Raw genomic sequence first — 129510 nt, 5'->3', positions numbered from 1 at the left:
TATACTATATGTGTGTGTGTGTTTTCAGGAGCAGATCCATGTGCCGGTGTACCACCCCACTCCCAGCCAGGCCCGTCTGGCGACCCAACTGACTGAAGAGGAGCAGGTGCGGATCGCTCAAAGGATCGGTCTCATCCAGCACCTTCCTAAAGGTGTCTATGATCCAGGCAGTGACGGCACTGAGAAGAAGATTCGAGAGTGAGTGATGATATTGTGTATCTGTCTGTTTGCTTCTTAGTTATATTAAAGGTATTGAAAGCACCATTTATTTCAGTCGAGCTCAAAACCCTGAACGCATGTTTACAGTGAGGGGAAAGGAATCAAGTTAGGCTGAAATCTGCTATGATTAGGACTACATGTTAAATTATGAGATATTTATTGAACGGTTTTATTCCAAGACTAAGAGCAACAGCATGGGTCTTCCTTATCAGTAAATGATGGAGACGCTTTAACTGCCGCCTGGGACTTTTAACAGAACTATTCATTTGCAGACTTTATATGGTGGGATTTAAGTCTCATTAAAGTTCAACGAGTATGAAATATCAAAAATACAAGCAAACACAGGGATAAAGTTGTTTAAATATGTTTTCCTATCCCAGCTTATTATGCCGAAACCTCTATAAGTTAGCCATTCATAATCTAAAGCCTTCAAAATGTGTAAACAGTGTCTGTGTCACTGTATCAAACAATGCTCTGTTTGAACGCCCCAACTAAGCTGACAGAAACTTTAGCTCAACCAATAGGGCAAGTTTAAGATGGGACTGTTGTCTGACCAAGAGCAGAAAGGGAAAGTGTTCACTGTTCAGTTAAACCAGTAAAAGCAGTCAGTGAAACCGCAATAACAATGAATGCACAGTGTTTTGAAAGGGAAATGCCATTTATCGGCATTAATCATTTAAATCTTTTGACAGCTAACGTTCCTGTGCACGGTTCAGAACTGAATTGGCAATTCCTTTTAAATATATACCATTCAAATTTTTTTAATGCATTCATACTTCTGTTCAGCAAGGATGGAATAAAATGACATTTTAAAACAATTTTTCATTTTCTGTTCATCAAAAAATCCTGAAAAAAAAAAAATTCCACAAAAATATAAAGCGGCACAACTGATTTCAACATTACCGTAATAAGAAATGTTTCCTAATCAGCAAATCCGCATTTTAGAATGATTTCTGAAGAATCATGTGACACTGAAGACTGCTAAAAATTCAGCTTTGCCATCACATTACATTTTAAAATATTTTCAAATAGAAAAGTTACTCTAACTTCTAATAATATTTCAGAATAGTACTGTTTTTACTCTATTTTTGATCAAACAAATGCAGTCTTGGTGAGCATAAGAAACTTCTTTTCAAACTTCTGAACTATAGCGTATATCCGTGTAAGGCTTTAATTTAAACGAAACCAACCCAACGAGATTTTTTTTTTTTTATTGCAATTCAGTCAATTCCTGTCTTTCCCATTCAAACTCCACTTCAACATCCTGCAGGGCGTGACCAACTTTTTTAAATTCTACGTTACGCCCAGCCTGTGGAAATGCTGTACCCTTTGTTGTCCAGCGTATCGTGGTGTGTGTGTGTCAACACGTTCTCTCTCTCTGCGCAGGTGTGTGATCTGCATGATGGACTTTGTGTACGGAGACCCCATTCGATTCCTCCCCTGCATGCACATCTACCACCTGGACTGCATAGACGACTGGCTGATGAGGTCCTTCACGTGTCCCTCCTGTATGGAGCCTGTAGATGCTGCCTTGCTCTCGTCCTATGAAACTAACTGACTACTTCCTGCACTGATCCCCGCCCTACGCACACACAGCCCTCGAGCCCTGTCCTCACACAGCCCCTTTGCATAAAGAGACAACCGTTCCGCTCGACTGGGGCGTGGAGTGGCGTGCCTGTGGCATCATGGGAAAAAGGAGGACCTGCTAGGCCACAGTGATAATTAAACCCCTCCTGCATTGTCCTGCTGGACAGGGAAATTTGCAGGAGCCCTTTTGCACCCTGACGACTTTATCATGCGATTCCCTTTGTCTCTCGTTGACGACACCCAGACAAGCCGCTCGCGCACCATTCCACCGTAGCAACACTTACACTGGAAGGAGACGAACCTTCGAGGACTCTTAAAAACACATCTTCAACGTTCAATCTCTATTTATTCCTTTCTTTCTCAGTGTCTGTTTCCATAAAGGGCTTGTTTGATTTCTGCCGAAGCTGCAGTGGAGCAAAGCAAATAGCATTGCACATACACATGCAAAGTAAAAATGTTTCCTCATGATATTTGCACTTTTGACTCAAAGAATTAAGCCCATTAAGTATACACACACATGCACACAGGAATCATCCCATACAACTTTTATTTAACCACATGCTATAGCTTTTGAGTTTGTATGTTTGTTTACTTGTTTTAAACTATATGAACACTTCAGCTGCCCAGTTTGTGTTGAGAAATGATCATTTCTCTGTCGGTTGTGAGCACCAAATCTGAATGGAGTTGGGGAAGCGATTAATTAATAATAATAATAATAATAATAAAATATTATATATATCCTGCATTATTTAAAATGTCAAAATAGTGGCTGATCTCACATGTTGGTCAAGCTGTAATGTTATGTTGCTTTTTGCTTTGTGAATCATGTTTTTTTTTCTTTTACATAGTTTTAAAATCATCATTACTGTTATTGTAGTAACAACTGAAAAATTGTATTTACAGACACACAAAAAAAAAAACACGAAGTCATCAAAAGTCTGAAGGTGGCTATGAGGTCAGCCTCATAGTGATTAATGCAATATAGACCATATGACTCACAAAAGTACACGAATGAGTGTGCGAAACCGCTCGATAACGAGAATTTCACCTTCTTTGCTGATGCACTTGTGTTTTGTTAACTTTATTGTACATAGTGCAATGATATATATTTTAGTGACTTTTATTTGAATTCTCAGTACCAGATACTTTAAAAGAAGTCTTTATGACATCATGAGGGACTCATAAGCCTAAAAAAAAAGAAACATTTGAATCTTTCATGGATTCAGCTAAGCAAATAGCGAGTGTTTTTCCCTTTTGTTTTGTTTTTTGTGGGAAAAACTTTTTTCCCATAGACTTCAAATACTTGGCATTAATTTGCGGTTTTTGTGGAATACTAGACAACGGGCAGTGGATGATCACACCCAAAGCCGGGATGTGCATGAATAGCTGTTTGATGTTTATTCGAAATGAAAGATGGTTTGTGTTTGGTGAAATTACGCCCAGCCCTCTTGCTCTGTCTATGACTATAAAAAAAAGCACAAGAGAGCATCAAGTTTTATATAAAGACAAAGTAATTGTTCGAAATGAGAACTGGTAGTGGGTAATGTACTCATTAAATCTGTCCCCTTAATTAATCAAAACAGAAAAAGTTCTGGTGGTTAGTGGCTGCTATTGAAGTGAAGATTTTGGTTTTTTTCCTCGTGTTTGAACTCATGCCTTGTGTGGAGTGACTGTAAGTGTGTAGTTAATGAAGGTGGAGGATATATTCTTCATAGAAAAATCCATTGACCTGTTTTTGCACAGTACTTTTAGTTTGAGTTTTTGTCTTCTCTTTTTTTTTCTTTTTTTTTTTCCGGTCTCTCCACACAACGTGGAGCTCCATTGCCTTAGACCAGACTAGCAGGAGGCTTTTGGCTGGACGTCCTGGGCTGACGGGGGCTCTACACCAGCATCGGGAGGACGGAGTGATGATGATGATGATGATGATTGAGCATTTGGACGTAATAAACTGCGTTCACAGACACTTTTTGCTCCTGAGAGACATGTCATCAATGCAATGCCATACATGAAACTGATTCTCCATGATGTGCTGGGAGCACATGGACATTATCTGTGATCTGTTTGTATGTGACACGTGTGTGTAAGGCTGTGAGAGTCTCCCGTTTGTCTGTCTGTGTATATATATACACATATATATATAAATATATATATATATATATATACACACACATAAACATGTATATATAAAATTATGCATCTTCTATGTACTACAGGCAAATAATAAATAGAATTTATGCTATGAAATGGTCTGCTTGTGTTTATTGTTCTATTTGAATATCAAATTTCATAAAAAAATGTAATTGAATACATTATATAATGCTTATGCTATAGTTAGAATGTAGTGAAACTACACACACACATCTAAAATGTCTGGATTTCTGCAGCTTACTTATAAAATGTGGTCTGATCTTAATTTAGGTTACAGTTATAGACAAACAATCGGACTAAACTAATAACACACGAGCAATTGCACTTTTTACATATTTATAATTGTCAGTATTGTTTTTCTGTATTTGTGTTTTAAATTAGCCACATTTTATGAGTTTTCCAAAGGCTCACAAACGTATTCTTGCCACTGTAGCCTATTATTAATGAAAAATCGATACCCCTCTTTAAATAATTTTTAACTCATTGCTCTTTGTAAAAATTACGTCACTACGTAATGATATTATTCTGAAATTTTGGTCATAAAAACGGGTAAAAAAAAAAAAAAAAAACGGGTTCGTTTTTTCCCTGCATTTTCGCTTCACGAGAGGGCGCTATAACTGTCATATCGAAGCCAGTCGAAGCACATTAACTGCTGAGTCACTTTTGTTGTTATGCTATACCCAGCCATTTTCACTTAGATTTAAAAACTAGATATTTTTAATGAATGGTTGGCCATAATTAAAAAAAACACGTGAAAATAATGTAATTATTGTTATAGCCGGGCTGTTTAGAGCTTGTTTTCTTATGTGAGCTTGTCTTCTAATGTTATTCTGTATATATATAGGCTATATTTAGTAGGCCTACAGTACCATTAATCAGTTAGTGATGGATGTCTTTGTAAAGTGAATTTTATATGAGAGGATTTTTTTGTAATAATACGCATTTGCCAAGAAAAAAAAAAACTTTACTGCATACCATACAAGGGCAAAGGGAAGACGGCCTAGTTGTCACACTTTTTTACTCCAGCGAATATGTCCAAGTTAAGTTTTATTTTCAGTTTCTGTATTGGCTCATACCTTAAAATCTTGGCTGCAAAAACAAAACAAAACAAAAAAATACTTAACACGTGCGTCCATCCTTATTGCCAAGGAAAAAAGACACTTCATTAAACATAGCTCACACTACTCTATGAGGGGTAAATCACAAAGTGATCCTGCTTTGTACTGACCTTGATTTGAGAAGAATATATCTTATTTCAATGTTAAATATTACATTTAAATCTAAATGTTAAATAAATGTATTTATTTTTTAAATATCAATATACCTGGAAATATAAACAAATATTTTCAAAAAGCATTTTAATTACTAACTAACACAATTTACTCAATTTATAAATGTGCCAACCTGGCCTGACCTGACCTGAAAGTCCCTGTGAAAATTCCTCATCTATGGGTATTTACCTATATGTAAATATGTACATATTTGTTTAATATCTGCTACTCAGAAATATAGTTTGCATAGAGGCTCTGCAACCTGCAAGTGACATAAAAACTCATTATGTGCACTTTTAATAAAAAACGGTTCAGGTGTAACGATTCCTGATCAGCTTTAAAAAGGTGTTTTTCAAAATACTTTGTAAGTTACCGGGTGCAAAGCAGAGCATTTGCATGCTGATCTATCTCTGCAAACTCTGCTCATCATATTTCCATTATCCACCATATTGTGTCACAACCCCCAGTGCCTGTGCAGAAAGTGGAAGGAAGCTGCACTGCACTTGAATCGAGTTCTGTGCTGTCAGTCACTGCGACCACAAATTCATTTTCATGAAAGCAAAATGCACAGCACAGTGAATTAATTTTTCAGGAAAATGGAAAGCAAAATGCACAATGGTGAGTGGTACTTCCCGAAGTCTTATACAAGTGTATCTGTTGACTGGCCAATGCCTCACCACCACAGGGCTTTTGGACATATTGTATCACCCCTTCTGTGTAAAGAGGGTTTTCAAGTGGCTCTCCACCTGGCAGCTGCTCACAAGCTCTTGTAACACTCATAAATTACAAAGTAGCAAATTTGTTATATTGCCCACAAAATCAGTGATGCTTTGGCTGTAAAGCAACGGGTGTTTTATTCAGCACTCTGCTTGAACTTTCAAACATCAAGAAAGACAGACTGGATGCTTTTTTATATTATTATTATTTGCATTTATTGAATTTAAAAACTGTTTTTAAAAAAGCCCTGAGGTTGAAAAGTAATTACCCCATGCAAATACATAAATTATTACATTATATTGATGTAAAACATGACATAAATACATATATGCAAAAAAAATATGCATTTTGGATCAATAGAATAATAATCAAGGGTTGGTGTAAGTTGAAAGATTTTGTCATTCGGTGACCTCACTGGGACAGAGCAAAATATTGCAGTTGAGCAATTAAACAGACACTGCAAAAAAATCAGACACCGGCCGGGGTAAACAGTTTGTGAAATGCAGATGAAAGGTCTGCCACACAATGCTCCCTCGTGTCTCCATTAGGTTCAAATGGAACTGACCTCACAGCAGGGCGACTTAAATAACAATAATGAAAAATAAAAATAAGTAAATAAAAATTATGTACTTAAAATATTATTCAGTGAAGAATAAAGGATCTGTTTACACAGACCTTCATGCAATCAGAATTAACCCTAATGCAATTCATTTTTACCTGTATTAAAATAATATAAAGGCCTCTCTTAAAATATTCTCCAGTATAGAAAAAATATATTTTGCATTGATCACTCCTACATTAAGACCACTTAACAAACTGCATATAACTGTTAACTATCAGCTCCATCAAAGGTCAAAGCCCTCTATACACCCATTTTCAAGAGAAATTACAGTTTTGATGTTCTCAGCAGACATCTATAAACAACATATCAAATTTATCACAGGTAAGCAAGGATGGATGCAGGTGTAGAGAACAGATGGTCATACAATATCTGTCTCGACATGACTGAGAATAAGGGTCAACATTTTTTCCTTTCAATAGCTTACTGACATGTGTCAAAATCTTCAGTAAAATCTTATAATCTTGCCATCCATTCAACATGTTACATATTGATTTTAAGTTGTTGTTTTGATTGACTCACACATAGTTCTCCCAATAAACATAAAGCTTTCTTTTTTAATTGTTAGCCATACCATAAACTGACCATAAACATGCCCAAACATGTCTAGAGGTTTTGCACATTATAAGAAGTTATTTTATTTACCTATTTCATCGTTGACAGTCGATATAAACCCATGTTGAGAGCTGAATAATTGTCAGAAATGTAATTAATTCGATTTGAAGAATAAAACATCGTGCGTTTCTAAGATTTTACGCAGCCCCGCAACCAGGAAGAAGATCACTGCTCGGCATCTCCATGATCATGAAAACTGCGTTTAGAAGCGCCTAACACCCTAAAAGTTTCGTCTTCTCTTGCAGACTGCGCTTGGAGAGAATCGTGAGCGTTTTTACACCGAAAGCGCCCAAATTTGAAAATCTTGGCACCGCGCAGCGGACTGTTTCCTCCCACCGATCTAACGGATTTCTGCTGCTGCACGACCATGAGAACCCTCACAGAGTCACCATTTTATCATTCACTGTCTATCCTTTTATATTGTGCGAACATAACAGTCAATGTATCCACGACACCCACGAACCCTAAAAATAAAAGCGCATTGCTTATCCAAGATAATATGGCTCATTATACGAATTCGTGCTAAAACGTGTCCTCAGTGCTGTTTGTAGTCTGGTTTTGAAATGAATGACTGCCACACACCACACGTCAAAATATTTGTTTTAGATTAGCTACTGCGAGAGAAAGCACAGAAATAATGTGCCCTCATGACGCATATTTAGCTTTCACCGCATGAGTTTTTATTTGCTGTTGGTTCGATATTTATGGGTCAATAACAAATGATGTCCGAGATTGTGGAAAGAATATTTTAAAACTCATGTATCAAGTTATTAGATATATAATATTTGTATTCATGTTGGGTTCATACATTTTGAAAAAAAACACACACAAAAAAAAAACACACACACACACTTTTTTCTATAAAAATGGATTTAATGACTCGAAAAATGTCACCATCAACTAAAATACGGTCTTTGCACCTTTAATAGATGTGAGTATATACAAACATATTAATGTAGGCTACAACTCCCCCCCAAATATCATGAATTATTGAGTCTAGAGAATTTAGCATTAGGCCTACTTTGTTTGACCTGAACAAGACGTGCCTTGTCATGAAAAGGTCAAAATGTCTGAAAAATATCTTCCTGCTTGTTACTTATGCCACACTGATTTTCAAATATTAATATTTTAAAGCAAAATAGCTTCGCTGTTAATTTTTAAAGAAATAAAATGAGCAGATTATGCCAAATTTACTCAAACATCCACCTCCACCAAACGCTTATATATATATATATATATATATATATATATATATATATATATATATATATATATATATTTTTTTTTTTTTACAATCTCCGGACAGTTACACCGCCAATTACTTTTTAAAACCCCACAAATAAACCCTATACATACACATTTTAAAATGACTTTTATTTTATAAAGTAAAAAACATATTTCTTATAATCCGGAGCGTAACAATATTTTTAAAAGGTGAGAGAAATGTAGCTAATTCTCGTCAAATGAATTATAGATGGAGCATTTAGTTTCGACTTTTCACTACAACGAAAGCTAAATCTGATAATTGTCAACTGTCAGGCTTTCTGTTTACAGAGGGAACGGCAGACAACTGGTGTTCTGCTAAAAATATATACAACTCTGCCACCGCTAACGTCACAGCGTTTTTATTTAGCCTGCTTTAAACATTCGACAACACCAAACAACAGTTTCAAATATTCCATGTTTTAATACAGTCTCATAATGTTTTCTAGGCCTACCCGTATTTCAGTGACACGAGGCCAGTTAAACACAACGTCATGAAAACATACTGAAACAGTTTAACAGGTGTCTTTGGTTATTTTGCAAGGTTTTAATATTTTAAATGCGACAAATGACATTTCACAGTTAAAAAGGCATTAATTACAAGCAAAAGTGCAAATTTAATGTCATAAAACTAAACAACAAAAATCAGAGCAGTCAGGGGTTAAGTTTTTTTTTTGTGTGTGTGTGACCATTATAGTGCAATTACTTCAATACAAGGGGATTGATTTCTTTGAGCACATCGATTAATCTAGATTATAATTTTTTCTTGTTATAAAACAGGACATAAAGGTATGAGCTTGAAAGTTATAGTGAAAGAAATAATCTACAAATCTAAAATGGAGACTATGAGCTGAAAGATATGACCTGGGGAAAAAAACAAAAACATTTTATCCAGTTGAAATTGTGGGCCATGTGAATTACATGCAATGTCAAATGTTAATTGTTCTTCACAAAACGTCAAGCCCCTGAGCCCAATATTTTACATCGCAATAAGAGGTAGTTGGCTGAATTTCCCGCAATGCAACAAATCGCTCATTCAGCATTTCTCTGCTACCTCTGTTCCCCAACAAAACACACAGGCCCATAATCATAATATCTAGCTGGATTGTGAAGGCGCAATGTTCTCTAACCACTCCACAGTTTGATATCTTTTGTGCAATGACGCCAAATCAAGAGGCGTTTGGCCTTTTGCGTTCCGCAGAAACGGCTGCGTGTTGCAGGAAGATACGAGATACTGCACGACATCCAGGCATCCTTCTTGCGCCGCCAGATGCAGAGGCAGGTTGCCCTTGTTGTCAAGAAGATTGACATCAGCACCATTCTGCGCGAGCACCTGTAGAGTGTCCAGATACCCGTCTCGCGCGGCGTCGTGACTGACGGTCAGTCCTAGGATGGGGTCGCGCGCGTTCGGGTCTGCGCCTGCTCGAAGCAGCATCTCTGCTATGCGCGGGCAGCCAAGTTTCATCACCTGAGAGAACAACCCAAAGAGAACACGTGTTAAGGTGCTAACAATAGTCTTACAATAATTAATCCATGACATAAATAATGTTGTTTTTTTTAGCGAAAATGTGCATTTTTAATTAAGCATTATGAGTGGATTATTGAAGGTTTCAATCAAGATTATAAGGAAAATATGTATGAATGCATGAGGGAATAGTGTATTTTAGGTCAAATTGCCAACATCTTTTAGTTATGGACACGTATATGTGTGTGTATATATATATATATATATATATATATATATAGATAGATATATAGATATAGCATATGATAGTTCTAAGAATGTGTACCAATTATTCCTGATGTCATTTTTGCTGCATGCAAATAGAAAGAAATCGAAGAGAGGAATTGCAGCAAGAATAACCTCTACTTCAGAACGATGTAAAAAATGTTTAAAAGCGAACAGAATTTCGACCTCCTAAATTATGACTCTCTGGTGATAACATAGTCCTATATGAAGTTATAAAGTGATATAATTCCCAGGGGGAAAAAAATCACCATAGCCTACTACGAATTATGTTTATGGAAATTTCATTGAGATCACCAGTACATCATACGAATATTTTAATATGGCTAATGCTCCATCTCAAACGATTTTAAACCTTGTATAATTATTATGCAGGCATTTATTTTACCTCACGTTAATTAAGAGACCACGTGAAATGTTTATAGTCTTTTATAAATTCCTGTCACATCACAGACACATTTTAAAGGTGATAACACGAGAAATAAAATGTACAGTGACCAGTCATAGCACTTAAAATATACACCTTTCCTTATTCATTCTTATAAATTTTAACATGAAATTGTAATGTTGATCAAACAAAATTTCACGAATATTTTATGTATCATCCATGACACATTTGCATATAGGCAGACATTGGCATATGCTACATAGCAGCACCGAGGGGATTACCCAGAGTTTAGATTATCACTCATTCCGATGCTGAAAATATAATTTGTGTGAATATGATACAAGCACAGTAATATCAACATATTTCACGTTGACCGAAATTAAACAGCTAGGCTATATTGTGCTTGGTGTAAGTCCAGACGGCCTTCTCATTAGTAGAATATTTGATTTCTAAGTGAAATAACAATTTAAAAAGTAGAAACTAGTTATTGGATGTTCATATATCATTTTAATTGTATTTAATTGTAGAGTTTTATCTTACCCCATAAAAGTAAAAAAAAAAAAACATAAGCATCTACAATCACTTCTGGCCTTATTGCCAATAAAATTGAAACTACGTGACATTGTTGTTACACCTACGTTGTAAAAAAAAAACCTGAAACAATTACAATAACATCTGAATCTGTAAAATGCTGCCAAAAAACTATAATGTATTTCCTTTAGCTCGTGATCTGACTATAGTGTAACAGTTTTCAGTTACACACAATAAATGCTTTATGTATCAGATAAATTTGTCGGCATAATAAAATATAGATTATTTGCAACAGGTGCTACTACTTGTTGGTTTGCAGGTAAACTTTCAAAAAGAAAAACCACAGGTTTAGCTAGAAGTAAGTCAACCAGGCCACTGCTCATGGTGACTGCAAGGAAAAGGACAAATTGTTTTCGTGAGGCTGATGTACTATGCATTATAAACTACACCGTGTTTCTTTAGATATGAAAGTTGATCGTGGAGATGAGCGTCTAACCTGCAATGGTGTCCTGCCGAACTTGTTCCTCTCATTAACGTTCACGTTGCTTTGCAGTATCTGCTCAATTTCCATCAGATTTCCCTGCGCAGCTGCAGTGCTCAGTCCATCTATAGCTGTGTCCTCGGCCATTATATACTGACAAAGGAGGTAAAATATCTCTGATGCTTGCTTTTAAAAAAATGTACGCTGGTTTATATGGCAAAAGTACTACAAAGCTGTAGTAAATAGTCCGATCCTCCAGCCCCCCTAAAAAAAATATCCGTTGGAGACGCGCCAAGGTCCACCCACATTAATATCGTCCTACCGAAGCCATCGGAACCAACGGAGAAAACAGGGATGCCATGCCATCTCTTATCAAATATATGGACATTCAAGCAATATATGAAAAAAACAACCAAAGCAAAACAAACATCATCTTTTATATGATCAATGCGAGAGAATCCTTTCCGTGTCCATGAATGACATGAAGCTCTGCTGTGGTCTCGGTCCAGATATGATGATCTCGCATTCAAACAGATCTGTAGTAGTCACATGAAAACTGCTCGCATCTGAGAGCCAAACTTCCCGTTCACGAGTCCTCTGATATTAACTATATGCAGGTGCATTGGGCTGGAGAACTGGAATGCGTTCATGGCATTGGCAGATGTTGTCATTTCAAGCCTCCAAACGACATCTGAAAACAGATGAATAGAGAGAGAAGACTGTTATTCGCGAGGAAATTTTTTATTTTGTATCCAGTGGGTTCGCAAGGATGTGTTGCAAGTTTAATGCAAGCTTCCCGCCCATTTTGAATATGAAACAAACACTGAAAAGCAAATCTTCTTTGATGTGCGCATCAAAGAACGCTGGCATGAGGGTTATCAAAACTGGTTAACTGACACTAGTCGCCGATATCGAGTTGACACGCGTAGAAATAATCTTTAATGGGTTTTCATGCTGCGAGGAAGCATTTCAAACTGCAGCCGTGAATATCTAAATGTTCTTCTGTCGTGGTGATTCCTCGCACACCGAGCTCTGCAGTTATACACTGTGACGATACAGCACGATGGACGGACGTCATAATGGATCATTTAAAATGAAACATTGTATCCAATACCTGCAGGATGGTTACGTCGAGTTATCGGGCATCGAGTTATCCTCTCCAAATGGCTCATAAGCGTTGAATAAGCTGGTCGCAAGACAGCTGACTTTGTCAGTGAGACTGCCGCTGTTGTTTGACATCACTCCGTTTTTGAAATAAAGAAGGGCCGACACTTCCGCCCACTTTTTCTAACAGACGCCGAGTGAGAGGCGGGACTCAACGGTAATGCAGCTGGGGAGAGGCTGCGAGTGTGAGAGATGCACTTTCTGCTTGATTCTCGCCGCTTTTGCCATGTTAAGCATTCATTTTGAGCTGCAAAGGCTTTTTTAGTGTTGGTGTTCCCAGTGTAAGATTTCTCCCTATATAAATGTGCTTTTGAAGTGAAACCCAGAGTGTAAAACACTGCAAGGTTTATATTCAGTCATGTGAACTGCCGAGATGCTACCTTTCAAGCACACCATAAGTATAATTTTCTGAAAACGGCCAGTTAATATTTGACCATCCCATCATTTTGGAACGAATAGCGATAGCTGTTTATATTAATACTACACACTAATAGGCTATAATTATTAATGACACATATTGCTACACCTCTGCTTAAAAACATATGCCTCTTAAACTGGGCAATGCTGTTTTCCGGTGTTATAGAGGGTTTCTAAGCATATTTTAGTGGGCTAGGCTGTGAGACCAGCTAAGACCATTTAAGCTGGCATATATATATATTGTTTGTATGGTTTTACTGTTTTTCTAATCTGAAGATGGTGCTCAGCTCATTGACAAGCTTATCTTTTAGCCTGACCCACTGAAAATCGGCCTAAACCTCTCTAAAATCAGCCTGGTAGGGCTGGCATAGCTGCTAAGACCAGCAAACCAACTAAAACTGGTTTAAGATCCTCCCCCCCCCCCAGCATAATTACACCAAGGAAACCTCTGCGTTTAGCCAGAGTACCTGAAAATGAAATAATCCCTTCTAAACGATCATGAGATAGTAACGTTTGATTTGTCATCACGGTTGGCATTGTAATATCTTCATGTTTACAAAATAAAAACCTCGTTTTGGGGGTTTACACTGAGGTAAAACAGTGAAAAAAATGCTGCAGATAATAGGGAACTGCCTATAAACATGTTTTGATAAACTATTTTAGTGATTTTTTTGTTGTAAAATGTCACAAGGTTGTCAAGCAAGTCACTTGCAAGAGAGTCCATTCAAATTCAACCGCGGCCCTGCTGCTTTAAAAATACGCAGCACTTTCCAACCGTGTGAGTTGCGCGACAGTTCGCAGCACTTCTTTACGGCAGCCGTAGGATGTTTCGTTGCTTTGAACGCCGATCCACAACAGCAAAGTGACGAGAACAGAAAAACTGAAAGCCGCCAAACACTGACAACAAGGCCCAGAAGAGCAGCATTTATACACAATTACCTGCTGCACACTGATAAGCCGTGTCCTGAACTGCTCTTTTGAAATCGGAGGTTGATATTTTTGGGGTTTTTACATGAGTCGTTAGCCTCTCACTGCAATGGCCTCCGACAGCAACATGGACAGAGAAATGATCCTGGCCGACTTTCAGGTGGGTTTACTCGCATATGTTCTTATAATCTGTAATTTTATAAGGTCTGAATGTGTAGTTCAGATCCGTTCTTGTGCCTGTGCCTGACTGCTATACGGGTAACGGCTAGTGAAGTCAGTCCTTTTTGTTGACATGTATCGAGATGATGAGCTGTCAGTGGCTTTGTTTGAATTATTCAGCAAAAACGAAGTCTGGCAAGCACATGATCGGGAAAAGTAAGAATGAAATGCTGAAAATACACCATTTTGTTACCATCTGCCTATATGGAACTAGGAAACATTACAGGACTGACATCTGAATCCTGATCTGGATTTTCATGACCCTGTAATGGCCAGAAGCTGTCAGATGACTCTGCACGGTTTTCTCTGTTTGTACACTGCCATCAGCTGTCACAATCCTGTTTTTCAGTTTGTTTGCTTTGAGATTTTGTGAGTCAGTATTGACAATATGTGTTCTAATTTTAAATGTGTCAGATCTAAAATATGTAGCCTAACTAAACAAATATCTTGAGGTGGCAGGTTGCTTATACATGCTAATAAACATCTCTCATATAATTTGATAGCATCTCCTGTCTGTTAGATTGAAGAAAGCTTTGCTGTTACCTACTAGGTGAAGTTAAATATTACATATTAAAAATTTAATATTTTTAATATTACATTTCAAAAGTTTGGGGTCAGTAGTTTTGTTTTTTAAAATAATGTTTTACTTTTATTCAGCAAGGATGCATTAAATTGATCAAAAGTGACAGTAAAGACATTTATAATGTTTCAAAAGATTTCTATTTCAAATAAGTTCCGTTCTTTTGAACTCTATCAAAGAATCATGAAAAAATTGTCACTGTTTTCACAAAATATTAAGCAGCACAACTGTTTTCAACATTGATAATAACAAGAAGTGTTTCTTTAGCACCAAATCAGCATATTAAAAAGATGTATGAAGGATCATGTGACACTGAAGACTGGAGTAATAATGCTGAAAATGCAGCTTTGCATCACAGGAATTAATTACATTTTAAAATATATTACAATAGAAAGGGTATATTAAATTGTAATAGTATTTCATGATTTTTTTCTTGGAGAGCATAAACTACTTCTTTGAAAGCATTAGCAAATTTTACCAACCCCTAAACTTTTGAACAGTAGTGTATGTGTTAACATTCTCAGAAATTTATTTTGGACCAGTTATGTTATTTCATTCTTTCAAAATAAAAAAAAAAGAACTTTTGGTTTCTGGTATTTTTAATAAGCAAGTCCATTTTGTTTCAGGCATGTACAGGAATCGACAACATTGCTGAGGCGATCACACTTCTAGAACTGAACAACTGGGACTTGGTGGTAAGATGCTCTTTGTTAAATCTGTAAGACTGATACACCTAGATTTGTTTTAAACCACAAACCATTTTAACGAGTGTATGTCTAATGCCTCCTGCTTATTGTTTGTATGGGGATTGTGGTGATGCAACAGAGACAAAGCCACTGTGTTTTAGTGCAAACTCTATTTAATGGTACCATTGTTCACAGAACATTCTGGCACAGTTCTGTAGATGTAGTGGCTGCATTCCCATATACCAGTTACATTGATTTTTAGGAGGAAAATTTAGTCAGTCATCAATGAAACATAGTCTGACATGTTAGTATTCATATTTTTGTATGTGTGCTCAGCAATAATGAAACACACTGTGGCTATAATCACGGGTGCCATGCATTTTGTGGGGCACCAGTGACCGTTCTGACAATTCTAGTTATGATAGTCTAGTGGTGCAATTTTACAGTATGCCTGGAGTCCGGGTTCAAAACATGATATAATATAAATTTTTAATGAACCATGCAAAATTGCAGCTGAACTGCCAGTGATTTCCCTGCCTTTTATGTATAGAAAACAGTGGATTTAACATTTTTTAGATAACACTGTTTGTGTTTAATGGAAAAACCCAACCCAAAATCAAAGTAACTATTATTGTTTTTAATAAAACGTTACTTACATTTTTAATGTAATAAATCAATGTTCAGAGACCCAGTTATATACTGATGAACCAAAGTGAGAAAATAATTACTGAAACCTTTCTTGTCAACTTTCCAGAATATTACGATTATTATTAGACCTGTCCTACAGTGTTACATGCTATACTATGCTATATCTTAAAAGAATTGGAAACATTGTTTTTCTAATTCTTGTCTATTTATTATACACCACCGTTAAAAAATTTGGGAACAGTACTTTTATGCTTTTAAGTGTTTAATGCTCACAAAGGCTGCATTTATTTCAAAATCACAGTAAAAAAAACAAAAAAAACAAAACAGTAATATTATGAAATATATTACAATTAACAACAGCTTGGCTCATGGTTCTGTGATCACAGGTTTGGTAAATACTTGGTACTGCACTATTAGGAGAGCACTGCACAATAAGGACATGTTAGGTCTATACTGATATTTTAATACTGCATTTGGGCTTGGCAATAAGTTACTGCACCTTTAAAAGCATTTAAGAGCTTAAAGCCATATGCTGCTGTAAAATTATGTTGAAGATTACGAAAGAGTATCAGACTCATACAATCTATTTAAGCTAGTCCCTCAACCAATCCAGTGAGAAATGTTTACTATCTTAGGCCCTGTTTACACCTTTTATAAAGTTGTGTTTTTGTCTATTGGATTACAAGTAGATGAGGGAGACAAATTCCCATTTAATGGTGTTTTAATCCATCTCTTTTTTTCCACTTTCGACCACTTCTGTCCTGATTTCTTCGAGGGGAGGGTCTATGGGTGGGCAAATGTATGGGCTTTTTCAGATCTTTCGATCTAATGGACGAAATAAGCTTGATTTACATATGAACGTAAAAGGAGACGATGGGAAAACATACAGAGAGCAGCAGTTTCGTTTCTGCTCTGACAGCCGCAAGACCATGCTGAACAGTGTGGGTGCATGTTAGAAATAAGGAATGAGAGAACATTGTGCTTGTTACATTTTTCATATTCAAACCAAACTTCAGGTCTTCTTCCGACAAAGTTTAATACTGTCTGGCTTGCGTGCTTCCCATAATATAGGTCAGTAGGTGATATTTTGTGGCTGTTCAAATGCATTCGATTCGTTTTCTTTCTTTTCGTTTTTTTGCCTTTTATTGTGACAGGACAGTATAGAGTTGACAGGAAGCGAGGTGGGAGAGAGACGGGGGACGGGATTGGGAAAGGTCCACGAGCTGGGACTCGAACTCGGGCTGCCCGAGCGCAACGGCGCTACATGTCGGCATGCTGACCACGAGGCCATCGCCGCCGACTATGCATTCGATTCGTTTTCATTACGAAAGCAATCCGGTCGAATGCGTTTCGACTTCTGGAAGTGGTCGAAAGTGGATAAGCTAAAAACGTTTTAGACCCTGTTTAAACCTGTATTTAGCGTCGTCCACTTGTGATCCAATTAACACATCTTAATACCAGGTGTAAATATGGCCTTAGAATTATTCAATCTCTTTTAGGATTTATTTTTGATTAAGTGATGTTCTTTCAAGTCTTTAGTTATTAGTGTTTTACATGACTAAGTTCGCATTTACATTACATGGTTCAAGTCACCCAATTTCCGATTTTTTTCCTCCCATGCGGCACAGATCGGATATGAGCAACGAACGTGTAAACTTGAAAAGAGCACATGGATTTGGATATTCTCAGATCAGTTTCAGGCCTCATTCATATGTGAAAATAAATCTGATATGTGCATTTGCGTTTGCTATGTAAGCGGACATATCGGATATTCCCCTGTCGAGGCAAGTCGTACGTAATTGAAAAAGCAACGGTGGCGAATAAAGTCAACTCCAGTGGACACCAACCACGATCACAAGACTCTTTTTAATGGCACAGTGGAGGGTGAAGGCTCAACCCAAATTTTGCTGACCTTTAAAGATGGTGTGGAAAGCAAAAGCTTGTATCATCATTTTGTGTGCGTCCATTGTAAATCACACTGTTTTCAATTTTAAAAGATGGTTGTCAAAAAATAAGACATAGTCAAGAAATCTGAACTGGGAGTCAAGAAATCTGAACTGGGAATCAAGACCTGCTGTGTAAATACGGCTTTACTTTCACTATTGCAGGATAAACTGTTATTGCTAATCATAGTTATCACAACATGAGCATGAACTGTTTCTATCAATTTGCATCTTTAATTTAGTCCGTTTCATTCCGATCACTCATCAAGTTATATCAAGTATACTCAGATGTGCTTCTTTATTTTATGCTACATCCGTTTGCATTTATTTTCCCCCTGGATGACGATTCAATGATACAGAGAATTACTTGCAGTTCATACACTTTTAATATTTATAATTTCAGAGGCATCAGTAGAGGCAATGAACTGCAGTGCCAAAATGTGTACCGAATCATGAGTCAAGATCCGTACATGTGTTTTTGTTCAAGTAGGAACTTTCACCCCTAGTGAACAAATAGTAGTTCCTTTGTTGCTCCTACTGTGCGGAGCTTATGTGTCTAGGTGTCTGTTTCAATCGATAATGTTATTTGAACAGACAGTAATGTCTGCTGCAGTCTGCAAATACCCACACCTTTTTATGGCTTTTTCTTATCTTTTGCAAACAGGTCATTTAGACAGATCAAAACGGTCCTAAAAATTCCTAGTTGCAGGTGTCCATCTTTGAATACATGCTGTGGAAATTGTCATTGAGGTCCTCTAAGGTCTTATACAAGCATCCTAGTGATTTATAGACTGGTATATCACCTTTCAATTGCCGCCGCACAAACATTTCACCTCTTAAGCCTAAAACATAGGCTTAAGCAGCTGTGACAGGTGTCATACCACAGACAAAGGCAGACGGGAAAACTATATTTTGGTTTGGTGAATGTAACAGGAGGCATGTCCTCTAATGGTTTTCATATTGCTAATTTGCATGAGGGACTCTCGCTCTCGACTGACACTCTCCCTAAGTACAGTCTTTCCATCTCGCATTTACAGTTCTTAAAAGCGGTATAAAGAATGCAGTGTCAGGACAGATCTAAAGCGACAGTTTTCAAATGAAAATCAAGAAATTGTGGTTTTACAGACAGATTTCTCTCCACAAAGTCAGCCTTTATCTCAAAAGCAGGCTGTTTTACTATATTTAGCAGGAAGCTCGTTGTATGCTGGCAGCCATTCAAAGAAAGCAGGCCCTAGCACATGGTGTGGTTAAGTGCACCTGTAAATGTAATGACTTGCTGTTCCAGCTCGGGGTTACGAGGTTGATGGAGTTAAAAAGAAAAAGAATGAGACGAGACGAGACGGGACAGCCAGCGTGTGTTTGAACACCCCGCGCCGAAGCCATGATGTGTGCCGCACACTTGATCACACAAATGCCGCCCTGCACCTGAGCAAATCTTTCATGAGAAGTCAAATGGCCTTAAATGTGTAGAGCACTTCTTTTACATTTTTGCGAATATCTGATGTTCTGTCTCTGCGGCAGACAAAATATGATTTCTGTGGCCTCTACAGGCATGGAAAAAATTTCGGAGCATAGCAAGCATTGCGATGTACGTCTCTGTATACACTTTGTTATTTGGCTCAATCAGGAGCCATTCCATTCAGATCTGTATCCACTGTGTAAGTCTCCTTATCACAGTCTGGCTCCAGAACCCACTTGCTCACACACGCACAGACACAAACACATCAGGCCCATCTCTATGCATTCCACTTCAGTCTGATGAGAGAAAGAGAGGAAGAAATATGTAGCCCACTTTGCTGGATACTGCTTGTATGTTTGGGTTTTCTAATGGAATATCTGATTTCTGTCGCTCTTGATGTGTACCTTTTATCATTGTAAAAAAAAAAGATCAGTAAATTTAGACCATTATTTATTTGGGTAGTTGATGTGAAATTTCAAGTAATGACAGCAGGTATGTCCTGCAGTGTGACATGCTATGCTGTATCTAAAATTAAATGGAAAAAATGACGTTAAAAAATTTGGGGTCGGTAAGTTTTTTCTTTAATGTAAAAAGAAGTCTCTAATGCTCAACAAGGCTACATTAATTTAATCAGAAACACAGCAAAAGCAGATATTGTGAAATATTATTGCTTTTTTAAAAATGACTCTGTTCTATTTTAATACATTTTAAAATGTAATTTATTTCTGTTATGGCAAAGCTGAATAGAAAACCAACGTTTGACCAGTAGTGTATACTGTATGCATTTTTATGTCCTCATATTAATTTAATATTCTTAAAACCTTTTAAAAATGATTTTTGTCGCATAGTAGGGATTAGGGAAGTACACAAATTCTAACATGGGGTGTCACAATTGTCAAAGAAATGGTGACTATTCACATCACCTAACATAAATGCTTCCATTTATTCATTACAGTTTTTCTCGATTGCTTAAACACATTTCCCAAACCCAATTCCCCAAACGTCCTATTTTCAGTTCTACACTCAAAACCATTCACTCTTGCTGAAAAACCAAACTTTGCCCTCAGACAGGACACACAAGCACTCAAAATCGCACACACTACAACATAGTCTAACACACTGGTGTAATAAATTCAAAACAACATTTCCAAAACTGGTAAGTTACTGTATGTTGCTTGTGGTTCCCCCCCCTCCTCACAAACCTTTTCACATGATGAACACAAAAGACACAACCAATGGATACATTGGCACATTTTTATTCATTCATGTACTACACAGTACAACACACACACAACAAAACAAAACAAACATTTTTTCCCTGTTTTACTTTTTTTTTTTTTTTTTTTTATTCTCTCCTCTAAAGAGATTTTTTTATGTTTACTTACAGTAAGATGTGTGTGACCATCACATGACAGTAAAAGAGCACACACAAACCTTATTCTAATATGGAATTGTATTGGAATAGTAAAGAGTGTTGGGACGTGACAGGAGGGCCTCCACTCAAGCTTACAATATGATGAACACATCTAAGAATGTTCCACATGTGGTTGAAATACCATCATTTGCCTAGAAAGATAACATTCTGCGAGTCAAGACTATAAAGGAGAAAGAATGCCCTCCCTTCACTGTCACTTTGTGTGACGTTAAGACTGCTGGCCTTTTCTTGCAAGAAAATACACCTCATCAAAGACCATTGGAAATGTCTGTCTCTTATTCAGTGATAGAATTTTGTTTCAACTCCACCACACCTCCCTGAAGGTTCTCGAGGCGACGGTAAAGCGACTCAAATTTGGCCTTACTCGTAGCCCAGCCTCCCTCATAGTCATACCATAAAGACATGGACAACTAGAGTGACTTGAATTTCATGTCTTCTTGTCTTCTTGCCCTTGCCCTTCGTCGTTCTCCTCCTCCTCCTCCTTATCCCTCCTCTATCTCTTCCTTCATGTCTTTCTGGATCCATTGTTCCAAAACTCAATAAACTGATTTGGGCCCTTTTATCTATCTAATGAAGGATCTGATTGATGTGTGTTCAATTTTGACTCTTAGTGTTTCCACTTGGGTAATTGTGTGCTCACTGAGCTGAAGCTGTGCTGATTTGAGTGTACAATATTGATTGCTAGTGCTTTCTAAATGACAACATGGTCTAGGCAATGAGAAAAAATTAAGTTTTGCAGTGACCGTTCGACAAATCTGACTCGTGTCAAAACAGGGAACAGTGTTTATAGTTTAGTGAAATGGGTGTGCTTTTTGCTAAATGGCGTTATGGTTTTGAAATTTTAGTTCAAAAGCCTGGTTATAGTGTTTAAGCAATCGAGAAAAACTGTAATATACATTTCAAACTTAAAATCTTGATGCTGACTAAAAAGGTTTCATGTTGTGTCACTTTTAAATTGAACTGAACATAACAGTTATTTCTTGTCATCGATGCTGTGAGCTCTCATTAAAAACATCTTTGTGTTTTCTCTCTAGGCAGCCATCAACGGAGTGATACCACAAGAAAATGGGATCTTGCAGAGGTATGACGTTCATTTGTTGATTCTTTTGAAATTAAAATCATCAACTCCCAAGATTATGGCAGAGATTCCACTCTACTGAACTGCATGTGCTTTTTAAAGATAGTAGAGTAGAGATTAATGCTGGTAAACTCCAAAGACGGCACATTACCTGAATCAAGTCCCAGCTGAGCTTGATGGCTCGAACGAGGTGGTTACTGCTTTCATGCCCCTGTAAAATGAAACTGGCCTCTTCTCAAAAGGGCATTCGTCTCTGAGCTATAATGAGACCCAGCTGTGGCTGCTGCTGGTTCCCTGGATGTTAAGGAATCGAGGGGGAAATGTCAGAGCAGCTTGTGTCTCGGCTTGTAGAGCCTTTGGTAGAGCTCTTATCGTGTCTGCTCATCTGATTTAGTCAAATTGGAAGTGCTCTACCATTTTACATCTGGCTAATCAGCAATCTAACTACTGAACACAAAATCCTGAAATTTAATATTGCATGATCTTGCTTCATTTCATAATTCACAATTTTTTGTAATAGACTCTATGCACAATTGCTTCCGCATTTAGCCACATGGTCACTGCAACTTCCGGTGCAGCGCAGTGTATGGAAATTGTGAGAAATTTAAGCACAAAAAGTGTTACACGGCAGGACAAAGAATTATTGATATGATCCACCTTCACACTAAAGGTATTTAAACTTTATTTTAGTTTAATATAATATACTCAAATTGTATGTATAATTGATAATAGGCTATGTACTATATTATAATATAATGTAATTATTTGTGATCGGCAGTTATTAGAAATATGGCAGAAAGATTTTGCTACTATCACAGTTTGCTATGCGAGCATACTATACCAGAAGCTTGCATAGCACAAATATGTAAGGAGTTGGCATGATTAGTCAATGGGGCCAGTAAGATATTGCTTGTTTTTTTGCATGCAAATAATCCTTAATTATTATTATTATTATTATTATTATTATTTTTTATTTGAATTATTTTATTTCAATTTTATATAGTTATACTATACTACTGTTCAAAAGTTTGGTACAAAAATACAGTAAAACATTAATATTGTGAAATATGATTACAATTGAAAATGTTTTCTGTGCTTTAACATAATTATTTTAAAATGTAGTTTATTCCTGTGATTGCAAAGCAAATATTTCCGCAGCCATAACTCCATTCTTCAGTGTCACACAATCCTCCAGAAATGATTCTAATATGCTGATTTGGTGCTCATGAAGGATTTCTTATTATTGTCAATATTGAAATCAGTTTTGCTGCGTAATATTTTTGTAGAAACTATGATACTTTTTTTCAGGATTCTTTGATGAAAAGTTCAGAAGAACATTTATTTTTGTAACAATGCAAAAGGTTTTGCTTGTCACTTAAACAAATGAATGCATCCTTACTATTGCTAAATAATAGTTGTCTTACAAAAAAATCTTACTGACCCCAAGCTAATTTTTGTTTGTATATTACTACGGTGTCTTAAAACCATTTGTTTGGACTGCTTACAACCTAGAAAAAAAAAACAAATGAGAGGGAGGAAAAAGAAAGTGAGAATTAAAGTTGTTGCGGAAATAATTGCGGTGAAATAGCAGTGCAGAGAAGGCTGTCATCTCATTTCCCTCTGGAAGTCTGTTCCCCAGCAATTACCCCCTTCGTGCCATTTCAACACCAGAGTCACAGGAAATCAAACAATCAAGTTTACTGCGGGGGTTTTCATAGCGGTTGGTTGATGACCTTGTTAATGGAGGAGAACAACCAACAAAGTTGGGAGCTTTTTATAGGACACAGCACTAATGTAGCTTACTGTGGGTTCTGCACTGCTGGCCGTTTCAGTGCATTAATACAGAAATACTGTTTAATGTTGTGTCTGTCTATGGACAGCTGTAGGATTGTTTAGATGCACACCACTATTTCGTACAATCAAGTCCCCCCCCCCCCCCCACACGTCCTTTTACCATCTTCTTTAGTTTGGTCTGCTTTGGATCGCAGTGAACTCATTCATGGTGTGTTTAGGCTGAATGTAAAGCTTTTCAGCATTCCATCGACCAATTAAATTCTGCCAGTTGCATTGTGGGTAAGAAAAGTAGTTGACAGCTTTCATTGTTGTGCACTCTTCACTGGGTTGTGAAGGTATATAGAGGGGCCAACCACCTTGGCACGGCGTTGGGCACTAAACCGTTGACACCCACAATTGAAAACGCAACAAACAGTTCTTGTTGTTTGTCTGTCTCTCTCGAAGAGTTTGTAAAGTGTTACACTACGCATTTATCCGTATTGAGATTTCCCTCAGTCGCCTTGGCCTCAAAGAGAGAGAAATTGAACAGGAACGCACACAAACACAACAGCAAAAAAAAAAAAAAATCTGACCCAATAACAGGAATTGAAACTTTGGACAACAAAAGGCATTTGTGAAATCTCATTGTGTCCGCCGTGCATTTCTTCTTCCTCAACGGTCAGCGCTCATGAATGCCCCAGAGTCTTAAGAACAAATATATTCAGACGGAGCGCACTCTGTGACGGTTTATTTAGAGGGTGTGTGAATGTAAGAGCTTGGACACGAGGACATGTTTTTCTCAAAGGCACGTAATTATGAATGGAGCCTGGCATGGCGACTTCCAGCCTGTGCATTCAGTGGGTGGCTGGCACCATACTGCAGGCTGTAGGATGGCACGGTTCACTCAAGTGCCCCCATTGAGTCGCCCGCTGCCAGCTGGATCTCTGCTCGGCGGGACCCGGAGACCTACGCGCTGTTGCCAAGCCAAGCGTGTGTGTAGACTGCCATCTAGACGCTCACAGTGGAATAACCTTTTGACTGAATGCCAGTGTCTGAGAGGGAGGGGAGAAAAAAAGAAAAGAGAGTCTTTAGCGGTTGTAGATTATATACAGATCACAAGATTGTTTAAAAATGGGTTGTAGATGCCGTGGGCTGTGGGACTCTACTGTTCCAGCTCCGCTCTAGAAAGATGTCTATTAACCACAGACTCATATTAACGCAGATAAACGAACAGCTAGATCTGTTCATAATCTTGAGGTACTCTCATTTGTGAATTCCTTTTGTTACCAGGCGAACATCACAAATGACATCTTGTGTAGGCTGAACTCTTGAAATCAGTGCAATGGAAACCTCATGCTTAATATCACCAGATTTGTATTTTGTCATCATCATCAGCAGCAGCTGTTTTTTTTGTTTTAGAAACATTCAAAAAGCTGTAGCATTCATTAATTAATTCATCTTATATTATACTTTTTTTATTTTAAATACTATTTTTGTTTACTGAACAGTTCCCACAGTTATAGAAAACCTGGAAATGTTTGGGAATTTTACAGTTGTGAATTCCAAGCCAGTAAAAGTCATGGAAATTAGTACAATTTCTGTTGTGAAATAAATTTTCATACAATATTTTTATGTGAGAAAAAGACCAAAATTTGAGATATTATTCAGCAATAATGTTTCCCTCATCAAACTTTAAACCGCTGTGACCGGATTGAGTGAGCAGATTCTGGAACTGGTGATCCAGATTAGTCAAGTTTGTGAACGAATCATTTAGATTGGTTTTGTATGCCGAATTGAGAATGATGATAATATCTGATTTGCAAAAATGATTCGGTCAGTCGGTCATGAACTCATGTTAGGGCCGCTTACATTTACGCCACAAGTTTTATATAGCATGCTGTGCAATGATATTCTGTGTCTGTGCTTCCTTTCCATCATGTGACTAGCTGTTTTATTACATATGTTGAATTGAATGTTGACCTATAGATGTCACTGAGGAGCAATGACTGTTTTTTTTGTTTTTTTTAGAGACATTTCTTTAATTTATCCAATGTTTGGGTTTTCCTTTTTGTGTCTAACGAGTTTCTGAATGCCCCCGGAGCCTAACGTCTTTAACCTTTTGGTATTGTAATAAGGTGGTATAAAGTCAGGCATTGTGTGCTGTGCCTGGCCCCCCGCTCCTGCTCTTACAGCGATATGTGCTGACCCTGGAGGAGAAGAGAGGAGCCTTTGTCCCGCCAGCGCTCAGAGAAAAGACATTATTTACTGCCACAGGGGAACACGGGGGCACGGGGGAATTCAGCCATCAGCCGCTGAGAGAGAGAGAGAGCAAGAGCGAGCAAGTGCCAGAAAAAGCCGTTTGTGTCCTCAGCAGAGCAAAAAAAGGGTGATTTTCTCTGGGTTGGACAATCGAGCGTCTGTTGGGCCCTGCCCATATTATTATACGAGTAAAGCCTGTTTACATTGAGTCTGATACTGTTTGGATTTCAGCACTGCCGGCATTGTGGATCATGCAGAATGGTGTAAGGAGGTGCAAGCTTTTTCCCGCTCTCTCTCTTTTTGTTTTCCCTCCCTCACTGTATCTGTTTCTCTCCATTCTATGTTCCCTTTTCTAAAATTATCAGCAATTTTTTTCTAATTTGGATGATGGACTCAATTTCCGCTTACTGTAGTCAGATTAAGTGAACATAAAATTGACAGAATGCCCAGTATTCACATTGGATTCTAAAGCAAATACATAAAGGCAGTAAATTATTTTCCCACAAAATATGTTATATTGTGTATTATATGGGCAAAGTTCTTGGATTTTGGGGCTTTCAACCTTTACAGATCTAGGACCCTCCATCCAGACACTCAGTCAGTGCTCCCGCTAATAATAACACTCTTTTGTCTTTTATTTTATTCTATAAAACATATAGAATTTTATTATATTTTTCATGACATTTCTAACTAATACTACATTTTTACTACTACTTTAAACATATTTGGTCTAAAATACAGTAAAAACCAGTAATATTATAAAATATCGCTGTTTTCTATTTGAATGTATTTCGAAATGTAATTTATTCCTGTGATGTCGAAGCTGGATTTTCAGCAGCCATTACTCGAGTGTTCAGTGTCACACATGATCCTTCAGAAAGCAGTCTAATATGCTGATTTGCTGCTCAAGAAACATTATCAATGTTTTGCAGTTAATATTTTTGTGGAAACTGACACTTTTTTTCAGGATTCTTTGATTAATGGAAAGTTTAAAAGAATTTATTTGAAATAATAGAAATATTTTGTAACAATATAATGTGACAATATAATAATGTCTTTACTGTCACTTTTCATCGATTAAATGCATTTAATGCATCAAAAAAAAAAAAATTACTGTCTTCAAACTTTTGAACAGTAGTGTATCAAAATGTTGTTATAATGGAGAGGTGCTGTTCTTATAGCAACTTTTACACCATTTGAGTTAATTGTAACTTTGCCTCATTTTCTACTGTCCTCTGTAGTAATTTCTCCAGTGAAGCAACTCAGACTGGCCCCTATGGACCTCACAGCCAATCAGAAGCCACAGCTCCTACGCCCTCAGCCCCGCCGCCTTCAGAATCAGAATTAGCATCAGCATCAGCATCTTCCTCACTCCCGTCTTCATCCAGCCCGGCCTTCTGCCCTGTCCAGCCCTCACGGCACATTGTGGAACGGCAGTCACGGATGCTCAACTTCCATGTGGAGTACAGGCAGCGCTCCATAGAGGTGGTCCTGGAGGAAGCCAGCACAGTCGGTGAGCACACACTGTTTTTGATACAGTAACACTATGTACATGAACAGTTAATCATCTTTTGGTTGACAGCTTACTGCCCATGTCAAATAAAAGAGTCTGCATGATCATGCTGCTCTTGCAAAGGCAGCACACGAGATTAGCACAGTCCTTCTTTCTTAGAAATACACACCATAGAGTGTTTAGTAGCATGGTTCATGGCTTGCGCTTTGTTGCCCACAATGTTGACTCATTTCTCAAATCAGTTTAGGCTTTTGTCAAATAGGCAATAATTAAAATGTCTTCTGCACTAATTAACTGTTTTTTTTTTTTTACGTTTTCTCAGAAATTATCGGAGCATTTTCTTGGTAGATGTAGATATTTAGCTTTGATTCTTGGTATGACACAAGCCACTGAACTGAACCACACACTGTTTGTGTGACTATTTCTGTGAATGAAAGTTGAATCTTATGTCACGAGCATAGTCAACAGGAAGAGCTCTTGTAAGTTGCAGGGGTGTGAGCCAAGCAAGCCACACAAATACAATGAAAAAGGAAGAAAATCGCTGCTGTGTTTTTTTTGTTGCTGTTAGTGTAATAGTCCACTCTTTGGTTAATTTTTAATAAATGTATTTAATATAGAATAATATTTTAGGTAACACTTTATAATAACGTTCAGTTGTAATAACATTTTATGTATGTTTTGTGAATTCCGTTACAAGTCATTTACAAGTGATTAGTAAATGATTAATTATTTACAAAACATGACTATGCATTCATAAATGATTAATAATTGATATGTTCATTATTTTATGCATGTTTTGTAGATCCAGTTATAAGTCATTTACATTTGATTAGTTAATGATTAACTAATAATTTACAAAACATGACCATGCGTTTCATAAATGTTTAATAAATTGTTACTTTTTTTGTATGTTTTGCTCACATCAGGTGCACAGTGGTTAAAAACTCCATGTGTTTGAGAGAAGACAGCTGTCTATACCCTCACCAGTCAGCACTTACACTGCAGTACACACTACAGTGTCCAACACCTGTTATAATGCATGAATAAATCATTTACAACACTTTCTACATCCCCTAATCTAAAGTGTAAACTATTCATCACTTGTAAATGTGTTACACATCATTCGTAGATACGATTAGTTGATCTTATGCCTTATTGATTCTTGAAGTGGTAATCTACGAATGATGTGTAACACATTTACAATTGATGAATAGTTTACACTTTAGATTAGGGGATGCAGAAAGTGTTGTAAATGATTTATTCATGCGTTTACACATCATTGTGTTGAACACTGTTACTTACCTGTTACAAATTATCTGTTTGTGTATACAAGGCATTTACAACACTTTCTGCACCCTCTAATTGCTACATACATACAAAAAAAAACCCCATAATTTATTAAACATTTATGAAACGCATATTCATGTTTTTTTTAAATGATTAGTTAATCATGAACTAATCAAATGTAAATGACTTATAACTGAATCTACAAAACATGAATAAAATAATGAACATATCAAGGGTGTCACCATGTCGGGTGGCGCAAACAGTTTGAGAACTGATTTTCTGATGAATATTTGGCTGCATTGTGGTGGTATAATCTCAGTAATAGCTGAGTAACAAATGATTCACAAAAGATTTAAAGGGTTAGTTCACACAAACATTAAAATTCTGTCATTAATTACTCACCCTCAAGTCGTTCCAAACCTGTAAGACTTTCGTTCATCTTCAGAACAGAAATTATGATATTTTTGGTGAAATCTGAGAGCTTTCTGTCCCTCCATTGACAGCTACAGTGGAGAAAATAATTGCCCACTTGCAAATAAATGAAGGGTCTATAATTGGTAGGTTTATTTTAATGGATAGAGGCAGAATATCAACCAAAAAATCCAGAAAAAACATTATATAAAGGTTATAAATTAGATTAGCAATTGATCGAGTAATATAAGTATTTGATCCCCTACCAAACAGCAAGAATTCTGCCTCCCACAGATTGGCTATGTACCCATGTGAAACACAGCTTAGGCCTGTCACTCTAAGGCTGCGTTTACACTTGGCATTAACATGCGACCTCTATCCGGATGTTGTCCTCATACACATTGAAAAGACAAGTGTAAAGCACTTCTGATCGGAATGTCATCCGATCAGCGTGTCCAGGTTCGGAGATAGTCGAGGACGCATTGTGATCGGATCTCAGTGTAATGTAAACGCAATCCAGCCATCGTGTCTGCATTCACAGGTGGACGTCACACAAAACCCCGCCCACTGTCATCATTCCCCCTCCTCTCTCCAGGAATTGCTGCACGTAGCTGTGTGGTTTTGTGATACAGTCGAGTGCGAAGTACATCGTAAATATACTGAAATGTTTGCCTTCGCACCCGAAAGTTGCAGAACCATTCATTTTCTGTAAAGAACGCACATTTTTCGCAGCACAGCTGGCAACGTTCCCGGACCTATATGTTTCTCTGTACCGTTTCCATTATGGCATCTATCTATATGGCATCAGGTGTAAACACACCGTGTCCTGATTGGCTTATGACCCGATCTGCTTGATCGGATCACGGTGATCGCATGTTAATGCCAAGTGTAAATGCAGCCTAAGGAAGTACTCTTAATGTCAGCTTGTTATGTGTAAAAGACACCTGTCCACAGAATCTGTATCTTCCATTCCAACCTCTCCACTACCATGGGCAAGACCAAAGAGCTCTCAAAGTACATCAGGGACAAGATTTTAGACCTGCACAAGGCTGGAATGGGCTACAAGACCATCAGCAAGAAGCTTGGTGAGGAGGACACAACTGTTGGTGCAATTATTCAGAAATGGAAGAAATACAAAATAACCATCAATCGCCCTCGGTCTGGAGCTCCATGCAAGATCTCGCCTCATGAGGTAAGGATGATCATGAGAAAGGTGAGGGATCAGCCCAGAACTACACAGGAGGAGCTTGTTAATGATCTCAAGGCAGTTGGGACCACAGTCACCAAGCAAACAATTGGTAACACACTACGCCGCAATGGATTGAAATCCTGCAGTGGTCCCCGTGAAATCCTGCAGTGGTCCCGCAAGGTCCCCCTGCTCAAGAAGGCACATGTAGAAACCCGTCTGAGGTTTGCCAATGAACATCTAATGATTCAGAGAAGGCTTGGGAGGAAGCGCTGTGGTCAGATGAGACCAGCTCTTTGGCATCAACTCAACTCGTCGTGATTGGAGGAAGAGAAATGCGTAAAATCTGGGAGGAGAACCTCCTTCCTTCAGCCAGAACACTGAAGATGGGTCGTGGATGGGTCTTCCAGCATGACAGTGACCCAAAACATACCGTCAAGGCAACAGGAGTGGCTCAAGAAGCAGCACATTAAGGTCTTGGAGTGGCCTAGCCAGTCTCTAGACCTTAAAGGGATAGTTCGGCCAAAAATGATATTAAACCCATGATTTACTCACCCTCAAAGCCGTTCGAGATGCATATGTCAATCATTTTTCAGACGAACACATTTTCAGTTATTTTAGAAAATGTCTTAGATCTTTCAGTGGTTATAATGTCAAGTTATGGGGTCCACTCCTTCAAGTCCCAAAAATGTGCATGCATCCTTCACAAAAGTAATCCATCCGGCTCCAGGGGGATAAACGAAGGCCTTCTGAGGGTAATCCGTGCGGTTTTGTGCGTAAAAATATACATATTTAAAACTTTATAAACAAAAATAACTGGCTTCCGGCAACGGTCGACGCGCGTTCACGGCAGATGGATGCTGGCATATGACGTAGGACGTAGTGTAGTAAGCGTCGTGACGTAGAACGAAGTATAGCTAAATCAAACGCTACGTCCTACATCATACGCCGGCATCCATCTCCCGTGAACGCGCGTCGACCGTTCGTCTGAAAAATGATTGACATATGCATCTTGAACTGCTTGAGGGTGAGTAAATCATGGGTTTAATATCATTTTTGGCCGAACTATCCCTTTAATCCTATAGAAAACCTGTGGAGGGAGTTGCAAAGCGACACCCAAGAATACCCATTTTCCACAAGTTGGTATGATTCTTTATGGTCTTCATGTAAATTTTGTAACATATTTTGGTTAAAATTCCTCAATGGTTGTGTAAAACACCCTTTTTACCTCCTTAAAAACAGCTCTGTTTACAGTGACCCGTTTAAGTGCATGTTTCTTTAAATGATAATGAGCAACTGCTCACATGACATCATATTGCTCAGAATATCCAAATTGCTTGATTGATTGAGAGGCTTTTTGAGTATTGAAAAAAAGGAGTGAATGGATTTTTTTTAATTGTATGGTGGTCGTGTCCACACACTGCAAAGACACATTTATATGCAAACGCCATATAAAAGTGAATTTAGCATCCAATGACCCCTTTAAGAATTTAGAGAGGATCTGTAAAGCTGGTGACCAACTACAAGAAATGTCTTAACTCTGTTCTTGCCAACAAAGGTTTCTCCACCAAGTAATGATGTTTTGCTTGGGGATCAAATACTTCCAGTCAATGCAAATAAAATTTATAACCTATATATAGTGTTTTTTTTTTCTGGATTTTTTGGTTGATATTCTTTCTCTATCTGTTAAAATTGCGTAGCTGTAAACGGTGGGACAGAAAGCTCTCAGATTTCATCAAAAAGATCTTCATTTGTGTTCTGAAGATAACGAAAGTCTTACAGGTTTGGAACGACATGAAGTTGTAATTAATGACAGAATTTTCATTAGTAACATTAATAGTGCACATATACCAGCAGGTTTAATGAATGAAAAAGATGTTTTGAAAATATATCATTTGCAAACAAAAGAAATTCGACTTTTTGGCACTTTAACATTTAGCAAAGCAGGACTTTGCTAAATAAACTAGACTGGATGCATACTGTCCTCTAGTGGTAACATAGTGAACTGTTTTTATAACCTATTCTCATTTCTTTCTCTCTGCAGGGGATATTAAAACTATTTTAGAGACTGAGCTACAGGTCCCTGTCTCTAAAATGCAGTTAAAAGGCTGGAAGAGTGGAGATGTATCTGACAGTGTAAGTGTGACTTTATTGTGTGTGCTGATATTAAGATTTTATTTTTTTATTTTATTTTTTTGCATTAATGATGCAAAATTACTTATATATCCTAAATTATATTACATTAAAAATTATGAGTGCCATGTTGAGAAGGAGGGGTTGGATTCTAAAAAAAAATTCCATTATTATTATTATTATTAATTAATAATATTTTAATTATTTTTTTTGTTTTCATTAAATGGGTTTTTGTAATGGTAACTTTCTTGTCTGTTCAAGTGTACTTCATGTACAGTTTTGCAAAATGGCAACTTTAAAAGCATTTTTAACCTCTTTGATGGTTTTCTTCTTTTCTCCTTTCTTACAGACGGTTCTGCGGAGTTTACACCTGCCCAAGAACAACAGCTTGTATGTTCTCACCCCTGATATTGCCCCTTCAGCCAGCACCAGTCAGAGCAGGTATGTCTACATAGTGTCATAATGTGTCTCTTTAGCTCAGATTGTGCAATTAAAAACTGGTCCCAAACTGAAAGGATGGACTTGCATCTTATCTGATTTTTATACGAGCGAGCGCTCCATCTCTTTCTACCAAGTTACCAACCTATCTCATATCCAAAACGTGAAGTTTGTTTTCTCGTAAACCTCTCCCACTCTCTAATAGCTACCTATTTATTTCTGTGAAACTCTCAAAAATATGGGCATCAGACATTTGAGTTTTCAAAACTTCAAAATCCTGTTTGGATGAGGTTGATGGGTTTCATACTATCACATCATACAGTTGCGTCTTTAACGGTTGCTCTTTGTTGCATCCTGTCACCGTAAACTGGCCTGTCAGTCATCTTGTCACAGTTAAAATCCTCCACATTTCATTTCATTCAGTTTCCTACCGTATCGGAGACAAATGTAGTATCACGTTGATCTAGAGTCGCGGGTCTTTCATGCAGAGAACTCTCCTCATATTAATGCATAATGATGCATTTGGCCAAACGGATCTTTATAAAAGTCGAAAAGATGAAAGATAACACTGATAATATTAAATAAATATTATTTAAACTTAGATTATTAATCACTTAAAAACCTTTCTCTAAACCTCTCACCGTCGGTCGCACAAATCTGCCATGTTTTGTAGTTTGTTGTTCTGAATTGAATCCTCCTCCAAAGCGCAATGGTTTGTGGGCAATATCAGCCTTTAGAGTGTGCAGGGATCCACACTTTGAGATTTTTCCAGAAATAGTAGATCATCCGGTGACTTTTGTCATACTCTTTTTCTGACACACACTTTCTAATCTCACACACCATTTAGGATGGATAGAATAGACATTGGGACGCAGGGCTAGATCCCTTGCGTTTAAGAGAGGTCTCTCACTCACCACTAGGTGGCGTTGAAATACCACATTTTAGACAGCGACAGTAGATCAGCAGTTTGATTTGTAAAGCATTTTAATCAATTGAGGAGCATCCCTGTTTTTATTTATTTATTTATTTATTTATGTTTTTGTTTATTTATTTATTTTTGTTTACCATGTTCAAAAGTTTGGGGTCAGTAAGATTTTTTTTTAAAGAAATTAGTACTTTTATCCAGCAAGGATGTACTAAATTGATCAAAAATGATAGTAAAGCTATTTATAATGTTAAGAGAAATTTCATCTCAAATAAATGCTGTTCTTTTGAACTTGAAATCCTTGAATCCTAAAAATGTGTCAACTTGTAAAAATAATAAGAAATATTTCATGAGCTTTAAATCAGCTTATTAGAATGATTTCTGAAGGATCATGTGACACAGTAATTATGCTGAAAATTCAGCTTTGACATCACAAGAATAAATTATATTTATATCTAAAAAAATTACATTGGAATAACATTTGACAATATGAATTTAAGATTTTTTTTAGTACATTTTTAAAATAAGCAATAAGCATTTTTTTAATAAGCAACACATTATAGACAGGGCAGTGCAATTCAAAGTAATAAATGAAAGGAACTTCAATTAGAAAGGGCTGTGTGTGTGTGTGTGTGTTATATTTATGTGCATGTGTTTGTGTGTGTAATTATGTGTTGATTAGCACTGCTGTAAGCCCCAGTGGGAGGTGATGGTGGCGATGCCGTCGAGCGACTGGGTATAAACTGGCATCTCTGTCAGCTTGTGTGTGGACACTGTACTCTAGAGTGCGAAAACATTCTGAGAAAAGTACTTAATGGGCTGTAAACTAACATTGTGATAACAGTACCCTTCCAAAACACATCAGCACTTAATTCTTTCAAAAAAAAATTTTTTTTTCCTTTTAGCACCTTGTCAGATTTGGTCCAGACGGAGGCATTTTGTGCGTGTTTTTTTTCCTTTTTTTTCTTTTCTTCTTAACTTTCATTTCAAAGATTGCCACAAAAACACGTTACTGTGACGTACCGACTAGGTGCCGAATTGGACACTCAATACTCACACATTGGTTTCTATTGATGGGTGAAGTTCCTCCTTTCTCTCATGTCAAGTTCCTTTGACTGTTAAACATTCTGATGGACTGTAATTTTTATGATACTGCTAGAAAACGCTTTTATTCAGAAATATGTTCACATGGAATATTTTAGAATGTATCACCCGAATGTATTTTAGATTTTCTATCATATGTCAAGTTGAAATATTTTATATAGTAATTTAAATTGTGATATTGACCTTGTGTTTGCCATGTAAATAGCCCTGATGCTAATATGGCGTTATAAACTTGATAAACAAACAAACAAATTGTGACATACCGCATACTGGTCAGGGTTCGTTGGATCCGTCGAGATCACATATAATAACGTGATCCTGACAGCTGCTCTCGCCCATCTCGTTTTTCCCTCTCAGGCAGGTGACATGCAGCAGAGACCTTGTCACCTCTCTCTAAATGGCACAATATCTAATATCCAGCACCTACTAGAGCTCATCATCGGTGGCGGGCTCTAATTATTTCCCAGAAACTATTTTAGAGGAGTCAAAATAGGGGAGAAAATAAAGGGCCGGTGTTAGTTAGGTGTGACCCCATTGTTGCCCGTGATTGTCCTCTCCTGGTGCAGTGAGAAGACGGCTTCCAGGAGGGTGAGCTGACAAGCTGTTAACTGCTTTTATAAATAACTGTCACAGAGAGAAAGAGAGAGAGAGAGAGAGAGAAGTGTTCCTCAGCAGACTTAGCCCCTGCCGTAGGGCTGTTCTCTGGCTGTATCTCTCAGGGGCGGTTCAGATGCTGTTTTCTCATCTACTCAGGCCTCTTTACTTACGCTTATTTTAAACCTGGGTTGAGCAGGATGTCAGTGTTTCTGTGTGATTTAGCAAATTAATAGAAAGAAACTGTGTGAAATGATAACTTAAGGGGGTGAGTTCCCCCCTTTTATGAAGTACTTTTTCTTGTCTTCATGCATTTAGTAATTTATTGGATAAAATACTTTTTTTTATACATGGAAATCATATTATTTTTTTATAAAGGGGGTGAATTTGAAATCATTTGAGTTTCAATTTCAAAGTGCTTTATTGGCATGAGTGTTTTACAGCATCTGTATAAGCAATTGAAAGCTTTCCCTGGAAAAACAAAGAAAAAAAAACCCATTGATTTATATGAATAATTTATAATGAATAATATTTAAATACATTGATTAAAAAAAAAAAAAAAATTAATAATTTTGATTCTGGTGTTTTTATGTACAAGTATTGGTAATAATAATAAAAAAAAAAAAAAATATACACAATAAAGTTAAACAAGTTTTAAGCTCTCGATCACTCGTTTTCCATTGTGTAAATAATCAAGTGACAGCTATCGGCATTTACAAGACTGATTGAAGTTTAATTGGAAAAAAAAAATCATGCAATATATCATACAAAAGTTTAGGGTGAGTAAGATTTTTTTGAAAAAGCTTTACTTAAAGCATTTATTTTATAAAAAGCGTTATAAAAGTATTTTAATGCATTAATTATGCCTTTTGTAACAAGGGATCTGCAAACATTATAATGCATTTTAACTTTGGTTACAATTATTTATGAAAATGCATAATAATGCGCATTATGAATACATTTATAATGCCTTATGTATAAAGGCTTTAAGTGTAAAGTGTTTTTTTTTTTTTGTATAAATTTGTTTCTATTTCAAATAAAAACTTTTCTTTTGAACTTTATCAAAGAAAAATTATATCAGTTTTCTCGAGCAGCAAATCAGCATATTAGAATGATTTCTGAAGGATCATGTGACACTGAGTTAACGGCTGCTGAAAATTCAGATTTGCCATCACAGGAACAGATTACATTTAGAAATATATTAAAATTAAAATTTTTGTTCAAAAACTTCAAATAAGTGCATCCTTGGTGAGAGCATAAGAGACTTCTTTCAAAAAACAAAACAAAACACAACCTTTACAAAATCTCACCAACCCAAACTTTTAAACAACAGTGTGTACATGTGTGTCTCTATCAGCTTGTTTTTAGTTTAAATGAAAGTGAAAGGTCTCAAGATGCAGGCAGTGAACAATGGCACAGTACTCAACAAATAAAAGCCACTGTAGGCAATTACTGCAAAGCATACCTCAGCACACCATATCCAAACATATTAATCAAACTCGTCTTCACACTACGCCGCCTGCCTCATTTTCTTCCCTCTGTTTTGAATGCAAATACGGCACAGGCTTTGGAGCGTTCACGACAGACAGTCCATCCAAGGTAGTTACAGAAATCCAGTGCTGAGCCAAGCTCATCTCGCTCGCTTTCCCTCTCGTGGAGGTATCCAAACCCCTAATCTCCAGCATAAATAATGGAACTTTATGAATAATTTAAAACGAATCATCTATTTCTGTTGCTTCCAGGAGATGTGTGTGTTTAAGGTTATTTTAATTTGAACTTCTGCTATTTCAAATACAAATGAGCAAATGAGTCCGTGCGCATTTGGTATTTATCTAATTTTCTGCATCTGATCTCCTGTGAGACTTGGGGGCCCGAGGAATCTGCTGGTTTTGGCAGAAAGGAAAAACAGTTTAAACTACAGCAATTAGTACTTAGACTTGTCAGATCAAAACAGGCGGTGCAGAAAAACATTTGCGGCGGATGCAAAAATAAAACTTCAAGAGGAAGAGAGAGCGAAGGGTATGTTTGTGTTTTGTTTGGTGGTGGTACAGGTCACGCTAAGAGTGTGTGTATGAGAAATTAAAGCCAGAGGTATGTGCTGCTTGTGTGTACATATGCGCCAATGAGAGGAACGAGACGGTAGGTTCGATTAAAGTCTCAGTCTTGCAGGGTTCTGAGACGGAAGACTTATCTCTGAATGAAGCCAATCTGCTTATCATTTACACAGTGGTTTATTTTTTGTCTATAGCAGCCAGTGACATTCTATTTCCAGTGCCTCCGGTGGTGTGGAGAAGCATTTAGGGTGAGTTTAGGGGGGGTCAGCTCCAGGTGCTGTTGGGACCACAGAGGGTTGAACCTGGTTAAGCTCCTACAGATGAACCTTATGCTGTAGATCTGTCGTGAGAAGGAGATTTTGCATAGTTTCAACTCCTTAGAGAGAAAAGTTCTACTTTGCCGTTTACTTTTTAGCCCACAGTTTCATAACACCATCTTAAATGGCCCAAAGAGTTTTCATCACATTTATATTCTTTTTATTTATATAAAAATATATTTAGCATTTTTAAATTCAATATATACATACATTCATTGATACTTCATACTTGTATTCAGCATGGACACATTAAATTGATCAAAAGGCACAGTAAAGACATTTATATAGTAAATATTCTATTTCAAATAAATTCAGTTTTCTGCTTTCTACTCAAGGAATTCTGAAAAAATACATCATGGTTTCATCAAAAAAAGTAAGCAGCTTAACAGTTTTTAACATAGATGATAAAAAGAAACACTTACTTTTAAAAATATAGTACAATGGAAAATAGTTATTTTAAATTCTACTGATATTTCCCAATATTAGTTTTTACTATATTTTTTATCAAAGGAATAATAAATGCAGCCTAATCTTAATCTTGCCAACCCCAAACTTTTGAATATGTGTGTATATATACATCTTTGTCTATTTTTATGTTTGTCTTGTCACGTCTATTATAATTAATTTTTTTTATTTCAAGCAAATTCATTTTAATAAAATGTATTACTTAGGGCTGCTTTTTGCAACTGATCCCTATTTTCAATTCACTTGTGATTCACAAGTTCACCATTCTGATTCACATTCGACTCAATATCTATTCAGTTAGTTCGTATTTTGCTTTTGATATAAAGTACGTTATAACAACAGTTCTGCATGAAAGTTTTTATATAGCTATATAGATAATAAAAACTGGTTGGCAAAATTTGAAACAAGGCTTAGATTTCAAGATCAATCCTTACCTTTAGTTACAGTCATTTGGCAATGCAAATATAATGTATCAGAATGTAAAATGTCTCCAAGTCATTTACATTTGATGAGAGTCTTGAAATTAAATCAAACCCCTCCTTTTACATCCTATATTCATGACTCTTGTGTTTTTCCACTCTCCGCAGCATTGCATATGCATCCTCCTCTCCTAGGCCACCGTTTCAATCTTCATCGCTAGATACAACAAACATTACATTTACATATTGATTTCACAGTTTTAGTCAATGTAAATAAGCTGCCATTACAGTAAATTTGGTCCTCTGTTAACATAAGCTTGTCCAAAGCTCCTCAGATTAAGGCGCTGGTTGCATAATTAATGTGTGCGTTACATATTAATTCCCAGACTCTCCTCTTCCTGACTGCTTTCATTCGAACCCTGATTAGCCGGCAGGCTCGCCTCTAAGCTGTTGATTCATATTCACACACACAGACGGAGAATTTGCTCAAAGCGCTACTTAACCCCCATCGTTTGAGGCCTTCTCTCCTACAACTCAGCGCCACGGCTCCCATGAATCTCAAACCTGCTCTGAGGTCAGCGCTCCGAGGGTGACGGCGGAGCGGACAAGCGGCACTAGCCCTCTTGTCCTTTTGTGTGACGTTTACAACTCTTAGCTTTAATCGATACCTCCAGACGGCCTTACTGCTGGTGTGCGGCCCATGCAGTGGCCCTTGGCTTTGCCCTGGCCTCCTGCTATCCGTGCAGAGCAGTGGGGTGGCACAGGCTTGTCTGAGCCCTGGGGAGACTGAGACGAGCCCCGACTCGTCCACTGCTGAACTCTAATGCTCCTCTCTCTTTCTTTTTCCCCCTTCTACCCTTCCTGCCGTTTAGCAGTGCCCAGCAAGGGTTGTCGAATCAGAACTACCTGCTGGTCATTAGCCACCGTGAAGCACAGAGAGATTACAACCTCAACTTCCCCGCCAGCAAAACCATCCAGGAGGTGAGACAACCACACACCTGTCTGTCACCTAGCCCCCTCTGTCTGTCTGTCTACACCTGCTGTCTGTCTGTCTCTCTACTGCGTTTCTGCCCGTGTTCTCTGAAACTACTCTCTGATTTTTAGGTGAGGCGTCAACTTAATTATTACATGTTAAAATAATAGTCACCAATGATTAAGGGCTTCATTGAGCCAAAGCTAATTATCTCCCAGTTGAAGCTCTTGCTTTTCAGAACGCCCACCAAACTGCCGACTTCGTGATTACTTTAAAACTGCGTGTTTTAGGTGAAACTATTCATATTTTTGTCATGTGACCAATACATGTAGCAAGGGCCCATTATGGACAGTACATTTTCTACATGGCAAGTATTCAAAGCAAATTTATTCAGGTCTACATATGTGTATCATGCATGTTGGTTAATTATAAGCTAGAGATAATGAACTTTGGCTCTCATTCATATATATATATATATATTAGGGCTGTCAAACGATTAATCGTGATTAATCGCATCCAAAATAAAAGTTTGTTTTTACATAATATATGTGTGTACGGTGTATAATTATTTTCTGTATATAAATACACACACATGCATGTATATATTTAAGAAATATTTGCATGTATATACTGTGTATATATATTTATATTATATATAATTTATATTATATATAAATATTTTATATATAAATAACACATTTTTCTTAAATATATATGCATGTGTGTGTATTTATATATAGAAAATAATTATACTCCATACACACACATATATTATGTAAACACAAACTTTTATTTTGGATGCGATTAATCGTGATTAATCGTTTGACAGCCCTAATATATATATATATATATATATATATATATATAGACACACACACACACATACATACATACATAAATGGAATGAATTATATCGTGGCAATGGATTACCAATTTGTTTGCACGACTTACTAATATGTCAGCACGTTTTACTAATTTGTTTCCTCGTTTTAAGTAAATAATGCGCACTATATGATAATTAATTCCCTCGTTTTATTAAATCATGGCTAGGTTGTAATTCGTTTCATTGTTTTATTTAAATCAAAACGAGGCTACGATTTTCTAAAATGAAGGAATTAATTAGTTCAACATGGTTTGGGCACGATTTGGTAATCGGATGGTAAATCCAATGGTAATTGGAGCACTTTTACCAATGACTGATGTTCCCTCATTTTAAGTAAATTGTGTGCACTATATAATAATTTTTTTTCTCATTTTACTAAATCATGGCAAGGTTGTAATGCTGAATTCAACATTCTGGAAGACTCTCGTCTACTGTGTGTCTTTCCACTTATCACGGTGTGTGCCAGAGCTCAGTATCGAGCGGCACAAACCCCCCTGTGGCTCATCAGCTCCTTTCCCTCTCCCATCAGACCTGTGCGATGCCATTCTTTTCATCACTCTCCTTTTAACAACACTGTGTTGTATTTAAGGTTGGTTTGTGTGGGACACAAAACCTGAACGCTTCATTCTGTACACACACAACCCCTCCCAGACTCCCTCGCATTCTCCTCTGCCTGCCCCAGTAACCTACACAGAGCTTTCTGGAAATGGCTCCATTAATTATTCACAGCAGGTAGCGTGCACCACGTCAAGTGTAACAAGCTCCCCGTGGACTGACAGCGCCACTTGAACCCCTCCCTCAGTGCTAGGGGAGTCATGTTGGGCCTGTGCAGTGCCGTTTTGAAGAAACAGACATCTGTGATGTTCTTTTTTTGTTTTTAAACTTGAGTCCTCTTGTTTAACTTATGCAGCTTCTGACTTAAAATCTGCACTGCAAGAAATCCTATTCTTAACAAGATTTTCTTATTTTCCAGTTAAAACATCTAAAAACCCTTGAAATAAGCAGCACTGCACAAGATATTCACACGTGTATTCTGAGAAACTGTCTTTATTCTTAACAAGGTTTTGTCTTATTTTCCACTTAAAATTTATAAAAATTCTTAGTTTATTCAGACATCATGTTTTTTGTGTGAAATTATCTTAATTCTTAAAAAAGATTTTCTTATTTTTTCGTTAATTAAAAACCTTCAAACAAGATCAGTTTATTTGAGAAGCAACATTTCATGCTATATTATTTCTGATAAATTAATTTTAATATAATAATATTTTGTCTTTCTGCACTGACAGATTTGTAGTATAAACAAGTAGTACTTGGTGTAATAGTATGCAATCCATGAAAACGAGTCTTAATATCATTCTTATGCAGCCTTTTTTTTAGATATTTTGCTGGACATCAAAAAATTCCCTGTAGGATAAGCTTGATGTACCAAAGGTTCGATCAAATCTGTTAGTGGAATAAAAATAGAGAAAAAGGGTGCAGATACAGATAATTTAATTTTGAAATTCCATTTATTTGTAAATTTATTTTTGTGAGAACTTTCCTCCTTAAAGGAAAAGTAACCAAAAAATGGAAATGTCCTTATGATGTCCTTATTTACTCGCCCTCATTCTAAACCTTTATGACTTAAGGTCCTCCGAAATTTTTGCACGTTAAAAAATAAATACGACCTCACGTTATGTCATTAACGCTTACACACTGCCTCCGAAACTTTCGTCCGTCATAAAAAAAATTAGGATCGGGTTCGATTTTCTGCATTTTTCGCGTCCGTATCAAGCATTTTGATAGGTGTTTTGACAATTCAGAGACGCCGAATGACGAATATGAAAAACACATACGAAAATTTCTTACTCAGTGTGCAAGGAGCTTTACTTTCTTTTGTGAAACATTAAAGGTGATTTTTTTTATAATTTTTTTTTATGTATGTATCATCCCCACAATTTGGCTTTCAGGCTACAAAATTACAAAAAAGCACCATAAAAGTGTCATTAAAAAGTAGTCCGTATGCTGTAATCCAAGTCTTCTGAAGCCAATCAGTGTCTGGGGGACAGGCAGATTTAAGTCATTAACCATTGGAAATCTTCCCCTCCAGTGAGCTGTTACTAATGCTATGAATAACACGAGGTTGAGTAAATGATGACCGAATTGTCATTTTTGGGTAAACTATTCCTTTAGGTGTTCACTTCATACTTTAAGTCAGAAATCTTTTTTTTTTTTTTAACTACAGAAACGCTTTTCCCCACCTCAGCTATGTCCACGCAATCTCAGAATCCCTTTCCCGGCGAAACTGCCGCCTTGATGGTGCTGGTCACCATTACAGTAATCAGACTACTTGACAGGTTTGTAATGGTGCTAATTGAAGAGATTAAAGTGAGATGGGTGAGCGCTCTCTTTCCCTCAGCAGATGGTTTTGATGAGCACCTACTGTGAACCTTAAGTGTTTCTGCCGGGATTACAACAACTGGAGAGTAGAGCCCGCGGGGAAGAGAAAAGAGGAGCAGGAAGCGAAGCTGTTGGCTTGGTAGGGGAGCGAGTGACTGGACAAAGCTGAATCAAACGGACCGCTGCGGCTCCAACTGGCCTGATCCTCAGGCGTTCTGTTTCTTTCTTCCTAAGATGGAGAAAGAGGGGATGAGAAAGAAGATTTGTTTTCTAAGGAGAAACAAATTGCATGCGATACAAACTGTTTTTGTAAGTGAACACCTTATTGGTTGCACGTCACTTTCTAAATGGCTCTCTCTCAGAGTTAGTTTTGTTAGCTGTAGAGTTCATTAGTTACTTTGGCTCCACTGAAAGATTTTTTCTCTTTTGGGATGGGAACATTTTTATCAAGCGTGTCCAAGCACTTGCTTTTGTGTCCGAAATACTAGAAAATAAATGTGTGAATGGAAAATAAAAGCTCTGCGGGGATCCACTACGTTTCTTCACAAAAAACTCGTTGGGAAAAGTTACTAACAAGTGAGAGAAGTTTTTGTTTTACAGTTGTGGCCCTTAAAACCGAAGGCCTGTGTGAAAATGCAACAAAACAGCAACAGAGAGCTCTCACAATCTCCCCTCTCTCTTTTTTTTTTCCCCATCCACCCCCTCACAGCCACATATGGAGAGGACTCCTCTCCAGCCTTTCTTTTTCTGCTCATCTTTTGTCTTTGCTGAAGACCAGCCGATGCTTTTCTGTGCATATCAATAGGAGCGGCAAAAGAGAGAGAGAAGAGAGTCCCTCAGTGCTATCCCGTTGTTTGTCTTTGCCAAAGGCTCTCGCTCTGCCTCCAGGCTCCCAGGGAACGTACCCTTCCACTATTCGGCCCCGGGCCCTGCTCTCCTCTTCTGATTGGCATTCCCAAACCGAGTTTGGGGCTGCGCTTAAGCCTCAGAGCAAATGTTTGTCAGGAAAGTGGTGGGGAGAATAGGGCCGTCCGATAGGGCTCTGCCGTCCGTGACCAGACGACTCGTCCCAGGGATTTTTGCCGGCCCCACAGCGTTTCTCTCCGCAGCTGGAGAGATGAACGCAGAGGAAGAAAAGAAGGATGGAGAGTAAAAGAGTGTGAATGAAAGGCATCTGGTGCTGAAGAGCTTGTGACTGTTTAATGGCAACCTTTTCTTCTCTTTGATTTCTCTCCAGCCAAGGATTACCAGTACTTGGCATTTAGAAAGATTGGATCATTAATGTGCGTGTGTGTGCGCATGTTTGTCTGAGAGCGCGTACGTGTTTATTGACGTCCAAGTCATTTAATTTTGAAAGATTACATTTTTTTTTCGAGCTCTTGGACCAATCTTTTTGTCTTTTATATGAAGATATTAATAACATTATTGAATTTAACATTACTATTTAACATTATGTGCCAGATGCACAAAACTGCCACTGTTTAATTGCTAGTTCAAGATTGCACAGTTCAATGTATTGTGTGTGTGTGTGTATGCGTGTGTGTATGTGTGTCTGTGTATATATATATATATATATATATATATATATATATATGTGTATATGTATAAGTGTGTATATATATATATATAATATGAACATACATCTTTAAATTTAACTTTGCAGTTTAGGTTCTGTCAGTAAGGGCACAGCAATACACAGATGCCTTTAAATTTTTGTGTATCTCAAATGCTATTATTTAACTCTGTTTATTTTGTGCAGTCCATCTGCTATCACTGTGTAAAATGTATATTTCATCTACACCATGGAAATGTTTGTTCTATAGGTGATATATAATATCTGTCTTATATGACAACCACACTGGAGAATATATAAAAGAAAACCTTTTTAAATGAAAGGCGCTGTTACATGCAGTCCTTAAGTATATAATCCCGGCAGCTGAAATGTCTTTATCCATGAGATCTTCCCGCATTTTCTGATATAATGTCAACATTATCTGCTTTTTTCCCTCCTCCTTTTCACAATAGAAGTCTGTTCCCTGATGCTAAAAACTCTATTGTGACATTTAAAATGAAATGTCAGCGGAACTGGATTTAATAGGACTGAGTCTTTTCCTTCGTTATTTAATCAAATCTCTTTGTTCCTTATGGGCAGCGGTTTGGGCAAGACAGAACAAATGTCAGCCGTTACTGAACATCTTCAAACTCTCTTTACTTTCTCTTAGAAATCAGTGGTAAATAAACTTGTTATTCGCTGGATTTGTTTGTTTATCCTCTCCGTGTATATATTTTTTCTCATTTAGTTGGGTAATGTTGGCTTTAATTTGCAGACCCCTGACTGCTAAGAGGAGGAATTCGTAGCTCATGAATAGGTAATGACACTTGTGTTTGTGAATATTGCAGCAGTATGGGGCTTTCTCCTCGTAAGTCAATTATAATTCACAGTAGTTGCAGAAAGAGCCCCTCACCCAACCAGCCATCTCTGATAAATTAACTTTTATACCACCTTTATTCGTTGACAGGTTTGTGTTTGTGGTTTTATTTGCTATTTTCTTTTCTTATGCGCCAAGAATGTTCACATCTCTACCTTCCAATATAGCTAAAACTGTTTTGAAGTCAAATAACTGTGAATAGCTTCTCGTTGCATGTTTGTCAAGATGGGATGAAGTCTGGCTGAAGTACAGAGGGGTATAGGTGTATTGACAGTAGGGCAGTGCTCATAAAAAGACCCAATGAAGTAAAGTGGTGAAATATCAGATTCTCGCAGAGGGACGATTTGTTATAGCAGCTAAATGCTTCTGTCTGGTTCTTGGTGATGCCGTTACTTTCTCTTGGGCTACGGTGCCATTTGACCCTAAATGGTTCATTACAGCCAAGAGCCAGTGTTTACGGCAGCCTGCCGGTCAGGCCTGGGCGGCCAAATCCCTGTAGCCCTCTGGTCAAACACAGATATTACACTCTGTAATAACATTGGCCAACCCAGCTGACCCTTGCTCGCTTCAATAAGAAAAACGCACAGCCCAGTGTGTGGGCTCGAGGATGTTTGATTGTGTGCGTGTGAGATGGTGCAGTCTCCGACTTCAGCCGGCCGAGGTGTTGTTGTCAATATCTAAATTTGTTTCCCTTTATTGAGTTTTTGCCTGACCAAAATGGTCTGGAAACTGACTTTATCCATGGTTCTTTACACATCTGTATTATTGAAACATTAAAAAAAAATTCTGTCTGTCTGAAAAACCTTTAATCATCTTTGCATCCTTATAAAAAGCCCCTATAAATGAATGCAGACAGTGGTTCTTAACTGGTTTTGCTTGCTTCAGGACACCGATTTTACATTTGGACATCAACAGTACCAAAAGTAAACAAAAGTATCTTTATAATCAAACATTACATTCATATCATGAACTGCATGAATCCAACAATGTGCATGGGATAAATAGGAGTTTTGATCATTTTGGTATCTAAATGTCTTAAAAATATATATATAATAAACCATTACAAGTAGCTATTATTATTACTATTTTTAAAATGCATTTCGCATTGATTAAATTCATTATTTGCATTAGCGTAGTGTTTCCCCCTCCTGTCAAAGACACTATCAGTACCCTGATACATTTTGGGTCTCAACCCACCAGTTGAGAACCTCTGTATTATTGCATTCATAAATATTCATATTTCTGTGGTTTTATTTTTGTCAACATAAAGGTTATGATTCTATCTGCTAATGAATTGTTATCCCTATTTCTTCCAACCCTGCTTCATGGCCTTTGTTTTCACAAGCATCTTGCGCCCATCGTTTCTGCCTCTGTGGGCACGAGTCCTCAGTCTGGCAGAGGATACATGTCCACTCAGTGCGCTGGCGGTGGGATTTGGCCATGCGCTAGGAGGGCTTTCTGCCACAATGGCTAGTTTTCTCTGCCTCTGTATCTAGCGCCGCGGGGTAGTGCATTCTCTGGGGATAATGCACTAGAATCTGCGGCCCTTCCAGCTCTGGGCAACGCCCGCTTTGATCACCCCCATCCTCCGCACATCAGCCTGGCGTTGGGCTTTAAACCAACAGCGGTGTAGGAGCAGGGGTCAGCGTCAACTGTTTAAATACATGCAATGTTAATAAGTGCAGTTACATGGGGGTGAATGGCAGAAGGGAAATACTGTCCATTTTTCTAGTGAAGGGCTGTTGGCATTGGGCATTAGGACAGGCATCTGTGGAATTTTGAGAACACGGAGCTCTTTTTTCCGCTACTTGCCTTTTCTCCCTCCCATTGTGTACTGAAAATGTCTAAAGAAATGTTTCTGCTAGAGTTTTTTAAATTAATTTGAATGTATTCATTAGTGTTGTATTCGTGTATCTGTTGTCTGATCTTTTTGTCTGTTTATATCTCAGGTGAAAAGGAACATTTCAGACCTGACAAATATCCCTGTGCGGCATCAACAGTGGGACGGCTGGCCTGCCTCTGCCTCAGACGACTCGGTATGATTTTTTTCCTCTCTCGATAAAATATATTCTATTATATAAAGAATAAGTTGTAAAATCAGAATAATTACCAACAAAAGTAAAAGTGTCATTTTTCAACTGAGTTTTTGTCCTGACCAGACACGACCACAAAGAAAGACCAGCGGCAGATCTTCTTTTTGGTCACCGGGTAGCCCGGCCCACAGTAAAATCTCATTGGCCCAAAATCTATTAACTTCAAGTATGTTCTACTTGGTTATAATTGTTGCTTCATACAGACATTTTGCTTTCATTTTAAAATGACAAATTACTTGATAAAAATTGTGCCTTAGTTAGCATGCATTGTAAGAAAGCAGAGTTTGGTGGTCATCTCAGCTTTTCTGTAGTGGTTCTGTAGCATCACCCGATGTGAAAATAAGATGTTGGTACTAATTAAGATGTCACAGAGCAGCTCCTCTCCCTTGTCCTCCCTGTGTGGACATTACAGCTCATGTAGTGGGGGGTCAGTGACCTTTCTCGCCCTGTTCCGTGCTCCCAGCCTTTCAGCACGACTCGTTCACAGTGATCAGAGAGGGCCCTAACACCGAACCCTGTGGAACCCCACCTCCCAGCTTATCATCCATACAATAACCATGGGAACTTTCTCTTTACTTATCACTGATCATTGTGCTTATCATTGTACTTATCCTTGTGCTTCTGATCAGTTAAGCATGGACATTGCCCTTGTGTTTTAACCATGAAAGAGTAATGTGTTTCTTAGGTCTATGCTTGTCATTGTGTCTTGATTTGGTGTTAGGTGCCTAATTGAGCGAAAGTGTTGTTTCAAAGGGAGTGTCCTGATGAACAAACACTGTTTGTTTCAGGTGGTGGTGGTTTCACACACACACACACACACACACACACACACACACACACACACACACACACACACACACACACACACACACTTTATGAATGAGAAACCATTAAATTTTTTTCTGAAGCTATTAATATGGTTTTGGTGACTACTATTTAAAGAACATTATAAAACATAAAACTCCATGACTACTTAGTATTTGAGAGTATCATAACAAAAGACTCTGACCTCATTGTCAGTAGCTTTATGAGTAGTTTCACAGAGCTCTTTTACAATGACTGCATTGTTTTTTTTTCAGTGTGCACTTGTAAGGCTCATGTATCTCACCCGTTGCATTTAGCTCATATTGTTAAAAAGGCGGTTGGAGAGATCGTTTCGTCCTTTAGCGAAAAGCACAACAGACACAAGGTCACTGAATTACACCCTCTCACCACAGACTGCCCACTTGAGTCGGGCCACTTCAGGGTTGAAGTGCACTCACTGAAGACCTCAACCCACAAACTTGTTTTTTGATAAAGAGGGCACTGCTCATGAATACTCTTTAAGGCACATTAAACTGTTAATGCCCTAGAAGTGATTGGTTATGTGTGGTCGTCGTGCACTTGGCCACGGACCAGCTTTCCACCTCAACTCGTCTTGGCTTATAGGGAGGGACGTATTATTAAAGCGGCAGTCTTAATAATGGTCCCCTGCCCTTATTGAAACGGCTAGCTGTGCATTAGATGCAAAGCTCTTGCATGGCAGGCAGGCCATTTTTTGGCGCGTATCTCATTAACCTTCCCTCATCTCCCGGGATTTGTACCAATAAACATGACAGCCCAGGCTTAGAAATACATTTACCAGCAGTCTGAGTCAATGCCTGCTCTTCTGTGCTTTCATTACCCTTCGCTTGCTCATATACAGCGAGTCTCTCTGCACTCTGTTCCACCTCATAAGGGAGAAAAATAGAAAACTAATCTGTAGTCAGTTTACATTTCACCGACTGAGTTTTTAAGCATATTGGTTTTGAAGGAGCCAGCGACAGAGTTTTTTTTTTTTTTTGCTTGTACTGTCGAAATGGATTGAGCTTAATATATTTATCTGTTTCAGATGGCTCTCAGTGCATCTTCTGTATACATGTTTTGTATTACTGTCAGGGAGTCAGATGAACAAAATATGATTTGATTTTGATCCATTTATGCAGTGAAACTGTTTAACCAGTTAACATTTAAACAGTGCAGCCATTTTAAATGGATTTGCAATTAGCATTGCAAATTTGTCTCTCGGGAGAAAGGGATTACAATGTAAAAATCAGCGTACCTTCTTATGCCTTTGAATCTGTGGGTGGATCTTAGCGGTTGTCTTGACGTCCCTATGCAGTGTCTGTAAATTCAAAGGAGGCTGTTTACCATAGTCATGTTTTAGCCCTTGTTTGTTTGAGTGGGTGTAGTCTGGATGTGTGTGGTGTGTTTGAGGGGCTGACACAGGCTTCTTCATATGGCAGGCCACTGGAGGACTGCTGTTTGCAGGCTGTGTTTGGCATTAACCGCCCAAACTTTGGTATGTTTTCTGCCCAAACTTTGGCTGTACTATGTGAGCACATTTTTTGTTGTTTCCTAGTGTAATATTCTGGAGATTTCCGAAGGTTTATTTTCTGTCTGCAAAGTAAATAATGCCAGTTCATCACTTTGTTTGATTATTGACTAGTTTTATTCCATGCCTTTTGTTAAGGAAGTAATCAGGAAAAAAAAAAAAAAAAAATGTATTCAGGATTAATCGGCTGTGCGCTGTTCCTTTTGCTGCTGCTATTAGTAATAATAGTAGCTCATGTTCTTATTTATTTTATTTGTTCTCTTAATTTAGGCTTCTAATTGGTCCATTTCCCACCGCTCAGTTCACTCTCTCTCACACACACATCCTGAGCCAAAACTCTTTTGAGCTCTTTTCATATTTCACTGCCAACCTCGTGCAGCACCTATGGGAATGATTGACAACTTCTGGAACGTCCTTATTAGAGTCTTTTCCCCCTTAATTGCTGACATTTATCCAGTGTTTCTTGATGTTTGCTAATGTATTACTGCTGCTGCTCTCTGAGGGTCTCCGTGGCCCACGGCTGTTATGGGCTTTCAGCGTCACAGACCTGTGGAGGCGGCTTATTGGGCCCGTTGGTTGCCGTAGCGACAAGGCTCAGCTCTAAGCCCGTACAGAGCCCCTTGAGAGATTGCTGTCTGCAGGTGAAGTTCTTCCGAGGAGAGGTATATACACTCTTATATTGCCAATCAACTGTCTTCAGAACCGCCAACTCTGTCTTCAACAACCGTCAATCTACACTCCCTGTCCCTCACTGGGGCCGTCTGACATAAATCATGCTTTACATGTTTAGATCAACACCCTGCTGACTATCCCGGTGTTGTATTTAACAGCAGGTAGTCGCGTTCTGTCGTATGCAGAGGAAATGGATCTGTAATGTTTGATCTGTTGTAGTAAACACTTTTCCCTGTCAGATCAGTTCTTCAATTTGCATTGCAGGTAGAATTTGGAAACACATTTTTGAAACTATAAATAAACATATATATATATTAAAGGTTTTTTTGGGAGGCATTATCTCAAAGTGTATTTTCTTGACTCTCTGGACCTATTAGTTATAGAATTATAGATTCTGGACCTATATAATTAAATTATTGTAAGATGCATTTGCTGGGTTCTGCCACTGACATCTGGCAAATCGTAGCAGTTACAGATTACACCTTAAACAGGTGAAAAAGATCGCCTAGCCTATTCACACTTTTTTTTTTTTTTTCTCGAAGGGCTTAGTTCTGAAAGGTTCACTGGGCTTTTTGAACACTGTATTTGACCCTAGATCTTAATCAAGACTGACACCTCTTCAAACCCTAACCTGAAAGGGTCCAACAGGTGTTTAGGGTGGGGCTTCTTATTTTTCTTTTCTTTTCTGGACTCCACACTCTTGCTTTTTTCGCGCTCTGTAGCTCTCTTGTCCTCAACTATCAAAGAAGGCAGGCACAAGGTGCAGCTTGGGGCTCTCGGACGACTAGAGCAGCTGTCAGCAGTAATTATCTCCTTCACAGCCTGAAAGATGGAGAACGACAACAAATAGCTGAAAACAACCAAGACGAGAAAAAGAGAAATATGTTTGGTTAATGGTAGACAGGGAAGGAGAATTCTTCTTAGACGAGAACAGAACAGAGAAGGAGAAATGGAATTCCTCTTTTGCATGGTGCTCAGTGCTAGGGGCTTTAATGCAAGTGTTAATGAAAGGGGTCCAAAAGAGGAGGATTTAGTTCTTTGTTTGGAGGTGGAGAGGGAGGTGTGGAAAGATGAGGGGGTGACCTCTCCCCTGTAGCCTGCGGCTCTGACATGCACACACATATGCAACCAGGCATACTCATACCGTTAGGCGATGGGGTCAGAACACTGATGTTTTACCACTTACCCGAGACTTTAAGTGCCCTAATTCTATCTTTCTTCAAGTGTTAAATGGGATATATCATGTAAAGCAGGATTTACATTGTTTGTTTTGAGATAAAGGGGTCATTTACCATAGATGTACTGTAGCATTTACAGCCCTGGACATATATGAGAAGAAATCTAGAAAAGCACATTATTTCTGATATCATAATAGTCATGATGGGCACATTCCATTCAACTGTCATAATTAGTTCACGTCATGTATTTCCAAAAATGTTTTGGAAATGACTTTATACTGTATAGATATGTTTTTTTGACTAATCAATGAGTTATTGGGGTGTTATCCAGGGTTGTTTTTTTTTTCTGTTCCAGAGAAGTCATACAGGTTTAAAACAACAGATAAATGGTGACACAGTTTAGATTTTTGTGTGAGCTATCCTTTTAAATTAACTGCCCATGTTTAGATATCAACATCAATTCAGTATTAGGCAACTTGACCAACCTGACGATCAACAGTGTGCTGGTACACAAAGGTTTGCATAACATAGGTCATTTACATATAGATGTATTAAAGGTACAGTATTTTAGGTCAGACAGATGGTGAAAACAGTTATGGAATAATAAATTATGACTTTGCATGCACCTTCAATTTACCCCACTCTTCCCTGTGATTTATTCTGAAATGAGTTCTACATTTTCTCTGGCCTTTGATAAGCTGATACTCCTGCAAAAAGAACATGTCCTATTTTTGGACCGTTTTCTTGATTGTGTTACCCAGCAGTAATGTACATTGTCTCCCTGTACAGGCAGTCTGTCTTTAATTAGTCCTTGTAGAAGAGAAACACTATCTGTGATTCTTCTCTCTGTGTGGGCCATCACAAAAAGAGAGAAAGTGTGTTGTGTGTTTGTGTGTTTTGGGGGAGTTAGCGCCCTGTTAAAGTACTTGACACTCTGAAATCCTCTCTGAGTTGCATTATGATATTATAGTGCTTAAACCAAAGCTTCTTTAAACCTAATCTGTTATGTCTGTTAATCAATACCAAGACGTGACATCAGTTTTGGTATGTCTTCAATTTGTTCATTTCTTTTTGTAGAAATTGTTTCAAAAAAGAAAAAATCAGTAAATTATGTGCCGCCATTATTTTAAATGTGTATGTTGTAATGGCTAGGCCATGGCAGCTATTTTTTTAATGATTTTTTGTTGTTTAAATTAAAGTCATAGCTTTGTAACTGATGCCTGATCAAGCAGCACTAGTTTGTATTGAGTAAAATTACAGATCAGAGATATTGTCATATTTTACAGCTGATCATTTTTGTTTAAATGTCCAATTATTATTGTTAAAATAATTGTAGTTATTATGAAAATTATTTTTTTTAAAGTTATTTTGCCATCTAAATGGTCATAAATACATTTTTATCTTTGATTTGGGCTTTAACTTTTTTTTAGCTTAAATTGCAACGTTTTTTACTTAAGAATTGTCAGCCGTTGTTTTAAAAGTTGAGTAATTCATGATAACAATACTTTAAGTAATTTACTTTACCTGTGAACACAGTGGTGTAATGGTGTTGTTGGGTGCCATTTCTTTAGAATCCCACTTAATCAAGCCATTCATCTGTATATCAGAAATTGAAGAATTGATAACTGTTTAAGTAGAAAGTATAAATTCTTGTGATAAGTATTCCTCAAATCAAAACAAAAATCTCTTAAAAGCACCTCAAAGTGTTCAGAGTATCAGAGCCCCCTGCAGTCAGGTATCCGTCTTTCTCTGTCGTCTTTTACTTTAGTTTCTTGTCTTTATTGCTACCTGCCTGGTTAAGTAGTACAAATATGATTTCCTTTACTCTTGATTTGAAGTATAGAGTGCTATGGTAATTTAGGTATCTGAAATTAATATGTAAAAACAGACGGTGATTATAGTGTGTAATTGGGAATGTCAGGTAAGAATAGAGCTCTATGTTGTCGCTCCAGGGAGGTGTGTGTGTGTGTGTGTGTGTGTGTGTGTGTGTGTGTGTGTGTGTGTGTGTGTGTGTGTGTGTGTGTGTGTGTGTGTAAGGGGCTGGTCTGTAATGAGTCCCTGTAGTGTGGAGTGCTGCTGACATTTCCACTCTAGCCTGAGAGTTAATGAGGTACTCAGGCCTTCACCAGTAGCTCACCGCATGCTGCATGGGATGCTCTTTAGAGTGCCAAGCATACAGAACCTCTATCCCGAACCAGACAAACCCTGTGTAGATGAATATCAGTCTGTGCAAACTTTACTGGGAAAAGACGTCTTAAAGGAATAGTTCACCCAAAAAGTCTGTCATCATTGGCATATCCTTATGATGTTCCAATCCCAAAATGAACTTCATAAAAGTTAGCAATGACGACTTCATTTAATTTCAAGCAGTGGTCTTTTCATGAACAACAATGCGGTGTTTCTTTCAACATACGACAAAAATGGTGTTGTCCTCTTATATTTTGTCTTACTATGTCCTGTCCTACAAATGATAATAATAATTTTATATATATATATATATAGATATAGATATAGATATAGATATAGATAGATATAGATAGAGATAGATAGATAGATATAGATAGATATATATAGATATACAGGGTGGGCCATTTATATGGATACACCATAATAACATGGGAATGGTTGGTGATATTAAAGTCCTGTTTGTGGCACATTAGTATATGTGAGGGGGCAAACTCCTCAAGATGGGTGGTGACCATGGTGGCCATTTAGAAGTCCACAAACAGGACTTTAATATCACCAACCATTCCCATGTTATTACGGTGTATCCATATAAATGGCCCACCCTGTAGATGCAAAAGCCTCTAAGTGCCATCTGAAATTTTCTTCTAGAATGATCATTTTTATCAAGCTCGTATATTTAAGTTCAGTAATTTCACTTAAATGGCAATGAAAATGACCTATTAATTGTCATTTAAGTGAAATTACTGAACTTAAATATACGAGCTTGATAAAAATTATCATTCAAATTTCAGATGGCACTTCAGAGGCTTTTGCATCTGAACTCTTCATATATATATAATTTTTTTTTTTTTTTTTTTTGTAAAGGTTGTAAAAAGAACACTATAAAATGGTGTTTCTCAACCAGGGGGATTATTTAAAATAAGACAAAACGAACATTAAAATAAGCTAAAACAACAAAAAAAGAAGATATTTCTAGTATTGGGTTATTGTTATAACAAATATACATCAATATTCAAATATTGTTGTGGACAATAGAGGGGCCTTGAAGTCAAAATTGAGATTCAGATTGAGATCCACTGCTTTAAAATGTCTAATAAAGCTGTTTTGTGATTGTGCAGATGACTCTGGCCGCCAGTGGAATCAGCTACCCCTGCCACCACCTGACTGTGTGCAGAAGATCTTCCTCTGCGCTCACGGTGGACCAGACAGACGAGGTAAAGCAGAACAGACATCAACAACAACACTACAATGCACAAACAGTCATACCTAATGTCTTTCACTTGTATATAAGGACCATTATGTTTCTCTCATCATTTATATTTACATTTATACATTTCATTACTGCTGTTTTTGTTTTTAGCTTTTCAACATATTGAAAGCCAGCATGTGGTGCCACTTTTGGCCATTCTAATGTTTTGTGCGATTTTTAATTAGACCGTTCTGCTCAGCCAAAATGGATTTTATCTTTAATGAGAGATTCGTTGTTGGAATAGAAATGAAGTCCTGTTCTGAATTGATGAAGTAACATGTAGTGGGCACAGTGATCGCTGTCGAGTTGCCAGGCGTAACACTGCAGCCAGACTTGCCCCTGCATTTCAAGTCTGATGGCAACCTTTCAACAGATTTGCAACTATTACATTCTCTGTACTATTCATACTAGGTTTGGTCCCCAGTGTGGAATTAAAATGGGAATTATTTAATTAATTAATTGTTATTATTATTATTATTATTATTATTATTATTATTATTATGCTCTTTTTATGGAGTTATAATTGAGTGAGCACTGATATAAAATTTTGAAATTGCTGCTGCTTGTTTTTCTTATTGCCAACATTATATATCTTTTCCATTTCGCCTGATTTTAAACATGCATGCCTTTCACATTTAGTGAAATTAGGATTAGAAATTAGGATTAAATTAACATTTTGATGTACAGTAAAAAAGATGTGAGTAATTTTGTAACCTTGCATAAAAACAAATCTCAAAAGGCATTTTTACTTTTTTTCTGTTTATTCATAACTCTGTAATGTAATATTCAATAATATATATATATATATATATATATATATATATATATATATATATATATATATATATATATATATATATATATATATATATATATATATATATATATATATATATATATATATATATATATATATATATATATTTTTTTTTTTTTTTTTTTTTTTTTTTTTATGATAATAATAAATATTTATATATTTCTTGCACTCTAATTCCCTCAATGTTTTTAGGTATTTATTTTAGAAATACCTATAAATATATTATTATTATTATTATTAATAATAATAATAATAATAATGGTAATGATAATAATAATAAAAACTTTGTATTATACAGCACCTTTAAAAGTAGCTTTCTCAAAGTGCGGTGAAGAAAAACAACAACTGCAAATTAAAAACATCCATAATAAACACAAAAGCAACAATAAAGTCAATTAAAAGCCATCCTAAAATAAAAAGTTTTTAGACTGAATTTAAAAAATACCCAGGTATTTCCCTAAACAATCTACATTGTTAAAAGCGCTATATAAATGAAGATGACTTGACTTGACTTGACTTGACCTAATGTCAGATGGAAGAGAATTGTACAATTTTGGGGCATGAAAAGCAAAAGCCCTGCCATCTATAGAGAAAACCCATGTTTTAGGGACAGCCTAAGAGACCACTCTATGAAGAACGCAAATTACTTGTTGTCATTTAAAAAAGTTAGTCTGACCTCATGTTAACCTATAAAGCACTTCTTCTCCTTTTAATTTCTTAGTTTTAGTCTCTTGTCAAACTACCTTTGGTATTAGACCTTTTCCTGTTATCATTTATTGGTAATGGTCACAGATATATTGTGCGCATCTCTAGTTTTTGGCATATTAAGTGTTTCTTAACAAATTGCCTTTGTGTGTTTGTGGTTCAGGTAAACCCTACGTTACAAACATGGCAATTTCTGAAATCCTTGTCCTTGTGGGGAAATTGTTTGGTCCCCACGAGGAAAACAGCTTATAAATCATACTAAGTGATGTCTTTTAAAAATGTAAAAATGCAGAAAGTTTTCTGTGACGGGTAGGTTTAGGGCTAGGGTTAGGGGACAGAATATACAGCTTGTACTGTATAAAAATCATTATGTCTTTAGAAAATCCCCATAAAACATGAAAACCCAACATGTGTGTGTTACAGTGCACAGATGTCCACATGGTCAGTGACAGTGAGGGGGATGATTTCGAGGATGCACCTGAATTTGGTGTAGACGAATCCGAGATCTTTGGCATGGGAAGCTCGACTTGTCGAAAGTCTCCGATGAGTAAGTTATAGTGTCATTTCATTTGAGGCTGACCATAAGGATCTATTTTGATGTATTCCTTCATCTTCCCTCAGTGCCAGAGAACAGTGAAAATGAGGGTGATGCCTTACTGCACTTTACTGCTGAATTTTCTAGAAGGTGAGATCTCTGGACAAAGTAACATTTGTAATCCAATTTCACTAAAGAAAACCAAACATATGCTGCGTTTCTTTGTAGTTCAGTGTGTGATGTCTTGTGTACACATTTTTCCTTGTGCTTTAATATTTGAAAATAGCTACTCTGATATTTGGTATTTACTCAGAATCAGCACACTGAGGTTTGCTTTGTGTGTTTTGTAGATATGGCGATTGCCATCCTGTGTTCTACATCGGCACCTTGGAAGCAGCATCTCAAGAGGCCTTTTACGGCAAAGCCAGAGATGTGAGTATATACTGAACTCCAAAATGTACCTATCAATAAATGCATCATTTCTATCATGATTTTGAATACATTTTGTTAATTGTATTTTATTTATTTTTATTTTATTTAATTATAAATTATTATTTTATTTTAGAATTGAACTGAATTGAATTGACAGTCGGAGGGTGGTACTGTAAATGATAGGGAAAACAGTAGGAGGTGAGAGCAGGAAATGACCTGAGCCAGATTCCAGAAACCTGTGTCACCCATGTATAAACGCATGCGCTACCAGGTCACGTCTCCAGCATTTCTTCTGAGCATCATACTCACAGGTATAAACAACGCTAAAGGTTTGATTGGCAGAACTGGCCCCCCGTCATGATAAATCCCCATCAAATTTCCGTTTCCCATTTGAACAGCTGAAGCTTTATTTAGAACAGCTTTGTGCTGGTTTTCCCGCTGTGTCCTCATAAGGAGGCTTGTATCAACTGACAGCTTGTGTGGATTACAGTCTTATTAGACTGGGAGGATGCAGCAAGATGTTCAGGGGGTTTTGAGCATGAGGAGCGGGCTGGAATGGCTTCCTGCCTGCAGCCCAGCTGATCTCCTCCTCTCCTCAGCACAGGCACAATATGGCCGCCGCTCTCCCCTGAGGAGACAGTTCAGTGTGTCAGTAAAAACAAACTAACGTAAGAAGAAGAGATGACCTGCTGTGTTCCTCTCATGCAGACAGTCAGTGTTTTTCTTCACGGGTCATACATTATCCATGTGCGCTTCTCTAGTATGTTATTTGCAGTTGCAGTTTCCTTTTGGGTTTCAGCCAGAGGATTTATATTAAGGAAAGATTTAATGGGACACATTTAAGGCATGCGTCATTAAAAGTACTTTTTACCTCCCCAAAAGTGTGGGAGGTTTTCTAAAAATGGGGGGAGAGGTCTACTGGGAATGTTGTTCCAGGCCTGCAAAGTCCCAAATGATATTTTTTTTTAGTGCACTAATTTGTGGTATTAGTTAAAGATGATGAAATTTCTGCCCACTAACACCATTAAGAATTGCAAAGATACAAAAAGAATTTGTTTCTCAAATGCTATCTCAAACTAGATAATCCCGCTACTCCTACCATTGGTTGAGCCAGTGTTCACCACCCTTCAGTCAGCTGGACTTCTCGTTAAGTGAACGTTATTTATGTTTCATGTTCACGTGTGCATGTCTGGGATGGATTTTTCTGAGGGCACTTGTGCCCCTGTCTCGTAGCCCTGAGAGGCTAATCACTAAGTAAAACACTACATGTGATGAAGTGGTTCTGGAGTGGGAGATGCTCCCAATCCGTCCTTAATGAAAATGCCGGGGGCCCTGGAGTTCATCCGGAGGATCAACGGAAGACTCTTGAGTCAGGCCACCCATCAGCACACATAAATCCCCTCATCACAAATCCCCTTAACATCCAGCTAATCACGCTAACCCTCCTCTGCCACCCGCACAAAGATGCCCATCAAAATTCATAGCTCCTCTGCGCCCTTCATGGGTTTTTCATGCATGAGCTTTATGGCGGGGCCTCCGTGACGAAGCAATTTTTCGGCCTGCAATAAAATATGTTTTCTGACACCCTTCACCTTGTTGATGCTGCTATGCTAACAGGGGAACTGAGGAAAATTGACTGTTGTCTTTAAACATTGATCAAAATAATTTACTAATGTGTTAGTAGTTCTTTTTACCTTTTAACACAACATTGATGGTTTTTTACATGTTACTTAATGAGCATCAACGTTTAGGTCTTTTAAAGGAATAGTTCATGCAAAAATGAAAATAGTCATTTTACTCACCTTTTTTGTTCTAAACCTGTATGACTTTTTATTCCACTGAACACAAAAGAGTTTTTTTTTATGCAGTGCTCACTCTTTTCCATTCAATTGAATGAGCACTGAAGCTTTCAAGCTTTAAAAAGGACCCAAAAGCAACCAGAAAAGTATCACAAAATGGTCCATTCGATTTAGATATAATATTCTAAGCCATACAATACCGACATATCTCTCAATGGCAAAGCTTTGAGAGAAGTAACAATGTCCCATTCATAAAGGAATTTTTCTTGTGAATCAAATCTTTTCTTGACAATTCAGTGATCAATGATCTAATCCTAATGGTTCACTTGCTCACTGGAGGGGAATATTAAAATTACTATTATAATTTATTATATAAAAAGGAATTCAATTTCATCCTGTTCATCTCAAAACTATCAGAAGACTTAGAATATAGTGCATGAGTTGAAAGAACCACCTTTATGGTACTTTTATGATGCTTTTGCGTCCTTTTTAAAATTTGAAGTAAACTGCATTATGACCATGAGAGAAAAAAAATCTAAATATTTTTCATCTTTTTTGTTCACTGGAAGAAAGAAAAGTCATATGGGTTTGGAATGACATGAGGATGAGAAATTAATGACTAGACTGGCCCTTTAAGAGTTGTATTGCATATACAAGGCAGCTCCTAAAGTTAAACTCTAATTATGCAACGAGATTATTATTATTACTAGATTATTGTTCAGTTTTTGTGGGAGAATCTCTCATAGTATTGTAAATGCCATCTGTTAAAGCACTCCGCTACAGGTCAGAGAGAGCAGTAATATGAACTCCTCATTTCCCATTGTTTGCTTTCCTACAGCCAAAAGAGGATGATCATTTTCTCCATCTCTCCCCCTCCAGCACATACACATCGCCTGTAATTAAAAACATCCTTTCACAATGCTTTTAAAAGTATGTCTGTCTGTGTAACTAGTGTAACTCTCACAGACGCGCAGGTGAAGCCACCAACAGAATGTGTTTTGTGAAAACTCCCAAAATCATATTTATTCAGTCTGTAGATATAATTAGACAAAACCAGCTACTTCTTACATCCTAAGATAACGTGATGCTAACATCAGGACGTTTTGCTTGCTTTATTTCTATTTCGGCGGTGTTTAACTGGTAACTCCACCCACAGTGAAATCTCATTGGTTCAAATTAACTTTTGATAGCTGTTTATTAAAGTTGCAATGTAATTGTGTAAGAACAATTTCAAATGCTTTGCTTAATGTGGCTAGCATGCCTTGAGCCTTTGACTAGGTGAATTTAGTCTTGTTCGCATCAAGTTTGATGCAACTAAATGACACAAAGTAAAGACATTTTTGCATATTAAATTTCTGTTGTCTATTTTAAAAAATTGGCTTAATATCTGAATAATGACTATTTTTGTTTAGATTCATGTAAAGGAGTACAAAGACATGCATTGTTTCATGCATTGTTAAAATCCTGTAATCTGTTTTACGTGCCAAAAAGTCATCAATGCTTGATGTGTGAATAGGCCTTCAATTAGCAGGTAAACACACTTTGTCTTTGTGTTCTACTACAACACTGACTCCCATGTCCAAAGTTAGCCTGGGAATTCCTCACTTTCTGACAACTGTGTGAAAGCTAGTGCTGTCCCACTCACATGACAGATCAGCTTTCTCTTTCCCTCTACCCACCTCCCTCTCTGTCCTCTTCTCCCATGTTCCTCTCCCTTTCCTCTTCGCCATTTCAGGGATTCTTGTCCCGAGCAGGTGGGGGACGAGTTGAGGTGACAGAAAGAGCTTTTGGGTCAGTTTCTTCCCCAGAACAGACCCAGTAATTTGGACTGAGCGCTAATTTCTGCAGGCTAAGAAAAGCCCAACAAAACAAAGGGAAAGAAAGGAAGAGAAAACAATGGGATGAAAGTAGAGAGGAGGGACTGTGGGTAATGGAGGGGCGTGGAATGAGGGAGCTGACCAAAGACTGTTATTAGCGAGAGTAGCTTCTCCCCACCTCTTCAATGAAATCTTAGAGGCCTCAAAAGGTCAAAACGTTTTCGCAGCTTGGAGCGAATACGCTCAGTTAGTGCTGAAACAGCCACGTCGGTTTTAGGACGGACTGCAAGAGAGGAGTGGAAAAAGTTCATGTCTCGTTTTCATCCACCCCCCTTTCAGTTTTTGATGGGTAAAATCTCTCCAGGTCCCATTTGCTTGTCTACCCAGCGTGAGTGTTTAATCTTTTCACGGCCTTGAATTGGACCGGTGAAAGAGGCCTGAGCTCTCTCCCGCCAGGGGCCATGCGGCTCATTCGAGAGCTTTAATCACTGTGCAAACACAGCAGCGCTCCTTCAGTCCTCCATCCATACACACCTCCATAGAGCCCAACTTTCTCTCCTCCGTTGTCGCCCTACTTTGCTTCTCTCCCCACTTTGCTTTCTGTTTTTCCTCCGTCAGGCTGTCGAGAAATCCCTCCTGCTGCATTCAACGAACTGTCGGGGGTCAGAGCTGTAGGAAATGTTCAGAGTTGTTCTGTAATTCGGTGGATTTTATTCCCCTGCCTTGTCTGGCAAAACCTTTCATGTTTGTGGTGGTGTGCTTATTTTTTTTTTTTTAATTAGTTGTTGGGTTATGCGAACAAGCGCCATACATCTGACGGTGTAAATATCTGTGGATTTGGATGTGCTTCGACATCAGCGGCGCCTTTCTGTGCTAACCTGCGACGATGGAAGGAGGGCACTGGCATTTGATGCAAAACAAATAAAGCGATTTGTTCGTTTTTCAGAGAAAGTTTGATTTATCCTGCATCAGTTTGATTTGGTTTGGGTGTTTGCTTTGCTCAGGGATTGCAGGGAGGGCACTCACTGTCGTCTTCTGCTCGTTTCACCCTGGTGAAGCATTAGTGGCCTTAAAGCTCTCAGAAAGCCTGATGGTGAATCATGAAATAAGGGTGGATCAGTGAGCCAGGATTAGATGGGTTCTGGCTTCATAGATAGTGAAATGACCATTGAGGCTTCAGTTTTCATGCTAGGTGAATGTCTTACTTTAAATTCTTTGCAACTATTTGAAGGATTGAGAAAATGAGATTTTAAACTTTTGGATCTGTTAACAGTTCTCAAGTGTGCATTCTTCCGCTGATATGAATTGATAACCAAGCTAAAATACTCTGACAGTGTTTCCTGCACTGCTAGTCAACTATTGCAGTGCACCTATATTGAATCTCATACTACATTTTATTGTGTCCAGCTAAAGATTATGAATAAATACAAGTATAATGTGGTCAAAAGTTTACATACATTAAAATTATTATTTTTTGCATATTCTGAAGGGTATACACCAATTAAACTGAATACATTCATATTTATATCATTTTAAAACATTACAATATTTTTATATATAATATTCTATATTATGTTCATTATATTATTATATACTTCTGTGCCACATTTAAAAGTCTTTGTAAGAACCTTTTTGAAATAATTTTATCAAATTTGTTTTGATTTGTTTTATCTGTTTAGATATAAACTGCTGTTGGCAGCAAATACAATAAGAATTACTTTTCTGATTTCCAAATATTTCTTCTTCCAAAGTACTCAATAATTATTAATAGAATTGTTAAGGAACCACAGTCATTAAGAATCTAGAACTAGAATCTTAATCCATATTAAGATTCTACCTATCTCTAACTGTTTATATATGTGTGTTTCTGTTGTTCAGAGAAAACTGCTGGCCATCTACCTCCACAACGACGAGAGTGTCCTCAGTAACGTGTTTTGCTCTCAGATGATGTGTGCGGACTCCATAGTGTCATATCTCAGCCAGAACTTCATCACATGGGCCTGGGACGTTTCTAAGGAAGCTAATAAAGCCAGGTAGCACTTTCATTTCTCTCATCGCATGCACTTACAATGGCAGTCAAACCTTACAGAATGGTGTGGATCGGAAGCATTTTCACACTCAAAATGGATGATCTCTTAATGAGAGGCATTCCTCCCTTCCCCCTCTCTCCTCTCCTGACTCTCTCCTCATAGAATGCTTTAACAAAAGATGTCGTGTTTGCTCACTGAGGCCCCGGTAGGGCAATCTGCACTAATCTGCCCCACTAAAGGGTCAGTTAGACACACAGCCATCATAGAGCACACTCCTCAGAATGTCTTCATTTCAGGACGCCTGTTACGGAGGTGACGAGGGTTTTACGTTTTGGTTTTGGTCAATTGCAACTTTTTGGCCCTCAGAGGCAAGAGAAACATACACCTAATATAGTATTAAGATCGAGGGAAAAAAAACTATCCTGCCCTGTTTCAAAAGTGCTTGTTTCCAAGACTTTCAGTAAACTGTGCAAAGATGTTTCCCCGATTGCTTCATGTGCAAACCAAGCGAGCAAAATGAAGATGGAAGGCCAAAAAAGGAAATGAACAGAGAGAAAGAAGGAGAAGCTGGTCAGGCAGCAGATGGATTCTTGATTGGTCCCAGCAGGCTTTGCTTCTGAGCAGGCCTCTACTTTTCCTTCCAGTAGGCTTCACCCTAAAGGCCTCCCTCTGGAGCGGACAGAGAGAGAAAGACCAGCCAGTGACCTGCTTCTGCAGGGGCTCCTTCAGTCCGGCCCGGCCTCTATACCCCTCTCCCTCCCTTTCTGCTTTTTGCCCCAGCTGAGCCTTTCTACCACAGATTAAAGGCGGGCAACATCTGGGGCTATTCATAATGCCCACAGAGAGACACACACACACACACACACAAAATCCCACATCCTTATACCCTGACATACTCATACACACATACACACCACACCGTATTCTCACGCTCCAGAGCCAGGCCTAACTGATTGTGGATGGTGACTGGCAGTGTTTTTCAATGCTAACTCTGTGAATGAAGCCTGTGAATCGCTAAGCGCTGACACCGATCACATAGACTCTCAGCATAATTGTGCATTAATCCAGAGCCCAAATGTAATTAGAGTGAATGTAATTAGCACCCACAGGTGCTACAGGTGCTTTTTGTTGCTGGTATAAGTAAGAGAAAGCTACAGGTCACAATTTGATGGTGCATTCTAGCAGATACGATTCATTCTGGGGGGTTTTTAATCCATTATATCCTGCCGAATCATATTGCTTATTTATTCACAGTGGTGAAAATCAAAGAAGTTGCTATTCATTCTGACAATATTTATATTTTAATACTTTTTTAGAGGTACCCTATATGTTTCCTTTCAAGTTTCTATATGAAGATATGCAGATGAAGAATGTTTGTCTTTTTTATTTGACAAACAGAATTCAATATGAAAATATGAAAATGAAGAATGTTTGTCAAATAAAGACAAACATTCTTCATTTGCTTATCTTCATATTGAATTCTGTCTGTCAAATAAAAAAGACAAACATTCTTAATTTGCATATCTTCATATAGAAACTAGATAATAGTATAATAGTATTAGATAATAGTATTTAAAGTGTTATTGTTACTATTATTAATTCTTTTTTGTGAGTGTTTTGGGGCTTTTTGCCTTTATTTAAGAGCACAACTGAGAAGAGACAGGAAGCCGGACAGGAATTGGAGCCACTAACCGGGAGTCAAACTCGGTCACCCAAAGCACTGTTGAACTATGTTTCTTACTGTCAACAATGCTATGTTTTTGACTATTGATAATACATACTGTTAGAGTGTTAAAATATATCCCTAATACAAAGTATACAATTTTGGTGGGTAACTTTTCCTGTTTTGTTACAGACATAAATAATACCTCTAAATCATGTGACTTGTCGGACGAGTGTGCTATTCCCTTTCTAATCAATCAAACTATCAAAGTTTTGCTTTGTCTATGATAAAATGTAAAAAAAAATCTGGTAGACTTTGAGTGAAGACGATGTAAAAATGTTGTTTTCATATGATGTGCCATCAGAAGTATTTAGAAACACCAGGAAAATTCTTTTCATTCTTTTCTATGTTGTTGCCGTGCAATTTGGTCTTTGCATAGTTTTAGTATCATGATCATTTTGATCAAGAAACTGTTTTCTCAGGGAAAGAGCAGTGCACGCCCTGTGGCCCCAGCAGATGGTCTGATACTGTGCCACACCTCTCAGTTCAAGCCATGGGGAAATATTACGGTTCACACACTCAAGAGTGTGACGTGAGCAAGGGATGAAGAGACGAGAGCTTGTCACTCCAATTATGAAGCCGTCCTTGACGAGATGCTTGAAACACCTGGTGTTACTAACTAGAAAATCAAAAATAACTCCCCCGAGGTCCTTTGAAAACTCTTAACATTCTTCAAGATTTTTTTACGCATCACTGATGTGACAATGAACTGCCAACTGCAATGCCTGATGGGACCTCTGGAAACACAAGTGTTATTTGTATGTGGTTTAATTTTTTTGTTAGTGAAACGGTTCTACAGAATCATCTGTAATACTGCACTACAAGTTTCACTGAAGATAGCTGGCCTGTTGTCCTGTTAGTTGGCTATTCATAATGCCAACAGAAACGCACACACACACACAATCCCACATCCTTATACCCTGACATACTCATAGACACATACATACCGTATTCTCATGCTGTTAGTTGGCACTCTGTTTTTTTGTAGGTTACCCTAAGTTTATTAATTAGAGCATTATTAGAAATTGGTTCGTGTTAAGTTTTAGGGATGGGCAATGCCAAACTTTTTTAATTTGATACAATACCAATACTTTTTGTTACAATTTTATTATTTCTTAAATAGTTATGTGATTTTTCAAAATAATGTTCACCACACTAAACTACATTTCCTTTCTGCCATTTTCGCTTCACATACTCATGTGACAGGCCAGCTAAAATAAGTCAGGGGTGTTTTGGCACAAACATTAAAAAAAAAAGTATTTAAAACATAAGTGATGCAGAAACTCATGTTTTGTATTAATATAATTTTAATATCTAAATATTTATATAAAGATATATTTCAGTCGGGACCGCACCAGAGTTCTTTTGGAAGCGGACCAAGACCCACCTTTTTAGGTGGTGCGCACCAGGGTTCGGATGACAGCATTCTCGCATTCATACTTATTCAAATGAACCGCACTAACAGAGCGATCGCACCAGGGTTTGTTTTAAACTAACCAAACCTGCCAAGTGTGAACACACCCTGAAAGAACTTTGAGACATTGGTAAACACAACTATGTTTCAAGGGAACTTTTTTCCCCTCCCTTGATTGTCTTCAGAATATAATGCCAGCTTAATGCTTTCTGCTACTGTGCAGTATGTATCGTATACTGCCTACTGTTTTTTTAATGATATGTGAAATGTAGGGAGTATGAAACTGTAGTATGCCACGTTTTGCATTAGTGCAAAATACCCATGTTGTGTGAAAAATATTTTAACTCTAGAAATGTATCAAATAAGTCAAGAATGAGATAACAGTTGAAATGACCTCTGCTTTATTCATCGCATTGGAAGGTCAGATAGAGTGCTTTTAATTGGGAATACAGTATTCCATGGAAATGGTATGCACTACATTTTACTTCAGAAATTATAGGCAGTATGCTGGTCTGAAAATACCTTGAGTCCATAAAGTGCTCGCTCATCTCCTGAACCAACTTTTTTTAATAGTTCTCTGATAATAGGGTGAAAATTGATGTGGGAAAAAAAAAATCTCCAATTTCTTTTTTCCGCGCTGGCCATGGCCCCTCACTATAGTGTGTTCCATCTCTCCTCTATTTTACTTTCCAGTTATTAAAGCTGATGTTATTAAAAGAAGAGAGAAGCTAATCTATATTTGCATTTGCTCTATAGCAATTCATTAATATTATGACATTTACTGCGAGCTCTCAGAGTCTGCCTGCTACCCTTTTCCTTCAGCGAAACGTTAATTTAAAGTTCTGTCTTTGTAATGGAATAAGAAATCCTCTCTGCCCTATCAAATTCGGTGTGGCAGGAGCCGAATACTAATTTAAACCAGGGGATTGTTTGGAGAAGAACCATCCTCCGAGCGGAGAGCAGAATTGGTTTTAAAGTCTGTTAATATAATGAGCTGTGTACTCTTATTAAGCTCAGTGATTGTTCAGTGGAGTTCCACTGGCTGTCTGTCCACTGTCCACTCAAATTACTGACTCTCTCTTTCTCTCTCTCTTTCTAGACTACTCACGATGTGTACAAGGCACTTTGGCAGTGTTGTTGCACAGACCATCCGGATGTACAAGACTGACCAGTTCCCATTACTCCTAATTGTCATGGGCAAACGGACATCAAATGAAGTTTTAAATGTCATTCAAGGTAAAATATAAATTAACTTCAAATTAAACTGTACTGTTGGTAGCAGATCTTGCGCAAGGTCTACCAGATCAAAATTGCACAACAGTTCTGATCATTTGAATGTACTTAGTGTTACCAAAAAGTCTGGATGGATGGATATTATAGATGGATAGATAGATGAAGGATTCATAATTTGAGGTTGTATTTCATTTTAGCATTAATGCGTTCATAGTATTCAGTAGTAATCAAGTTTTTACATTTTAATATGAACATTACAAGTATAAAAATGCTAAATGAAATGACTCCACCCAATCTGATTATTGTTTATTTTCTGTTTGTATGATGAAGGCAACACAACAGTGGATGAACTTATGATGAGACTCATGGGAGCCATGGAGATCTTCACTGCACAGCAACAAGAAGACATCAAAGATGAGGTGAGACAACACCAGGCACCCACCAGACAGATATGCACCACATATTATATTGCATTTCATGGTTACTTTTATGGGTAGAGATGTAATTTTTTTGATAAATTTCAAACCCTAATGACCAATGAGTTCCCTTCATATGAAGCTGTTTACGGCATCATTAGCACACTTCAAATGCAAAAGTAGACAACTTAATTATGTTGCTTCCTTAGATGCTTTGTTTAAACCAATTCTAAGGTATCACTTCATGTATCCTTCGTGGAGCAATCAATCCCATGATACATTGTGACAAACTCAGTGAAAATATAAACTTGGTACTTTCAAAAAGTAATCCAATTATGCGATGCACGTTACTTGTAGTGTTACTTGTGATGAGCACAAAGCGGTGCTTTTTTTATTAGGCAGATTAGGTCATATTTTTAGGCCACAAAAAAGGGGCATGTTGGGACAAATGACCACTCATTGTCTGACTCATACAAATCGCCCTGCCACACAGGGGTAAGAATAGACAACTCCGCCTGCGTCTGTGTGTTTGTCTGGGTTTCAGACAAACTGTGGAAGCAAAAGCACAATTCGCTGGCTGTGTAATGTAAGCTTGCGGGGGCCTGTGCTTATGAAGTCGACACAAAGCTGGCAGGATGCAAGCTCAGTGTGTCATGTCTGCATGCGGTATGTGATTGTTTAAATCAGTGCTAGGTCTGCAAACAAACGCATTTACAAAGAGCTGAAACAAAATGTGTCCATCTGTTCAAATGAGTTGAAAACGTAATAATATGCTGTTATATACCGTTTTTAGCATGAATAACATTGGCATATCTGAGACTAAGAGGTTATTCTTAAAGGGTTAGTTCACCCAAAAATGAAAATTCTGTCAGTAATTACTCACCCTCATGTTGTTCCAACCCCGTAAGACCTTCGTTCATCTTCGGAACACAAATTAAGATATTTTTGATTAAATCTGAGAGCTGATCACTCCTCCATAGGCTTCTAAGTGATTGAAACTTGCTGGCCCAGAAAAGTTATTAAAGAGATCGTTAATATAGTCCAAGTGACTACAGTGGCTCAATCTTAAGTTTATCAAGCGACGAGAATACTTTTTGTGCGCAAAAACAAACAAAAATAACGACTTTATTCTACTATTCGTTTCCTTCTCTCTGGGCCTCGAGTTAGTTTACGTAGTGTTTAAGCGTAGCGCGTCTGTGTTGCACGTCACAACGTAGGCTCACTATTGGCCGACGCTTGTCATGTGTGTGATGCGTGATGAAGGAAATGAATAGTGGAATAAAGTCGTTTTTTTTGCGCACAAAAAGTATTCTCGTTGCTTGATAAACTTAAGATCGAGCCACTGTAGTCACTTGGACTATATTAACGATCTCTTTAATAACTTTTCTGGGCCAGCAAGTTTCAATCACTTAGAAGCCTATGGAGGAGTGATCAGCTCTCAGATTTAATCAAAAATATCTTAATTTGTGTTCCGAAGATGAACGAAGGTCTTACGGGGTTGGAACAACATGAGGGTGAGTAATTACTGACAGAATTTTCATTTTTGGGTGAACTAACCCTTTAATAGTGGATCTCTGTATGCCTTATTGCAAATTTCAAGAGGACATTAAGTTCCTAACTAATTAAAAACACTAATTATTAATGTTTTTGTTACAAGCCACATTCTCATGACAGATCTGTCCATACTTGCTATGAGTTGAGCTAATTAGTCATCTATCCTCACCTGTGTGTGTTAAATGTTTGTCTGTGGTTTGGTGGGAAATATTCAGACAGCAAACACAGGTTACTGTCCCCCTGAGGCACATTGATTAAGTGATTTGATAAGTCATGACATTTCTTGCCTCGTCCCAGCATTCTCCTGTTCTGTTCACACCCCTGCGTGACATGCTTTAAATGATTGTCAATTGCAAAAAGAAACAGAAAATATTGATGCTATGTCATCATAAGTGTCGTAGACCTTGCCATTGTCTCAGTGTGAGAACACTTCTGCTAGACTCGAGGTGTTTCATTCAATCTCCTCCTGCTATTAGGCCGTTTTCTCGGCTCAGTGAGTAAGTTCCGTTAAAAACGTTATTTTCGATTTGTATCTGTTCCATTAGATCCATTAGGCTGTGAAATTTCTGCTTCCCTCAGTCAGAGCGCTTGAATAACTCTGACACGTTGATGGATTTCTGCTGGAAGCTCCTTGACGGTTTGCTCCTCGTGGCAATTAATGGCTGTAATATTTTTGGCTGTGAAGAAAATGTGATGTGAATGGACACAACCAGGGATTCAGGGTTATTGAGGGTGCCAGAGGAAATGCAAAGGAGATATTTTCACTCTGTAGTTTGGCCTTTAGCTTGCGAGACAAGATTTTCATTCATTTTCTGCTCACTGAAAAACATTCTTTGGGGGAGAAAGTAGTTAAAGAAGTAGTTCACCCAACAAATGTAAATAATTATTTACATACTAAGTTTGGGTTTCAGTACACATTTTAATTTTAATTTTAAATTTTGATTCAACAGCTCTCTTTTCCGTTTCAATTCGATTTATTTTGAGTGAGTCAGACTACACTTGTTGCACGGTATATTTCTGATTCAATAAAGTAAATATTTCTGATTCAACAAAAAGAACCAGTTCATAGAAGTCATTTGTTTGTGAATTGGACTAAACTGGTGGCACTAAATGTTTTTGATTCAACAAAAAGAGCTGGTTCATAAAAAGTCATTTCTTTGTGAATTGGACAACACTGGTTGCGGTAAATGTTTTTGATTTACTAAAAAGAACCAGTTCATGAGAGTCAGTTGTTAGTGAATTAGACTAGTTGCACTGAATATTCTTGATTCACTGAAAAGAAAAGATCACCCAGTTCAATCAGATTATGAAAGGCTTTGAATGGACAAAGTATTGTAGCATTGAAAAATGTAGTTTTAAATCGAATGTGTTCATTTAAGTGCAGCTGTGAACTGCTGGTGATCATGGCGCATTTCAAATCATGCGTGTGATACTCGAATCCAAACCCTTTGTTAACCTTGTGTTTGGACACAAATGAGTGAGCCACCTTAGAAATGTGTGCGATTGTTTGAAAGCATTTGTTGTTGTGCCACCACTAACAGCCTGCCATTTGAGGCAGTTTAGGATTGCCCTTTAAAGTTCTTAGCCGAAATGTCCCTGAGTGTGTGTCATACCTGCCCCATACAGTCAGGTTACTCATGGTGACCTGTGTGTCTGTCCCTCTGTATGGACAGACATACACCCCCTATATACACTGTCTGGATCAAAAGACAAACTCAGACAGCACACACTCATCCACCAAGATCACACCAGCATTCCTCTGTGTGTGTAAGTGACATGACTTGGGGTTGTGCAGTCAGGGGTAAAGTAGTTATCCGCTTGCTCCATCAGCTCCAGTACAGGTCCCGGCACTGACTTCACTGTATGCAGAGTGTTCAAGAGAGAGAGAAAAACATGGCAGAGAGTTTCTCACTCTTTGCTCACCCCGTTTTATTTTATTTTTTCACCTTAGACTTTTTCTTTTTCATTTTGACAGCATTAAAAGAATGTTTTATGTAGAAGGATGACAATGGAGTAAACAGATAATCAAATTGGACTAATTAATTTGAACAGTTCGGCCATTAAAGGAGAACTCCGGTCAATTTTAACATTGAGCTCATTTTTTTGTACATTTGGAGTGCTGTCAATACAGAGAACAACGACAAAATATCGGTGTTGCCTACACCGAGTTATTCTATTTTTAAAATTTGCACCCTGTTGACTTCAATGGGGCAAGTACTAAACCTGCTTTTAGCCTCTTAACATCCTTGATGTGTCATTACAAGTGCACAGAAAATGTGAGTGATTCCTTCTGAGTGAACACGAGTGAGTCTGACTGCAGTAGATGTGAAAGATATGTATAAAAATGATGTTATTTAAGCCAGCGCAAATACCTTTGTTTACATCCTGTTTTTCGGTTGAAGTCCAAAGTAGTCGATTGCCGAGTTCACGCGCGTGATCATAGGTATTAAACCTATGCGTGTGAACTCTGCAATCGACTACTTTGGACTTCAACCGAAAAACAGGATGTAAACAAAGGTATTTGCGCTGGCTTAAATAACATCATTTTTATACATTTCTTTCACATCTACTGCAGTCAGACTCACTCGTGTTCACTCTGAAGGAATCACTCACATTTTCTGGGCACTTGTAATGACACATCAAGGATGTTAAGAGGCTAAAAGCAGGTTTAGTACTTGCCCCATTGAAGTCAACAGGGTGCAAATTTTAAAAATAGAATAACTCGGTGTAGGCAACACCGATTTTTGTCGTTGTTCTCTGTATTGACAGCACTCCAAATGTACAAAAAAATGAGCTCAATGTTAAAATTGACCGGAGTTCTCCTTTAACTTAAACAAATAAATAAAAAAAGTTGTCATTAGATTGTGTTCTGTGTGACATTGTAAAGCACATTGGTCAACTTGTGTTGTTTTAATTGCGCTATTAAAAGTCGCTATTGCTATAGATATGCCATGGTTTTTTTTTAAATAGCCTTTTGCTTGCATCACAGCCAAGAACTATAATTTACTACTCGCTGTTGATAGTTAGAGGCATCATAGAAATAATTGTAATAAATTATAAATTTTTGGTCTGTTTTCCGAAAAGAGACTGACTGCAAATTTGTCTGTAAATGTGTATACCTACATGGTGACCAGTCATGGCACTTTTTTTATTTGTTTGTTTTGCTCTGCTCCGCTTTGCTTTGCTTCATTTTGGGTTTGGTTTGGGGGTTTTTTTGTGTGTGTTTTTTGTTATGTTATGTTTTGTTTTATTTGCAGGTTTCAGTTAGGGTAATGAAATGTATTACTTGCTGGAAAAATAACTATTCAAAGTAATCATTGATTTAACAGCTCAATCTTTCATAAGTCTGTTTTTGTAATTTCATCAGTCCAGTAAGCCATGAGAGGCCATTACTTTTTTTAAACCATGATTAAGAGGTTTTTAGTGACATGCCTTGTTGTATCTAACAATACTCCTTATCTATAGCAAAATCAGTGTAAAGTGCAGCCTCTCATGACTAATTGCTTTATTATAGCAGTGGCTTTTGAAAGTGCTTTTGAAAGGTTTTGCCTTTTACGAGCAACAGATTAGGCATTTTTTTCAAAAGCACACAGTGTGTTCGGAAAAGTCAGTGTATTTGTTCTTATTTCCAGCCCTCAGATAAAAGATCCAGTTGTTTGTAATCCCGATTCACCTGAATTGTTTCAGTATTACGACATTACAAATAGAGACCCACACACACACATCAGCCCACAAACTCTTCCTATACCACAACATGGTTTCCACACAATTTTACATCTCGTCTGAATAGAATTTGAGGATGTATCTCTCCTTTGATCAGCCTCTGTGCTCCATCCCGTCTTTCTCTCCTCTATCCTTCCTTTTCTTCTGCTCTGCTCTGTGTAGTCACAACTCTTTCACATTTCCACACAAAGTCCAGCCAGGAGAAAAGACCCTTAGTCTTAAAAGCGGCCGCAGACAATCGCACGAGCCTGACTGCACAAAAGCAACAGTAGTTATTCACAGTCGTCAGCCTCAGCAGGTAGACCTGCAGCTGGGTCTTAACAAACAGGATACACACACAAACGCACACACTCACAAGAATAAAAGAGCCCTTCCATTGTATGTAGAGGAACTCCACACATTCACTTCTATAAGATACTCTTTCAGTCGTCCCCAGTTAGTGTGTCCGACAATACAATAGAATTCAGTATGTGGCCATTACTGCTGACAATGATGAGGAACCATCTCATACGTCAAAGATCCAGTGGGATTGTTATCTGCTATCTGGATAGACGCTCTTATTGGCTATCTGGTAAAGGATGTAGATAATAGACTATATAGTGGGGTCCAAAAGTCTTAGACAACTACAAAAATGCCCCTTTCCTCCAATAGTGCAAAATTATACTGCTCCACAAAAAAAACTATTAATTAAATTTTAACCTTGGTATTTTTTTACTTTACTTTTCTTTCTTTTTTTTTTTTTACTTATTATTAATTCTATGTCTTCAATGTTGCAAAATCATTTTCATTTGTTTATTTTCAAGTTTAAATTAATTTTTAAAGGGCTTAATCCCAGCTTAATCTCACATATGTGGTCTCAGACTTTTAGATTCTACTCTTTATAAAATATAAATATGAATATTAATGTTCATATTTAGAAATTAAACATTGTTTTTGCTATTTTAACCACTTGTACTTTTCTTTCAGGATGAACGTGAAGCCAGAGAACTGGTCAAGAGAGAACAGGATGAAGCTTATCGTTTGTCTCTGGAGGCTGATCGTAAAAAGGTTTGGCAAGATTTAACATTTTCTATTATTATTATTAGGACTTCATGCATGAAGTGCTAGAAACTGTATGGTTTTTGCTGTGAATATTTATTTGCTGTAAATATTTGAAGACTTCAGATGCAAAAACCTCTAAGTCCGTCTGACATTTGTCTTTTAAATTAGTATTTTTATCTGGCTCTTTGTTTTGGTTCAGTAGTTTTACTTTAATGGCAATGAAAAGTTTATTAGTCAGTTATTAAAAATGCCTTATTTTCAAAAATGTCACTGATAAGAGGGACATTTAAATATTTTAGTGATAATATTTTAGACATTTTAGTGAATTTGATATTATATATTTTTTTTTAAATGTTGCCATTCTTACAGAGAGAAGCTCAAGAGCGAGAAGAGGCGGAGCAAGTTCGTCAGGAGCGAATCAAAAAAGAGCAGGAGGAGGAACGAGAGGTGAGGTTTGCTTCCAATTTCCCCAGTTTGGTTTCAACAACCCAGTTTATATGACAAATGCAAAGGATGAAGCAAAGAAAAGCTGAGAATGACCTTAAATAATTCACCTTTAAAGTGGCGTGACACAAGCCATGTAATCATGATTCTTTCCTATCTGGAATTCTCAGAAATGTACTAGTTTCCTTGTTATTTTCTACGTAGATCCCAGCGAAGCTTTGTTTGACTGCAATATATGACTGATTTCCTGCATTGTGTTACTATTTCTTTGCGTTGCATATCAGTTCCAGTTAATGCTTTTGAAAACGTCTTAAATCTTTCTCATCCAGTGAAGCAGAAAATATGAACACAAAAATGACACTGATGCTTAATGCTTAAATTGAAACCTGCCAATTTCACTCACGTTGACATTTAATGTTTCTGGATATTCCAAACATGCCTCTTAAATATGATTTCATGCCTCATAAGCCAACAAATAGCAGTGACAGTCATAAAGCTTCATGTCCTGTCATAACCGCTCTTATCAAACACACAGTTTACATTGTTACACAAATCACATACATATTTGCGATCCGCCCCCGTACCGTGTTTGCGCTGTTGTCCTGTATATGAGCTGTACAAAACGACAGGTGCACGTCCAAGCACTGTGACACGCTGACAAAGACAGCCTCAAAAAGTGTCACGGAAAGTTAAATCTCACCTGTAGATGTAGGAGTGAGCAAATATACCTGTTCCCTATCAGCTGATCAGCAGAATACAATACCACTGTATTAACATTCAAATGTATTACAGATGGTGCTGTCGAAGTGAACCTGTTCATTTAGTGTGCTTAGAAGTTCAACACACTCTTTTTAATAAGATATTTGCTTAGTTAAAAAGCTTGGCACACCAGCGTCTGTAGATTATCGTCTGTTTATTCAGCAGTAAATACTAACCGGACCAGCTCTGGTGAAACTGCTATATGAGATAATTTGTCACTTTTAGGCTTCAACAAAAGCATGTAATTAGTTCAATCTCCTATTGCCATGGTACCATTCATGTCAGGACGTTGTGTGTAGGCTACAGTATAGACCTTCAAACATACGATACCCTACAATAGCATTTAATGAACAAAGCTTTTAATATGAGACATTGTGGAGAGGTAAACAAAAAGACGTCCTGGAGGCGAAGTAATTGTGTCAGGTCTGTTTTCAGCCCTGTGTGTGTGTGTGTGTGTGTGTGTGTGTGTGTGTGTGTGTGTGTGTGTGTGTGTGTGTGTGTGTGTGTGTGTGTGTGTGTGTGAGAGAGAGCTGTTAACTGCGGCCTTGTGTTTTAATGAGAGCAGGGTCTAAAGTTGTTCACCTGCTGTCTGTAATGAACCCAAGGGGAGAAGAAGCTTGGTACACACACACACACACACACTTATACTGATAAAATCACCTGCACTGAAGTCCAAAAGACTGTTATTTATGGTTTTTCCCCTCCCATGCTCGTCTGTGAAACGTCACGCCTTTGGATGTGAATCTCCAAGCTGGGAAACGGGTGAGAGGTCAACTGTTAAGTTTCGTGACATCTCGATGATGTTTGGATTCACACACAATCGTAATTAACCTCTTGTTATTGAAGTGATAGATTAGATTTAAACCGTGTACATTCATTCCATGCGATTCTCATCAGCTGTTACGGTTTGACCATATGTGCGTGTATGTGTACGGATGTGCCATTTCTTTTTGTGCATCATTTTTGCGACTTTGTGTGTGTGTGTGTGTAAACAAGGCGGTAAGATGCTCTCCACCTGGAGTCTATCCAAGCACGCGCTCACACTCGCACACGCCCAAACCACAGCACCTCGGTGGGTCCGTGGCGACAATGAGCCCACTGGAGGGAAACAATCAGCAGAAGTGTATAGAGAAGAAGAGAGGGGAAATGCTCTGTGATTTGGACTCTTTTGTGACCCAGACAGCGCATGAAAGGCCGAGGGGGAGTGGTGATGTCATTATTCTCTGCCGTCAGGTGCTACACACATGCACACACACTCTGTTTGTTTAGCGCAGTGAAAAGGATGCTCCTTAGTGCCCTTTGTGCACAGGGACCAGGAAACACACAGATTCGTACGTGCACACATACATCCTCAGCAGGGCTGGGGAGAGACGCCGTTCGGCCCCCAGAGGGCTTTTTACACGCGGCCCCTACCTAAGGGAGCAGGGCCGGCACGCGCTCGCACAAGCCACCTGCTGCTAATGAGCTACTGTTGTACACTTTGATGAAATATAATTGCATTATGGTGTGTAAATAAAGCCTGCGTGTTTTGTCACAGCATATGCTGCCCAGTGTCACAACAGGAACAACAAGCTGGAGTTGAAAAGCCCAGAGGAGCGGCAGGTCGTGCTCTGTGTCACTAGAGACGCCACAATTCTCTCATCTCTCATCTCTCTCTCTTGCTTTCGCTCTCGTTCTCTTTCAATGTGTATGCGACTTCTCACTGTTTCCCTCCCCATCCCTCGCTTTAGACTCATTTTGTGTTTTTTTTGTTGTTTTTTTAACTGTGTGATATTTCTATGACGTACAAAACGGAAAGAGAAGTGTGTTGTGTTGTCTTTAGTGGCATGATCAAGCTGTGAAGGAGTGCTAAATTTAGGACCTTTGACGCACGACTTGCGTGTTTTTTTCATAAGATCCATGCAGATGTATTTAATGTGCTACAATGATGTGGTTTTATGGCCATTCAGCATTCAGTGAGCTATAAATCTCCAGATTCAAAACATAACTGTTATGAATTATGATTAGTTCATGAGATACATCTTGATTGTTTTTCTGTAATGCTACTGTTTTGCCTTCCCTTGCGCAGGCTATCCGTCTCTCATTGGAGCAGGCCCTGCCACCAGAGCCCAAAGAGGAGGGCGAAGAGCCAATCAGCAAGCTGCGCATCCGGACGCCAAGCGGCGAGTTTTTGGAAAGGCGGTTCCTGGGCAGCTGTAAACTCCAGGTCCTCTTCGACTTCGTCGCTTCAAAGGGCTACCCATCTGACGAGTTCAAATTGCTCACCACTTTTCCTCGCAGAAATGTGAGTTCACACATGCACAGAAACATTTAGATTTATATAGTTTTCAAATAAACTTCTTTTAATTTCCATTTATTTTGGTTCTAAAATATACCTTAACCTTAAAATAAAACTTTTTTATATATACTATTTATTTGTATTGTATATGCACACAAACACCTTCAAATAAATGTAATAATCAATAGGATAATAAATAATAATATATAGGCTATATGATTAGTCGTGATTATTGTAGCCACAGCTATTATCCATGCAAGTACAGAAGTGCACACACAGTCCTGACTCCTTCCTGTTCAATATATTTTCTGTGGGCATCTTTCCCCATGCTGGAACATGACTGATATTAGTCTAGAGCCCCACTGATGGTGAATATCTTTTAATTCCTGTCCATCTGCGGTGCACTAATAACTGTGTGTGTGTGTGTGTGTGCGCAAAGAGTGTGTGTGTGAGTGTTACAGCCCAGCAGGAAAAATAGAGTGTATAATTGGCTAGTTAATCCCAGCGTGTGGCAGAAGTTTGTTGCTCATCTTAGTCCGTGTGTGTGTGTGTGTGTGTGTGAGAGAGAGTGAGTGTGTACTGTACAAGTCCACAGATAGTCACACACCTGCACATTAATTAAAAGCCATGCGTGGTTAATTAGTATTTCTTTTCCTCTTGTGTATTTTATGTTTTGTTTTTTTGTTTTTTTTACATCTATCCACAAGTGCATGCATAATATACAGAATATTAATTGCGGTCCTTCAGAAGAAGAAAGGTGCACTGGCTACTTCGGATACAGTCAGCAGTTCTCTGTTCTGTGTGTGTGTTTGTGCACTCTACAGCAGGTAGATAACAAGCGCTGCTCTTAACGACCTGACTAATTAACAGCATGGAAACAGAAATGGGCTTTCCATTAATCAAGAGATGTGTGCAGGCCTGCCCAGACAGCATGTCATCCAAACCCTTTGGGGATGAGCGCTAAGGCCCCCCAACAAACGCACACTTTTACACACAAACACAAAGTGACTTATAACCCACATAAACACTCAACATCCGCCTTAAACACTTGTTCTCGGTCAGCCTCACACCCAACAAACACCATTTCACACGTTGCATTGCATTTATTCACAGTCTCTGTTTGGAAACCAAAAGAGAATCGAGTTGCGCGTTTCTGCTGAGGGTGAAATGTGTATCCAGCAAAAGGAGGGAAGCGAAAGCAGGAAAAACAGGCTGTGTTTGTGACTGTGACTACAGTGCTTGAGTTTAATCCTCTCTCTCTTTCTCTCTCTCTCTGCCTCTTCTAATTAAAATCATCTCTGCCACAGACTCTCTCTATCCCTCCCACAGGATTAGGCCATGAGCACTATTGCATTTGTAATTCTGCACAAATGTTTAAACTTCATCTCTCTCTCTCTTTTTCTTCCCCCCCCTCCTCCTCCTCCTCTTCATCTCCGCATCCAAAACCAAGATAATTGCCAGCAATAAGAGAGTGATTAAACAGAGGAGTTTAGAAAGCGAGAGATGGAAAAGTGTCTGAAGGCTTTTGTTTCATTTGCGGCCTGCGAGGGTTGTGTTTGTCAGTTTGTTTGTTCTTTTCTTCCCTTTGATGGACAGATCCAATGCACCTGCACTCTTCTGAACGAGAGTGTGAGGAAGGATTAGAAAGCAGCCTCAGGATTCCCTTTCTATTCATAACACTCATTAATGTCATGGCACAGTCACATCTCCACTCACACCAGCGCTTAGAGGACCTCCAATCATCTGATGAGCTTGATTTCTATTCCGTTGTTTTTTTTTTTTTTTTTTTTTTAAGTTATCCAACTCAGGATACATGAAGGACATCTTTTGGGCGAGTAACTTAATCTTGTGTGTGTTGCGTGTCGAACAGTGTTTCTCAAATGGTGGGGTGAGACTCAAAAATGAATCACAGGTCTGTTCTGAATAGAGAAAACTATGCTAAATGCAAATAATAAAATAAAATTAAACAAATAAATAAAAATAAAATAAAAAAACAATTTATGAAAGGAGTAAGCTTTATATAAAAAATATTACTGGCTTTAGTTTTATTTTTACAATATAATTGAAAATAATACACTGAAATCCTATTTATTTATTTTTTATTTATAAAGCACACTTGAATACAACAACAGTTGCCCAAAGTGCTGTACAAAGAACTTAAATATAATACTAATGATACATAGAACAAATAATACATCAATAGCATACATACGAATAAACACAAATTAAAAAGTAAAACGTGCCTCAGCACCTAATCGGGATTAAAAGCCCGGGATACTAAATGAGATTTTAACCGAGTTTTAAAAATAGATATTGTTGGAGCCTTTCAGATATGAAAAGGTAATATGTTCCACAGTTTAGGTGCAGCGACTGAAAAAGCCCGATCACCCCTAAGTTTCAGTCTGGATCTGGGAATCCAATCTGGATCCAATAATTAAATATAAAATTAAAAGTGACCTGCAGCCTTTGTAAAAGAGAAGTAATCATTATGATATGTATAAGATTTACTTATTGCAATTTAGTGTATTATTTACATAAGTGCAATATTTGTATGAATTGGGGCATTGTGTTGTGTGTGTGTGTGTGTGTGTATAGATACATATATATATATATATATATATATACATATATATATATATATATATATACATATACATATATATATATATATATATATATATATATATATATATATATATATATATATATATATATATATATATATATATATATATATATATATATATATACATATATATATATACATATATACATACACACACACACACACACACACACACTAAAATGCAATACATTAAAATAAATTATTTATATATATATATATATACATACACACACATATATACATACATACATTGTATAGTTTTCTGTACTGTGTAGCCAAGTTTATATATATATATATTTTACATGTATATTACATGTATATTACGTGTGTGTGTGTGTGTGTATATATATATATATATATATATATATATATATATATATATATATATATATATATATATATATATATATATATATGTAATATATATTGTATATATATATTGTATATATAAAATTTAGTTATTGGATTTTAGTTGTATTTTTTGTGTTGGTCCAGCATGTCCAAAATCTGGGTACTGAAGAAAAAACAGTTGAAAACCAATACTTCTCTGTTTCTTTCAACCCGTAGAGAGCCATTTGGATGTGTGGTTTCACATCTCTTACGTCAGCGCCTGGCCTGTCTGCATTTACGTTGGCTTCTTGCCTTTAGACCCCCCCTTAGCATCCCATGGTCATTCTAAAGACAAGCATGGAGCCAGAACTGACTTCTCCCCAGAGGTGGGAACAGTCCCCCCCTCCATCTCAGTCTCCAGCCCTTAGCAGAGTCTTTCTCCAACACTGCGAACGCTAACGCCCTCACCGCTCCTACAGGCAGATAATGATCTCCCACCGCTTTCCTAATTGGCCAAATAAACACTCTACAACACAGCGCTAACACAGACCTGGCTATTGGGTTTTAATTAATGGTGGAGAACCCTAAATGGCTTCATTAGAACTGCGTTGTTTCAGCTGTATTTTTTCTTTCTTTCTTTTTTTGTTGGTTTGTTTTTTTTCCTTTTCTTTTTTCCTTCTGTTTGGAAAACCACATCTCGCGTGTCTGGTCTTTATTTTCCTTCTCTCTTAGCCGCTTATTGCAGGTCCTTTTATTAGCGCTAATGAACAGCAATATTTATTTGCCTGGCTTTTAAAGTGGAGGTCTTCAGTTTAAACAAGTCTCGTTCAGCTTATTACTAATTTACTTTAAATGTTTTGACTGCGTGATTCGGAAGCCAGACCTTAAAACCTGTTCTTAATTTATAATAATGCCTATAGTTGGTTTACTTTGCCTCAGCCTGGTAACATACACCTGCTTTATGATGAAACTCTGTATTGTCATTTTAATGAGTTTTTACTGTGTTATTGATCAGGTTAATCCTTAAGTATACTAATAATGAAATTAATTAAACTAAACTGGCAGCTGCAAGTGACATCAGTAAATCATTCTCTGAGACACTCTTTTATTTTGTTTTCCAGTGAACTCCGTATTAATTCCCTCAGGACTTTTCAAATAGTCTGGTTGTAGAAATGTACACAGTACAGTCAGTGATGTTCTTTCTTTTTCTTTTTAATCTAAAAGTACTGCTCAAATTACACATGAAAACATATTTACACTAACAGTGCTGGTAAACGTTGCATTCAGCTGCCCGTGTTTTTAATTATTATTTTTCATAGGAATAGAGTAATAGAGTAGCTATTATATGTCCCACAATATGTGTTTGAATTTCAATTCCCACATTTTGCTCTTAGCTGCATAGTTTTTTGAATAGACACTCAGAAATTTGAATAGTTTAATTCAGTAAAAACTGTATTAAATCGACATTTATAATGACAAAAAAAGACATTTATGATGTTACAGAAGATTTCTATTTCAAATAAATGCTGTTCTTTTGAACTTTCTTCATCAAAGAATTCTGAAAAAAATATGTAGCTCTGTTTCACCAAACTATTAAGCAACACAACATTGCTTTCAAAATTGATAATAATAAGAAATGTTTTTGAACACAACATTGCTTTTAACATTGATAATATTAAGAAATGTTTTTGAACACCAAATCAGCATATTAGAATTATTTTTGAAGGATCATGTGAAAATGCAGCTTTGCCATTACAGGAATAAATAACATTTTAAAATATATTAAAATAGAAAACAGTTAATTTGTAAAATTTCACAAAGAATTACTGTTTTTACTGTTTTTTTTTTGTTTTTTGTTTTTTTTTAATCAAATAAATGTAGCCTTAGATGTAGCTGTAGCATAAGAGCCTTTCAAAAACTTAAAAAAAAATCATACCAACCCCAAACTTTTGATTGGTAGTGTACGTTAAACTCTTTTTTTTTTCCTACTTTTAATTGCTTGTAAACCGTTTTGTCCAGCTTTTTTTAATAGGTGCCGTGGTCATCAATCCGTTTAGGGCTCAAAAGTCGAGTAGAAGTTTTCGTGCCCCTTTTCCTCTGGTCATCTGGTAGGCTGTCCTGTGTTTGTTTGGTGACTGTGTGGGGCCGTTGAAGATGAGTGTGTTAAAGGTTTAACAGGATTACCTGCCATCAACATCATCAAGGCCCAAAGAAAACAGCCGCCCGGGCCTCTCCTCCATCACACGGCCACTTCTTGCTTTAATAAACCTCTTCAGGATTACGGTGATATGAGTCTCCACACCCTTCAAATGATCTCTTTTCTTCTTCTGTTTACTTTGGAAGTCAGAGAATGTATTGTTCATCAGTGGAGATCACACTACCCGGGCACGTTTGAGTTCATTTGTTCTTAACATCCCCGGTTGGAAAGAAAACGGTGCTCTGCCGGTTGAAGTTGTCAGTCAGGGGGGTTTTAATCGTACTTTAATTTTATGACTCTGTGTGAGTGTGCGTTTGTGTGTCAGCCGTGGTGTTAGAAGCACCAGCGTTGCACAGAGAAGTCTAATTTAATTCGGAAGGGCCAAAGAGAAGGTTTCTGAAGAAACTAAAAAGCGCTGGGAGGGAGTGAGAGGAAGAAAAAGAGCGAAAGACAAGGAGAGTGGAGGAAAACAACAGCTTTGTTTGTTGACAGATGCTTCTCCTCTTATGGTCTGTTAATTGGATAACAATGTAAACAATCACCCATGGCATCTGTCTCCTGCCATTGGAGTGCCACCTTGTTTCTCTCATTCCCCTTTAAAAGAGAACAGTCATCAACACAAACACGGGTACACATCTGCGCCACCCTAGAACCTCATTTACTTCTACCAGATGATGTGGTGTTATAGCAGGTTTTCAGGTTCATTTCCATTTAAAGTTTTTCTTAAGCACTCATATGAAAGAAATGGAAGGTATCCTGCTGGGAGCAACGTGTTTTTACAACGCTCTCCCTGGTACTACCCCCTCCTGTGCCCTCAGGTCAGATTGAAAAACAAAAGGCATAAGTCACACGCTAAAGTGAGGTTTGGGGCAACACAGCTAATGTGCTGAAGCGGGTGTGATATCTGTACTACCCCCCCCCCCCCTTCGAGATGCCGAACCTGATGCACTTTCACTTTGAACTTACTGTCGTCTACGCATTGCTTTACGTCAGGTGCGTTTTGAGGCCTTTACCTCAAAGCTTTTCATCTTTTGAATGTAAAAAGTGGTTTTTAGACATTAGAATGAATGGTTTTGTATTATGGATCAGAATTCTATCTTTAAAGTAATTAGGTATCATAAATTAAGAATGAAAAATTGTTTTGCAGCATTAACTGTCAATTTCTACATACACTACCGTTCATAAGATTAAGGTCATTATGATTTTTTTAAATGAAATTGTTACTTTTATTTGAAATTAGATGCATTTATTTGATCAAAAGGGACCGGAAAGAGACATTGCTACAGAACATTTCTATTTCAAATGAATGCTGTTTTTTTTACTTTCTATTCATCAAATAATACGTTTCCATAAAATGACAAAAACGTAGCACAACTGTTTATCAATGGATGATAATAAGAAATATTTATTGAGCTCCAAATCAGCTTATTAGAATGATTTCTGAAGGATCTTGTTACACTTAACTGGATTAATGGCGGCTGAAAATTCAGCTTTGCCATCACAGGAATAAATTACATTTAAAAATGTATTAAAATAGAAAACAGGTGTTTTTTTTTTAATCAAATAAATGCAGCCTTGGTGGGAGACTCACCGACCCCAAATAACAATTTAACAATTTAGTTGCTGTAAAATGTGTTATTCGTGGTTATTTCATGATACCTAATGCATAAAAAAAAAAAAAAAACATTTTAAAGTATTATCCATATGTGACATGCTGCTGATTACCAGAGAAAATTATGACTTTCAGTTATTCCTCAGTAAGACCTTTTGATATGCCAGTAATAAACCACCCACAACACATTAGCAACCACACAGAAACACTAGAATCATCATTTTAATATGTAAAAATCAACTTGGTTCTACATCATTGTGATGAATGAAAAAACATGGTAGGGACCAAGAAACTCATTTCATATAACGCAGTTCTTTTTTCCATGCATGTTGCATACAACTGTTTTTATTCAGCTTTGTGATATCCTGCAATCTCCTGTCCACTTTCACTGAAATTACACAATACAGTATGTTAGCTTTATTCTCTGACCCTGTCACCTTCTATCCCAGCTGCTTTCAGCTCTGTGTTTTAATTACAAGCACGGAGAGCTGGAGGGGTCTACGGAGTAGAGAATAGGCCTTAATCAGAGCCCTGTCACCAGGCTGCAGTTAAGCCCCTGTCCCGAGCGCGGTGTGCGGACACCCAGGTGTGAGCAAAGGCCCCGTGTAACAGGAGAACGCTCTGCTATTAGCTCACTACAAAGCAGCCATCATCTCCCGCTCTCCTTTTCTCTCCCGGCGCAGGATCGCATGCTGCTTACACAAGCGCTCGTCACTCCTCGTCGTCTGGGAAAATCCCTGAACTGAGATGTGGATGATGGTCGTGTCGTCACAAATGTCAGTTAGTTTGCTGTTAAAAGTGTGGCCAGAGATTGCAGTGCTCTTGGATAATGAAGTCGGGATCCTCTCATGGAGATTATTGCTGGCTGATGAGTTCTCACCCAGTCGCTGTGGCACAGCTATTGTGTTTGGTTTGGATCGGTCCATTTGCGATAACAAACAGCAACTATCTCAAAAGGAAACAGGACACGTACCTCACACAGGGACATTATCACATTACGATGTTAACCAATGACATCAGATGGCCAGACCCCACACGTCGCATAGTTTAGGAGGAACGGCCGGTCTTAGCCCGCACACCTCATGAACTGTTTGTTAATAGATTGCATTCTTAATATTGCACTTTTTTGATTGCTTAAGCATTGGAAAACATCTGAAATACACTTCTTTCTACTTTGTCTCCCCAGTTTTCACAAAAATATTAGCAAATCAGCATATTAGAATGATTTCTGAAGGATCATGTGACACTGAAGACTGGAGTAATGATGCTGAAAGTACAGCTTTGCCATCACTGGAATAAATGACATTTAAATATATTAAAATAAAGATCTGTTTGTTTTACTTATTTTTATGATCTATTAAATGAAGTATGTGAGCATTAGAGACTTTTTTTTTTTAAAACGGTTTAAAAAATCCGACCCCAAACTTTTGAACAGTAGTAAAAATATTTTTTACGTTTTAAGTTATTAAATTAACAATGAACAACACTATAATTATTGATTAATTAGCATTAACTCTGTGCTGTAAATAATAATATTTATTGTTGCATAACTAATGTCAAAAAAATCTGACGATATTGATATTGCAAGAAAATGTGCACTTTTTGATCGCTTAAGCATTGAAAATGAAGTGTCTCAAATTGATTTCTTTTTCCTTTGTCTCTCCCCAGATAACGCAGTTAGACCCGGCATGGAATCTGTTGGAGGCTAAACTCTTCCCTCAGGAGACCCTGTTCCTGGAGGCCAAAGAGTAGGACCGATCCGAGACGTCCCAAGGCGAACGAGAAGAATAAGCAAAGAACTTTTAGCATGATGTCCAACCAGATACACATACACACATACACACACACACACACACACACACACACACACACACACACACACACACTTTCACACACGGTGCGTTGTATATGAATGCTGAGTGTACATTTTATGCACACGGAGGCCTTCACAAGCACATGGATAAACGATCACTCTCCTCACATAACTGCAGTGTAATGTTTTTTTTCTCCACCCAAAACGTAAGGTAACTGAAAAAAAAAAAAAGCAGAGGTGTGAAATTCTAAAACAGCCAGCCTCACAGACATGGACTTCTCACTATGGCTGCTCTTTAGACATGTTTTGTGTTGAAATGAGAAAAAAAAAAAATCGATTTAAAAAAAAATGACAAATAAATAAAGGTCATATAAAAAAAGACATTTCCTGGAGAACGCTGGACCATTTCCTTTCCCAAGGGTCTCAGAGTCCCTGGGTCTCAGCGTGGCTCTGAACGGACCATCATCCCCTCAGAGCCCGGCTTCTTCCTGATACCCAAATTGATGATACTTGGTTTTAATCTCATTTGCTAATGTTTATTTTTCTCCATTTATTTTTCCCTTTTTAAGTTTGATGCTGTATTAGATTTAGGTTGATATACATTATATAAAGGATATATGAACATGCATGTCTCTTGCCACTCTAAATTTATTTTTACCTTCATGTGTGAATGACTATATCATCATCATGGCATCATCAAACCAGCACATGGCCTCGTCCTGCATTTTAATATGTGAGGTAAATTTAAAGGATCCTGATACAGTATTTACTAACCCTCACGTGTCGTTCCAAAGCTGTCGGGCTGTTTTCAAATAAGAAATTATGAAAAATTGAACTTGGGACAATCTGAATGGGGACTGGAGCTTCAATAAGAGTGGTCTTATGTGACTTATGCGCTATATTACAAGTCTTCTGAAGACATATGTTAGCTGTCAGAGAGAAACAGACAGAAATGCAAGTCGTTTTATCACTTAAACTCTTGGTCAGTCATTGCGAAAAGTAGCAATGTTCAATTCATGGATCAATGGTTCTTTTGAATGAATTGTCTGATTTTAGTTAATATCTTTGTAAGATTCATTAACGAATTGGACTGAATGACCAGGACAAATCTTGAAAAATTCTCATTTTGTGTTCCACAGAAGAACGCCATACAGGTTTGGAATATGTGGGTGCGCAAAGCAGCATTTTCATTTTTGCTTGAACTATTCCTTTAACTTCATATGACAGGATTGCAGTCACACAGCATCAATCTCTTTTTACCCCATTCTTTTCCAGATTGAGGTTGCTGCAGTCACGTTTGTTATCAGTTATTTTGAATTCAGTGAGGAAATGACATTCTAGGAATACTCCAAATATCTTCACTGCTGATGTGAACAACATATGGTTAACATTGTAATGCACTAAAGGAGCTTGTGGCTTTTTTTTTTCCACTGTGAGACAGTGGCGTTCACATGTTTGGTCATGTATTCAGAAAGGACTCAACAAAGAATATTCAATGATTACTCTGATCAACTGTCTGAATGCTACACAACATATGCAGAGACTGAAGTACAGACAGTAGATGTTGATTTCCAAATCTGGATGGAGAGTTTGAGGAACTTTTTTTAAGCCATCTTTGAGAATTTCAGACGTCTCTGATCAGTAAAACTAGTCATTATGGCTATTTTCCCCCATTGAACTCTGAAATGCTTACTGTGACCTCTACAGCTCCATACGTTTTAATGAGAGAGAAAAATAGACTGCTGTTGTATATGGGTTTAGTCAAGTTGAATTATTGGTCAAATTATGACTTAACTGAAGATGTTTGGTGGATTTTGTATGGGAAGCTAAAGAAATTGATCGTTCTGTTGAACACTAAGCAAAGACCGCTCTTGAATGTTTTATGTGAAGTACAGTTCCTCGTGTGCACATGACATTTTTTAAACTGGAAAGAGTCTAACCTGCAGGCTGTTTCATTTGTGTTGCCTTGCTGTTCTCACGCAAGGACTCGGAGCGTTTAATGTGTGCATCCAGTCATACTTCCACTGCAGATGATGTGCCCTTAGAAGACATGAATCATTCTCTGTCTCTCACACACACTGAGAGTGAACTTAGCATTTTAAACCAACTCAAACATTGTGTTGTTCTGGTCATTGAGTTCAGTATTCATTTCAAACAAAGGAGAAAGCAACCTTATTCAAAGTGACAACAAACAACTAAATTACAGCTCTCTTGTGATCCTTCAAGCTTGGTCGGGTAACACAATTCTCTGAAATCGGCTCTTGTGTGTTCGTCAGCCACAATGTGAGCATTTGCAAAATGTGAACACTTCTTCCTTTGAATATGCCAACTTCATGTGCTGAAATTAAATGTTGTAAAATACGAGTAATGCCTGTGTAAATTGGACTTGAATGTGTTTCAGAATCCTGGTATCATGTTTAGTTTGGCCTGATTGATCTACTCCTGTGCTTTTCAAGAAAGAGCAAGCACTGAAAGGTAAGATTTTCTCATTTTCTTCAAGTTTTCATCATGCTAAATCAGGTGTGAAAGACAAATCCAGCCCGAGGAAGAAATGCTGGTTATGCAGTTCTTGTGTGCGTGTGATATTACTGTTTCAATGACTGAATGATAGGTTAATACACGCAGACATCAGCTTTGCACTGACACAGAGAGCAGTGATGTGCAGGTCGGAAATGCTGTCATTTAAATAGTGAACTGATATTTATTTCGGCTTGATCCGGCTTGTCTACGCTTCATCATCATTGTTCTTTTGGCAGGTGTGTTCGGAGCAATATGAGAAGAGTGGAATAATTCCCACAACTGAAACAGTAATCATCCTGTTTGAAAAAAAAAAAAAAAAAGAATTAATACACGTGATTGTTTTTCCTCCCATTGTGTGGTATTTTGGAAAAGTATTTTATTAGCTTTTAGACTTTATATAAATATTTTATAAATAATATGACATTTTTATTTCTGTTTATTTGAGATTTATGGTATATGTATGTATTCATGTAGGATATATATATCAAAATGGACAATCTGTCAAAAGATAGAATAAAAGTATATATATTGAATATATTATTTGTGTGTGGATAGATAGATAGATAGATAGATAGATAGATAGATAGATAGATAGATAGATAGATAGATAGATAGATAGATAGATAGATAGATAGATAGATAGATAGATAGATAGATAGATAGATAGATAGATATAAAGATGCTGCCTTAAATTAAGTAGTCAACTTGGATGTTTAAGTCATTTCAACTGAAATTACATTACACTGACTTAAAAAATTTGTTGAATCTTGTGTAACATAAAAAAAAGATGAAAAATGCTTAATTTATTTAAATACTATACAGTATATCAACATTTTGAAAGGTTTGTTAGAGATATTTAGTTTTGCATTTGATGTCATGATTTGATTTCCTTTTCTTTTCTTTTTTTTAATCACTTGTCAGAGCCGTGACGTCTCAATCGCTGACCCTGAATTGTAGCTGCTGTCAATCAAGAATCCGATTTTCCAATGCCATCATGGTTTGATCCCAAACTCTCTACTTACGGACAATAGTAATTTTGTGGCTTCCTGTGACACAGATTCTCCTCTGGCAACATCAGGTGGTGACTCCATTCTTCTATAACAAAAAGAAGCGTTCAATAATGTTTGACTAGTCTTTAAGGGTCAAGAATGCTGCTGGCCCTTGGAGAGAGAAGAGAATTCTTGACGCAAGTGATCTCTTCTTTGAAGCAGTTCCTGATCCCACAGCATCCACTCACCCAACGATGCTGAAATCCCAGACTAAACTAACCTGGAGGGTCACTCAAAGTTTACTTTCTCAGAGACGCTAGAGAAACAGAATCTATGCGGCTTAAAGAGTCGCCCGAAAAAGGGGCTCATTTGCGGTGGGCATTGTGTGCGAATGGAGTGAGTGAGGCGGGAGGGGTTGGTGTGAACAGAAATAGTTTTATTGGCTGCAACTAAAAGAAATACTTCAGTCATCCTGACGGATCTCCAAGAGTTTTCAATAGAGTTTTTATGTATTCGAGTTTTACTTTCTTTTAGGTGTTGAGACCTGAAGATGATCAGACTGCAGATGGAACTTTCTTTTTGACTGTATAGGGATGATTCCTCAATTAGGGAACAAGATTTTTGCTTATTTTGTTTTTGCCCTAAACTTTTAAATCGATTAACCTTTTTTTGTGCGTCTCTAAATAACTGAATTAAATTCTCTTCCCCTCTTTGATGCATTGTTAAAATTCTAGTTTGCACTTTTTCCTAATCACACGTTTAGTTAATTTGATATTTATGTGTCCAATTTGTTATTTTTTATAAAAGAAAGATATCTAGCCAATACTGCTTTTTTAAAAAAAGAACAATTGAATTTAAAAGGTTTGAGTTTCTGTTAGGTTATTGGTTATGAAAGAAATGAGAGCAGCAGGTTGAGAAATATCATTCTATTTTAATATTTTTTAATTTAGTTATATATTTTGATGAGGTTCAGTGTATGAATGATTAGATCTTAGTAAATGACAAATGTAGGCTTTCTAGCACTTATTTGGCCTTATTTTAACCCAAAAAATAACACAAGTAAAAAAAACTGGTATCAGAAATAGTTGCAACATACTTTATTTTCCAGTGAATCACAAATGCCCAATTTTGTCCTACACTGTAAAAAGTGATTCTGAGTTTTAGTCAGGTGGACTAGTAAAATCATGTCCTGTCAACTTGCAGTGTCTCACTACACAATAGGATGAGTTATGACAACCTCAACTTGAAGGGAAATGGAAAACTTTAAATAACGTGTTCATATAACAACAAAACATAGGTTCTATCAACTTTCTGTGTAATGCGCATGTGCCAGAAACTCTACGTCATGATAACGTACTATTTGAACGAATTTGAAGCAGACGCGCCATCGCCATTTTCTGCACGAGAAGTTGCTGATGCAAGAAAAGAAGAAGGAGCCCGCGTTTGAACGAGTAGGCTACAGGTGGACTGCAAATAATGAAATGAGTAAGTATACCCTGATTTGTGCTTTCTTTCATGTTAAATTAGGCTTGTTTCGTTAGCGCACCTCGTCCGTATTTTGATTCCAGGCACATTTTGATCACATTTGGCAAACTCGATTAACGTTATTTATCAGGAGCCACACGCACTGCCAGGCAAATTTCTGCTCGCTAGACAGAGACACCGAGCTGCTGTCGAGACGTGAGCAGAAAGAGAAGTAGTCATTATAAGTTAATGTTGATAAATAGATAAAATAGTGTACATATAAGTTATTTTTTTAGCGTGTTCTTAATCGGATCTCATAATCGTTAGAAACACCTAGCCTAATAACCAGTAAGTTAATATCTGAAGCAGCGCCGCCAGTCCATATTTGTGTTTAACATGACAAAAAAAAAAAAATGCTCGATTGACTTATATTTCTTAAACACCCAGTTGTTATTTTTTCAAATGACATAGGCTACCATATGAATGTTTTGAGCACGTGCAAACGGTGTGTCTTCTGTTGGCCTTAGGTAACTTGCGATGTAAGTTATTAATATAAGTCATAACTTTTTGTAGTGTAATAATCACATTATTAAACTTATATGTAATTTGTGTTACCTGTGAAGCCCTGAAGAATCATGAAATTCAGAATTACGTTATTTGTAGAAAACATTTTTACATAATAAAAGCTATATTTATAGCATTGCTCACTTTTATATTGACAGCAACATCATCAGTATAATTCAATGCATCACCCAGCCATAGAAATAAAAAATGTTGATATTGTTTTCCTCATTGTATTTGGGGAGTAAGATGTTTTAGGGCTACATGATTATGGCAAAAATCATAATTTTCGATTAGGCTATTCCCTTGAAATTTTAATTGGCGATTATTAATTACGATTATCTGCATAATTTACATTGAATGATGTTTTAAATAGCTTTATAACAGTGGTTCTCAACTCGTTTAAATTCGACCCACATTTTCCCATGGTCATCAAGTCACGACCCTATTATTTTATGGATTTTTTTATGCCTATTATAACAATTGTAGACACAAACAAGTGCTGTTCTATTAGAAGATATGGGCAAACTTAATATCCTAGGATTATATGACCAGTTCTTTCATGTTGAGTGAAATTAAAATGTTTTAACTTGTTAATGTTTTAATACTGTCACTGAGATCCTGGCATCTTTGTTAAATTTGTAAATGTATTTATGTTTTTATAGATCAGCAAAGAATTCACCAGGCTTGTGTCAAAGGACACGAGCAAGTCCTTTTTGGAAGGCCTAGGTGGTATTTTTGCATGAGTTTGGAGTGGCATGTTGGTGAGTAAATGACAATTATCATCTTTGGTAACCTATCCTTTTAAATCCTTTAAAGTGTTGTTACAACCCAAATTCATTTAAGGCAGGGGTGCCTAATCCTGCTCCTGGGGAGCCAAGATCCTGCAGAGTTTAGCTTCAACCCCAATTAAACACACCTGAACCAGCTAATCAAGGTGTTCAGGATCACTACAAACTTCCAGGCAGGTGTGTTGTTGAACCGAGTTGGAGTTAAACTCTGCAATACATTATTGGCCCTCTAGGAGCAGACTTAGAGTGCTTTGGTCTGGTTTCACACTCAACTTGATTCTATCGAACCCTGGTGCGTTTGCGTGCATATTACATCATGGCAAACGTGCACGGCGCATGATAGAAAACAGAACGCGGGTCAGTATAATTCGGTGCTATTATGCGCAGCTGAGTGAACAACACAGGTTTACTGTGTGTGTGTGTGTGTGTGTGTGTCGCATAAGGTGACCTTCTGCTGCTTGCAAACGGACTCTTTTGAGGAGACAGTGGATTTCCAAATTTGTTGCCCTGATTCCACGTGCTGTGCGCGAATACACTGCAGGCTCACTCTCGCTCATATCCAAGGTAAATCATCAACACTGTCATCCCTTACATGTGTTTTATTTAACTAAATACATCATAATCAGCTAAAACGCATGCGCAGGTCACTTTACTTCCTGAACAAGCGCGCACCCGAGTCCATGTTGCTTTCTCATTCACGCGAACTGCAGCATGGTTCAGGAGCAACCGAACTCAGACCACCTCCTCTAGGTAGTCTCGGATTCGCTACCCCAGTGCACACCTGGGTCCGCCTGACAGCGTTCACATTAGAGATTTTTCATGCGAACCATGCCCCGTTCCGAATTAAACTTAGGGTGCTTTCACACTGGCAGTTTAGTTCGGAATGGGGCACGGTTCGCATGAAAAAACGCTAATGTGAACGCTGGTCTGAGTTCGGTTGCTCCTGAACCATGCTGCAGTTCACGTGAATGAGAAAGCAACATGGACTCGGGTGTGCGCTTGTTCAGGAAGTAAAGTGACCTGCGCATGCGTTTTAGCTGATTATGATGTATTTAGTTAAATAAAACATGTAAGGGATGACAGTGTTGATGATTTACCTTGGATATGAGCGAGAGTGAGCCTGCAGTGTATTCGCGCACAGCACGTGGAATCAGGGCAACAAATTTGGAAATCCACTGTCTCCTCAAAAGAGTCCGTTTGCAAGCAGCAGAAGGTCACCTTATGCGACACACACACACACACACACACACACACACACACACACAGTAAACCTGTGTTGTTCACTCAGCTGCGCATAATAGTACCGAATTATACTGACCCGCGTTCTGTTTTCTATCATGCGCCGTGCACGTTTGCAATGACGTAATATGCCCAAAAACGCACCAGGGTTCGATAGAATCAAGTTGAGTGTGAAACCAGACCAACGCTGGGGGGCGCCGGGAACAATCGCGCTCGGGCTCGGACCGCAACAAACGAGCCCAGTGTGAAAGCCCCCTAAACTAAACTGCCAGTGTGAAAGCACCCTTAGACACTCCTGATTTAAGTGCCATGAGCGTGTTACACCCACTATTAAATCTTATTTTGGTGCTGAACAAAAAGATAACAAACAACTGTTGTTGCACCACATCACTGGTAAATTACAACAAAAGTGTACAAGTGTAAATGTGCAAATTTGAAATGAATGTTTGTGTGTTTTTTTTGTTTTTTTTAAACAAGACAGAGGGAGGGGGAGAAAGGATAAACGAATAAAGAAAAACATTGGATTGAGGATTGAACCAATAAAGCTGGTACTTTAACCATCCTTTTATTTTACAGACAACAAACCAAAGGATGAGGACTGCAGCATTGCTTGGCCTGCCGTGGTACATGCGAGAGAAACCTTCAAAATTCATGAAGATATGTGAGGTAAGCTAAAACCTTTAAGGCAAAACAATGAAAAATTTAAATCTCTTAATTTGCAGGGGTCTGGGGACTGTAAATTGTTTGTGTAATTGGTTTTAAGTAGGCTAATAGTACCTTGTTTTGTTTGCATTCTATAAAGCCCAGTGACATTGAAGAGGAAGTGATCAAGGGTGTGGTGATAGGAATCCTACTGGTTGTGGAAAATGTGATGGAACCTCAGTCAGCGTTCTACAATGACGTTGTCCTGGTGATTGAGGAAGAAGTGGTAATGCGTCACCTGAGTGATGTACCTAATGCTTTTCTGAACCTGATGGGCCTTGGTGTACGCATTAAACCTTGACTACCCAAAGAAATTCAAATTCATTTTTGAAGTGATACAGCGCCTGTTTATTGGTGTTGGATCAGACTCTTGAACTCAAGTTCACTCTTTGAAGAGCAAGTTGCTGAGATAAGACTGAAAACAAACAAAATCTTTTCTCCTTCTTGCTACTGTTAAATCGTTGCACTGTTTTAAAGTTTAAGAGCATTTGTTATTTTAGATCTCATTGTTTTAAGTGTAACGTTAGTATTCTTGATTTTCAAACAGACTGTATTCTTGTTACCTTGTCCTGCTTGCTCTTTCCTTGTCATGCTTCTACGAGTGGGAATTGAAGACACTGTTTTTAAACAGTTTAATCTGTGAAGTTTTTTAACACCGCTTATTGTGAATTCTTCATGTACACTTGTTCCTGCAATGAAAATATCTGATAATGACAAGGAGAGTTATTTGTACTATTTTGGCTCTAAGATGGGTCTGTGCATAGAGAAGTTTGCACTTGTTTGTGTGAGCTGTATATATGTGAGGGTTTTTCTTGTGGTGTTTTTTTTATCTTTGCAAGATAATTCTTTGTGTCTGTGTCTTTTGGGTGCAATGCATCTGTTTAAAAAAATAAATGCTGAGAGTTTCAGTTTTGCAGTTGTTGATTTCATTAAAAATTTGGTTCCAGATAGATATCTAGAACTTCTTGTTAAAGCAAGCAATGAAGTCCAGTAAACTCAAATAGTTAAGTTATGATGTTGAGGAAAAATGACTATTTTATGTCAATTAGACTTGGTTAATGGTTGTGAAAACATGAAAAATTAAGTTCAACCAATATGTTTCTCAGTTGACTTAACTAAAAATTATAAATGCTTATTAATTGATACAGTACGTTGGCTCAATTTACTGCAAGTTATTTCAACAAATACATACAAGTTGAGAGAACTTAAATCCTAATGTTGGCTAAACTTAACTGAGTCAATGCAACAAGATGACTTGACTAAGTCAAGTTGTGTCAACAAATCATTTTTTACAGTGTAGACAAACAACATCCAGTATATGAATTGATTGCTGATTTCATATAAATTATGAATACAAAGAAGCATTAAGACGTCAGCATGTCTTTCAAAGCAAAGAGGTAAATCTTCAGGATAAACTGTTTTTAATTTTCATTTCAAGCTATTTCTTTTTTATTACTTTTTTTTGGCATTGAATGAAAATATTTTATATTTTACCAGAGCTATATTAATAATGTCCATAGGCATAGTATAATGCTATTCAAAATGTATTTATTTGTTTACCAGTGTTGTTGTTATAGGCTACGGTTGTATTGTACGTCATTGTTCACTCGCCAGTTTTGACACGTCAATAAATGTCGATCTCAAAATTTTCGCTTTTCACAATTTAAATTAAGACACCTAGCCGACTTAATTAATTTCTTAGTAAAATGAACGGTGACAATCTAGGCCTAATTGTAGAAAAGGTAAAACAGGTGCATTTATTAAATATTTCACGAAGTGTTCAGCTTTCAGCGGTGACACTGATCATTAATCTTTCGATATTAAAAAGTTGTCCAGAAAGGAAGTTGACACGGCCATTGTCCAGGTTAGCACAAACCCCGCTTCCCACTCCTGTCTCAATAAAAAAATCTGCAAGGGAGAAAAAAAAATAATAAAGCTGTGGCATTCGGATTATCGTGGACGAGGATAAAGCATTAAATGGGGCTAAAGGGGCCTGAATGGGCGCAGTGGCGTGCGAAGAGAAGCAGAGTAATTATTGCTTCATAATTGTGTTCTTTTTCTTTTTTTCAGACAGCATCACACTGCAGAGCCCCACTTGGAGCGGTTGTGACATTTAGGAGGCCGGTCTTTGTGCTCAACACTTCAAGTTTAAAAAACAAGGCCAATTGAGTCGGCGCAGCTCAAAGCCCGAACCATTGTGAGGGACCACATTGAGTTTGGATTTGGGACAATGGTGTTTCTCAAATTTCTTGCAAAAACCTATACTCCATCTGTGATCTCAATGAGCGCTCTTTCATTGGGTTCCTGCTTTTCTGTTTGATTCGTTTGTAAAGGGAGGCAGATGTGGATGGATGGAGGCCGCATTTTAATTGGCTGCTGCCTGAACAAACTCTCACATCATCTGTCATCGGTGATTCTGCATCCTTGGTGTAAAAAGTGAAGTGCGTCTATACAGTAATAAGTGGGTTTTTTTGTTGTTGTTTTTTCTAAAATGGCCTGTTACATTAGGACGCCTTGATAAAAGTCGATTCTCATTTTACAGTTTTACAATTTTCAGTTAGAACAAAAAAAGAATATTACTGTATTTTACATTGCTTTAACTTATCAAAATAAGTAAAGGAATTTTCTATTTTTTTTCCCTACAAGATTCAACTCATTTTTTAAAAGTCAGTATAATGTCATTTAAGTTGAAATGACTTAAACATCCACGTTGATTGTATACAAAAAAATTTAAGAGAGCATTTTTTTTTTTTACAGTGTTGAACTAAATAGTGTAGACTATTACCCACCAGACCACGAACAGATTGCATTAAGATTTGAAATGAAGTAGAAAGCGTTTCATTTCGTCTTCCACGAAGATTAAATAAACTTGTTTGGTAATATCCACTAGGAAATAATTTGTTTTATTAAGCTATATAATATAAATGCACTAAGTTGGTTGCTTGATTAAGGGCATGAATTAAAATAAGTAGGCTAGGCCTACACTTCAAAATGAATAGCCTACTTAGGCTATATAGGCTAAATAAATAATTATTGAAAATAAAATATCTTTTAAACTAAAGCAAACCGCATCGAGCAAGCGTCCATCCCGAGTAAGCCAATAAAAGCTTATTTTAACGCAGTTATTTTAAGCGCTTTGTTCTGTGCCTTTAGGGGAATGCCATTGCTGCGCTCAAGGGTCCTGCGCGGCGCGGCAGCTTTTCATGTGAACAAGAGGTTAACAACCTAATGAGGACTTGGAGACGAGATGAAGCGTGTAAATACACTGGTTTTTCTAAAAACCCGCGCGCTCGGCACCCTCATTCCCCTTTTTATCTGCTACTCTAACCTCTGCTGCGCTCTGCGCACTCAAACCATTCCAGCAGGAGTTCCTCGGGGAGGCAGTTCGGGTCCAGCCGCGCTACGGCCGGGTATCAGCGGAGAGAAAGATCCTTACAATAGCGCTCCGGGGTGCTGGAGGAACAGAGACATGCTGTTACATATGTCGGGTCAAGCATCTCTTTTGTGCCTCTTTAAAAAGGTGTAAAACTCAGTCAGCGGTGCAGATTCTAAAGGGAGTGAAAGCCTTGTATGGGTTTTTGATGCATAGGTCTGATGAACTGTTGAAAGAATGTTGAATTTCCTAAGTGCCCACAGTCAGTTTTAATTGCCCGGGGGCATTTAATTGGAATTCACAGAGACGCCCATTCAGTGGAGAGGTTTTCTTTTTCAAGTAAAGTGTGTTGAGGGACGGATTCATTATTTAAACTACATAAAAATATAGGTTCTGCATGAACAGAATTAGTAAATGTAGCCTACACTCTTAAAAATAAAGGGGGTTTCAGTGCTTGTTTTAGAGAAGAACCACCTATCAAAGTTGTCTCTGTGGTTGTTCTGAGATTTAAAAAGTTCTTAATGTTTAGATTAGAGGTTGTTTAGATCAGTGTATTGGCTAAGAATATAAGTTAATTGTGAACAGGCTACCAGAGTTTAAGATTGTGCTATATAATGAGCTTTAATGTTTAAAAATGCATTTGTTGGTATTCTACCTTCATTTTTTGGCATTAAGTAGATATAGGCTGTTATACGTTGTTACGTTTTAGTTTATGTGTGTTGGTTACATTTCGAAAGTTGTGAGGAACAGCTACACAAAACCGGCTTACTTTTCATATCTGTCAAAGATCACAATTGCTCAGAGTTGTGCTTTCATCATCTCTCAGTTTATGAACAATCAACGCCTGCTTGCGGTTTTGTAATGATCTCGGGATGTCTATTTTCAGTCGCGTTTGATCGCTGCCGAGATAATGACTTTGAATGTCAAAAAGCTTTAGTTTAATATCGTCTCTATTAGTGTGCTGGTTGGGTAATTAAAGGTGCAGATGAGAGCAGCGGGGGGACAGATGGCATTTGCTTACTGTGATTGAGTGTGTAAACAATGGGAAACAGTGCAGGCCCACATCACTTTATCGAAGAGTGCCTGAAATTCAAAGTCCAGGTACCAGAGAGAACCGTACAGCGAGAGATGACAAAAATCTGCTTTAAAGTTTTGGACAAATGCTGAGCCACTTATTCAGAAAGAAAAAGGAATAATATTCAGCTATATACGCCTGATGCTTTTTAGCAGATGTAAGCGAACAACATTTAATTTTTTAACAATTTTTTATTTATTTATATTTTTACTATATATATAAATGGAACAGTGTACAAAGAGACCCTAAATAAATTATGAATAGGCCTATAGGAATAAATTCAGTAATCCTCCAGTAAAGAATTTTCAGTAGGCTATTTCAAAAGGCATTTTAAAGTGCTCAAAATGTTAGAATTATGACACCCTAATCTTGAAATATTGGATAACTATATAAAGAAAATTGTTTATTGTTTAAAATACGATGATACTGCACGAACAGACAAATTAAAGCATTGCAAAAATAAGCCAAAGGAATCTCGTTGGCATTTTAAAACCTGGCTAGTAGGCTACAATAATAATCCTTTCGAATCATACAATAAAATAGTCTAATTCTATAATAAAACAACAATAATAATAGCTAGGCTATTTCTAATTGCACTTTCTATTGATTTTCGTATTTTGAACAATCGGTAAACTTTTAAAAGTAGCCTATGAAGATCGTTGAAAAATATAAAATGGTCAAAGGCATGAAATATGTTCGATGTTCAAAAACAAGGTTAAGCAACAAAAACGCGCTTACAATAAAGAATACGATGCCAAGGAGAAATAAAGTGTTTTAATTATATAGATGTTCGACAAATAATACAGAGAAACAGATAGTCTTTCAAAACCTTGACATACTATTCCTTCAATCACGTCAAACCATGAGAGACTTGTTAATGTCATATCAAGCGGTACATAAAAATAGTGTTAATTTAGCTCAGATAATTAGGCTACTATCATGTCCTGTTTAAATCGATGAGAAATTCCAAGCATACACTGAACATTTTTTAGTCTAATAGCTTGTGTGTTTAATTCAGGATAGCCTATGTCCTAAATGAATGCTACACACGAATGCCATTTTCAAAATACGAAACAATGTTTACAGTAAACAATTACAAACACAATTACAAACAACGAATTGCCCTTAAAATCTAGCGTGACAACTTACCGTTTTGCGTTTATCGATATTGACGTCATTCTACGAGGCACTGGCTCTTCACTACACCAAACCTTTAGAACAAAATCTTGGCTTTCAAAAGTTAAAAAATGTGTTACTTATTTAGGCTGAAATTCAGTTGTAATGAAAATAAATCTATTTGTTTGCTGTTCAAAGTCTGGAAAATCCCGTGATCACGTTTTAGAAAGCTATTTTCACTAAACGGCAATTCCGAATCGTTCAACAATGCGTTTAAAGAATATAGGCTATAGTAGCAATAGTCAATTGTCTTACAGGATCTATTGCCTGTATTTTAGTAAATAATTTCTTATGATAAAAGTTTTATGTTTTAGCTCTGCGTGGTGCTTGTTATTTGAGAAAAGAACGCAGGTGGACACAGTTGAAAAAGAGACAAGCCAATCAGATCGCTCCTTCCCCCTTTGGCCAATGACAGGCGCCACATTGTTGTCAAATTTGTCTAATGAAAACGTGGGCGCAACAATAGATCGAGAGGGATCTGTATCCACTGAAGATCTCTCGAGGAAGTTAGTGTCTCACACTGGCTCCAGCAGCAAACTCTGCTCTCTCAGACTCTCGGCTGATCATTGAGTTTAAAGTTAGTTTCGCATTGCATTCGATGGATTTTTGTCTTTTAAAAATTGATTTTATTTGTGTCAAACGAAAGTTTGATTTCTAAAAGAAACAGTTTGTTTGGGCTGCTTGTGGACTGCGCGCAACAAGTTGAAGAACTCACTGGAAAGCGGTGAAAGCAGTCACAAGTGTTTTCTGATCTCTTCTTGGACATTGGCATTAGGGCTGTGTTCTTCGTCAAGTGCTGAGCTGAAGAAATTCGCCGGGTATCGATTCTGCCCAATGCTTATGAAACATCTCCAATCGAAGACTTCGGCTGCGCACGTATTTTAACCTATCGATCGACTATTTGTTGATTCGGAGAATATGGATCTTCGTCCAGAGATCCCACCTTCCTCCCAGGCAGGCTCGCAGGTTCATCCGGGCGCCGCCGCTGCGGCCGCTTCCGCCTCCATACCGGTTTCCATGGCCAGTAGCCTCTTGAGGGGCCCGCCGCTGTTGCTTCGCGCTACGGAGAAGTATCCACGAACGCCCAAGTGCGCCCGGTGCAGGAACCACGGGGTGGTGTCTGCGCTGAAGGGCCATAAGCGCTACTGCAGATGGAAGGACTGCATGTGTGCCAAATGCACTCTGATCGCTGAGAGACAGCGCGTCATGGCCGCTCAGGTTGCGCTCCGCAGACAGCAGGCGCAGGAGGAGAACGAGGCGAGAGAACTTCAGCTGCTCTATGGCACAGCAGAGGGTCTAGCCCTGGCCGCTGCCAACGGCATCATACCTCCCCGGCAAAACTATGAGGTCTTTGGCCCAGTTACCAACGAAACAAACTCTGGTAGGTGGATAAATTCTATTCACGTGTAGCCTATATATAAATTCTTAAAAATAAAGGTTCCGATTAGAATTTATATAGAAAAATCATGTAGGCTATGTATTTTTTTTTTTTTTTTTTTTTTGCTGTGCAATGTTATACAGAACTCAATATGTTGATCTAAAGAACCTTTAATGAAACATCAAGAACTTTTTGAATCTATCCAACTTAAGAACCTATTGTGCTGCAAAGTGCCATTGAAATTTATTTTCAAAGAATGGCATATTTAACATACAGTACGGTGTAGGTTCATTAAATTGAATTCCTTTCACTCTCATAAATATTCATTTCATCTAGCCTACTTACAATCCAAGAAAAAGAAAAAAAGAAGCTATTCGTGTATGGCAATTATTGACGTGCATCAATCTATTTCAGGAGAATCAAACATCCAAAAGTTCGAGTTGTTCACCAAGACGCATTTATCAGGATCGATGACCTCACAGCAAGCGGCTGGAAAGTCCGTATCCACAGACACCGAATCCGTTCCAGGAATGTCGTCTCCAGATATGCGTCACGGCTCGGGATCGGAAAACGGTGACCGAGAGTCCCTCGTGAGTTCCCCGATAGCCAAACCGTTAAAAGACGGCTCGGAGACGCCAGGCTCCATCAGTCCACTTGGCTCAGACTCCGGCTCGGAGACGGATAAAGACGACCAGGAGCCCTCGCCCTCCTCCACAGCATCGCGACAGATGAACGCCATCGACATCCTAACGAGGGTTTTCCCCAACCACAAGCGCAGCGTCCTGGAGCTTGTGCTCCAGGGATGCGGCAAAGATGTGGTGCAGGCCATAGAGCAAATCCTCAACAACAGCGGCCAAGCCAAGGGCCCAGAGGAGCCCTGGACTGCGGAGCGCATGCTGCAGAGCGCACAGTCACACATGTCCTCCACCCCGCGGCCTGTGTTACCTGGAACCATGACGCTCAGCAATAGATCTGCCTTCTCCCCTCTGCAACCCAATGCGCCACACTTTGGTTCCGACCCGAGCGCGTATCCTCTCAGCACACATTTGGGCCTGAACCCACTCCGCCTGGCATATTCGGCTCACAGCAGAGGCCTGGCCTTCATGCCGTACTCCACCACAGGTCTGATGCCAACACTGGGCTTCAGGCCGCCAATGGACTATGCCTTCAGTGACTTGATCAGGGACAGGACTCTCTTGCATAAAGATCAGAGCTACACTAATGGACTGTACGGTCCTCTAGTCAATAACACTCAAGAGAAACAGTGAGATAGTGTTTTCCAAATGTAGACAAAAGTGTTTAAGACTCCCAGACCTGAAGATTCCTCATCCCTAAAGACTCGGGAGGCCTTGTGTTTCTGTATATAAAATAGGCTATGTCTAGTTTAATCACCAGGTTAAAAAAAAAAATGTGTTTGGTGGTCGTGGCTTCTTTGAAGTTTGTGATTAATCAAAAAAGAAAATGGTTACGTGTAAAGGTTAAAGTAGTTTGGATGGCGTTACTGACACTGCCGCAGCGCGAAATGACCCGGGGGTGAATTATTTTAGACCTTTAGCAGAGTAACCATAGTATTTTCAAGTAATGTAAATTGTGTATTTTAAAATCCTTCACGTTTGTTACAATCCATTTAGATTATTTACCAAACGGATTACGCCCTCGTGTGATGATCGTACAATTCCTAGAATAATTTGCTTCATCATTTGAAAAAAGGGACTGTTCTATAGCATTATTGTTATTGTGGAAAGTCTATATTCCATCTTTTTTCTGCTCGGTGTCTGTAAAATCGTGCCATGTTTATTCAACAGAACAAAGTTCTTTTGGATGCAATATGGTTACTGGCTCAAGTAGACATTTGTGCTCCCTTTGTGAGTGATATATATTGTGTTTTACACGACGAAATAATGTATATTGCATTTCTTGATGATAAAGTCATATTTGTCAAAGTCATTTTCTCAAAAAAATCATCAAAAGGAATCTAAAAAAAGATGTAAAACGATTGTTTGTTGGATGAAATTGCTGAGTTGAGACGTGTACATTTCTCTGTGTAAATTTTGCAGAAAATAAATGTTATTTTATTCTTACGTTTTGCTTGTTTTATGCATTAAAATAGTTTCTTGATCTGTTTACTTTTATTCTATCATTTGGCCCATTGTGGCATATTTAAATGCACATTTGCATATCTAACCAACTTTAACAATAATAAACAATTTCTAACAACAACAATAATAAATCATTTTAACAAAATTAATAATGATTTTTTAACAAAACTTTTACTTCATAAATAGGTATATTTTCAAAAGGCAATTGCTAAATATTTTAAAAGTTGTTATTGTTAATAATTTCAGAACAATATGTATACAGTTTTTTTTTTTTACAGTCGTATCTGCAGTGAGCTAAAGAGAGATGATATTTTAAGCTCTTCTCGAAAGCTTCTAAACAGAGACAGTCTCAAAGCAGGAGTCCACTGTATTTTCGCGTGCACGCGGAGTGTATAGCCTAGCTGCACTATTGAAGCGCGACGCCATGGAGACATAATCCCCTCGCCAGAGCTCAAGTGTTTACTTTCTCCCCGCAGATAAAACAGTGTAAACAGCAGTGTCGGATTGACAGTGTGCCTTCATTTAACGGAGAAACCGAGCACTCCAATGTTCATAATGCACATTTGATGAGGTGCATGAAAACACATGCCATTCTCTCGGTCTGTTTAATATTTACATAAATAGTGTTTCAATAAATTTTAGATAAATTCCTCTGCCCCGATCCTTTTTTTTTCCGAATCAGTTTTTATTTAGTTCGGTGTTTTACAGTCCGCATAATTATTTTACAGTCCGACATTGCAAAGCGAAGAACACCGAATTATAAGAAATAATAAGAATAATAGGCTAAATTATTTAAATGTATTGTTTATTTTTAAGGTCTTAGACAAAATAAATGTTTTAAACGATCAAGTGTAGGCTAGCCTATTTCATCTAAATAAAAAAGCGTAATGGATATAGGCTATAGGCTAAAAATGCATTCAAAACTTGTGATAATTTTACATTTTTGCAGCAATTTAAATAATGTTGCTTAAATGGAAAAGATATCAGTGTTTAAGATTGGGCAGACTTATACCAAGCAATCTAACAAATTTTATCTAGGCTATATTTAGGCCTATATCTAGTTTGAATTATTGCTAAAAAAATAAACGAAATGGATATCCCTGCTTGTCTAATTTGGTTTAATTTTAAACAGACAGAACGGACCGTTTTAGCCTATTTTTTCGGCTATTGTTTAATATTTTAATTGTCCTTGATGCAACGGAATATTAATGGATATAGCTGTGGATTTACTTTAAAAAAAAAATATATTAGAAAAGTATTATTTTAAAACAAAAAAAGGTACATAATTGTTTTGTGTTTTCTTATAACAAAATTAAACAAGATGGTCTCATCGTTAAAAGAGTTTTACAGTTCGAATCTAGAATATAATAAACACGAATTAATTTAAAGAGTGATTAAAAACACCAATACAAATAACACTATTGTATTGACAATAAGCATTGTGAAATTCCCTCATCTTGTAATTGTTTCAGAATTTGTCCGTCATGTTAAAATTCTGTCGCCCTCTTATGGTAGAATGTGGGAACAAACGGAGACGGTCCGTGGATTCACAGGTGAATCGCCGAAAAGCTTTGTCTTTGATAATATCTCCATCTTGTGGTGAAATGTATGGACAACAGAAACAGAGGTTAAAACAGCTGTTCGGATATGACGTCAATTTACAGGCCAAACCGGAAGACAATTTCAGTACGAGTTCCCGCTTGAATTTTTTTGGACTTTTAAAAGTAGCGGTTTTCTTTTTAAGAGTAAAATAAGGTATTTGGTTAACATCACTCGGGAGATTCGTTCTCAATTTGTTCTAAAACACTAATTTTACTAGCGTCTATCAAGCGACAGGTGAATTTGATTGGACAAATGGTATTTTAACTTTTTGGTTGGAGACATTTTGCAGCTCAAAACAGTCTTCAGACTTCAGACAAAACAGACTCTATTAAAAATTGCACCACAGTCAGGATTTTTTTCTCTCTGTGTTTTTATTGCTTATAGGGCATGAAAAACAAGATTAGAACTTTTTTCATTATTATTCGTTTTTTTACAAAGAGATTTTCAGATGTCCACTTGAGTGGACAATATAGCCTATGCTTTTATGTTTTTTACTGAAGATATCCTGTAACATAGCCTATATATCACTCTAAAAAATGCTAGGTTGTTTTAACCCAATTTTGGATCAAATATGGACTAACCCAACGTTGGGTTAAAAATGCAATTTAAAAATGGACAAACCCAGCCGTTGGGTTACATTTGTAATGTAACCAATGCAATTTGTCCATTTTTAAATTGCATTTTTGTCCATTTTTGATTTTGTCCAAAATGCAGTTTGTCCATTTTTAAATAGCATGTTTAACCCAACGTTGGGTTAGTCCATATTTGACCCAAAATTGGGTTAAAACAACCCAGTATTTTTTTTTTTTTTTTGTATGTAGGCCTATATATTTATAAGGCTATAGGCTACAGTAATAACACAGTGATAATGGGTGTATTTAACAAACCAATGAATACAAATGATATAAAATCATGTGAAAACTATTAAATATATAGGCCTACATACAAAAAAAAAAGCTATCCTACAGCTTCAATTAATGCAGTTTGTTCCCGTTCCACCCGCAGACAGAGAAGAACTTTAAACCAGTTGAATGTCATGTGTCTTTGTGAACGTGAGGACGTGATTCCATTCCATCAAAGATCTCTACAACCGATGAAGGTATGTACAACTCTGTGGAAACCCAATTCAGACTATTCTGATTATGTTCTAAATGGACAAAATTAGCTCTCCTCTCTGAGAAAACATAAGACTGAAATTTATATTGATCTGTTGATGTTTTCAGACTGTGTAAAAACTAGCTTTCAGCTGTTTTCCGTCTCATCTGAAACGAGAAGTGTTGGGGTAACGTAACGCATTACAAGTATTGTGCATTACGTGATGATCAGATTATGATGTAACCAGTAAAGTAATGCATTACAAGTAACGTGCATTATGTAGGTTAATCTGAATATTTTTTGATGTAACAATAAAGTAATTAATTACAAGTAACGTGCATTACGTAATCAGAATATTTTTGATGTAACCATTAAAGTAATGCATAACAAGTAACGTGCATTAGGTAATCAGAATATTTTTTGATGAAACCAGTAAAGTAATGCATTACAAGTAACGTACATTATGTAATCAGAATATTTTATGTTATGAGTAAAGTAATGCATTACAAATAAAGTGCATTTTGTTGGCTAATCAATATATATTTTGATGTAACCAGTAAAGTAATGTATTACAAGTAACATACATTACGTAATCAGAATATTTTATGTTATGAGTAAAGTAATGCATTACAAGTAACGTGCATTATGTAGGCTAATCAGAATATTTTTTGATGTAACGAGTAAAGTAAATCATTACAAGTAACCTGCATTATGTAATCAGAATATTTGATGTTATGAGAAAAGTAATGATTAAAAGCTACATGCATTATGTAGGGTAGGCTAATCAGAATATTTTGGATGTAACCAGTAAAGTAAATCATTACGAGTAATGTGCATTACGTAATCAGATTATTTGATGTTATGAGTAAAGTAATGCATTACAAGTAACATGCATTATGTAATCAGATAACTTTTTTGTAATAACACATCTAATAACACAGATACATTTATTTACAGCCAAAAAGTTACTGCAGATGAAGTATTTTCAAGAACAGTCACAGTAATATATGAATTGTAGCTGAAATGTAATGATGCATGATATCCAATTTAGTTGACAGATGATTAATCAGAATTTCCTCCCTAAATTCAATACTTGGAAAATTTAACAATGATTATGACTCCTTTGGAATGGATATTCCGGAGCAACTTGGTATTTCGGACTGGCTATCTGCCAGCTTGGTTTGGAGAAAACAAAAATTCCACATACAAAGGCTTGCCACTTGGTGGCAGTGTATAGGATGATGCACTAGTGTCAACAGTAGTGTTTGATGTGCAAGTATGCCATCAAAACCATGCATAAGAAAGAAAATGGTGTTTTAAACAGCTGTCCACTGGAGTGACCTCTGTGTGTTAAGATTCATTTTAAGATTATTGTTATTATAACTGTACATTATCTCTTACTTAATTATTTTTCAATTCATATAAGAACATTTACATACTATAGCCTAGTTATAGTTCGATTTTTATGTTAAATCTAGCAATTTCTGAGAAATATGGAGGAGGATATAGGTGTGACAGGTTAAATGTTGAACATTTATGAACAAAAGTCAATTCAATCTTTTATCTTATTTGTTTTTTTTTGTGTGTATATATGTATTGTTTCATTCTGTAGTATCATTTATAGAAACATTTTTATTTAATTTGTATCAGCTATGAATTTGCAAGATATAGATCTGTAGCACCATCTGCTGGACTGTTTTTGCAGAGGCTAAACCATTAAAGTCCAAACAGACTTGGTTTAATAAAATGGGATTCATACAATCAATCAATAAAATATCATTATTTTGCCTTTTTTGATTCCATTTTATTGCACAGTAAAAAAGAAATCATGATTTGTTCTCACAAATTTTTTTTTTTTTTGTCAAATCAACTTAATTTATATGGTTCAGATAACCATATAATATTTTGAGTTTCTATTGATTAAACAATCTTTCCTCATTGTATTAACTAAATTTTTTCATGTGAATACCAACAACAATGACAAAGATAATGATGCAATCCAGAGGAGTGGAATGCAACATACTGTCCGTATGTATTATTTCAATGTTTCAATGTGCTTAACCCTGTAAATTAATTAATTCATTTACAGGGTTAAGTTTTTTTAAATAAATTATTTATTTTTTTAAAGTATTAATTTAATTAATAATTAATAAATATATTATTGATTAATGTAGCCTGGAAAGCCCTTTTTATTTTAAATGGAACAGTTTATTGAACCTTTAGACAAAATCTGAAAAAAAGTTTGCATATGTGTTTTTTGTTGATTATCATATTTGAAACATATGAGAAACATTGAGACTTTTCTGGCCCATAGATAATATGGAGCTCATACTCAAGGTGGATAAAAGGCCCAATCTGTGCAAAAATAGTCAATTTGGTGCAGTTGCTGATATTTAAATGGCCAAAAAGAAAGATTAAATTCTGATAGCTTGTAATAAATGAAATATGGTAACTGTTATGTGCATATTTTGTATGCAATGCTGTTACTTCTGAGCTGGCTCAGAAAATAAATAATTTTTATTTTATTTTTTATGTTATTTTAATTAAATTTTTAGTAATTCTGTAATGTGATTTTGTCATTTGCTTTTTTTTTGTATATATATATATATTGCTATTTAGGTTCAATTTACTTTTCAGTTTTAGTTTTTATAAATGTATTCATTATTCCACTTAATAATTTTAGAGATTCAACTTAAATTTATTTCAGTTTATTGACAAGGCAATATATCACGGAGGGTGCCTTGGTTCTGGGTTCAGGCTGGCCACAAACTGGCTGTCAAGGTTCTGGTAAACGGGTGAAAAGGTGGACTTTTCTTTTAGGTTTTAAATGCTTAAGAGGGCAGAGCTCCAGGGCCTCATTAGACCATCGTGTGGCCCGCTTAGCCTCACTCTTGTGGGCGAGAGAGTTCAATTTCCACCGCGATGGACCTCTGGAAGTATAAAACCTCCATGAATTGACTGACTGATTTCTATTTAATTTTATTTCAGCTTTATTGCAATTAACATAAACGTTTTTAGTTTTAATTAAGAATAATAACTCTGATGAAAGTGACACAAATATTTAAAATGTGTTGTTAATCTTTTTTTTAATTATTTTGCATTAGTTATCTATTGTTTGATATATTTGATCCCATTTTTTCCTAGGCCTATCTAAATATGGATTTGGTGCCTCTGTAGACACCCTAATGACCTATCCGATATCTGCCTTCACTGTCTCTGAGGTGAGTGTTTTTGGATGCAGAGGTAATCTGAGTGTTCGTGAGAACGGAAGCAGCTATAATTGTCCAGTTTGAAAATGTATTTTAATGGAGGACAATCAATTCCTTAGTAAATAAGCCTGAAACTGCTTGTGAGTGTTGTAAACAGAAACCAGACATTGTTTTAGGAGAAGCAGGTATTGTATTGTCTGATGGGAAGAGACTGAAAAAAAGTGCTCTGAGATCTTGTGTTATTGTATTTGGTGCAGTAATATCTCTTAATGGTGGTCAAAAGTTTGGAAAAATTAAGATTTATTTTTAGTGTTTTTGAAAGTCTCTTCTGCTCACCAAGGCTGCATTTAATTGATAGAAAATACAGTAAAAGAACATAGAAATATAAATAAATGCTAACACACACACACACACACACACACACACACACACACACACACACACACACACACACACACACACACACACACACACACACACACACACACACACACACACACACACGTTCTTGTACATCTATCTTTATGAGGACATGCATTGACACAATGCAATCTCTAGCCGCTTACCCTAACCTTACCCATCACAACTAAGTGCCTAACCCAAACCCTTACCCTAAACCTACCCTTAACCTAATTATAACCTTATCCCTAAAACCACGTCTTGACCCTCTAACAGTCCTTTAAAGGGGTCTCAGAAAGTGAGGACCGGCCAAAATGTCCTCATTTTACTCTTTGTCCTCACTCCACACTCAAACTGGTCCTCACAAAGATAGTTGTATACACACACACACACACACACACACACACACACACACACACACTCTTAATGACTTAATGAGTGTATAGTGACATTTTTCCAAGGCATTCAGGTCATCAGATCTGCCCTCTGTGGCCTATTCAGAAGACAGAATAAAATGCTCATACATTTGTTGCAAATTACAGAATTATAGCCTGAAAGCAAATTGGTAATGAATTCTTGTTTTCGCTTTTGTTCTTGATTGGTTTGTCTCTGCGGGCTTTGGGCTGTCGCAGGGTTCTTGCTCTGTTACACCTGCACTCTATTGACTTTGTAAAACCTGTTTCTTCATATGAATTATTTGCTTGGCTCTTTGTTGGTTAAGTAGACACGGGGAGCAGCAGCCATTTGTTTTTGTTGTCTGAGTGTGTATTAATCTCGTGTCAAATTAATTAGGCGTAACTGGTATTGTTTATTCAGTACATTGCCTCCATTCACACAGTCTTGTTCAGTCTCAAGAAGCACAGAGTAGCTTTGTACCACAGTGTTTCTCTGAACCTGAAGGTAAAGTCAGTGTTGCTAAAAATGAATATATTTGGGGTTAAAATCAGAAGCAACCAGTGATATCGATTTGGCTCGACTATCAAGCGTTAGCTTGCTAAGAGACCCTGTAAAGAGCATGTAGATGGTGTCCAGAGGTTCAGGTTGTGTATCAGGTGGTCTTTTACACTAGATGGCAGTCTTACCACACATGTTTCCCATCACTGTTAGTGTGTCTTCTGCAGTGGACACAAGGTCAGGCTGTTCTGCTCAGATATCTGGTGCAGTGTTTCTCTAATCCAGTTCATAGAAACCAAATAAGAGTCACTTACTTTTGTTGACTATAAATCTGTTGAGTATTAAGTATTAACCAGCTGTAATTTCAACAGACTGCACAAGAGCTTTTGGATGCTGCATGCAGACTGTCATTTTGTTGTTGATGTTGTTAAAAAAAAAACTGGCTGCTGTAGTTGTAAAAAAAATAGTGAGGCTTGCTGTTACGACTGCATGTATTTAGAATTTCCTAACTGTACATGTCATTAAATGATGTAATGTTAATTTACCATACATTTCAAGCTATTAAAATGGCTCTTTTGTAAAATGTACTGATAATAATGGAAAGTCGCTTGATGATTTCAAATTCAAATTTATGACATAAATGACTTATTTTACTTCAACACAATTTTAGGAGTATTTTATTGTTGTATACTGTATGTAAATATGTATTTACATTAGTATATTAGTGTATTTTCTTTAGAGTAAAATTACATATTTTTGTATTGTACATGGCAAGCTAAAGTGCAATATAACAAATGAACATTTTTACAGTAGCACATTTATTTCACTAACATATTTTTACTCAACACTATGTCATTCATTGAATCAAAATGAACTTTCAATCACATTTAATAGATTCAAATTAGAAACATGAGCACGTGACTGCTCTTTTTTTTTCAGGCAGGGAGATGTCTGTTTCTCCATCTATTACCTCACAGTGCTTAGCTTCCATTGTGTTTTTGTCAGCATGACAGCTATCCTGCAGTGAGCTGATAGGTTTGTGTGATGAGTTGGGCCCGTGCGATTAGAGAGAGTGTCACAGTGAAGCCACTGAAGGGCATGACTGGACACAAATGTCACTGCTTTGACATCAGTCAGATAAAGGTGAAGGGTAATTATGAATATGGGAGGTCAACAGAAAGTAGTAATCAGCTTGGGAATTGTTAAAACGAGGTGGATGGCAGTGATTACAGAACATGCAAATGCTGTAGCGCACCACAGGCTCACTCGGAGATGCACAAGTTCAACCTCCACCTGTGATGAAAACCATTTAGTTCATTTCTTTCTCCTGGATGCTGTTTGTGCATTTACAAATCAGTGTTTCTGAATATTTTCCCTGCTATCAGCTGCTTGTGGTGGGCGTCTCCTCCAGAAGCTCCGCTGGAATGAAAAGCATTGAAGTGCGAGAATCTTTTAAGAGGCGAAAGCAGAAAGTAATTTTGCAAGCGCTTCAGCGCCGTTATCTGACTGTGTGTTTTTGTGAGTTTCCTCTGGCTGAGCTGTAATGAATAATTAGTGGAGGGAGAAGATAAATAGCCATGGGGCTTCCTGCTACTGAGGAAATCCATTTAGGTTATTACTCCTTACATAAAACTCATTTTCACTCTAAGAGCTGCCTTTACTGTCCATGCTAAATAACAAATAGAAAGTGCATAAACAAACAAAAGAATGCCAATTACTTTTCCGCTCAATAGAGAACGCTGGTGAACGGTCCTTGGCTCCGGGGTGTGAGGATGGTGTTTGGTTAAGAGGGGATGCAATCTCACGGGGGCGGAAGGGTGACACACTTTAGCATAGGGTTGATGGCTTATGGTGCATTATCTATGCGGGGGTCAAGGAAAGGGGTCTGACCCGCCCCAGCAGGAGTGGATTAAAGATCAGAGGCAGTCTCAGGTCAGCAAACTGTGCATTTTTTGAAGGACCACCTTGAGGATTATTGATTTTGGGGCGTCATTTGATACATTGATTTAAGGGAGTAATTGGATGCAGTCTGTAGAGGGGAAGAGGAGTGCTTATGTGACCTTGGCATCTGCCCTTTCAGGCCCTGTTCATGACCCACGGGTCAGTGTCATGTCACACCCAACCTGCTGTCTTGTGTGTAGTGGGATTAAATGTCACGATGCTGTAGACAGAGACCGGTTTTGATCGTGTGATTGCCCACAGTCAAATTTACATCTACATGTGTGACTTGGTGGGCAATCACGTGGAGTCACACTTATGAAATATATACATAAAATGAATTTCCATTTATATATATAAATATGTATAATATATTTATATACACATAACATTTAAATATAATTATGATCATTTTGTTTTTATTTATATATAAATAAATAAAAGCAAAATTATTATAATTATATTTAAATGTTATGTTATGTGTGTGTGTGTATATATATATATGTATATGTATATATATTAGGGCTGTCAAACGATTAATCGCGATTAATCGCATCCAAAATAAAAGTTTGTTTTTACATAATACATGTGTGTGTACGGTGTATAATTATTTTCTATATATAAATACGCACACATGCATGTATATATTTAAGAAATATTTGCATGTATATACTGTGTATATATATTTATATTATATATAATTTATATTATATATATAAATATTTTATATATAAATAACACATTTTCTTAAATATATATATGCATGTGTGTGTATTTATATATAGAAAATAATTATACTCCGTACACAGACATAAATTATGTAAACACAAACTTTTATTTTGGATGCGATTAATCGCGATTAATCGTTTGACAGCCCTAATATATATATATATTTGAATTATGTAATTATAGTTCAATTATATTTAGTTATTTACTTTTAATAATTTTAATAAATGTATATTAATGAAATGTGTATATGTATGATGTATGGTGTATTGTGTATGGAATAAGATATTTTTTATTGTTGGATCAAATCTAATCGAAAGTTGTTGTAATAATAAATAAAAAAAACCACAAAGCACAAATTATAACTGAACAGTTGGTCTGAGCTTTTTGGTGGAGTTCTCTATGTTTTGTGGTGTGATCCATCTTCCTTGGTTTAGAAGTGTCAGAATCTCTGCAGGAGGAACACAATTCACCTCTCCCACACAGTTTTACCTGAACGATTCGCAGTCTACTGACTACATCTTTTTGCCTCAGGATGATTTTGGAGCAAATAGCACCATTTGCTATTTCTCTTGAATCGTACATTAACACAAACACAATGGTGTGTTTGTCTTCCAAAAAGCTGACCACAAAAAGATCATCATGTAGAGAGTAATACTATCACTTTGGCATGTTGATTTAGGAGCTGCTCCAGCAGGTTGATTCAATCAGTATGCGTGGTGGTAATAATTCCCTGAAGGTCTCTAGTGGTTGGCTTCAGAAGAGCTTGTCAGGTTTTCAGTGATGTAAAGCAATTTTTTTAACAGTGGAAGCAGAACTTCAGTGTCACGTTTTATGTATCATCATATTAGTGGCCAGGGAGGAAAGTTTAAAAGGAGGGCAGACATACAGTATTGTGTAGATCAGTGGTTCTCAACATTTTTAACTCCTAGGCCCCCAATTTACAGTAATATTAATAATAACACGTTTTATTTATATAGTTCCTTTCAAGAACCCAAGGACACTTTACATAATATTGACAAATAATACATGTACAATCAGGAAACATCAAAGTGAACAGGCAGTCAGACGGTGATCATATAACATACAAGACAATAACCTGAAATAAGTATGGATCTGACAATGAAAGTCAGCAATCAGTTAACAAAACAATGTAAATAAATGAGTTTTAAGTTCAGTCTTAATGGTCTAGAGTGAGGAGACAGCACAGAGGTTTCGGGCAGATTGTTCCAAAGCTTAGGAGCTGAAATGCTGAATGCCCTACCAACGGTAGATAGTTTCAATTTGAGAAATACAAGAAAATTCTCAAAACTCCATTTAAGAGTACGGTCAAGAACATGAGGGTGTATTCATTCTGTAAGATATGAAGGTGCTAAACCATGTCAGGCCTTAAAAACTAGGAAAGTATTTTGAACTGAATACGATAGACAACAGGGACAACAGTGCAGTTGCTAAAGGATGGGAGTGATGCTTCTGCTGATTTTTTGTTAAATGTAAGGGCACGAGCAGCTGAGTTTTGAACAAGTTGTAAGCAATTAAAGGCTGTAGTGGGTAGGCCACAAAACAAAGAGTTAAAATAGTCCATAACAAGGTTATAAAAGCATAGATAACAGTTTAGGTATTTTTGAGATTTAACAAAGGTCGTAAACAAACAATGTTGCAAAGGTGGAAAAATTAGGATTAAACAAGCTGGCTGATATGGAGTTTAAAACATAATTTAGAATCAAATAGTACCTCAAGATTCCTTATGATGGGAGAAGGATTAACTATATCTCCGTCAATATGAATGGAGATGTCATGTTGGGTAGAGACAAGGGATTTAGGGCCTAACAAGATTTCTAGTTTGTCATGTTATAAGAAGTTTTGAGCCATCCATGCACTTTGAGATCTTGTAGGCAGGAAGTGATGGAAGGGGAAGGAACAACAGAATTTGGCTGAACAGTTATTTATAAGCGTAACTATGGAAATTAAGTATGATCTGATCAAGATAAGGCTTATAGATTAGAAATAGAAGTGGACCAAAAACAGATCCTTGAGGTACACCATGGGAAGCAGAGAGTGAGATTGTTGCCTGTCAGAGAGATATGAAGTGTGCCACTAAAAGGCAGTACCAGTTATACTGATAGCAGTAGGTTAATAGACATTATTTCCTCTGGTACTGGTTTAATAATGTTTTCAGAATGATTTTCAATAGATGAAATAACTATAATTATTGTATGTTAACACAATGTTCATTAGGCAGTGTTCTTGCCACTGGTTTTTTTTCTTTTTTTTTTGACCAATGAATTTGTTGACTTTTCCAGTGATTACAGGAATTCTTTCCTCAAAAAGTGGAATGTCTACTGATTGAATATTTAAAAAAAGATTATATACTTTATAGAAATTCACATCACTTTTTACGATTATAATACTTTACATGGCTATTCCAGGTCTAGAAATTACACAGGTCTATTGAAATTCTGTCATGTATGCACTATATATGTGCATTTAATCAACTTTGTTGCTGATATGAAGACGAATGCCTTGGTTTGCCTTCCTGTTACTTCACTATGTAGTCCCTCAAAAGTCCTCAGATTTAGCAGACATACATCTGTTCTCACTCACAGTGTGTGATTGTTGGATCAGTTTGATATGCATCATTTTGAGCAGCTTTGATGTTTTTAAACATAAAAGATGAGACACAAAGTGCTCGCTATTAAGTGTGACTGTGCCAACTCTTCTATTACCCTCCACAACACCCCCCCCCCCCCCCCGCCGCCGCCGTCGCAGTCCATTGTAGAGTTGAATGCTTTCAAAGCAAACGCTTCGTCTCTGTACCTAAGATGAGAGACAATCGACGTCTGATTGGCAGAAGTAGGTCTGTCTGAAACGTTGAGTCTACTATGTTGTACTTTCTCGATATTTCTCGATATCACATAGAAGCATACACTCACCCACTTTTTTCTCCCTGTCACTTACTACCTCGTGCACACTTTCATTCTCTCTCATGTTGAATTATAGCACAGCGTACAAGTATGAGAGTCATCAAATGAAGATTAAAGACAGTCCTGTTTCTCTGACAGCTCCATCTCTGGGTCTGTCCTTACGCCTCTAGGGAACAGAGACAATTACATTTAAAATGGATTCGTTCAAAGCATTGAACAACTCATTAATTGCATATTGCAAACAGTACGTTTCAGCAGAAAGTACTGATGAGGAACAGCAAGAAGCCATGTAAAAAAAAGAGAGAGAAAAAAAAGAAAGAAGAAGCTCTCGCCATTTGGTTATGCGCCTGAATTCATAATTTGAAATTATAGGCATCCATTGAAGGGATTGAGTGACTATAGTGTTTAGCTGACCAGGAATACCATACATTTTCTCTTGCATTTAAGCAGTATGCTGTTAATATTGTAGGAAATGCTAGTACTGGTGAAATTTCATGGTTTTGGATATCAGTTTCATTGAACACTTTTTTTTTACTTAAAAGTTTTAATTAATAATGCACTGTTTTATATTAATAACATTTATTATTATTATTATTATTATTATATTAACAAGACCAGCAATATTTGTTGCTGTATTTTGTTATTATTATTAATAATAATAATAATTAATATACATACATTAAAGGTGCATTGCGCAACATTTCATGTTAAAAATACCCTTTTTTCTAACCCATACATGCTTAAATAATTACCTGATGGGCTGAATGAGCCCTTCTCTGATCACTGCGATTGCCTCTATAATCCTGTACAGTAAAATAAATAAGAGGGATTCGGGTCGGAATTTGAGACTGGGCGTGACGTCATGGGCGTGACGTCATGCGCGTTCAGTTGCAGTGTTGCAGTTTCGCTTGTCGCCAGAGGGGGCATAGTTCTGCAAAAACTCAGAGACTTGCGCAATGCACCTTTAAGATTATACATTATTATAAATATAGTAGCAAATAAAATGTAAATAAAGTCAAATTTTCTCAATAAAGTAAACAACTTTTTCCATTATCAATCCTTTATTAATTATTTTAATAAATAGAAATAAAAATATAAAGAACAATGAGTGTTTTTCTTTTTCTTCTCTTGTCTATATTGTTGTTTGAAGTGAACAATATTAATCAGTCAGACAGCACAGTTATTAAGTTGACTTGCTACTATGCAATGAAAAGTCTAGCATTGTATGTCTTTATTTATTTTAGTATTGACTTGGTGCCGAAGTACTGGTATTTTTTTTACATCTCTACACAGAAATAGAAGTTCGAAAGCGAGTTAGCCATGTCAGGTTTTTGGACAAAGATAAGCTGCTAACAGGTTCTCCTGAACAGACAGCCTCACATATAACCAATGTCAGTTACACTCCTGACCATTAGATAGCAGATAGCAGACTTACTGAAGAGGGCAGTTTGTGTCTTGACAAGGCATATGTTGGTCTGCCAGTGCTGTAAGCAGCCCATCACAAATGTATTGTGACTCACAGGGCTTCTTCGGCATCGTTCTGTGGGAGAGTTTTGAAAGAAAGAAAAAAACAAGAAAAAAACAAGTTGGAGTTGCACAGCAGGGGCTTTTGGAGTGGGCACTCTTCCAAAGTTGTTAAGGGCATTAATATTTCAAGAGCCCTTTGTTTTCATCCAGGGCAATCTTTTACAAGCAGCCAATTAGCGTCGGAGGAATCGTGGAGCCGGTGCCGCTCCTCCTCGTTGCCTGTAAATTAGCGGCCGTAGAGTTTTGGAAGGGACAGCTGTGTGTGTGTGGACGCTTCGTGAGACTCTGGTGTCTGTTTGACCAAAGCCAGTGGGGAAAACATGAATCCTACTTATGGTAAATTAGTTATAAAGCCCATTTAAGACGCTCACTGATTTCGAATGCTCCCCAGTTCCTCTTTGGCCCGCAGTGACCCGCGTTGTTGATTGGATAATCGCGCCCCGCACACGGCACATACGTGAACGAGAACGAACGCCTGTGTGTTTGGAATGGGGAATTGCAGCAGGCACAAACAATGGTTAGCATAGTACTGGGACTCAGTGTAAATTAATTAACAGCATATCACTCTGTAGAAGCAGTGGACGCAGCTGAATGCTCCGCTAACCCGCCGAGCTGCGTACTGATTCTGGTTCCCCTGATGGTGGAGAGGAAAACGGGGAGAAATACACACACATCTCTGAGGGGAAATGCTTTGAATCCATAATAGCCTGCAGTACAGACAACTCAGCACTCGGTACTTTGGTTTAAAGACGTGCCTCTTCGGCTGACGCTCTTTGACGGATAGTCGAACTCTTCTGATCGACTCTGAGCTGGATGTGAGCAGCGAAGACTTGATGTTATAACCTGTTATTTGATGTTATGAAACAATGTGTTGTGCATGTTGTGACACCACAACAATTTAGTAGCTAATGTGTGATGGATGTCAGGAATTTACGCCCACCCACTGCTTTAATTAAGCCAGGAAAAGCAAATCCCAGTAGCTTGAAGGAGATGGGAAACCTAGCCTAGAATTAGGAGAACTGTAAACTTTCCGTGATAGCACAGAGGGTAACAGGCACGACTGTACAGCACACCATAATATAGGGGAGTACAGCTAGTCCTGGAGAAGAAAAAAGTGAGAAATATGTCACCTGGTTGTGTCTTTCTTTGAGTTTGCCCTTGATTAAGATGGTAAATCTATTCATGTCCTGCTTTGGTCACCGCCGAATCTGATGCGTGACATTTCAGCAGCACATATTTTTGCTATAAATATATGAACATAATGAATCACCCTGCAGACTGACTATCATTGTGAGCCTAATAGCGGATTTTGTTTGCACTATTTAGTAAATATTAGCTATACCATGGCTAGTAAAACCACTGCATGAGTGCTAGCTAAAAATCATCTAACTCACAAGTTCATTTTGATTCGGATGTGACTGATTGCAATATCTTAATGGGTGAGTTGTTCTTTCTATAATTAGCTTGACTGTTTCTACCAGTTTAACCTATTAAGGTCTTGTTGTTAACATGATAGATATTATCTTATTATCACATTGACTGGGTTATCAGCCGATCAGAGCGGCATTTCGAACCCAGGTTCATTGGAAAAACATGTCTATCCACCTTTTTTGCACAAAAAACCCCCCCAAAAAATAACCATACATACAATTCTCTGCAGTTTCCAGCTGAAATGAACTCGTATTCGTACTTATTTGTAAAGATTTGTATTTTTTTTTCACAAAAAATATGATTTCAGGGGAAGATTATTGATTAATAAAAATGTCCACTTCTAATTAATTCTAAAATAGCAAAGCATAATAAACTTAGAAAGATAACCAAAAATATAACTAACTAAATATGCGATTTTTTTAATTGTTAATCACTTTCCAACGAAGTAGAGATCTTATTTTAGCACCTTGGCGGACATCTTCATCTATTCTATAGCTTTGTTAGAGTTTTCTGGCGAGTGAGAGAGTGGGGAAAAGTGGTGTGAGAGAAGCCAAGAAGTGTCTGAACTGGGTCAAAGAGAGGGGGAAAAAAAAGAGCCAGTGGCCGTACTGTCTTTAATGGCCTCCCTCCCTCTGACCAGCAATTACAGGGACCCAAATGATGATCTATACAGGCAGAGAGCAACGCTCCGGCCAATGGAGACAGATGGGGTGAGAGGAGAAGACTGCAGATTGATTATTGATTTAGAGGACAATGATGGATCGCGATTTGAAGGGGAGTGTGTGAGGAGAGAGAGTAGGTTGAGAGGGAGTTGAGTTTAAGGGGATGTGTGTGTGTGTGTGTGTGAGATAGAGAGGTTGGGAACAGTAGTGATATCTTGTAGTAGGTCTTCGGACCTTTAGAGGGAGCTCTTCATGTTCCATAAAGATAATTAAACAGCATCTGATGAAATTTGATAGAGATAGCGTGGTGAGTTATTACGAGATTAGGTTGTTGTGGATGGTTTCTCTGAATACTATATGATTTGTGCAGTGTGCATTCTAAAACACAATTTTATGTTGGCCTATTGTATTAATAAAAGGTCAGATTAAGTTTGCTGTCATTTGTGATGGACCCAAAACTATACCAGTATATGTTATATAACAAGTGAAAAGTTTGGACACACCAAATCATTTTAAATAATATCTCATTTTTGCATAATAGTAAAGCAAACAAAACTTCAGCACTTGGAAGTATATGGAGTTATGTCGTGACCACACAATAATAATAATAATAATAATATTATTATTATTATATAATAATATACATAATAAATTCAAAGAATAAATATGATCTATTGCAAGAGTACGAGCATTGGTTGTCATTTGAACACAGTAATATATTAAATGACTTATATCTCTTATGGAGCATTTTTTGCTATTATCCATGAATAAGTCAGAGTGTTTCAAGTTTCCATGAATTTTCTTGACAGTTTTTTTCATGTGTTGACCAGGGCTGGGTAAAAAATGTTGATTTCTCGATTTTAATCGTTTCTCATTTTGAAGAACTGATATTGATACTTGAATCAATCTTTCAGTCTATACTGTTTTCAGTTGATGAATGAACAAAACTTGTACTATACCTGATAGGCCCCAATTAATGGAATCAAATCGCAAGCTTGTGAATCAAGATCAAATCAAATCGTGAAATTTGTATCAATGCCCAGCCCTAGTGTTGACATATTTCCTATTGCAGCTGGAGTTTAAGATGGGACATCGAATCAGCCCGTTATTTTTTGCCAGAAGGCTTTAGTTATGTCACAACCTTATATATGATTTAATAATTGCCAGTCAGTCAGTGGCTGGTGGTAATTAGGAGGAGGGACTATTTATTTTATTTGATTTCTTTTATCTAAAATGTGTCAACATTTAAAAATAAAGTACACTAGCGTATAGATGGCCTCAAACTCAAAGCTCTAATTTAGATGTGGTGGAGTCTTTCATGTAATCTTGTTCTGCACTCAGCATCTGAACAGGTCACTCACTGTCCACTCTGACTGCAGTCCACACGCTTTGATGTTCTGTCTGTGTGTTTGTTTCTGAACAGATACATTCAGCTGTTTCCCTCCACAGCTTTAATGTAGAGGATTCTAAGAAGAAATGACCAGACAAAAGCGCCTGTGAGACACTGCTTCATTTGATGAGTGGCGCTGTGATGGCCAAGCTTCAAAACACCACTTTATATGTGTGTGTTTTTTCTTTTCCAAATCTTACATTTTATGAGAAAGACCACAGGGAATTGTAAACATACTGAAGGCCCTTAGACAGATCACATGTTCCCTTCCTATCATAAAGGGGAACCAGTAATGCTGAAAGGAAACCCAGTTAGCAAGTGGATATCACACTCTCATTAGAACACACAGACAAAAATAATTTTGGCGCTTCCTCAATTTACGTAATTATAATGAGCTAATGCAACACAATATAGATTTTGTCACTATTTAACTTAAAATTTGTGAAATAGAAGTTAGGAAGGCATGACTAATTTCAACTAGTGTTGAGAGAGTAAATGTTTAAATTATGTGTTATATTATGTGTTTTTGCACAAAGTGAAATTTTTAATGTTCATTATGTAGGATTTAGAAGAATTTCTGTTATGTTGACATTTTGGGGATGACCGTGAACCCTTTTCACAGACTTTGATGACACGTTTCCACAATTATTAACATTGTAATTTTAAAAATCAAAAACTAATGTACACTTCTTTGTACCTTGGCATTTAACACTTTGTAGCATTGGCATTTTTTCTCTTTTGGAAGGTCATAGAAATGCTTTTGTGGATTTTTTCTTTCGCTATTGGAGCAAATGTTAATGCAAAAAGTTATATTTGTTGTTGTTACCATTCACCGCTATAGATGTTTACCCAATTATGACGACTACCACTTCTCAAACAATGGACACTTTGGGAAAAGTGCATAAAAATGCAAATGCATATGCAAATATCAGCTGAATGACTAGGTTTTCTCTTCCTGGAAATCTGATCTCATAGCTATCTGATAATAAAAATGCATGAAGCCTGATGTAAATACCCTCTTGGTTTGTTTCATTTGATGCGTCTAATTTAATTGTGTTTACTCAATTCCATTCAAAAAGTTTAATTTAACACCAGTAAAACCCATTTCCAACGTGTGGAAGTGCTGTCCACAATCGGCAAAAAATTCTTCTTCGTCATAGCAGTAAATCCGGATTATATCAGTTTCCATCTGACAATCTTCTTGATGCGGTAGATTCTGCCTATTTAGGAAAATCATTTTCTTTTGAGAACTGTACGTTTCACCCCTCCTCCACTTTGAACTAATCACTGGCAAAAGACTGATGAGGGCTGAATTAATGCCCGTAATGAAGCCATTAGTGTAATTATAACCATGGCAATCAGCACGTGTTTTGATCAATTTTTTTCAGACTTGGCGGAAAATACCTTCGTGCTGCACACAAGTGCTCTCAAATCTGCCACATGTCCTTTCCTCTCTGCAATACACCTACCCACACACACACACACACACATCACAGATACATGCACAGTATACTGTCAGTCTCCAGGGGGTTTATGCTCCGGTGGATTCTCTCTCTCCCCCTCTGTCGTGTGCTCTCTGCCCCATCGGGACTTCCTGTGTGGGAGGAAGGTGTATGTGCCAGATTCTAAGTGCATTAGAGAGATTTTGCCTCCAAGGCCTGGGACGGGAACAGCCACGTCTGACCTCCACCTTCACAGAATGGAAGACAAAGAGAGAAAAAGAGGCAAACTTGTACCAGCCTTGAGGGAATCAGATCATGTAGAGAATTTTTTATTAGTGCCTGTTGCTAGTTATGAAACAGTTCTGGGTCTGGATATGGATTGATCACTGTGTCCAAGTTAACTAAGACACATGATATAGTAAAGAAACAAAGATGGCGATTATTACAGATTTTATTACATTAAATGGTTTTAATAATACTACTAACAATACTACTAATATAATTAATTTAATAATGTAATGTACACTCACCTAAAGGATTATTAGGAACACCTGTTCAATTTCTCATTAATGCAATTATCTAATCAACCAATCACATGGCAGTTGCTTCAATGTATTCAGGGGTGTGGTCCTGGTCAAGACAATCTCCTGAACTCCAAACTGAATGTCAGAATGGGAAAGAAAGGTGATTTAAGCAATTTTGAGCGTGGCATGGTTGTTGGTGCCAGACGGGCCGGTCTGAGTATTTCACAATCTGCTCAGTTACTGGGATTTTCACGCACAACCATTTCTAGGGTTTACAAAGAATGGTGTGAAAAGGGAAAAACATCCAGTATGCGGCAGTCCTGTGGGCGAAAATGCCTTGTTGATGCTAGAGGTCAGAGGAGAATGGGCCGACTGATTCAAGCTGATAGAAGAGCAACTTTGACTGAAATAACCACTCGTTACAACCGAGGTATGCAGCAAAGCATTTGTGAAGCCACAACACGCACAACCTTGAGGCGGATGGGCTACAACAGCAGAAGACCCCACCGGGTACCACTCATCTCCACTACAAATAGGAAAAAGAGGCTACAATTTGCACGAGCTCACCAAAATTGGACAGTTAAAGACTGGAAAAATGTTGCCTGGTCTGATGAGTCTCGATTTCTGTTGAGACATTCAGATGGTAGAGTCAGAATTTGGCGTAAACAGAATGAGAACATGGATCCATCATGCCTTGTTACCACTGTGCAGGCTGGTGGTGGTGGTGTAATGGTGTGGGGGATGTTTTCTTGGCACACTTTAGGCCCCTTAGTGCCAATTGGGCATCGTTTAATTGCCACGGCCTACCTGAGCATTGTTTCTGACCATGTCCATCCCTTTATGACCACCATGTACCCATCCTCTGATGGCTACTTCCAGCAGGATAATTCACCATGTCACAAAGCTCGAATCATTTCAAATTGGTTTCTTAAACATGACAATGAGTTCACTGTACTAAAATGGCCCCCACAGTCACCAGATCTCAACCCAATAGAGCATCTTTGGGATGTGGTGGAACGGGAGCTTCGTGCCCTGGATGTGCATCCCACAAATCTCCATCAACTGCAAGATGCTATCCTATCAATATGGGCCAACATTTCTAAAGAATGCTTTCAGCACCTTGTTGAATCAATGCCACGTAGAATTAAGGCAGTTCTGAAGGCGAAAGGGGGTCAAACACAGTATTAGTATGGTGTTCCTAATAATCCTTTAGGTGAGTGTATAACATAGACATTGATGATAATTATAATACTTAATAATATTCATTGTTTTCTAGTTTTAATAGTGCATGCTCATTTTCTTTACTTTTACATTGCAAGAGTACTTTAAGTGCTTAAGTTAATCTTAAAAAACGATAATTTAATAATCAACTGTAATCAACAATAATCAACTGTATTATAATGTTGTGATGTCTAAAATCGTGAAGTATTTTTTGTTTTTTGTTTTTATCGTTTTTTTTGTTTTATTTTTTATTCCACAAAATAATTATAGAATTCCAATATCAGGCTTTAAACATCGCCCATCCAATGTGAAAATTATCAATCTTAGCAGTATCATCAGTGCATCCCTACAATATTGGATAGCCTCTCATACTTTGAGATTATTTCTTAAACATAAGGTGGTTGTGAGAGCTATAATTTTGTAAAAGGAAATTTCTATAAGTAAATTCCTATTTTAAATGCATATAATGATTATCAACGATGATAACAGCTAATGACTGCATGACGGTAATACACAACCTCTCGTTGCTTGTTTATTTTAGGGTTAGTGGTAGTTATTATAATTAGAATATATTAAGAACAAATCCCCGCATAAGGGTTGTGCGTGTATGCGTTCGGGTCAGAGTACCAATGAAGTGTGAACACGAATAGCTCTTTAGGAGTTAGCTGGTGTGTGTGATGCGCCGTGTTGCCTACAGTCCTGCCAATTAGCCTGTTTACGTCTTTAAAAAGCTCTTTTAAGGCACATTAAACATGCACATTTCACCACATGGCTGTGTGGCTCTGAGGTTAATGAATTTTCTCTTCAGCAAGGCACCAGAAATTAACAAGTGGATCTCGAGATGGCAGCCTGAGAGAGGTTTTTACGTGTAAACAAACGCAATCTGAATCCTCATGTCCACGCACACAAACTCATGCATAAGCAGTCTTGTTTAAAGGAACGTTCCTTTCCTTAGATCACAGTGGGGGGTCCGTCTTTCCACTGTGACGAGCGCAAATCGGTGAATGAGGACAGAACAGGGACTTCGTAAACAGTCATGAAGCACCTGTTCTTGCTCACCACTTCCCACCTCAAAAACCTCCCGATGGTTATATGTTCATATCTGAAGTGTCATTTCAGATTCTGTCTCTCTATTTCTACAGTCCTTGACTGGATGACTGACAGATTAAGAAGACGTGGCACTCTGCTGAGCTTTGGTTGAATGAAATTGTGAAAGTTGTGGGGATTGTTGTGTTTGTTGTGACATCACAACATGCCAGAGGATTAGTTCATGAATATTTATTAGGTTATACACCAACAATTTAACTTGATGATCTACTGTTTAGTGCAAGGGATTGCACAACTTTTTTTCAGTCTAACCCCTATGTAACTTAAGTTTTTAAGTTAATAATTCCACCATTTATCAACACATTGGCATGTTCATGGTTCACTGATGTAGGTTAATGGTCACATGACATGCAGGTAAACAAATAAAATATTTCATTTTTTTAGTAAGTTTTTTAAAATGATTTATTTCTCTTCTACATTTTTATGATTAATTTAATTACTAGCTTTTCATCAACTCATGACCCCTCGAGATGTCCTCTCAAACCCCCGGTTTAGTGTATGTGGTCTATTGATTTAGATCTGGAAACTGAAAGGATTTATGTAACCGGTTCTACTGACCCGCTCCGAGCAGGTCTCAAACCGGTCTCGATCCGTAGTCTCCAGTGTGGGATGTGGGTGCTCTAACGAGGAGGCTGAAGGCCGCAGCCTCTGGCGTCAGTCTCTAGACCACCTCTTGAGATCAGGGGAGTGAGGTTTACATGCACAGCTGGTTTACATTACTGGCCAACAGTTACATTTACATTTAGAAAAGTCCAAAAATCAACAATTTCAATAGCACATTGAGTTAATATACCATAAAATTAAATAAAACTGTTATTTTAATAAATATATATCATAAATGTGGACAGATTTTATTTGTGGTTTCATTAGAAATGGAACTGAAACTTGATAGATGGGAGTGTGTTTAGGCTATTTCTCATAGGTTGCTCTTTAAGTGCTCTATAGGGACTTAATGAAGCTCTTAATTATGTTTCACTTAAGTATCAGATAGACACAAATGAAACTGTTGACATTCAGCAGGAGCGTAGAGCTATAAAATGGATGTGTAGCCTAGCCTTTGATGAGAGATGAGAATTTGATGAGAGTTCATATTAAAATCTCTGACTTTTGATGACTTTGGTATCTTAGCAACTCTGAGTAGTTTGTGGCATTGTTGAGATCCCCATCTGAACTCTACAGTAGACATGAGATTACTAGGGTCTGAGAAGCAGGAGAGCTGAATGTGAAGTAGCCTATGTAAACTCTTTGTTTCATACTAAAAAGAAAATTTCCCAAACACTCCCCTGTCTGCCACTGGTCAGACTAACACAAAATGCTGTTTTTCGAACCAATGAGCCACAGTGTTGATCCTTTTCAGGTGATTTATTCTACGAATGGCCTACTTATAGTTGTCTCTGCATATTATTCTGGGATTAAGTGATTTAACAATGAAAAAAATTACAGACTTCACATTTTAAGTCTGCCGGAAATGAAAATTCACTGCATGTTATTGATCTTACTGTGAACAATTCATCCATGCAGGGATAGTTCACCCAAAAATGAAAATTCTGTAATTAATTACTCATCCTCATGTCGTTCCAAACCCTTAAGACTTTCGTTCATCTTCGGAACACAAATGAAGATCTTTTTGATGAAATCTCTCCCTCTATTGACAGCCTACGCAACTACCACTTTCAAGCCCCAGAAAGGTAGTAAAGACATCATAAAAGTAATCCATGTGACTCCAGTGGTTTAACCTTAATTTTATGAAGTGACACGAGTGCTTTATTTGCGCCGAAAATATAATTGACCACTTTATTAACAAAATATTCATCTCCATGTTCACAACAAAGTGGTAGTTGCGTAGGCTGTCAATGGAGGGACAGAAAGCTCTCAGATTTAATAAAAAAAAATCTTCATTTTTGTTCCGAAGATGAACGAAAGTCTTACGGGTTTGGAACGACTTGTGGTGGCAGAAATTAATGGCAGAATTTGACAGAAATTACATTTTTGGGTGAACACACCCTTTCATTTTTTCCATCTCATACCCCGGACTCCAATCGTTTAGTCCGCTTAAATCCCGCCCCCTTTTTTTAACAATTGATTGCAAGTTCGCATTCAGTCATTCTTCATCAATCCAGCCAACAACCAATGGACAAAAACAAGTCCCCACCCTAGATTTTTCTCTTTTTTAATAATACATTTGATTTGGATGTATGTCAGAGTAAGGAAGAAAAGACCTGTCACTACTTCTATGTCAAGTCTTTAAGCAAGAGTCTCCCTTTACTTACCGTATACTCTCATTGCTGTCTAGGAGATACAATTGATATTTAAAAGAGATTTTCAGTGTGATTTTTTTCTTGTCAGTGTGTTTATGTTATCTCTGTTGTATTTACAGTCTCTGTGATGTATGTGCTGTAGGTGTGGCGTGGTCCTGTCACTGCAGAAAGACCTACAGCATGACAGAGAGAATTGAGAAACCATTTCATAGGTGGTTCATTTTCATATTAATGAACAATGAAAAAGACAAGACGGGGAGCAAGAAAGACAAGAGGGAAAATAATTGTGAATTATATCACTGGCCGCTAAAGTCCTCTGCTACATACTGGACTAAATCCCTCAAGTTCTTGTCCAAAAAAAAAAAAAAAAAACCTAAACAATTTTGCACTCTAGTAATCTTCAGATTTAATAACCTTAAGCTTCCCTAGTTCTATAAATCTGAGCTTCCAACACCCTCCCTTCCTCCTCTCCTCCACCACCACTACCCTCTTCCTCCTCCTCCCTTTCTCGCTCCCCCGTGCTCTCCAAGCGGCTGTGCATTTTATCTCTGTAATAACACAAAGCCGCCGTCACAGCCTCCCGTCAGGCAGATAACAGAAATTCCTGCCCATATTTTAATAGCTTCTGGCCGCTATCTCTCGCTCCCAACTCCTAAGGAGCGTGCGCACTCACCTTGGAAGCGCAGCCTGGAGGAGATTCCCCGAGAAACCTGCGACTGGTGTGCTCGCGATCGGAACGCCACCGGAATCTTAATGCCGGGCTCTGCTGTTGCCATAGCACTGCCTCTGAGTCTTACCGTTTTTCTGTAGTGAGTCGTACCTGAGGAGGGCTGGAGACCACAAGAGTCTCGCGACCCTCAGGGGCCGACGGAGAGCGAGATGCTCTTGAGCAGCTCAAGCTGGGCAGCCTTTAATGCTTTTACTAAAGACCGTGTGATTTCCCTGGAGTCAAAACATATTCAAAATGTCTATCAGAGGGAGGCGGGGTAGATATTGTCGAGTACCATTACAAGATTATTATATATATGCTCTGTAAAATGGTGAAAATGTATGTAATTTTCGAGGTCTGCTGCTGCTATA

At 37.5% G+C, this 129510-nt stretch overlaps 4 protein-coding genes and 1 long non-coding RNA gene across 6 annotated transcripts in view; 4 read left to right on the top strand and 1 right to left on the bottom strand.

Moving 5' to 3' along the window:
- The window catches only part of rnf11b (ring finger protein 11b), a 12414-nt gene extending 9906 nt beyond the window's left edge, over positions 1–2508 (top strand). Inside the window, exons 2-3 of the mRNA XM_079897757.1 lie at positions 29–198; positions 1606–2508. Coding sequence (XP_079753883.1) covers positions 29–198; positions 1606–1777 — 342 coding nt within the window. The 3' untranslated portion in view covers positions 1778–2508. The remainder of the gene's footprint in view (positions 1–28; positions 199–1605) is intronic.
- Positions 2509–8531: 6023 nt separating this feature from the next.
- Positions 8532–12889, bottom strand: cdkn2c (cyclin-dependent kinase inhibitor 2C (p18, inhibits CDK4)). Its single transcript, XM_079897994.1, has 3 exons — positions 12701–12889; positions 11602–12277; positions 8532–9907 (listed from the first exon to the last, which is right to left on the bottom strand). Exons 2-3 carry the CDS (start codon positions 11731–11733, stop codon positions 9536–9538), a joined length of 504 nt encoding a protein of 167 aa, XP_079754120.1. The 5' UTR covers positions 11734–12277; positions 12701–12889; the 3' UTR covers positions 8532–9535.
- Positions 12890–13977: 1088 nt separating this feature from the next.
- On the top strand, positions 13978–87342 carry faf1 (Fas (TNFRSF6) associated factor 1). 2 transcript variants are annotated; one of them, XM_079896996.1, is made up of 19 exons: positions 13978–14254; positions 15520–15588; positions 22099–22145; positions 27416–27687; positions 32616–32707; positions 33054–33145; positions 39896–40001; positions 47634–47720; positions 55286–55381; positions 57362–57485; positions 57560–57623; positions 57824–57905; positions 63400–63554; positions 67788–67924; positions 68252–68340; positions 74581–74661; positions 75025–75102; positions 77927–78142; positions 86570–87342. In XM_079896996.1, exons 1-19 carry the CDS (start codon positions 14204–14206, stop codon positions 86651–86653), a joined length of 2022 nt encoding a protein of 673 aa, XP_079753122.1. In that variant the 5' UTR covers positions 13978–14203; the 3' UTR covers positions 86654–87342. The 2 variants fall into 2 exon arrangements, with proteins under 2 accessions (XP_079753122.1, XP_079753121.1); XM_079896995.1 differs by having other exon boundaries at positions 39893–40001.
- Positions 87343–101195: 13853 nt separating this feature from the next.
- Positions 101196–103955, top strand: dmrta2 (DMRT-like family A2). Its single transcript, XM_079897965.1, has 2 exons — positions 101196–101985; positions 102397–103955. Exons 1-2 carry the CDS (start codon positions 101523–101525, stop codon positions 103248–103250), a joined length of 1317 nt encoding a protein of 438 aa, XP_079754091.1. The 5' UTR covers positions 101196–101522; the 3' UTR covers positions 103251–103955.
- A 1883-nt stretch (positions 103956–105838) lies between these two features.
- LOC307174212 lies at positions 105839–109980 on the top strand. The gene is made up of 3 exons (XR_013823964.1): positions 105839–105917; positions 106689–106782; positions 109923–109980. It is a non-coding gene; the product is annotated as an uncharacterized lncRNA (long non-coding RNA).
- The last annotated feature ends 19530 nt before the right edge of the window (positions 109981–129510 follow it).

Source organism: Squalius cephalus (genome assembly GCF_949319135.1).
Source record: "Squalius cephalus genome assembly, chromosome: 16".
NCBI lineage: Eukaryota > Metazoa > Chordata > Actinopteri > Cypriniformes > Leuciscidae > Squalius > Squalius cephalus.
This window is presented reverse-complemented; position numbering and strand designations above follow the sequence as displayed.

What these genes read in the sequence shown, in the direction of transcription:
- faf1 (XM_079896995.1), top strand. Translation starts at nt 14,204, where the DNA reads ATGGCCTCCGACAGCAACATGGACAGAGAAATGATCCTGGCCGACTTT. An exon ending in GCCAGCACCAGTCAGAGCAG is followed by an intron (nt 33,146 to 39,892) that starts GTATGTCTACAT and finishes CCTGCCGTTTAG; the next exon opens with CAGTGCCCAGCAAGGGTTGT. An exon ending in AGCAGGAGGAGGAACGAGAG is followed by an intron (nt 75,103 to 77,926) that starts GTGAGGTTTGCT and finishes TCCCTTGCGCAG; the next exon opens with GCTATCCGTCTCTCATTGGA.
- dmrta2 (XM_079897965.1), top strand. Translation starts at nt 101,523, where the DNA reads ATGGATCTTCGTCCAGAGATCCCACCTTCCTCCCAGGCAGGCTCGCAG. An exon ending in TACCAACGAAACAAACTCTG is followed by an intron (nt 101,986 to 102,396) that starts GTAGGTGGATAA and finishes AATCTATTTCAG; the next exon opens with GAGAATCAAACATCCAAAAG.
- cdkn2c (XM_079897994.1), bottom strand. Translation starts at nt 11,733, where the DNA reads ATGGCCGAGGACACAGCTATAGATGGACTGAGCACTGCAGCTGCGCAG. An exon ending in TCGGCAGGACACCATTGCAG is followed by an intron (nt 9,908 to 11,601) that starts GTTAGACGCTCA and finishes TTGTTCTCTCAG; the next exon opens with GTGATGAAACTTGGCTGCCC.